Raw genomic sequence first — 144,179 nt, 5'->3', positions numbered from 1 at the left:
AGTGCAGATATAGGGGCATTGTGATTGAGGCTCTGGTGATTGAGGTGAAGCAGGTGCCTCCCCCAATTCTTCTACCAGCTCCTGGACCCCTCAGAGTTGAGCTCAGACTGGCCAATGGAATATGCCTCTCTAAGGGTTGTAATGAAGGCAAGTGGCACTATATTCAGTGATTGGTTTGTTGGATTAATAAATGGGCGAATTAATTAATCTTTCTTTTGAAACAGAGGAGGCAGCCTACGTCTCTTACTACACAGAGGCAGACTACCCAGTCACCAAGGTCCTCAGGGATCCCGTGTACGCTGAGGTTCGCATCCTGGAGAGGACAGATCCCAACATTGTGCTGACCCTGGGTCGATGCTGGGCCACCACAACCCCCGACCCTCTCAGTCTGCCCCAGTGGGACCTTATCATTTATGGGTAAATATCTGAATAAGTAGTAGTAAAGTAGAAGAAGAATAACTGTACGTCCAATTTATTTTATGCCATTTCTTGTAAAGATTAGGAAAATGTTCAGCAGCTCTAGGAGAACATCACTTCAAAAATACTGTACCTCTTTATTGTCAAAACCAACGCGTTTCATCTCATAGCCTTGATCAGGTTATTTGCCATTGCTGGTGTAAACGGCTAATTGAAAGTTGTAGCATGGCTGTAGCCCACCTCGACGCAGACAGAAAGACACTTGAATGACCATGACATTGTCTGTCTGTCTACTGTATGTCTCTCTCTCTCTGTGTGTCTGTCTCTCTTTGTCTTTCTTTCTTCGTTCGGATCTTTAGATGTCCCTACAAGGATGACCGTTATCTGACCATGCCCATCCCTGTGGAAGCCTCCTCTGGTCTGTCCTTCCCAACCCACTACAGGCGCTTCGTCCTCAAGATGTTCACCTTTGTAGATCCAACATCTATGTCCCCCCTGAGGGAGAGGGTATGACCATGGAAATACGTATATGTTTCATATTTATAGATATATTGTTCTATTTAACCTGTAGTCCTGACAGCCCGAATACAGCATATAAATGGCAGATTTGGTCACTGATAAGCGCCTTGGAACAGCAGTAACATGCTATACATTACATCAGAGCTTTACAGCGATGTATGGGATTCAACTGACAGACACTCTAAACGTGACCACCACACGCAGCAAGATGATGCCCCCATCCCTCCCGCTATTTGGGCTACTTTTGCACATTTTGTGTTGTTTATGTGGAGGGAATGCTGTAAATCAAAATGACTCGATGTGTTCTGAAAGATGAGACATTGAGGATTATAATAAATGGCGCTTTAATCCATAGGCAAAATTGCCATGGGGGACGGGGGGACATGAACAGGTTGATTTATCCCGCTCATTTTTATTTACATTTTGAGGGGTTTGGGGCCCCCTCGAGGTCGAGGCCCCCCCTCTCATCCTAATGGCAAAATGTGAAGAATACCATGAGATGAGCTGTAAAACAGCACATTTTTCTCTCTGCCCCATGGCAAAATAAGCTTTGAAATGATGTCCTCCTGACCCTGATTGAGATTTATAATGGACCGTTTTTGAATTGCGTAAACAACAAAGAGTAATTGTTTCATGGTGGGGATGCAGGGCTGTGTTCCAAACAGAACTACAAGTGTGCTTGCTTCAGTTCCTCAATGGCACAGCTTGGAGAGCAAAAAAAACTCCTAATAGTTAAAGGCGCTTTCCTTCATAAAAGTGCATTGAAATGACTTAGGAACTGTGCACACTTTGGAGAGGTGTGTGGCCCCTTGGAGACACCAGTTAGACCCCTCACTAAAATGCTTCACATTTCTTGGTCTTATGTTGCACGTACCCCAACTTTTCCTGGAAAATTCTTCTGTTATTGAATGTATACAGAGTATTTCCAGATTTCGTTATCAACAAATGCTGCGAAAAGTACAGTTAATGTAAAATGCACATACAATCAACAGTGTGATGTTTGGATTTAATCTTGTCTTGTGTCAGGTGAACTGTTGTGTCCTCACCTTTGTTGGATCATTTCCCCATAATCTTTAAAGTGATCCATTTCAATTGCTACCATGGTTATGCATATTCTTCTCATATTTCTTTGGCCAATTCCCACAAGTGTTGAGTGTTAATTCTGTGGGTATGACTGTGTTCTAATTCTGCTGAAGAAAATGGTTGGAACAACTCCATTGATGTTGTTGATTACCATGCTAACACTGTTTATTTAATGCATTCAAATAAATGCACGAAATAGAATAAGTAATTTATTCGTACATTATATTTTTCAGTAACGCTTTTTTCACTGTCCTATTACAATTGGTATTTGTGAAATTATTGCTACTTTCTGGTAATTACTCAAAATTATTTAACACAATTATTTTGGCTTGCTTCTTCGTCACAATTGGTACTTTCTAGTAGTACAGTTTGTATAAATATAAATATAAATATAAAACTATTATAAGTTATTCTTGGGTAATAATTATCTAACTAGATAAATAAGTATTACCTCCTTAAAAAAAACTTGTATGTAATGTTTCTTGCAGGTGTTCATCCATTGTAATACAGATGTGTGCCAGCCATACCAGGAAAACGGGTTCTGTGAACCAAGATGCTTCAGAAAGAGTGAGTTACTTTTCTCTGTTGGCTGCATTCCATTTTAGAAAATGGTTTCCTTCCCCTCTACCCTTCCTTACAGTTTAAGTCTCGTCCCTCTCTCTGCAACTGACCACATACAATTTCCTTTCCAGGGAGAGACATTGCAGATGCAGTTAAGAAGACCACCAGTAGCGAGTCTACTTTGGTTTCCAGCGGTGAAATCATCCTGACTCAAGCAAGCCCACCAACTAGAATATTGGTTGACTGAATTCCAGCACTATGCAGGAAATTGGCCAGCAGATAAATTGGTCCACTTTGGGGTTGGTTTAATGGAATTAAATTGTTCCCCAAAAGCCCATGATCAAATTGATATATGATAGCCTCTCCAAAAAAGTAGCTTTCTATGTTTTTCACAACATTAGCTATATATCTTGTTGTATGGAAGTCTATGCAATATAATGTTTGCAGGCTGATAAATGAATGTTGAGACATGTTGGAATGTTCACATCCTCAATGAAAATGACTGTCTCAAACAACAATGGAACATTCTATTGGGTGGATTTAATCTTAAGAAACATGGGTTTTGGTTAATTTTTGCCATCAGACCTAATGATTTACCTAGATTGACTCATCATTGAAACAACAATGTTAAAATTGGTCATACTGGGAAATAATACAAGTCCAAGAGATCCAAATCTGGTAGCATATTGGTTTATTTGCCACCTGTAATAGTATGTTGTATAGCAGTACTCAGCATGCTCAAATTAAAGGTGTGCAAGTTAACACAAAGACATACAGATGAAGGATCTTAATTTGAATACCTTGTTGTTGCAGGACATTTCCTGCACAGCAGTACATGCAAACTTGTAGTGTATTCAAGGTTTAAAAAGATTTGCCCTTACTGAAAATGTATCAACTCCTGCAAACATTTTCATTAATCATAATCCACACAATAATTCACATTTTCTGTTGCAGGATTATATTCATGCTGTGAAAAACTGGTCAAATTAAGATCCTATATCAGTAGGGAAACACAAATTATCTCTAAAAAGGAAGATTGGTGATTATAATCTATTCGATCCCTGATCATGAAAATTATGCTCTCTAACCTTACAAGTTATTTAATGAAATATGTTACCTAATCATTTCATAGCTATTAGTTAAGTGGTTGGTTGACAAATGTTATAGAAATTATGCAATTGGTTATTAGAAAAAAATCCAGCCTTTTAGCAATTGGACAATTGCTGATGCCCTCGACAACCCTCAGCAGCCACTAACCAATACATATTTTACATAAATTGTGTAACTAGACACCATCTATAAAGGCTGTGAAGTAGTGGTTTGTAGTGGTTTTAAGTGATTATATTGATATATGTTATATTGTTAAATATAAAATTGTTGTCTTGAATCCTGTCATATACACTGCATTCCAACATAACATTCTAACACAATGTTTCCCAACTCCTCGAGTACCCCCAACTTCACACATTATTGTTGTACTCACCTGATTCAACTCATTGAGGGCTTGATGATTAGTTGACAAGTTGAATCAGGTGTCCAGGGCAAAACATTTTACTGTTGGGGGTACTCGAGGATTGGAGTTGGGAAACACAGTGTAAAGCCGTGTTCACATTGTGTCACGCCCTGGCTCTGGGGACTCTTTTATGTTGAGCCAGGGTGTTAGTTTCTATGTTGTAGTTTTCTAGGTTTCTGTTCTAGATCGTTGTAGTTCTATGTTGGTCAGGGTGGTTCCCAATCAGAGGCAGCTGATTCTCGTTGTCTCTGATTGGGAACCATACTTAGGCAGCCTGTTGGCACTTTTGTATTGTGGGATCTTGTTCCGGAAGGTTTGTGTTCAACCCAGGACTTCACATATCGTTTATTGTTTTTGTTCGTGTGTGTACTAGAAATAAAGAATGTACGCATATCACGCTGCGCCTTGGTCAGTCACTTCTTATAACGATCGTGACAGAAGATCCCACCAAAGGAGGACCAAGCAGCGTGTCCAGGAACAGACAGCCTGGACTTGGGAGGAGATCCTGGACGGGAAGGGATCCTGGACTTGGGAAGAGATCCAGGCCGGAATGGATCGGCGTCCTTGGGAGGAGACTGTGGAGGCGCGCTACAGAGAGGAGCAGCGGCAACGCAGTGGGTACTGGCCGAGGAGGAAGCCCGAGAGACAGCCCCAATAACATTTTTTTGGGGGGGGCTAAAAGGGCAGGCTCCGTGTTATGCGGAGCCACGTACTGTGCCGCGAGTGTTCCGGCACAGTCCTGTACGTCCTGTGCTAGCACCACGCACGTGTCGTGCTAAGGTGGGCATGCAGCCAGGACGGAGTGTGCCGGCTCAACGCTCGTGGCCTCAACGCTCGTGGCCTCCAGTACCCCTCCTCGGTCCCGTATATCCTGCACCAGTGCCACGTGCTGTAGCGCCAGTACGAGTGCACAGCCCTGTACGTCCTGTGCTGATGCCTCACACATATTGTGTGGAAGTAGGCATTCAGCCAGGACGGGTTGTGTCAGCTCTCCGCTCCAGACCTCCAGTCCGCCTCCACAGTCCGGCCCGGCCCGTTCCGGCTCCCCGCACCAAGCCTATGGTGCGTGTTCCCAGTCCAGCCCGGCCCGTTCCGGCTCCCCGCACCAAGCCTATGGTGTGTGTTCCCAGTCCAGCCCGGCCCGTTCCGGCTCCCCGCACCAAGCCTATGGTGCGTGTTCCCAGTCCAGCCAGGCCCGTTCCTGCTCCCCGCACCAAGCCTGTGGTGCGCGTCGCCAGCCCGGTCCGGCCCGTTCCTGCTCCCCGCACCAAGCCTGTGATGCGCGTTGTCAGCCCGGTCCGGCCCGTTCCTGTCCCTCGCACCAAGCCTGTGGTGCGCGTCGCCAGCCCGGTCCGGCCTGTTCCTGCTCCCTCGCACCAAGCCTGTGGTGCGCGTCGCCAGCCCGGTCCGGCCTGTTCCTGCTCCCCGCACCAAGCCAGTGGTGCGCGTCGCCAGCCCGGTCCGGCCCGTTCCTGCTCCCCGCACCAAGCCAGTGGTGCGCGTCGCCAGCCTGGTCCGGCCCGTTCCCGCTCCCCGCACCAAGCCAGTGGTGCGCGTCGTCTGTCCGGCACGGTCCGTGCCTGTTCCACTTGCTCCACGCCGGAGCCAGAGCAATCCGCTCCACCGGTGTTCAGTCCAGCTCCGGCCAGCAGGGCCAGACCACGAGGGCGAGAGAGAGAGTGGTGGTCACGCCCGGAGCCGGATACTCCTCCGAGGCGGAATGCCCACCCGGCCCCTTCCCTGTTGGGTTTAGTTGGCGCGGTCGCAGTCCGCGCCTTTGGGGGGGGTACTGTCACGCCCTGGCTCTGGGGACTCTTTTATGTTGAGCCAGGGTGTTAGTTTCTATGTTGTAGTTTTCTATGTTTCTGTTCTAGATCGTTGTATTTCTATGTTGGCCAGGGTGGTTCCCAATCAGAGGCAGCTGATTCTCGTTGTCTCTGATTGGGAACCATACTTAGGCAGCCTGTTGGCACTTTTATATTGTGGGATCTTGTTCCGGAAGGTTTGTGTTCAACCCAGGACTTCACGTATCATTTTTGTTCGTGTGTGTACTAGAAATAAAGAATGTATGCATATCACGCTGCGCCTTGGTCAGTCACTTCTTATAACGATCGTGACACATTGGCAGTTTGAAGTGAGTCAAATCCAATTTATTTGCATATCCGATTTGAATCTGTTCTTTTTCCTGCAGTCTGAACAACAAAAAAAGCACATAGAATTGGATATTTCAAGCTACATTTCAAGTCGGATACAAATCTGATTACTGGCCATGTGGCTTGTGTCTGAACGGACAAATCTGCCCTCGAGATGTTTTGCCTGTTATTTGGCATATCTTGTTGCTTGCTAGCTACTCTGTTGACAGTTTGACAAGAACATGTGCTTGCTAATTGGCTTGTTAATCGTTTACAAACAAAATAGTCAGGTAAGTGAAACAAACTAGCTAGTTGACTGCCTTGTCTAGCCAAAAAGGGCTTGTTTTGAAAGTTGTATCATCTTCTCCTTTGAGGCTTTAAAAGTGTTCTTACACTATCTTTTTGAACATTCAAGGCAACTGGGAAACGTCCATGGCAGGCATTGTTGTCACCTTAGCTTGCTACATAACTTCTGAGTGATAGGAAGCACGGGCACCACCACCAATCAGCCTACACCACTGTGCACACACCCGTCATTACTATGACAACTAGCCATGTCAGCAAAGGACTGCTGTCTGAACACACACAAATCCGATTTGGTCACTTGTAACTTCCTGTTTGGACAGTCAGTATTCCAATACGGAATTGGAAAACAAAACTGATTTGAGCATTCAGGTCTGCAGTGTGAACAAGGCTTTTGAGTGTTATGTTGGAATGTAGTGTATATGACAGGATTCAAGACATATACTTTAACATTATAAACTAGGTGGTTCGAGCCCTGAATGCTGATTGGCTGAAAGCTGTGGTATATGAGACCATATACCATGGACACTCTTACTGACAGTTGTGGCTGCTTTGCGTGATGTATTGTTGTCTCTACCTTCTTGCCCTTTGTGCTGTTGTCTGTGCCCAATAATGTTTGTACGATGTTTTGTGCTGCTACCATGTTGAGCTGCTGCCATGTTGTGTTGCTACCATGTTGTTGTCATGTTGTGTTGCTACTATGCTGTGTGGTCGTGTGTTGCTGCCATGCTATGTTGTTGTCTTAGGTCTCTCTTTATGTAGTGTTGTGGTGTCTCTCTTGTCGTGATGTGTGTTTTGTCCTATATTTGTATTTTATTTTTAATCCCAGCCCCCGTCCCCGCAGGAGATCTTTTTGCCTTTTGGTAGGCCGTCATTGTAAATAAGAATTTTTTCTTAACTGACTTGCATAGTAAAAAATACGATTAAATATATACCACGGGTATGACAAAACATTTATTTTCAATGTTCTATTTACATTTGTAAACACTTTATAATAGCAATAAGGAACCTCTGGGGTTTGTGGTACATGGCCAATATACCACAGCTAAGGGCTGTATCCAGGCACTCCGCGTTGCACCGTGCTGAAGAACAGCCCTTGGTTGTGTTATCTGTATAACTATAATACATTTAACATTTCATTAGGCATATTCTACCTATTATTGAAAGAGTTGTGGAAATGTCAGACCAATCCAATTAAAACCAATGGAACTGTTTGGCGGCCATATTGGAAAATGTGTACCCTATGGTTAAATAGTTAGGCATCATTGTTTAGACTTTTTTCTAGCTTTATGTCAAGTTTGGTGCACTCATTATGAAGGCATTTTGCCAAAAGGGGTTACCTGTACCTCTTTGCTCACATTTCTTGATGTTAGCACAATTTATAAAATCATATTGCATATAATTTTCAATAATAGGCATCATTTAATGCTTCTAGAGCATGTTCTAATAATGTAATATATTTGAATCTGCTACAAAACTATTTTGGCATACTTTTAACACTATTCTGGTAATAGTTCGCTAAATACATATAACTAACATACTTTGGCCATCATTTTGGGCTGTCCCCATTGTAATACACATTTTAAGCAATTGTTTATTCAGTTATGGCCATGCAAAATCAATGCTGTTCCTCCCCATTGAAATTAATAGCGGCCATCTTGAATATAGGCTGCTGGCTGGGACTGATTATAGCAAAGATTAGCTATTATATTGACAAAATAGTCGGGTGACCGCTCTAACAATGGAAATGCATGTCCTCAGAGATGGAAGACAGACGGGAGGAGGCAAGTTCAGGTGGGACCATTCTAGCCAATGAGAGGGCAGATACGCATGTGATCAACAGGCACAACCCCTTTATAAAGTCGGTTTTTTTCACTGTTGCGGAAATGCCACGTGCGTCCACTTATACCAGTGTGTTCGTAACAATTAACCATTACGAAACTTCTATTAGATCAAATAAGCCTCACGTAGCAAATTAGCAATTACATTTTATGTTGACCAAATTCGACACTCTTTCATTGACTATACAACATTTCCTCACTTCGTGCCGTGGTCTTATTTTTGTGGACAGATTTTGGGCAGAGTAAACCATCTTGCTTCACCTCTTCCTCTCTGATTATAGACTAAATCTATTTTGACTCTATATCAACGTTTGCCAAACTCAGTCCTCGGGACCCCAAGGTTTGCACACAGTGGTGTAAAAAGTTCTCTTTTGTCATACTTGAGTAAAAGTAAAGATACCTTAATAGAAAATGACTCAAGTAAAAGTGAAAGTCACTCAGTAAAATACTACTTGAATAAAAGTCTAAAAGTATTTGGTTTTAAATATACTGTCCATTCTGGCTTAATATACCCCAAAATGCACACATGTATGACCTTTGACCCCCCCAAGGTGGGCCCATAGAAATGTCATTACCATTCCAATGTTTCATACCTAAATATCTGTTGTATTATGAAGTTATTAACATATAAAATTGCCTTAGTTTAAAGAGGCAATAACAATAACAAATCAAAATCCCCGCCCCTGTTTTGGTCAAAAGCTGAGGGATGTGGCTGGAGCAATGTAACCACTCTCAAATTCATAGACAGAGCAATGGATTCAATGACTGACCATCCATGATGCCAAAATAATAGTTTTAACCATGCTTTGAGGCTATATAGTGTTTGTTCACGTTTATTTGACAAAACATTGGAGTTAAACAAGCTTATATTTGGGGTTCTGATGGGGTACGACAGTTGAACTAAGTTAATTTGACATTTATCAATCCAAAACTGGATGTGGCAACTGCAGATTGCCCCTTTACGAAGATTGTTCCCTGATAATACATACCCTCAATCTTGTTGGCACAACTAACCGCATAGGGGTCATAACATATAATGCAGTGATAACCACATTTAGCTACCTCTGATACGTGGTTATCATTCCAAAATATAACCCACAGACATGGTGTCACGTATACTCCCTCTCCGGCGCTCGAGGTCGCCAGTCTGCTGATTATTACGCACACCTGTCACCATCGTTACGCGCACCTGCGCCTCATCATACCTCCTCTATTTCTGTCACTCCCTTTGGTTCCTTCCCCAGGCGTTAGTGTTTCATGTCTATACGCTAATCGTGTTTCTTGTTTTGTTCCATATTTTATTTACCATTAAATGCACTCCCAGTACTTGCTTCCCGACTCCCAGCGTACACGTTACAGAATAACGCCTCACCAAAGGGAAACATCAGGGAGTGTTTTTTTGTTAGTGTAGGTGATGTCGGGTCACGCTACCGGAGCAACCGGGGATGCCTCAGCTTGCTCGTCAGGCTTCCATGCCTCAGCCAGCTCGTCAGGTTTACAAGACCCGGTTGGCCCGTCAAGCGTCCGTTGCCGAGTCTACCGAGGATGCCTCAGCTAGCTCATCAGGCTCCCAAGCCTCAGCCGGCTCGTCAGGCTCCCAAGCCTCAGCCGGCTCGTCAGGCTCCCAAGCCTCAGCCGGCTCGTCAGGCGCCCATGCCTCAGCCGGCTCATCAGGCTCCCATGCCTCAGCCGGCTCGTCAGGCTCCCAAGCCTCAGCTGGCTCGTCAGGCTCCCATGCCTCAGCCGGCTCGTCAGGCTCCCATGCCTCAGCCCGCTCGTCAGGCTCCCATTACTCAGCCGGCTCGTCAGGCTCCCATGCCTCAGCTGGCTCGTCAGGCTCCCATGCCTCAGCCGGCTCGTCAGGCTCCCATGCCTCAGCCGGCTCGTCAGGCTCCCATGCCTCAGCCGGCTCGTCAGGCTCCCATTACTCAGCCGGCTCGTCAGGCTCCCATGCCTCAGCCGGCTCGTCAGGCTCCCATGCCTCAGCCGGCTCGTCAGGCTCCCATGCCTCAGCCGGCTCGTCAGGCTCCCATTACTCAGCCGGCTCGTCAGGCTCCCATGCCTCAGCCGGATCGTCAGGCTCCCATGCCTCAGCGGGCTCGTCAGGCTCCCATTACTCAGCCGGCTCGTCAGGCTCCCATGCCTCAGCCGGCTCGTCAGGCTCCCATGCCTCAGCCGGCTCGTCAGGCTGCCATGCCTCAGCCGGCTCGTCAGGCTCCCAAGCCTCAGCCGGCTCGTCAGGCTCCCATGCCTCAGCCGGCTCGTCAGGCTCCCATGCCTCAGCCCGCTCGTCAGGCTCCCATGCCTCAGCCCGCTCGTCAGGCTCCCATTACTCAGTCGGCTCGTCAGGCTCCCATGCCTCAGCCGGCTTGTCAGGCTCCCATGCCTCAGCCGGCTCGTCAGGCTCCCATGCCTCAGCCGGCTCGTCAGGCTCCCATGCCTCAGCCGGCTCGTCAGGCTCCCATTACTCAGCCGGCTCGTCAGGCTCCCATGCCTCAGCCGGATCGTCAGGCTCCCATGCCTCAGCCGGCTCGTCAGGCTCCCATTACTCAGCCGGCTCGTCAGGCTCCCATGCCTCAGCCGGCTCGTCAGGCTCCCATGCCTCAGCCGGCTCGTCAGGCTCCCATGCCTCAGCCGGCTCGTCAGGCTCCCATGCCTCAGCCGGCTCGTCAGGCTCCCATGCCTCAGCAGAAGCGACCGATCCCCGGGTTTCAGGAGAAGCGACTGTTCCGCCCCTGGTCCTCAGGACTGTCCCTCTGGTCGGCGGCTGGAGCCGCGCGTCAGGGAGGGGGTAATGTCACGTATACTCCCCCTCCGGCACTCGAGGTCGCCAGTCTGCTGATTATTACGCACACTTGTCACCATCGTTACGCGCACCTGCGCCTCATCAGACTCACCTGGACTCCATCACCTTCCTGATTACCTCCCCTATTTCTGTCACTCCCTTTGGTACCTTCCCCAGGCGTTAGTGACTCTGTGTTTGTGTTTCATGTCTATACGCTACTTGTGTTTCTTGTTTTATTTACCATTAAATGCACTCCCTGTACTTGCTTCCCGACTCCCAGCGTATACGTTACACATGGACCTTAATCAAAATCGTTATTAGACTTTACCACCCCAAAGTGGACAAATGTTAAATTCTGCCTGTGGCCCATGGACTATTGTCACTGTGGCGTTGTTGGTCGTCATAATGACTTCACAGTATGTTTTTTTTCAAAGCCTGACATTGTAGCCGTGATTTACTAGAGGAATAAATGTGTGTTAGTGTGATATTTTTCCATTCCAGTCATTACAGTGAGCCTTCCTCTACTGGTGTATAAGGGCGGCAGGTAGCTTAATGGGTAAGAGCATTGTGCTAACCGGAAGGTCGCTGGTTCTAATCCCCGAGCCGACTAGGTGAAAAATCTGTCGATGTGCCCTTAAACAAGGCACTTAACCCTAATTCCTCCTGTAAGTCGCTCTGGATAAGAGCGTCTGCTAAATGTATAATAAATAAAATAAATACTGGTGTGTCTGTGTGTCACCCATTATTGTGAAGCAAGATATACTGAAGATATTATTACAAAATAAAGTATAATACCCTGTTAAAACCATGTGTTACTACAGCTGTTGAGTTTATGTTTTGCATTGCATCAAACACTTTTCATGTGCAAACTTCAAAGAAACAACATGTCAATCATTTTAAGAATCACTGTTGGTTGAATTCTTTAAAGTACTGTCCACTTAGTTATTTTGAACACTAAGTGCATGGGAACTGAAGTACTTTGGGCCGGTTTAGCCAATGATAAACCTTGTTATGTTTTTGGGCCAATTGTGTAGACTCTGAGTTTGTGGTTGCAAGGAACTTTTTGGGTCACTTGGACTCGCCATTCTGCTTGAGCTGTGGGAAGAGAGAAGGACACTTGTTAAGCTTACTGAACATTTACATCTGTGAAGATATAAATTGTAATTAGCATAAATACTTGCTTAATCATACTTACCTTACTGTAACGATCCCGGCAGTCTGAGTCGGGTCCTGTCTGTGGACTAGTTTTTCTGCTCGGGATCTCCAGTTTCCCGAGGGTTCTGGAACGCTCCGGGGAGCTCTCTTGATTTCCGCACCTGCATCCCATCAGCAATCTGCACACCTGGTCCTGATCATCACCCTTCTTAGGCTCTGGCCTAACATCCATTCCCTGCCGGATCGTTAGCCATGAACAGTAGGTTTACCAGAGTATCAGTCAGAGCTTCTAGCGTTAGTTTTGTTGTTTTGCACCTTGTTGGTTTGTTGTTTACTTACCTCCGTTTTGTTCCATCTGCAGTCACTCGTCCGGAACCTTCATCCAACCTCTGCCTGGTGGTCGGCGGCTGCCGAGCCATGATTGGATCAACCACTGCACCCCCAACAACTAATCAACGCCGCCCGCTCTGTTCCCTGGATTATTCAGCATCACTCTTGAATTTGTAAATAAACACTCACCTTCGTTTCAACTTACCTTGTCCTGGTCTGCTTCTGGGTTCTGGCTTTGTAACTCGTGACACTTACTAGAAGATCTAGTTAAATATCTATCTATTGAACTTACCTGAATTTGCCTGCTGTGTGGATGATTAAGGCCATCGTCTCTTCAAGCGTTATCTTAGCTTCGTCAGATCAAGAGCCTTTTCCGAGATGGTCTGAGGACTTATTTCGTGACGCTGGACATCTCTTCTATTGCATGCAAGGCGTTTTACTGCATCATAATGTATTTTTGTAACCGCGTCCTTGCGTTTCACTCAATCCCGCGTGCGGGTATGTTGCATATGACAGCCGTTAACAGGATGTTCTTCTCAGTTGTAAAACGGTGTCAGGCGCTCAATATTTGGAATAAAATAATGAATAAGGTAACAATTCAAAGCTTATAATACCTGTAGTGGCTTCAAATAATGTCCCAACATTCTAATTAGCCACTTCCTTTCAGACATGTTTACTAAGACGGTTTCAATGCGTTTCCAAGAAAATGCTTGAGATACACATTTATTACTCAAAACATTTCCAGAGTAGTCACACAGTTCCATTTGATGATGAAAGGTAAAGTGTGGTATCTAAAAATATGATGCTAATTATGCTGTGAGACCAAGGAGTCCGCTTACACTGTACTTTGATTATAAAGCTTTATTTATATCACAAGATTTCAGCGTAAATTGACAGACATCTGCAGGCATCTGGAGAACAACGGACTCAAAATAGTAATTTTACATCCCTGTTAGTGAGCATTTCTCCTTTGCCAAGATAATCCATAGACCTCACAGGTGTGGCATATCAATAAACTGATTAATGGCTGTGATAGGAGAAAACTGAAGATGGATCAACAACATTGTAGTTACTCCACAATACTATTCTAAATGAAAGAGTGAAAATAAGAAAGCCTGTACAGAATAAAAATATTCCAAAACATGCATCCTGTTTGCAATAAGGCACTAAAGTAAAACTGCAGAAAATGTGGCAAAGAAATGTACTTAATGTCCTGAATACAAAACGTTATGTTTGGGGCAAATCCAACACATCACTTAGTACCACTCTTCATATTTTCAAGCATGGTTGTGGCTGCATCATGTTATGGGTATGCTTGTCATCGGCTATGGACTATAGAGTTTTTTAGGATAAAAAGAAAAGGAATAGAGCTAAGTACAGGCAAAGTCCTAGAGGAAAACCTGGCTCAGTATGCTTTCCAACAGACACTGGGAGACAAATTCACCTTTCAGCAGGACAATAACCTAAAACATAAGGCCAAATATGTGCTGGAGTTGCTTACCAAGACAACATTGCATGTTCCTGAGTGGCCTAGTTACAGTTTTGACTTAAATCGGCTTGGAAATCTATGGCAAGACTTAAAAATGGCTGTCTAGCAATGATCAACAACCAACTTGACAGAGTTTGAAGAATAAAAAAAAAAGATAATGAGCAAATATTGTACAATCCAGGAGTACAAAGCTCTTAGAGACTTATCAAGAAGGACTCACAGCTGTAATCACTGCCAAAGGTGATTCTAACATGTATTTACTCAGGGGTGTGAATACTTTTGTAAATGATTCTGTATGTAATTTTTGTACATAAGTATTCACACCCCTGAGTCAATACTTTGTAGAAGCACCTTTGGCAGCGATTACAGCTGTGAGTCTTTCTGAGTAAGTCTCTAAGTGCTTTCCACACCTGAATTGTGCAACATTTGCCCATTATTCTTTAAATAATTCTCAAGTTCTGTCAAATTGGTTGTTGATCGTTGCTAGACAGCCATTTTCAGGTCTTGCCAGAGATTTTCAAGTAGATTTAAGGCAAAACTGTAACTCGCCCACTCAGGAACATTCACTGTATTCTTGATAAGCAACTCCAGCGTAGATTTGGCCTTGTGTTTTAGGTTATTGTCCAGCTGAAAGGTGAATTGCTCTCCCAGTGTCGTGTGGAATGCAGACTGAACCAGGTTTTCATCTAGGATTTTGCTCCATTCCATTTCTTTTTTTATCCTGAAAAACTCCCCAGTCCTTAACAATTACAAGCATACCCATAACATGATGCAGCCTCCACTATGCTTGAAAATATGGAGATTGGTACTCAGTAATGTGATGTATTGGATTTGCCCCAAACATAACACTTTGTATTCAGGACAAAAAGTGAATTGCTTTGCCACATGTTTTGCAGTATTACTTTAGTGCCTTGTTGCTGTGGTGTCGAGAAAACGTTGCTAATTATGCTGTGAAAACAAGGAACAAGGAAATCATGCTTGCTTTTGTAGTGTTTAAACAGTTTATGACTTTGTTGATGGTTGCAAATGGTGTGTTAGAGGAAGTCTGTTGTGTGGAGTCATGGGATTGGTCGGTAGGAAAACACCCATATTATGTTACATAGGGCATAGGATATAAATACCACGGTTAAAACAAAGGAGGACAGAATAACATATTACAGATTGGGGTCCGGTTATTCTCCAGATATTCTGCAGATATCTGTAAATTGAAGCTGGAACCCTTTGATATAAATAAACCTTTATAATCAAAGTACAGCGTCAGCGGATTTCCTTGTTTTCACAGCATAATTAGCAACGTTTTCTTGACACCACAAAATGGCAACGAGGTATTTGGTCGTGTTGCGTCTTTTCTCAGCGTTCCATTCATGGGCGCCGAGCTGACTTTCGCTCCAGAGTCCGGCAGATAAGGGTGAGTTTTCTCACTACTTTGGGCACTGGTCAGTTCGTGTGTCTGTGTGTGTGCGTTGAATGAATGCACCGTTAAGAACTTGCGTGTGTGCTTTGCTGTTATTTGCTGTGGGATAGGAGTCCGTTCTAAATTTGTTTGCGTTGAAAGCAACGCAAAAAGGGGGGGAGTGTCTATAGGGATATTTTGCTTGAATAAAATTCAAGAAGAATAGAATGAAGGAATAAGGCCAAGGTAAATGTATACAAATTAGGCCATTGCGAATCTATGGAAGCCCTCTAAGGAGGCGATCATTAGGATGGGCCGGAAAATCCTAAAAGCACGTTAGGTGTATTTAGGTAAGTCCTAGGGGGCTTGAGGTTGTGGTATATATATTCGGTTGCAAGTTACCGCTCAACATATGGTTGACGAAGTATATGATTGATGTGACCGCTCATCGGATGTCCGCGGAACTCGTGGTAGCAGAAATTTAGGAACAATGGAATTATACGGTGCAATGTAGGTAGCATACTGCCTTAGGGGTCCATAGGAATGGGATAAGCCTCTTAAACTGTATGTATGTATGTATGTATGTATGTGTATGTGTGTAGAAGAAAGTAGGATTTGTGTTCAATGTTTGTGAGCTCTGTTAAAGTGTTACTGTTTGTCTATGGGGGGTAAAAGAGAGGAAGTACAGCGGGACTGTTTACTTTCTGTTGTCTAGCTGGGAGAGAGCTGGGAGAGAGCTCCCTCCACTCTGAAATCGCACTGGTGAATGTACTACGCATGCGTGTGATTTTATGACTTTAGAGTTACATAGCGCAAATGTGCCACTCCTCTGCCTGCACTGAGTTGCTGGGAGACGCATACTCAGAACAGACAGAGACAGAGGGGGAGATTTAGACACGAATAGAATGTTCTGTTTGTTAAATAGGCTGTTGCTTAACAATGAAACTATTTGTTGAGATCTATTGAATTGATAAATGAGAGAGATATGTTGACGGATTAAAAAAAATATATATATATATTAAATAAATAAATAAAATAAAATGTTATTGAGCTATTTATACTATTCTTGAGTTAAGTTGTTTGCCTATTTCTTAGAGCGAGTATGACTAGAGGAATATTGAATGGTTGAAATAACTCAGTGAGTGCATAAACTACTAAATTATTGTCAGTTTCTTTGTTCTTTTGTGATATGAGAGACGATAAGCAGGAGGAGACAGAGAGAGAGAGAGAAAGTGCTGACGAGTGCATCATGCGACAGAGTCTGCTGCAACGGATCAAGTCAAATCAAGGCTAGTACTGTTCTATTTACAAAACGTACCTTCCCATAGAGGATATTTTGGTTGCCTAGCATATTTGATGTTATGACAATTTGACAAAAACTTGGCAACAGACTGATCAATGGATGTAATTAAGAATTGCATTTTGGAGTTTTTGTGCATGAGTGGGTTTGATTAGAGTTGAGGGGGAAATCGAGCACTGACATTATTCTGTAAAATTAAGGTAATTGGGTGCTTATTAAGCAATGGGGGTTGTGAGTACTGTAGTGTTGCAGGATTAGAGGTCTTTATTTTTTGGATTGCTCTGAAGTTGACTACTTTCATTTACTTTCTTGATTGGATGTGGTAAGATTGCCACTAATCAATAATTTGGTAAAATAAAATAAAATGAATTTGGGGAAGAAAAAAAAAAGAGGGGAACTATAGGCTATATAGTCTAAAATAATGAAATAATTTACAATGAAGGAATATAAAAGAGTTGTTACAAGGGGGAAAATGACATAAAAACTATGAAAGTAATTACTCCTGTTGATGTAGTAGAAAATAGTAATCCTTTAGTTAATGGTATTGCAAGGTTATTTGGAAAAGGGAATAAACGTTGGCCTGACATTGAACAACCATAGCTAGTGGAAGGGATTTTTTTAACCCTGACGTCATCAACATGATGAAAGTGATTGAATAATAGAGAGAGGAAAAGCAGAAACGACCATAAAGATTAATCAAAACTCCAAAAGTAGGAAGAAAACGAGATGTCTGGAAACTAAGAGTGGAGTGAGGTTCAGGAAGATGGAACTTGAAGATGATGAAGATGATGATCAGAGTGATTGAGAGGAGATCATGGGTGGATATGACTCTGTGATCAGAAGGAAGTTGGCAAGAGAGGAAAGAAGAAGGATACTAGAGATTCGATCTCTGATGGAAGTTGAAGGAAGAAGAAATAGAAAGAGATATAGACTGATGTGTATTATGCCTGGATAAAGGGGAATAATTTAGAAGAGACAAAGAGAACTGGAAGAACAACTCAAGAAGCTGAAGATACAGAAGAGAAGAAAAAACTGCTGAGAAAAGGATCCCAAGAATTGGAGGAGAAAAAGTATACATTGAGGCCAAGGAAAGAGAGCACAAGTAAGAAGATGATGCCAGATGATATTCGAGGACAGAACCTAGAATATAAGCCTTTGAAGAATACCGATATGTCAACAACTAGAAAGAACAGGACCAAGAAACTCTCAGAAAACTTGATGAAATACAACTGGGGGGGGAATAAGAAGGAGAAGAAAAGCTTTGGTTATGAAGAATCAGTGTGCACCAAATCAACAATCACTGCCACAGCTTCAACTGAACAAGGTCAAATGCAATTGTACCAGCCACAACTAGTGGTACAAGTTGTTTCATATCCATAGATAGTTTCTGGACTGAAAGAATTGGGGAGGAAGAGGACGAGAAGGCTTAGGAAGAGGAGGAAGATTTAAGCCATACTTCCAGCAATCTTAAGAAGTGTGTTATGATTGTGGACAGGTTGGTGATTTTGCTGTGAGTGTAATGGGCCAGAAGGAAACACAAGAGAGAATTTCAGAGGAAGATACAGGAGCAAGTGAAGATCATCTGGAGGACAGGTGATCCCTTATAGGGGCAAGAAGCAAGGATTCTAGGGGTGCCTAGAAGATCCGAAAGGGGGGTGTCAGCTGGTAGCACCAGTTAGGGAAAAAATATCCAACAATTGAAGTGAAAATAAACAACGGACTATGGGAAGTGATGATGGATAGTGGAAAGGCTTTTATCTGTGTTCAGCCTGAAGAGGTTACACATCTCACTATGTCAAAATCAACTAATTAGGAGGGGGATTTGGAGGAGTGAAGATCAGCGATTTCTGAAAATGATGATTTTGGCTGAAGGACAAGGAGAGTCATAAACCGTACGGATGACACATGAATCTGTTTGAAGTGTGAAGATGGATTGAGAATCTATTAAAGAGGAGATGTTGCAAAAAGTTCAAGAATGTTTGTGATATCAAAGTAGTACTGATATTGGATTTGTGGAATCAGCCCAATTGAGGTGAAAGTTGAACTTCGAAGAGGAGGAAGACCTCCTTGGAAGAATCAGTATCCATTGAAAGATGAAGCAATCCAAGGGATTGAACCAGAAATTGAAGGACTTTCAAAAGCAGTTGTTTTGGAGACAATAGAAAAAAATCGTTAGAGTAGGAATCAATTGTTATTTGGGGAGAAACTATGAGGGGTGGATAGTAGCGCCTCTGGACCTATCAGGTCTGATGATTTAGGAAGCTAGGGGTTAGCTAATGTTGCAAGGGGGGAGATTAGGAGACAGATCATAAAGGAGTAGGGTTTTTGGGAACCATATTTGCTTGAAAAGATTGACTATTTCATAGGAAGGAGGACAATCTGTCTGAAAAGTGATGTTTACAGGGGGTGACTGTTATTCTTGGTTACATTCCTACACCAAGAGGGGAATAAGATGTCAAACTAGGCTAAAAGATGCTCAATCGTTTGCCAAGTTTTTGTGTAAAGAAGTCATAAGCAGGTGGGGACTTCCGATCAAATATCCTAAAATTAGATGGAAAGGAATTTGTGGATAAATCAGTGAAATGGTTTTTGAAAAATTAGGAGAAAATTCAGACTAAAAAGTTATGAAAACTAGGGTTGAAGGAACTCTAGGACAGTCAGCTAAGCTTCAATGTTAGTAGGAAGAGAGAGAGAACAGTGGTGAAGGGAAATTTAGAGTTCAGTGGGAAGATAGATATGGTAGGAGTTTAGATCTGTTAGGAGCAGATGCATTGAGAAAGTATGCGTTGTTGAATGATAAGAGAAGAGAGAAGATTGAGGGTGATTGTAGTCTCTATGTGTACAATTCCCAGCAGGGGGATCAAGGTGATTATGAATGTATTTTTTATAATCAACAGTTTGAAAGTGAGGGATGAGAGTTGGGACTGAGAGTTGATGTAGTGACACTAGTGGTGATAGATGGAAATACAAGTAAAGAGTTAAAAGCTTTAGAGAGAATGGATGAATCAACAACAATGACATCAACACTTCAGTCTATTACAACAACAGTGAGAAGCAATTCAACTTTTTCAACATTGACAGTTATTAAAGCTATAAATGTATCACATTTGATTACAAGGGAGCCAATTGCTCCAGCACCAATTTTAGAGGAAAAGACTGTCATTAGGGTTAGGATGGGTGGTACAGCTCATCTTCCTTGTAGATGTGAGAGAAGGAATGTGTAGTGGTGACGTTCCTCTCATGTGGAGAGATAATTATGGAGAAGAAGTGTTGTTATGAGGATAAGAAGTAGAAGCTGTTTCACCTAGTGAAAGGAAGTATATTTTGTAAAATGATATGAAGTGAAAGAGGGTTATGAGTGATTGCTAACTTATTTTGAGTAATGTTAGAGGGAGAATACTATCATGGAGGTGCAGGATGAGTTCTTTGATTTTGATGGAAGACAAGAAGATATATCTGATCAATACAGTTCGTTAGGGAAGAGAGAAACTAAATGGAAGGCATATGGATTTGATTCTTCTGTTTGCAAATTAAAGATGGATAGGCAGGTAGGAATCTTTGGTTCAAGGAGTTACCTCATTCTGTAAGATAAGTGAGGAATCTTGAGGGTAAATGTCTGTTGAGAATTTCAGCATAAGGAAAATGGGGTTGACTTTTAGAGAAAGGTAGCTAAACCTCTATCAAGTATGTGTCAATCTTATGCTTTATAATGGCTGTTGTATCAGCAACAATCTTTAAGAGATAAAATAATGTTGTTGTGGAAGCATTTGTTTAGGCTTAGGTTTAAGTGTTATTGGTTAAATTAATTAACCTATGTGAATTTGTTAGATAGGAAGGAAAATCAGTTAACAGCGCTTCATGAAGCATTGGAGGTGAAACCAGTGAGGGCTAAAAGCTGTTTTTGTTGAAATAAAACATATAATGGAAAGGGGATGTTTAGGGGAATATCAGATGGTGATGATTATATGAGGATTTGGGGTAAGCAGGAACATAAGGTTAGTAATGAGAAATATAATGTAACTTTTGATGTTTAATTTAGTAAGAAGAGAAGCTTTTGCATGGTAATGTGACTATTGGGGATTTTAGAAAAATCTGGGGTTTGTGGTGAGAGAATATATTCTTACCCTATGGATGGAAAGGATGTTGTTACATGTTGAAGTTGAAGCTTCCATATGAGGTTTTAAAAATAAAAGAGGGGAAGCAAGGGGAAAGAGATACATCTGATTCTGAAAGAGAGAAGTTTCATAGTCTGGGAAGCCTACCATTGGAGGATAAGTCTAGGAGAGAAGTGGGGATTTTTTCCATGGTATGGTGTAAAATTTGGGAAGATAACATAGATAATATTACCTATAATTTGAAGGGTTTTGCAAATGAAACGATAAGAGGGTTTAACCTTCTGTCAAGACTCAAAGGAGTATTGATAGATAGATATCAATTTTGTATTTTTCAAATGGGTTTAAATATTATGGTGATTTTAGTATGTTGTGATGAATCAAATGGGGGAAATGGTATGTGATTCATTTTATATATCGTTTTTATATTTTTAGTTGATATTGATGTTTTAATTTGAATGTGTTGTTTTGCAAAAGATACTGTTTGGTCTTTTCTTTTCTTCCAGAAGCATATGGGGGAATGTGTAGAGGGGATTCAAATACTCAAACATCGACAATATGAAGGGACAATATGAAGGGACAATATGAAGGGACTGGAGGAAGTGGAACAAAGAAGGTGTGGAAATGTTCAGATTCCATCATCGAAGATGCATTGGATGTCGATACTGCTGAGGAGATGAAGTGTAGTGGACTACATTCCAGTTTCTGCAATGATATATATACATACAGTGGGGAAAAAAAGTATTTAGTCAGCCACCAATTGTGCAAGTTCTCCCACTTAAAAAGATGAGAGAGGCCTGTAATTTTCATCATAGGTACACGTCAACTATGACAGACAAATTTAGGAAAAAAATTCCAGAAAATCACATTGTAGGATTTTTAATGAATTTATTTGCAAATTATGGTGGAAAATAAGTATTTGGTCACCTACAAACAAGCAAGATTTCTGGCTCTCACAGACCTGTAACTTCTTCTTTAAGAGGCTCCTCTGTCCTCCACTCGTTACCTGTATTAATGGCACCTGTTTGAACTTGTTATCAGTATAAAAGACACCTGTCCACAACCTCAAACAGTCACACTCCAAACTCCACTATGGCCAAGACCAAAGAGCTGTCAAAGGACACCAGAAACAAAATTGTAGACCTGCACCAGGCTGGGAAGACTGAATCTGCAATAGGTAAGCAGCTTGGTTTGAAGAAATCAACTGTGGGAGCAATTATTAGGAAATGGAAGACATACAAGACCACTGATAATCTCCCTCGATCTGGGGCTCCACGCAAGATCTCACCCCGTAGGGTCAAAATGATCCCAAGAACGGTGAGCAAAAATCCCAGAACCACACGGGGGGACCTAGTGAATGACCTGCAGAGAGCTGGGACCAAAGTAACAAAGCCTACCATCAGTAACACACTACGCTGCCAGGGACTCAAATCCTGCAGTGCCAGACGTGTCCCCCTGCTTAAGCCAGTACATGTCCAGGCCCGTCTGAAGTTTGCTAGAGTGCATTTGGATGATCCAGAAGAGGATTGGGAGAATGTCATATGGTCAGATGAAACCAAAATATAACTTTTTGGTAAAAACTCAACTCGTCGTGTTTGGAGGACAAAGAATGCTGAGTTGCATCAAAAGAACACCATACCTACTGTGAAGCATGGGGGTGGAAACATCATGCTTTGTGGCTGTTTTTCTGCAAAGGGACCAGGACGACTGATCCGTGTAAAGGAAAGAATGAATGGGGCCATGTATCATGAGATTTTGAGTGAAAACCTCCTTCCATCAGCAAGGGCATTGAAGATGAAACGTGGCTGGGTCTTTCAGCATGACAATGATCCCAAACACACCACCCGGGCAACGAAGGAGTGGCTTCGTAAGAAGCATTTCAAGGTCCTGGAGTGGCCTAGCCAGTCTCCAGATCTCAACCCCCATAGAAAATCTTTGGAGGGGAGTTGAAAGTCTGTGTTGCCCAGCGAAAGCCCCAAAACATCACTGCTCTAGAGGAGATCTGCATGGAGGAATGGGCCAAAATACCAGCAACAGTGTGTGAAAACCTTGTGAAGACTTACAGAAAACGTTTGACCTGTGTCATTGCCAACAAAGGGTATATAACAAAGTATTGAGAAACGTTTGTTATTGACCAAATACTTATTTTCCACCATAATTTGCAAATAAATTCATTAAAAATCCTACAATGTGATTTTCTGGATTTTATTTTCTCATTTTGTCTGTCATAGTTGACGTGTACCTATGATGAAAATTACAGGCCTCTCTCATCTTTTTAAGTGGGAGAACTTGCACAATTGGTGGCTGACTAAATACTTTTTTTCCCCACTGTATTTGCATGTGTAATACATAATTTGTGTCATATTCTTTCTGTATTAATTTTTGTAGAATGATATTTGCTGTTATTGGGTACATGTGGGGATCTCAGATGTTTTTGTTGATTTCGTGGAAGCTTAGGGATATTGGGTCTAGGCAGGGATAGAGAGAATCCACAGGAGTATCCGATGGGTTGACCAGCCTGAATGTGGACATTTTTGATTGTATTTTGTTTGCTGAGGCTTTCATGTGTATTTAATTGCATCATAGTTTAAAATGCATTGATAAAGATGTATGAATTGATCTGGAGTACTTAAGTGGTTGCCTGGGGCAGAGGGGCCGTGAGAGAATTTTACTGTCTTGATTGATGGATGGATATTTGGAAAGAAAGCTGCCAGACAGGTTTTTCGCTCTCACACTCCATAGAGATTTGTTCATATTTCATAGAAATGTATTCACACTCCATAGAGATTTGTTCGTATTTCATAGAAATTTATATACACTCCATAGAAAAATTTGTTTTTGGTTTATTGTTAAAAGATACTCAATAAGAGAAAATGTTTTATTTGTCATAAACCTATTCTTTTTGTTTTCGAGACTTAATTTGTCTCGAAGGGGGGAATATGTGGTATCTGAGGAATTTATGACTTTGCTAATGGTTTCAAATGGTTTTAGAGGATGTTGACTCAGCTTAAAGGGAGCATCTGGGGAGTAGTCTTATAGGGGCACCCCATAAAACAGAGGAAGTCTGTTGTGTGGAGTCATGGGATTGGTCGGTAGGAAAACACCCATATTATGTTACATAGGGCATAGGATATAAATACCACGGTTAAAACAAAGGAGGACAGAATAACATATTACAGATTGGGGTCCAGTTATTCTCCAGATATTCTGCAGATATCTGTAAATTGAAGCTGGAACCCTTTGATATAAATAAACCTTTATAATCAAAGTACAGCGTCAGCGGATTTTTTAAAAGAATAATGGGCAAATGTTGCACAATTCAGGTGTGGAAAGCACTTAGAGACTTACCCAGAAAGACTCACAGCTGTAATCGCTGCCAAAGGTGCTTCTACAAAGTATTGACTCAGGGGTGTGAATACTTATGTACAGAAATTACATACAGAATCATTTACAAAAGTATTCACACCCCTGAGTAAATACATGTTAGAATCACCTTTGGCAGTGATTACAGCTGTGAGTCCTTCTTGATAAGTCTCTAAGAGCTTTGTACACCTGGATTGTACAATATTTGCTCATTATCTTTTTTTTTTATTCTTCAAACTCTGTCAAGTTGGTTGTTGATCATTGCTAGACAGCCATTTTTAAGTCTTGCCATAGATTTCCAAGCCGATTTAAGTCAAAACTGTAACTAGGCCACTCAGGAACATGCAATGTTGTCTTGGTAAGCAACTCCAGCATATATTTGGCCTTATGTTTTAGGTTATTGTCCTGCTGAAAGGTGAATTTGTCTCCCAGTGTCTGTTGGAAAGCATACTGAGCCAGGTTTTCCTCTAGGACTTTGCCTGTACTTAGCTCTATTCCTTTTCTTTTTATCCTAAAAAACTCTATAGTCCATAGCCGATGACAAGCATACCCATAACATGATGCAGCCACAACCATGCTTGAAAATATGAAGAGTGGTACTAAGTGATGTGTTGGATTTGCCCCAAACATAACCTTTTGTATTCAGGACATTAAGTACATTTCTTTGCCACATTTTCTGCAGTTTTACTTTAGTGCCTTATTGCAAACAGGATGCATGTTTTGGAATATTTTTATTCTGTACAGGCTTTCTTCTTTTCACTCTTTCATTTAGAATAGTATTGTGGAGTAACTACAATGTTGTTGATCCATCTTCAGTTTTCTCCTATCACAGCCATTAATCAGCTTATTGATATGCCACACCTGTGAGGTCTATGGATTATCTTGGCAAAGGAGAAATGCTCACTAACAGGGATGTAAAAAAAATTGTGAACAAAATTTGAGAGAAATAAGCTTTTTGTGCATATGGTCAATTTCTGTGATCTTTTATTTCAGTTCATGAAACATGGGACCAAATCTTTACATGTTGTGTTTATTTTTTTGTTCAGTATAGCTTCTACAGATTGTAAATTAAAGATACATATTTTTGCTAAGAGTATTATTATTTTATTGATCTATTGACTATGACTTTTCAAATAACCCAGCAGGGCTATTTGCAGAGTTAGCTCCAGGTAAATGTTGGGATTCTTCAGCCATACCTGAACCTGCTATCAAAAACAAGCTACATATGGGCAGGACGAATCTATTGATTCTGTCTCTTCGCATAAAAATCTGCAGTGCTGGGATGGTTGTAGCCCCCATATATATAACATTCTATTGGTTGCAAGAATTTTGTATAATTTAAATTGAAAAACACAAAGTCTTGAATCCGGTGTTGTTTTGGGTATCAGTTATTAAACTACAGTGCCTTGCAAAAGTATTCACCCCCCTTGGTGTTTTTGCTATTTTGTTGCATTACAATCTGTAATTTAAATGGATTTGTATTTGTATTTCATGTAATGGACATACACAAAATAGTCCAAATTGGTAAAGTGAAATGGAAAAAATAACTTGTTTCAAAAATTTCTAAAAAATAAATAACGTAAAAGTGGTGCGTGCATATGTATTCACCCCCTTTGCTATGAAGCCCCTAAATAAGATCTGGTGCAACCAATTACATTCAGAAGTCACATAATTAGTTAAATAAAGTCCACTTGTGTGCAATCTAATTGTCACATGATCTGTCACATGATCTCAGTATATACAGTGGGGAGAACAAGTATTTGATACACTGCCGATTTTGCAGGTTTTCCTACTTACAAAGCATGTAGCGGTCTGGAATTTTGGCTGTGTGTTTCGGGTCGTTGTCATGCTGGAAGACCCAGCCACGACCCATCTTCAATGCTCTTACTGAGGGAAGGAGGTTGTTGGCCAAGATCTTGCGATACATGGCCCCATCCATCCTCCCCTCAATACGGTGCAGTCGTCCTGTCCCCTTTGCAGAAAAGCATCCCCAAAGAATGATGTTTCCACCTCCATGCTTCACGGTTGGGATGGTGTTCTTGGGGTTGTACTCATCCTTCTTCTTCCTCCAAACACGGCGAGTGGAGTTTAGACCAAAAAGCTATATTTTTGTCTCATCAGACCACATTACCTTCTCCCATCCATACACTTCAACTGTGAGAGACGGAATCTAAACTCTTTGGAGGGAGCTGAAAGTCCGTATTGCCCAGCGACAGCCCCGAAACCTGAAGGATCTGGAGAAGGTCTGTATGGAGTAGTGGGCCAAAATCCCTGCTGCAGTGTGTGCAAACCTGGTCAAGACGTACAGGAAACGTATGATCTCTGTAATTGCAAACAAAGGTTTCTGTACCAAATATTAAGTTCTGCTTTTCTGATGTATCAAATACTTATGTCATGCAATAAAATGCAAATTAATTACTTAAAAATCATACAATGTGATTTTCTGGATTTTTGTTTTAGATTCCGTCTCTCACAGTTGAAGTGTACCTATGATAAAAATTACAGACCTCTACATGCTTTGTAAGTAGGAGAACCTGCAAAATCGGCAGTGTATCAAATACTTGTTCTCCCCACTGTATATACACCTGTTCTGAAAGGCCCCAGAGTCTGCAACACCACTAAGCAAGGGGAACCGCCAAGCAAGCGGCACCATGAAGACCAAAGAGCTCTCCAAATAGGTCAGGGAAAAGTTGTGGAGAAGTACAGATCAGGGTTGGGTTATAAAAAATCCAAAACTTTGAACATCCCACGAAGCACCATTAAATCCATTATAAAAAAATTGAAAGAATATGGCACCACAACAAACCTGCCAAGAGAGGGCCGCCCACCAAAACTCACGGACCAGGCAAGGAGGGCATTAATCAGAGAGGCAATAAAGAAACCATAGATAACCCTGAAGGAGCTGCAAAGCTCCACAGCGGAGATTGGAGTATCTGTCCATAGGACCACTTTAAGCCGTACACTCCACAGAGCTGGGCTTTACGGAAGAGTGTCGAGAAAAATACATTGCTTAAAGAAAAAAATATGCAAACATATTTGGTGTTCGCCAAAAGGCATGTGGGAGACTCCCCAAACATATGGAAGAAGGTACTCTGATCAGATGAGACTAAAATTGAGCTTCTTTGCCATCAAGGAAAACGCTATGTCTGGCGCAAACCCAACACCTCTCATCACCCCGAGAACACCATCCCCACAGTGAAGCATGGTGGTGGCAGCATCATGCTGTGGGGATGTTTTTCATCAGCAGGGACTGGGAAACTGGTCAGAATTGAAGGAATGATGGATGGCGCTAAATACAGGGAAATTCTTGAGGGAAACCTGTTTCAGTCTTCCAGAGATTTGAGACTGGGATGGAGGTTCACCTTCCAGCAGGACAATGACCCTAAGCATACTGCTAAAGCAACACTCGAGTGGTTTAAGGGGAAACATTTAAATATATTGGAATGGCCTAGTCAAATCCCAGTTCTCAATCCAATTGAGAATCTGTGGTATGACTTAAATATTGCTGTACACCAGCGGAACCCATCCAACTTGAAGGAGCTGGAGCAGTTTTGCCTTGAAGAATGGGCAAAAATCCCAGTGGCTAGATGTGCCAAGCTTATAGACCCCCCAAAAAATCAATTTTAATTCCAGGTTGTAAGGCAACAAAATAGGAAAAATGCCATGGGGGGTGAATACTTTCGCAAGCCACTGTATGTGCCATGGAATCAGTACATCGAAAATATCTTCCCAACTATTTTGTAACCTGTATGGGGTAGCTGTAAATCTTTTGGTACTTAAATGAAACTGGTATACCTTTTTATTTATCACAATTTTCTTTAACCAATTTTGGTCTTTAATGAAGGGCCGACAGACAAGTTCCTTACCTTCTTCCCCTTCTACACGCCTCCTCCATTTTTGCAGTAACGCAGCAATCACTTCGTTGTCATTTTGGATAGAGTAGACATTTCCATATATTTTTGTTAACTGCATGTGTGACATAACTCCACCAGTCCTATTTATGATATCATTTACAAAGATTATACCTTTTTAAAAAATTTGTTAGAAAGATTATGTTTTTTTTATTTTTTATAAATTAGTATATTTGAGTTTAACCACAATATTTGTTGTATTATTTGTTCTGTCTATTCTGGTGGATTAGACTCAAATTGCAACCAACTTTCTATGGCTTGTTTTAAAAATAGCGATATTTTGGAGGTGATTTCACTTTCAAATAACCAAAAGTGAGATGTTGTAATCTGAATAAAGGGGAAAATTCCATTCTTTAAAGTACTTTGCTTCAAACTATCGTTTGGTGAATCATGGATGACTTCGACATTTGTAACAAGTTTGTGTAAATTATTTTTGTTAGCATTTCTATGTTGAAGATTACAAATAATTTGATGCATTTTTTCCCTGTGTTCCATTCAGTTCACTTTACTTTTATAATATATTACACTTGATCTTTCTTGAATAAGTTCCTCCATTTCTTTTAGTTTTTACTCTAACTTATTCTGTGCCTCTATGTTAGTTTTTTATTGCTACCTATCTGTGCTGTTAGTTCCTCTATTTCCTTTGTTAATATGTATTATTTTGAGTACATTGTTTTTGTTTAAAAGATGAGTATTGATTTCCATGTGCTCTAAAGGCACTTTTAAAATTGTCCCATACAATAAGGTGATCTGCTGTTCCTATGTTATGTAGGAAAAAGTCAGTTATAAATTCTTCTGTCTTGGTTAAAAACAAGTTTTTTTTTTTTTTTTTTGTCATTTAGCAGACGCTCTTATCCAGAGCGACTTACAGTTAGTGCATACATAATTTTTTATAACCCCCGTGGGAATCGAACCCACAACCCTGGCGTTGCAAACGCCATGCTCTACCAACTGAGCTACATCCCTGCCGGCCATTCCCTCCCCTACCCTGGACAACGCTGGGCCAATTGTGCGCCACCCCATGGGTCTCCCGGTCGCGGCCGGCTACGACAGAGCCTGGATTCGAACCAGGATCTCTAGTGACACAGCTAGCACTGCGATGCAGTGCCTTAGACCACTGCGCCACTCGGGAGACAGTAGGCTTTGTTGTCATCCAGTAGGCTTTGATTATATTTCAATGTAATGTGTATACCAATTATTTATAGTGCCAAAAATAAGGGGTTAAATACATGTAAAAAACAACAACAAATGTTTCCTGATCTTTCGTATATCTCTCGGATATAGGACAGACACTTCAGAACAAACTTTATTTTGATTTTGTGGGTGGGACTATCTGTTGTTCCAGGTAGTGAATATGTTATTCAATGCGATTGTATGGGCTAATAGCAGTATGTCCAAATACATTTTTATTCAAGCAGTCTTCAAATAAAAAATGTAATAGAAAAATGATCCTTCCTAATACTGAGTTGCACCCCCCTTTGCCCTCAGAACAGCTTCAATTCGTCGGGGGCATGGACTCTACAAGGTGTCAAAAGCATTCTAAATGGATGCTGGCCCATGTTGACTCCAATGCTTCCCATGGTTGTTTTAAGTTGGCTGATAGTGGATCTCTACTCCGAATAGATCGTTCAATTTCATCCCACAGACGCTCAATTGGATTGAGATCTGGTGACTGGGCAGGCCACTGCAGTAAGCTGAATGCACTGTCATGTTCGTGGAATCATTCCTGGACAATCATAGCCTTGTGGCGTGGGTCATTATCCTGCTGAAAATAATCAATTCGCAGATGGATACACCACTGCCATGAAGGGATGCACCTGATTGGCAATGATGTCAGATATGCTGAAGCATTCAAACGTTGCTCCACTTTTATCAAGTGGCCCAATGTGTGCCATGAAAACACACCATCCCACCACCAGCCTGCAATGTTAACATGTGGCATGATGGATACCCTAGTCCTCCCATCAGAGTGAAACAGCAGGAACCGGGATTCATTAGACCAGGCAATGTTTTTCCAATTGTCCAGTGTTTTCATTCCTTAGCCCACTGCAACCACAGTTTCTTGCTGAATGAAGTGGAACTCTGTAAGGTCGTCAGCTGCCAAACCATACTCGTGTCAAGGTACGACATTTTAGTCATTTAGCAGACACTCTTATCCAGAGCGACTTACAGTCAGTGAGTGCATACATCTTTTTTTTTCATACTGGCCCCCCGTGGGAATCGAACCCACAACCCTGGCATTGCAAATGCCATTCTCTACCAACTGAGCTACACAAGTTGTGCATTCTTTTAAGGGGACAAATGTTGTACTGGACTGTCAGTTGACTAATTGTAGCCCTCTGTTGCTCTGCACAATTCGTGTCAGCCTCCTCTGTCCTCTTTCATCAATTACCCATTTTCAACCACTGGCCTTCCGTTGGCTGGATGTCTTTTGGGTGGTGGACCATTTTTGATACACACGGAAACTGTTGAGCATGAAAAACCCATCAGCGTTGCAATTCTTGACACACTCAATCTAGTGCGCCTGGCAGCTACTACAATACCCCGTTCAAAGGCACTTAAATATTTTGTCTTGCCCATTCACACTCTGAATGGCACACATAAACAATCCATGTCTCAATTGTCTCAAGGTTTAGTAATCCTTCTTTAACCTGTCTTCTCCCCTTCATCTAAACAGTTTGAAGTGAATTTAACAGGTGACATCAATAAGGGATCATAGCTTTCACCTGGATTCACCTGGTCAGTCTACGTATGTCAAGGAAAGAGCAGAAAGAGGGGTAGAAAGTGCCCCATGAAATAACACCATATATAGATTCTACAGACCCTAGTGAATAATCCCAACTCCATTTTTACTTCGGCACCTAAAAAAGTTTTCTCTCTAAGCCAATATGTAATTTATAGGCCTATAGTGTATTGCATTGGGGGCCATGGAGTTGGTGAAGTAGAAAGTGTTGCTGGGCATATAAACCTCAGTCCCCCATGAAATAACACCATATATAGATTCTACAGACCCTAGTGAATACTCCCAACCCCACTTTTACTTCGGCATCTAGAATAATTTTCTCTCTATAAGGCAAAAAAATAAAGGGAACACTTAAACAACACAATGTAACTCCAAGTCAATCACACTTCTGTGAAATCAAACTGTCCACTTAGGAAGCAACACTGATTGACAATAAATTTCACATGCTGTTGTGCAAATGGAATAGACAACAGGTGGAAATTATAGGCAATTAGCAAGACACCCCCAATAAAGGACTGGTTTTGCAGCTGGTGACCACAGACCACTTCTCAGTTCCTATGCTTCCTGGCTGATGTTTTGGTCACTTTTGAATGCTGGCGGTGCTTTCACTCTAGTGGTAGCATGAGACGGAGTCTACAACCCACACAAGTGGCTCAGGTAGTGTAGCACATCCAGGATGGCACATCAATGCGAGCTGTGGCAAGAAGGTTTGCTGTGTTTGTCAGCGTAGTGTCCAGAGCATGGAGGCGCTACCAGGAGACAGGCCAGTACATCAGGAGACGTGGAGGAGGCCGTAGGAGGGCAACAACCCAGCAGCAGGACTGCTACCTCCGCCTTTGTGCAAGGAGGAGCAGGAGGAGCACTGCCAGAGCCCTGCAAAATGACCACCAGCAGGCCACGAATGTGCATGTGTCTGCTCAAATGGTCAGAAACAGACTCCATGAGGGTGGTATGAGGGCCCGACGTCCACAGGTGGGGGTTGTGCTTACAGCCCAACACCGTGCAGGACGTTTGGCATTTGCCAGAGAACACCAAGATTGGCAAATTCGCCACTGGCGCCCTGTGCTCTTCACAGATGAAAGCAGGTTCACACTGAGCACGTGACAGACGTGACAGAGTCTGGAGACGCCGTGGAGAACATTCTGCTGCCTGCAACATCCTCCAGCATGACCGGTTTGGCGGTAGGTCAGTCATGGTGTGGGGTGGCATTTCTTTGGGGGGCCGCACAGCCCTCCATGTGCTCGCCAGAGGTAGCCTGACTGCCATTAGGTACCGAGATGAGATCCTCAGACCCCTTGTGAGACCATATGCTGGTGCGGTTGGCCCTGGGTTCCTCCTAATGCAAGACAATGCTAGACCTCATGTGGCTGGAGTGTGTCAGCAGTTCCTGCAAGAGGAAGGCATTGATGCTATGGACTGGCCCGCCCGTTCCCCAGACCTGAATCCAATTGAGAACATCTGGGACATCATGTCTCGCTCCATGCACCAACGCCACGTTGCACCACAGACTGTCCAGGAGTTGGTGGATGCTTTAGTCCAGGTCTGGGAAGAGATCCCTCAGGAGACCATCCGCCACCTCATCAGGAGCATGCCCAGGCGTTGTAGGGAGGTCATACAGGCATGTGGAGGCCACACACACTACTGAGCCTCATTTTGACTTGTTTTAAGGACATTACATCAAAGTTGGATCAGCCTGTAGTGTGGTTTTCCACTTTAATTTTGAGGGTGACTCCAAATCCAGACCTCCATGGGTTGATAAATTTGATTTCCATTGATCATTTTTGTGTGATTTTGTTGTCAGCACATTCAACTATGTAAAGAAAAAAGTATTTAATAAGATTATTTCATTCATTCAGATCTAGGATGTGTTATTTTAGTGTTCCCTTTATTTTTTTGAGCAGTGTATATATAATTGTATATACAGTGTATTGCATTGGGGGCATTTATTTTACCTTGGAACATGTTTTAAACCCCAAATGTAATGGAAATATCACTTAAATATTAACAAATATTAATTATTGATAATATTTAGATTTATTTTAATTTATCATGAATAAATACAGGTTAATAATGACACTCCTACTATTACGTGGGGGACTTTTATTGTGAACGTTTCCGAAATTCCGTGACCCGGAAGTACTGCTTTAGTGTTGCTGATGAGACGCTGACGCTGGTCAAATCCAGGAGGAAGCAGAGATATAAAGTACTGTATCTCTGGAGGAAGTATTTGACGGGTGCATGAATTAATCTACCGAGGCGAAATTACCACAGATAGAAGAAGGAGCTAGCTACTAACACGGTTAGTTATAAATATCTTTGCCATTACTCTCCAGCCTTCAAGGTGGACGTCTCACCAGTGGTACAGTACCCTTTCATCCCCGTTTTATTTATGTTAGATAGCTGGCTAGCTAGCTACTGTAACGTACGTTAGTTCGTTTTGGTTGAAGTTTGAAAACTAACTAACGATAGCTAACTGTTACTGCATAATTTACACACTATCAGTTTTTACTAACTAGCTAGCTATGTCTGATCATTGAAGTTAATTTAGCTAGCTAACTGAATCTGACAGCGAGTTGGGACTGAATTTATTCTGAACTACAACCAGACAAGTTAAACTGCGATGCAGTCGGGCCAAAATGTGATGGAGTGTCACAGCGAAGGGGCGCTTGGCAAATCTGACAAGACGGCGACTTTGAGATACATTCCCACTCTGAAGACGGAGGACACTGGTCCAACCGTGGATAATAAAAAGGTTGGGGACACCGTGGTCATCAATGAGAGCAACCTCGCGGCGCCGAGTCCCCGTGGAGCAAATGGTGATGACGACTCAGAAGCGGAGTCGTACCGGGATGGGCGGACAGAGGAGGTGGACAGGGATACGAAAGGCAGAGCGTTCGCCTGGTGCCGAGACTTCCTCTCCGGGTCATGGAAAAGCATTCCCGAGGCAGATTTTCAGATCAGCATTGTCAGGTAATCTGTGATGCGGACTGAAAGATCAGGGTCTTTTTCTCACACAGGCAAATAATAATCTCTCCCTTTCTGTCTGTCTCTCTGAAACACACACTAAAAATAACGCCACACTCTCTGACATAACTTTATGAATATCCTGTATGATATTGTACTATGCTCCACTCTGTCCACGTTAGCACATATGAAAGTGACAGTCCAATGTCCAACTTCTCTCTCTCGCTCTCTCTGTTTGTCTGCAGTGGTGGACTCAGCAACCTGCTGTTCATGTGCAGTCTGCCAGACCATGCCCACACTATTGGAGATGAACCTCGCAGGGTCCTGTTGCGAGTGTATGGGGCCATCCTACAGGTCAGCCACCTTAAGTCGATAATTGTTCCAGATGGCTAATGTAGTTTGTCAAGCTATAGCCTAGATTTCGTTTGCCTGTGCCTGTTCACATTGAAATGACTGGGAACTTATAATCACATAAATAAATCAGACTGATACTAGCTTTCTGGAACACAGTCTGAATTAAAGCATTGCAAAAACTTGCCTAGTTTCCTTACAAGCCAGAATGTTGAATACAATTACAGTTGAACTTAATCTACCAGTTGTCTGTGCGTTTGGTCGTTGTTTGGGTTGACGTTTGAGAAAAAAATATCCACCGGAAAGTATTATTAAACCGACTTTTCAAAACGCTGGTACTGCCGTCAAGATTTCTATCACCTGGCACATGCGCAAAACCATGTAAACACCTGCAAAACTTGGTTAGTATGCATGCATCGCGTGCATCTACTTCCATCTCACTGTGCCTTAGGTGATGAGCAAACAAATTGTGATTGCTAGGGGTGTGCCGATCTCATCATATTCGTAATCATATCTGTTCTGTTTTATCACACTTGATATTCGTAATTGGATTGACTCTTAATCGGAAAACCCGGAAGTGCGCTTTAAATGCCGGTAAAGCCTATACTTCAAGGGCACATTACTGCGCTATCACTCAGAGCGCATCTCAAAGCACATTGTTAAAAGCTAAGAAATGATACTGACAGCTGAAAATGCACATGATTTACTTCCTTAGTCCTATTCAATTATCAACGAAATAGGCTAATAAATGGCTGGCTGCTGCTGCCTGCATTTATTCCAGACAGATTTAAGTAATTCGCTTGCCCCATATATTGTTCCACTTTCGAGAGGAGCAAACTTTTCTTTCCTGAGGGGGGAGAGGGAGCAGCGGAGAGGCTGCCTCTCCAAAAAGGGGACACTGTCTTCCAGCTGATGGCGTGAACTCGAGTCGCACTTTATGTAATAATTCTGACTCATGAACCAATTCATGTTGTTACTAGGGCTGCTGCAGTGACTGTATTACTGCCACACCAGCAGTCATGAGTCATGACCACAGTAAAATTCCACTTGACTGTTGAGTCATGGTATCTCCTCTTATGCACTCTAGACATGTGTTGGTAGTACCCAACTCGCGGATGAATGGCATGACAATGGCCCTCAGGATATTGTCACGGTATCTCTGTGCAGCATATGCCTGCCCATACCATAGCCCAACTGCCATGGGGCACTCTGTTCATAACACAAACAGTGCGCCCACATGACGCCATACACGTGGTCTGCGGTTGTGAGGTCGGTTGGACTTACTGCAAAATTCTATAAAACAGCTTTGGAGGTGGCTTATGGTAGAGAAATGAACATTAAATTCTCTGGCAACAGCTCTGGTGCACATTCCTGCAGTCAGAATGCCAATTGCATGCTCCCTTAAAACTTGAGACATCTGTGGCATTGTGTTGTGTGACAAAACTGCACATTTTAGAGGGGCCTTTTATTGTCCCCAGCACAAGGTGTACCTGTGTAATGATCATGTTGTTTAATCAGCCTCTTAATATGCCACACCTGTCAGGTGGATGAATTGTGTTGGCAATTGAGAAATGCTCACTAACACGGATGTAAATAAATTTGTGCACAAAATTTAAGAGAAATAAGCATTTTTTTCAGCTCATGAAACATGGGACCAACTATTTACATGTTGCGTTTATATTTTTGTTATACATGCATACATACACTGAGTGTACAAAACATTAGGGACACCTGCGCTTTCACGACATAGACTGAACATGTGAAAGCTATGATCCCTTATTGATGTCTCCTGTTAAATCCACTTCAATCAGTGTAAATGAAGGGGAGGAGACGGGTTAAAGAAGGATCTTTAAGCCTTGAGACAGATTGTGTATGTCTGCCATTCAGAGGATGAATGGGCAAGACAAAATATTTAAGTGCCTTTGAACAGGGTATGGTAGTAGGTAAATAAGAATAGAATACGTTTCTAAATTAGTTTGGATGCTACCATGATTACGGCTAATCCTGAATTAATCGTGAGTAATGATGAATGAGAACGTTAGAGGCATAAATATCATACCCCCCCAAAAAATACTTACCTCCCCTGTTATTGTCATGGTGAGCGGTTAGCATGTCCTGGGAATATTATATTTGTGCGTCTAACTTTACCACTCATCATTATTCATGATCAATTCTTAATTACAATAAAAATGACTCCAAAATGACACAATACATTATTTACCATTAATTTCTATTGGGCACAAAATAATCTGAAACCAAAACAAACAGCAAACCCAACAAATTTGTAGCGTCACAAGCTTGATGTAGTCATTGTGTGCTATGACTATGGGACCAAATACTTACAGTGGGGAAAAAAATTATTTAGTCAGCCACCAATTGTGCAAGTTCTCCCACTTAAAAAGATGAGAGAGGCCTGTAATTTTCATCATAGGTACACGTCAACTATGACAGACAAATTGAGAATTTTTTCCAGAAAATCACATTGTAGGATTTTTTATGAATTTATTTGCAAATTATGGTGGAAAATAAGTATTTGGTCACCTACAAACAAGCAAGATTTCTGGCTCTCACAGACCTGTAACTTCTTCTTTAAGAGGCTCCTCTGTCCTCCACCCGTTAGCTGTATTAATGGCACCTGTTTGAACTTGTTATCAGTATAAAAGACACCTGTCCACAACCTCAAACAGTCACACTCCAAACTCGACTATGGCCAAGACCAAAAGAGCTGTCAAAGGACACCAGAAACAAAATTGTAGACCTGCACCAGGCTGGGAAGACTGAATCTGCAATAGGTAAGCAGCTTGGTTTGAAGAAATCAACTGTGGGAGCAATTATTAGGAAATGGAAGACATACAAGACCACTGATAATCTCCCCCCGATCTGGGGCTCCACGCAAGATCTCACCCCGTGGGGTCAAAATGATCACAAGAACGGTGAGCAAAAATCCCAGAACCACACGGGGGACCTAGTGAATGACCTGCAGAGAGCTGGGACCAAAGTAACAAAGCCTACCATCAGTAACACACTACGCCGCCAGGGACTCAAGTCCTGCAGTGCCAGACGTGTCCCCCTGCTTAAGCCAGTACATGTCCAGGCCCGTCTGAAGTTTGCTAGAGTGCATTTGGATGATCCAGAAGAGGATTGGGAGAATGTCTAATGGTCAGATGAAACCAAAATATAACTTTTTGGTAAAAACTCATCTCGTCGTGTTTGGAGGACAAAGAATGCTGAGTTGCATCCAAAGAACACCATACCTACTGTGAAGCATGGGGGTGGAAACATCATGCTTTGGGGCTGTTTTTCTGCAAAGGGACCAGGACGACTGATCCGTGTAAAGGAAAGAATGAATGGGGCCATGTATCGTGAGATTTTGAGTGAAAACCTCCTTCCATCAGCAAGGGCATTGAAGATGAAACGTGGCTGGGTCTTTCAGCATGACAATGATCCCAAACACACCGCCCGGGCAACGAAGGATTGGCTTCGTAAGAAGCATTTCAAGGTCCTGGAGTGGCCTAGCCAGTCTCCAGATCTCAACCCCATAGAAAATCTTTGGAGGGAGTTGAAAGTCTGTGTTGCCCAGCGACAGCCCCAAAACATCACTGCTCTAGAGGAGATCTGCATGGAGGAATGGGCCAAAATACCAGCAACAGTGTGTGAAAACCTTGTGAAGACTTACAGAAAACGTTTGACCTGTGTCATTGCCAACAAAGGGTATATAACAAAGTATTGAGAAACTTTTGTTATTGACCAAATACTTATTTTCCACCATAATTTGCAAATAAATCCATAAAAAATCCTACAATGTGATTTTCTGGATTTTTTTTCTCATTTTGTCTGTCATAGTTGACGTGTACCTATGATGAAAATTACAGGCCTCTCTCATCTTTTTAAGTGGGAGAACTTGCACAATTGGTGGCTGACTAAATACTTTTTTTCCCCACTGTAACTTTGTACTACTTTAATACACATATAAGTGAATTTGTGCGAATACTTTTGGTCCCCTAAAATGGGGGGACTATGTACAGAAAGTGCTGCAATTTCTAAATGATTCACCCGATATGGATGGAAATACCCTTGAATCAAAGCTGACAGTCTGCACTTACAGAGCCAAAACAAAAAGTGTCACTGTCCCAATACTTTTGGAGCTCACTGTATTGGAACATCGAATCGCAATAAAATCACAGTATTGAATCGCAATACATATAGAATCGTGATATGTATAGAATCGCAATACATATAGAATCGTGATATGTATAGAATCGTGATATGTATAGAATCGCAATACATATAGAATCGTGATATGTATAGAATCGCAATACATATTGTATCGACACCTAAGAATCGTGATAATATCGTGAGGTCCCTGGCAATTCCCAGCCCTAGAATATTTAGACGAAGAATAGACAATGTGCAAGTGACGTCATACTTCTGGGGTCATGTCCCGGCTCTTTTGAATGTGCTTCAAGATTATATAATCAAATTCATGAAAACGTGGTCATTTAAGATACAGTACCAGTCAAAAGTTTGGACACTTTATTTTTACTATTTTCTACATTGTAGAATAATAGTGAAGACATCAAAACTATGAAATAACACATATGGAATCATGTAGTAACCAAAAAACTGTTAAACAAATCAAAATATATTTTATATTTGAGATTCTTCAAATAGCCACCCTTTGCTTTGACAGCTTTGCACACTCTTGGCATTCTCTCAACCAGCTTCACCTGGAATGCTTTTCCAACAGTCTTGAAGGAGTTCCCACATAAGCTGAGCACTTGTTGGCTGCTTTTCCTTCACTCTGCGGTCCGACTCATCCCAAACTATCTTAATTGAGTTAAGATTGGGGGATTGTGGAGGCCAGGTCATCTGATGCAGCACTCCATCACTCTCTTTCTTGGTAAAATAGCACTTACACAGCCTGGAGGTGTGTTGGGTCATTGTCCTGTTGAAAAACAAATTATAGTCCCACTAAGCCCAAACCAGATGGGATTGCGTATCACTGCAGAATGCTGTGGTAGCCATGCTAGTTAAGTGTGCCTTGAATTTTAATTAAATCAAAGACAGTGTCACCAGCAAAGCACCCCTCACCATAGCACCACCTCCTACATGCTTTACTGTGGGAACTACACATACGTAGATCATCCGTTCACCAACACCGCGTCTCACAAAGACACAGCGGTTGGAACCAAAAATCTCACATTTTGACTCCAGACCAAAGGACACATTTCCACCGGTTTAATGTCCATTGCTCATGTTTCTTGGCCCAAGCAGGTCTCTTCTTCTTATTGGTGTCCTTTAGTAGTGGTTTCTTTGCAGCAATTCGACCATGGCCTGATTCACACAGTCCCCTCTAAACAGTTGCTGTTGAGATGTCTGTGACTTGAGCTCTGTGAAGCATTTATTTGGGCTGCAATTTCTGAGGCTGGTAACTCTGTAACTCTAATGAACTTATCCTCTGCAACAGAGGTAACTCTGGGTTTTCCATTCCTGTGGCGGTCCTCATGAGAGCCAGTTTTATCATAGAGCTTGATGGTTTTTGCGACTGCACTTGAAGAAACTTTCAAAGTTCTTAAAATGTTCCGTATTGACTGACCTTCATGTCTTAAAGTAATGATGGACTGTCATTTCTCTTTGCTTATTTGAGCTGTTCTTGCCATAATATGGACTTAGTCTTTTACCAAATAGGGCTATCTTCTGTATACCCCCCCCTCCCTACCTTGTCACAACAACTGATTGGCTCAAACGCATTAAGAAGGAAATAAATTCCACAAATTAACTTTTAAGAAGGCATACCTGTTAATTGAAATGCATTAAAATCAAATCAAATGTTATTTACCACATGCACCAAATACAACAGGGGTAGACCTTACAGTTAAATGCTTACTTACAAGCCCTTAACCAACAATGCAGTTTATAAGAAAAGAAGAAAACACATAAAAAAATTATAAATCATTAAAGAGCAGCAGTAAAATAAAATAACAGTAGGGAGGCTATATACAGGGGGTACCGGTACAGAGTCGGTGTGCGGGGGCACCGGTTATGAGGTGATTACCTCATGAAGCTGGTTGAAAGAATGCTAAGAGTGTGCAAAGCTGTCATCAAGGCAAAGGGTGACTATTTGAAGAATATCAAATATAAAATATATTTTGATTTGTTTAACACTTCTTTGGTTACTACATGATTCCATATGTGTTATTTCATAGTTTTGATGTCTTCACTATTATTCTACAATGTAAAAATAAAGAAAAACCCTTGAATGAGTAGGTGTGTCCAAACTTTTTAATTTTTCACGGCAATGTATATACACTACCTGTATTTGCCCCTTTTCAGATTTTTGCATATTTTTGATACTGAATGTTATCATATCTTCAACCAAAACCTAATATTAGATCAAGGGGACCTGAGTTTTAAATAAAATACAAATATATACTTATTTTATTTAATTTACAAAGTTATGCAACACCCAATTCCCCTGTGTGATAAAGTAATTGCCCCCTTACACGCATTACTGGTTGTGCCACCTTTATCTAGCTGCAATGACTGCAACCAAATGCTTCCTGTAGTTGTTGATCAGTCTCACATCGCTGTGGAGGAATTTTGGCCCACTCCTGCGTGCAGAACTGCTTTAACTCAGTGACATTTGCAGATTTTCAAGCATGAGCTGATCGTTTCAAGTGCTGCCACAATTTCTCAATTGGGATTAGGTCTGGACTTTGACTAGGCCATTCCAAAACTTAAAATGTGTTGCTTTTTAACCACTTGATTGTGTGTTTTGGATCATTGTCTTGCTGCATGACCCAGCTGCGCTTCAGCTTCAGCTCACAGACGGATGGCCTGACATTCTCATGTAGAATTCTCTGATACAGAGCAGAATTCATTGTTCCTTCTATTAAGGCAGGTCGTCCAGGTCCTGAGGCAACAAAGCATCCCCAAACCATCACACTACAACTACCATGCTTGACCATTGGTAGAGGTTCTTACTGTGGAATGCAGTGTTTGGTTTTCGCCACACATAATGGGACCTATCTCGTCCAAAAGGTTGAATGAAGTTTGCCAAGAAGCACCTGGATGATCATCAAGACTCTTGGAAGAATGTTCTATGGACAAATGAGTCAAAAGTATAACTTTTCTTGCATTTGGTTGGAGTCATTGCAGCTAAAGGTGGCACAACCAGTTATTAAGTGTAAGGGGGCAATTACTTTTTCACACGGGGGCATTGGGTGTTGCATAACTTTGTTTTATGAAATAAGTATGTAATTGTTGTTTTATTTGTTCACTCAGGTTCCCTTTATCTAAAATTAGGTTTTGGTTGAAGAGCTGATAACGTTCACTTTCAAAAATATGCAAAAGTAGAGAATTTGAAAGGGGGCAAAAACTTTTTCACAGTACTGCCTTGTGAAAGTACAGTGCCTTCTGAAAGTATTCAAACCCTTTACTTTTTCCATATTTTGTTAAGTTACAGCCTTATTCTAAAATGGATTAAATGAATAAAAAATCTTCAGCAATCTACACACTACCCCATATTGACAAAGCTTTTTAGAAATGTTAGGAAATTTAGTAAAAATTTAAAACAGAAATACCTTATTTATATAAGTATTCAGACCCTTTGCTATGAGACTCGAAATTGAGCTCAGGTGCATCTTGTTTCCATTGATCATCCTTGAGATGTTTCTACAACTTGATTGGAGTCCATCTGTGGTAAATTCAATTGATTGGACATGATTTGGAAAGGCACACAACTGTCTATAAGGTCCCACAGTTGACCATGCATGTCAGAGCAAAAACCAAGCCATGAAGTCGAAGGAATTGTCTGTAGAGCTCCGAGACAGGATTGTGTCGAGGCACAGATCAGGGGAAGGGTACCAAAAAATGCCTGCAGCATTGAAGGTCCGTAAGTGGCATCCATCATTCTTAAGTGGAAGTTTGGAACCACCAAGACTCTTCCTAGAGCTGGTAGCCCGGCCAAACTAAGCAATCGGGGGAGAAGGGCCCTGATCAGGGAGGTGACCAAGAACCTGATGGTCACTCTGACAGCGCTCTAGAGTTCCTCTCTGGAGATGGGAGAACCTTCCAGAAGGACAACCATCTCTGCAGCACTCCACCAATCAGGCCTTCATGGTAGAGTCACCAGACGGAAGCCACTCCTCAGTAAAAGGCACATGACCGCATGCTGGGCGTTTAGCAAAGGGCACCTAAAAACTCAGACCATGAGAAACAAGATTCTCTGGTCTGATGAAACCAAGATTGAACTCTTTGGCCTGAATGCCAAGCGTCACGTCTGGAAGGAAACCTGGCACCATCCTTACGGTGAAGAATGGTGGTGGCAGCATCATGCTGTGGGGATGTTTTTCAGCTGCAGGGACTGGGAGACTAGTCAGGATCGAGGCAAAGATGAACGGAGCAAAGTACAGAGAGATCCTTGATGAAAACCTGCTCCAGAGCGCTCAGGACCTCAGTCTGGGGCAAAGGTTCACCTTCCAACAGGACAACGATCCTAAGCGCACAGCCAAGATAACGCAGGAGTGGCTTCGGATCAAGTCTCTGAATGCCTTGAGTGGCCCAACCAGAGCCCGGACTTGAACCCGATCGAACATCTCTGGAGAAACCTGAAAATAGCTCTGCAGCAACGCTCCGCATCCAACCTGACAGAGCTTGAGAGGATCTGCAGAGAAGAATGGGAGAAACTCCCCAAATACAGGTGTGCCAAGCGTGTAGCGTCATACCCAAGAAGACTTTGATGCTGTAATCGCTGCCAAAGGTGCTTCAACAAAGTACTGAGTAAAGGGTCTGAATACTTATGTAAATGTAATATTTCTGTTTTTTATTTTTAATACATTTGCAAAAATGTCAACCTGTTTTTGCTTTGTCATTATGGGGTATTGTGTGTAGATTGATGAGGGGGGAAATAATTGTATTTTTGAATAAGGCTGTAACGTAACAAAATATGAACGTCAAGGGGTCTGAATACTTTCCGAAGGCACTGTATAAAATTATATTCTTATTATTTATGTATTGATTTAGCCAGACCTGATGCCTTTTATCAAAATATTTGACGCTCATTAAGTAAGACAAGTTGCCGAAAGTTAGAAAAGTCTAATTTGGACTACATCTCCTGCTGCTTTGATAGCATGCCAGAGCGTGCCTGCTCAGGACTTGGTAAGAACCCATTCGTTACAGGCCATTTGTGTTTTATATTGGAATACGCAGTTTTTTTTTTACAGAACGTTGGCAGCCAATACTTTAAAAAAATGTTTGATTGTGGACCGGCGAGCTGTCAAAAGATTTGTAGTTCATGCCTGTAGATCTAATGAAACAGATTAAACTTTTCGACTTCGTACTACTTCTTGGCCGTCAAATATGGCAAATGTTAAGTTAATTCACTTGAAAACACGTTTAAACAATTTAATATATACAGTGGGGAGAACAAGTAATAATAATAATAATATGCCATTTAGCAGACGCTTTTATCCAAAGCGACTTACAGTCATATTTGATACACTGCCGATTTTGCAGGTTTTCCTACTTACAAAGCATGTAGAGGTCTGTAATTTTTATCATAGGTACACTTCAATCACATTGTATGATTTTTAAGTAATTAATTTGCATTTTATTGTATGACATAAGTATTTGATCACCTACCAACCAGTAAGAATTCCGGCTCTCACAGACCTGTTAGTTTTTCTTTAAGAAGCCCTCCTGTTCTCCACTCATTACCTGTATTAACTGCACCTGTTTGAACTCGTTACCTGTATAACAGACACCTGTCCACACACTCAATCAAACAGACTCCAACCTCTCCACAATGGCCAATACCATAGAGCTGTGTAAGGACTTCAGGGATAAAATTGTAGACCTGCACAAGGCTGGGATGGGCTACAGGACAATAGGCAAGCAGCTTGGTGAGAAGGCAACAACTGTTGGCGCAATTATTAGAAAATGGAAGAAGTTCAAGATGACGGTCAATCACCCTCGGTCTGGGACTCCATGCAAGATCTCACCTCGTGGGGCATCAATGATCATGAGGAAGGTGAGGGATCAGCCCAGAACTACACGGCAGGACCTGGTCAATGACCTGAAGAGAGCTGGGACCACAGTCTCAAAGAAAACCATTAGAAACACACTACGCCGTCATGGATTAAAATCCTGCAGCGCCACGCAAGGTCCCCCCTGCTCAAGCCAGCGCATGTCCAGGCCCGTCTGAAGTTTGCCAATGACCATCTGGATGATCCAGAGGAGGAATGGGAGAAGGGCATGTGGTCTGATGAGACAAAAATAGAGCTTTTTGGCCTAAACTCCACTCGCCGTGTTTGGAGGAAGAAGAAGGATGAGTACAACCCCAAGAACACCATCCCAACCGTGAAGCATGGAGGTGGAAACAATTCTTTGGGGATGCTTTTCTGCAAAGGGGACAGGACGACTGCACCGTATTGAGGGGAGGATGGATAGGGCCATGTATCGCGAGATCTTGGCCAACAACCTCCTTCCCTCAGTAAGTGCATTGAAGATGGGTCGTGGCTGGGTCTTCCAGCATGACAACGACCCGAAACACACAGCCAGGGCAACTAAGGAGTGGCTCCATAAGGAGCATCTCAAGGTCCTGGAGTGGCCTAGCCGGTCTCCAGACCTGAACCCAATAGAAAATCTTTGGAGGGAGCTGAAAGTCCGTATTGCCCAGCGACAGCCCCAAAACCTGAATGATCTGGAGAAGGTCTGTATGGAGGAGTGGGCCAAAATCCCTGCTGCAGTGTGTGCAAACCTGGTCAAGACCTACAGGAAACGTATGATCTCTGTAATTGCAAACAAAGGTTTCTGTACCAAATATTAAGTTCTGCTTTTCTGAAATACTTATGTCATGCAATAAAATGCAAATTAATTACTTAAAAATCATACAATGTGATTTTCTGGATTTTTGTTTTAGATTCCGTCTCTCACAGTTGAAGTGTACCTATGATAAAAATTACAGACCTCTACATGCTTTGTAAGTAGGAAAACCTGCAAAATCGGCAGTGTATCAAATACTTGTTCTCCCCACTGTATCTTAAATGGTCGCATTTTCATGACTTTGATGATGCAAATTTGAGGCTCATTCTTAGCCTACAAAACAAGGAATACAGAAATAAAGTTGACGTGTCACTTGCACATCGTATTATAATAAAATAATGCCATTGCGTTTATTCAAAGCAACTTAGTCATGATGTGTGCATACATTTTACATATGAGTAATCCCGGGAATCGAACCCACTATCCTGGTGTTGCAAGTGCCATGCTCCACCAACTGAGCTACAGAGGACCACATAATCATGTGGTCACATGAGCTAAGAATTAACACATTCCACATACAATATGTACATTGTAGATCTACACAAGATGAGAAGTCCTGTGTTGAGATCAGTCATGTAGAGCTGACAGATGGATAGATATTGTCTGTTTTTCTCATATTTGCTTTATGTACAAAAAAATGCGATAGGAAAGGATTCATTACAGAAAGAGACATGGCATAGGCTAGACCTAACATCAAACAGATGAATGTTATGTACTCAATATTACACAGTCCCTGAACAGAACATCATCAGTCCTCATCAGCAGCCCATGAAATGGTCTCTGACTCATCTCTTCTGTGTGTGTGTGTGTGTGTGTGTGTGTGTGTGTGTGTGTGTGTGTGTGTGTGTGTGTGTGTGTGTGTGTGTGTGTGTGTGTGTGTGTGTGTGTGTGTGTGTGTGTGTGTGTGTGTGTGTGAGAGAACAGGGAGTGGATTCTCTGGTCCTGGAGAGTGTGATGTTTGCCATCCTGGCGGAGAGAGCACTGGGGCCACGGCTCTATGGAATCTTCCCTGAGGGACGCCTGGAACAGTACCTGCCGGTACGCGCACACACAAGAATAATAAAACCAAGAGAAAATATTATAATAGCCAGACATTGCAACTTTTGTTGTGTGCTACGTAGTCACACGTTCATAACTGGTATTCATAGCTGACTTTGAAAAGTATTTTAATAAAGTACGACTGGAATTTATATATAAATGCCTGGAATATTTCAATTTTGGAGAATCTATTATACAATGGGTTGAAGTTATGTATAGTAACCCAAGGTGTAAAATATTAAATAATGGCTACTGTCAGAGTAAAACAAGGTTGTCCACTATCGGCATATCTATTTATTATGGCCATCGAAATGTTAGTTATTAAAATCAGATCCAACAATATTAAGGGGCTAAAATTCCAGGGCTTAAAAACAAAGGTGTCATGGTACGCTGATGATTCATGTTTTCTTTTAAATCCACAATCTGGATCCCTCCACAGCCTCATAGAGGATGTAGATACTTTTTCTAACCTCTCTGGATTACAACCAAATGTTGTTAAGTGTACTATATTACGTATTAGATCACTAGAAAATACAACTTTGACATTACTGTGTAGTTTACCAATAACATGGTCTGACGGTGATGTGGACATATTCGGTATTCCTATCCCGAAAGAAATGATCTCACTACAATACATTTTAATAGAAAGTTAGCAAAAATAGATAAGATCTTGCTACAGTGGAAAGGAAAATGCCTGTCTATTTGTGGAAAAATCACTCTGATTTAACTCTTTAGTCATATCCCAGTTTACCTATTTCCTTATGGCCTTGCCTACACCTAGCGACTCGTGTTTTTTAAATATATGAGCAAAAAATATTCAATATTATTTGGAACGGCAAGCCAGACAAAATTAAACTAGCCTATATATATACAGTCATGGCCAAAATTGTTGGCACCCCTGAAATTTTTCCAGAAAATGAAGTATTTCTCACAGAAAAGTATTGAAATTACACATGTTTTGCTATGCACATGTTTATTTCCTTTGTGTGTATTGGAATAACACAAAAAAAACAGGAAAAAAGCCAATTTGACATAATTTCACACAAAACTCAAAAAATGGGCCGGACAAAATGATTGGCACCCTTAACTTAATATTTAGTTGCACACCCTTTGGAAAAAATAACTGAAATCAGTCGCTTCCTATAACCATCAATAAGCTTCTTACACCTCTCACCTGGAATTTTGGACCACTCTTCTTTTGCAAACTGCTCCAGGTCTCTCATATTGGATGGGTGCCTTTTCCCAACAGCAATTTTAAGATCTCTCCACAGGTGTTCAATGGGATTAAGATCTGGACTCATTGCTGGCCACTTCAGAACTCTCCAGCGCTTTGTTGCCATCCATTTCTGGGTGCTTTTTGAAGTATGTTTGGGGTCATTGTCCTGCTGGAAGACCCATGATCTCGGACGCAAACCCAGCTTTCTGACACTGGGCCCCTACATTGCGACCCAAAATCCTTTGGTAATCCTCAGATTTCATGATGCCTTGCACACAGTCAAGGCACCCAGTGCCAGAGGCAGCAAAACAACCCCAAAACATCTTTGAACCTCCACCATATTTGACTGTAGGTACTGTGTTCTTTTCTTTGAAGGCTTCATTACATTTTCGGTAAACAGTAGAACGATGTGCTTTACCAAAAAGCTCTATCTTGGTCTCATCTGTCCATAAGACGTTCTCCCAGAAGGAATTTGGCTTACTCATGTACATTTTGGCAAACTGTAGTCTTGCTTTTTTATGTCTCTGTGTCAGCAGTGGGGTCCTCCTGGGTCTCCTGCCATAGCGTTTCATTTCATTCAAATTTCGACGTATAGTTCGCGCTGACACTGATGCACCCTGAGCCTGCAGGACAGCTTGAATTTCTTTGGAACTTGTTTGGGGCTGCTTATCCACCATCCGGACTATCCTGCGTTGCAACCTTTCATCAATTTTTCTCTTCCGTCCACGTCCAGGGAGATTAGCTACAGTGCCATGGGTTGCAAACTTCTTGATCATGTTGCGCACTGTGGACAAAGGAACATCTAGATCTCTGGAGATGGACTTGTAACCTTGAGATTGTTGATATTTTTCCACAATTTTGGTTCTCAAGTCCTCAGACAGTTCTCTTTTCCTCTTTCTGTTCTCCATGCTTAGTGTGGCACACACAGAAACACAATGCAAAGACTGAGTCAACTTCTCTCCTTTTTATCTGCTTTCAGGTGTGATTTTTAGATTGCCCACACCTGTTACTTGCCCCAGGTGAGTTTAAAGGAGCATCACATGCTTGGAACAAACTTATTTATCCACAATTTTGAAAGGGTGCCAATAACTTTGTCCGGCCCATTTTTTTAGTTTTGTGTGAAATTATGTCAAATTTGCTTTTTTCCTGTTTTTTTTTGTGTTATTCCAATACACACAAAGGAAATAAACATGTGCATAGCAAAACATGTGTAATTTCAATACTTTTCTGTGAGAAATACTTCATTTTCTGGAAAAATTTCAGGGGTGCCAACAATTTTGGCCATGACTGTATATATATATATATATATATATATATATATATATATATATATATATATATATATATATAATAAATAAATATAAATTTCGGAGGGCAGAAATTGTTAAATATTAAAGCAATAGACCTCTCACTAAAGATTTCAGTCATACAAAAGTTATACTTAAATCCAAACTGGTTCTCTAGTAGATTAGTAAGAATGTCTCACCCCTTGTTCAAGAATGGCCTTTGTCCCTTTATTCAGATTACAACCTCTCACTTTCGGTTATTTGAAAGTAAAATAATCTAAAAAATATTGCTATTCTTAAAACAAGCCATATAAAATTGCTTGCAATTTCAGTTTAATCCACCAGGAAAAATGTAAGAAATGTATGATCTTTGTAAATGATATCATAAATAGAACTGGTGGAGTTATGTCACACATACAGCTAACAAAAATCTATGGAAATGTCTGCTCTACCCAAAATTACAACCAACTAATTGCAACATTACCGCAAAAATGGAAGAGGCAATTGGAAGGTGGAAAAAGTATGGAGCTTGTCTGTCGGCCCTGCATTAAAGAAAATGCTTACAGAAAGTTGTGATAAATAAAAAAGAATAGCAGTTTCATTTAAGGACCAAAAAATTGACACCTGTGCCATATAGATTGCAAAACAGTTGGGAAGACATTTTCGATGTACCGATTCCATGGCACATGGTTTATGAGCTGAAGCACAAAACGACGCCAGATTATTATACAAAGTTCTTGCAAACAATACAATGTTATATAAATGGGGGATACAACCATCCCAGCGCTGCAGATTTTGCTGTGAAAAGACAGAATCACCAGATAATTTGCTTTGGTACTGTCCATATGTAGCTTGTTCTTGGTCACAGGTTCAGGAAGTGAGCTAACTCTGCAAATGGCACTGCTGGGTGATTTGAAAAGTCATAGTCAATCGATCAATAGTATAATACTTTTAGCAACAAATTTTTATTTTATGTACAATCTGTAGAAACTATGGGAATACAAAGGTTCAGAACTTTTGTCAAACATCATAGCACAGTTTTTAAAAAGTATGGCAAATAGAAATCAAAACTGGATGGTGTTTCGGAAAGTATTCAGACCCCTTGACTTTTTCCACATTTTGTTACGGTACAGCCTTATTCTAAAATTGATTAAAATAATTTATTTCCTCATCAATCTACACACAATACCCCATAATGCCAAAGCGAAAACAGGTTTTTAGATTTTTTTGCAAATGTATTTAATATAAAAAACAGATACCTTATTTAAATAAGTATTCAGACCCTTTGCTATGAGACTTGAAATTGAGCTCAGGTGCATCCTGTTTCCATTGATCATCCTTGAGATGTTTCTACAACTTGATTGGAGTCCACCTGTGGTAAATCCAATTGATTGGACATGATTTGGAAAGGCACACACCTGTTTTATATAAGGTACCACAGTTGACAGTGCATGTCAGAGCAAAGACCAAGCCATGAGGTCGAAGGAATTGTCCATAGAGCTCCGAGACAGGATTGTGTCGAAGCACAGATCTGGGGAATGGTACCAAAACATTGATGCAGCATTGAAGGTTCCCAAGAACACAGTGGCTGCCATCATTCTTAAATGGAAGATGTTTGGAACCACCCAAGACTCTTCCTAGAGCTGGCCGCCTGGTCAAACTGAGCTCCAGATTTCCTCTTTGGAGATGGGAGAACCTTCCAGAAGGACAACCATCTCTGCAGCACTCCACCAATCAGGCCTTTATGGTAGTGGCCAGACGGAAGCCACTCCTCAGTAAAAGGCACACGACAGGCCGCTGGAGTTTGCCAAAAGGCACCTAAAGACTCTCAGACCATGAGAAACAAGATTCTCTGGTCTGATGAATCCATTAGGGGAACATAAAAAAGGAAAATATATACAGTACCAGTCAAACGTTTGGACACACCTAGTCATTCAAGGGTGCAAAGCTGTCATCAAGGCAAAGGGTGGCTATTTGAAGAAACTCAAATATAAAATGTAACACTTTTTTCGTTACTACATTATTTCATAGTTTTGATGTCTTCACTATTATTATATATAAAGAAAAACCCTTGAATGAGTAGGTGTGTCCAAACTTTGGACTGGTAGTGTATATACACCAATAATACAACTTATGAATGCGTCATGAGTTTAGTTCAACTGTAGTACCCTATCAGAACCCCAAATAAAATATTTCTTTACACCATTGTTTATAAACAATGTAATTGTAAACAAACACTGTATACCCTCGAAACATGGTTAAAACTATAATCTCATGAATGGTCAGTCCTTGCATCTGTACCTCTGTCTATGAATTTAAGGGTGGTTACATTTCTCCAGCCCCATCCCTTAGCTGTTTACCAAATTTGTGGTGGGAATACCCCTTTGTTATTGTTTGCACTGCAGAGTGCCCCTTTAAAAACAGTAGCTGTTAGTTTAACAATGTACAATATTAGTTACCACCTGAGCATCGCTATATTGATCAATCAGTTTGAAATGGAATCCATTCGCGAGTGCTTCCAGAATGCATGATGTTGACAGGTCTTCTCTCTCTGACCATCATGTTACATGTCCTTTCTACTTTCTGGCAAAGCCCCAAATAGCTTTGACATTTGCAAACTGTCCGTTTCAATCGTGTTTGAAAGTATCTCTCTGCATATGTGTTTTTCACTAGTCACTGTGAGCTAAATAGACACATACTGTATACAGACTCACTTTCACATTCCATGTTTAGAGAGAAATGTCTGCATATCCAATTTTGTCTTATGGATATTTTACCGCGCACACACAGACATACGCACTTGTCATACACTACCGTTCAAAAGTTTGGGGTCACTTAGAAATTTCCTTGTTTTCGATAGAAAAGCAATTTTTCTCTGACACTGCCCAATGTTTTGCGGGTACTATTTAATTAAGCTGCCAGTTGAGGACCTGTGAGGCGTCTGTTTCTCAAACTAGACACTCTAATGTATTTGTCCTCTTGCTCAGTTGTGCACCGGGGCCTCCCACTCCTCTTTCTATTCTGGTTAGAGGCAGTTTTCGCTGTTCTGTGAAGGGAGTAGTACACAGCGTTGTATGAGATCTTCATTTTCTTGGCAATTTCTGGCATGGAATAGCCTTCATTTCTCAGAACAAGAATAGACTGACGAGTTTCAGAAGAAAGTTATTTGTTTCTGGCCATTTTGATCCTGTAATCGAACCCACAATTGCTGATGCTCCAGATACTCAACTAGTCTCAAGAAGGCCAGTTTTATTGCTTCTTTAATCAGCACAACAGTTTTCAGCTGTGCTAACATAATTGCAAAAGGGTTTTCTAATGATCAATTAGCCTTTTAAAATTATAAACTTGGAATAGCAAACACAACGTGCCATTGGAACACAGGACTGATGGTTGCTGATAATGGGCCTCTGTACGCCTATGTAGATATTCCATAAAAAATCAGCCGTTTCCAGCTACATTTTACATTTTGGTCATTTAGCAGACGCTCTTATCCAGAGCGACTTACAGTTAGTGAGTGCATACAATTTTCATACTGGCCCCCCATGGGAATCGAACCCACAACCCTGTCGTTGCAAGCGCCATGCTTTACCAACTGAGCTACAGGAGGGCCATTTACAACATTAACAATGTCTACATTGTATTTCTGATCAATTTGATGTTATTTTAATGGACAAAAAAATTGCTTTTCTTTCGAAAACAAGGACATTTCTAAGTGACCCCAAACTTTTGAACGGTAGTGTAGGTATGCATTAAAATGTATGCAAACTCAAATATCGAACACAACGTACAGGTTGACAATAACAGACATATCACAATTTACAGTTTCAAGTTAGCATCTTTGTACTGATTGAGGGGGGACAACCGGAGCTGGGATTTACGACTGGCGAGTGCACCTTTTCCATAAAGGTCCAGACCTTTGGGCAGATGTATCAGAAAAGTCCCATACATTTTAACAGTGACTGTGAGTGTAAAGTCCTGTGTCTTTGTCCTAATCTCCCAGAGCAACCGTTTGCGTACAGAGCAGCTCTTTGTTCCGGAACTGTCTGCTGAGATAGCCTCAAAGATGGCCCGCTTCCACAGGATGGACATGCCCTTTAACAAGGAACCCAAGTGGCTGTTCGGGACCATAGGCAGGTAAGGTAGGATAGGACTGCTCTCTCTAAGTCAAAGCCTACACCAAGTATTGACTGAGGAGTACTGTAAAAATTTGAATTTGATGTAACCGTTTGCAAGTAGTACTTTTCATCAGCTTTTCATAATGCTCTGTCTGGTGTTGTCTCAGGTACATGGATCAGGTGATGAACTTGAAGTTTGCCCGCGAGGCTCACGTCAAGAAATACAACAAGCTGATTAAGTACGACCTCCCGGCAGAGCTGGAGAGTCTCCGGTGAGTTAGGAGATGCTGGGGAAGGGCATGGCTGGAATGGACAATGATCTGGCAGGGGAGATGTCTGGGAATGGCAAGGCAATGGGAGGAGAGGAGGTGGAAATGGCTGGGGACAATAATGCTATGGCAGGGGAGCTAAAGGAAAAAAACAGGAATGTTTAGGGAAGGCAGGAGCGTTGGGACATCCACGTCACAATAGACCTCTCTCTTTCTCTCCACCACACACACATAAAGACACACACACATCATACACAACATGAACTATCTCTTTCACATCCACAAACATGTTACTCTCTCTAATAAATATGTAGTGTTCTCTCTGCAGCCTGTTAGAAAGTTGACCTCTCCCCCAGTGCCTTTCTCTGACACTGCCCAATCAGGAGACTGTAGCTTCCTGTGACCCTACACACACACACACACACACACACACACACAGACCAGCAGTGTGTGTGCCCCATAGAGATAGTTAGAGAAGGAAGCAACTTTGTATCTGGCTTATTATGCGTCTGTCAGAGCATGGGCAGCGCCATGGAGGCCATCTCCATTTTGAAGTAGTCCATTTTCTTCTACTACTTCTATGAGTTGGTAAACCAACTGAAAGGGTGCATACTGCCACCTGAGGGGTATACTATGTACCAGGTTTGAGGAGTTAGTGAGGTAACATTGGTCAACTCTGAGTTCAACTCAAGATAACCGGTCATACGAAATGGCTCACCTTTTAGCCAGGTACATTTCAACATTTATCCTGAATGAAGTGTCTGAGCCATGAGTTGAGGACTAATGAAATCAGATACCTTCCCCTCTGGCAAAGATTGCATCATCATCCCCTTCATTTGAGGAAGACGACTGATCAAATATTTTATTAATAAAATAAAAAATCACATTACACATTTAGTAATAACCATTTGCTTTCCAAACTGTACATTTTTTGCACGATTGTACTTAGACATTAGCAAAAGGCAAACTGACAGCCACAACCAACCATAGACATATAATTATAGATGGCAGTTTCCATTCAACTCAAGACTGGCAGCCTTTGCTAGTGTACCCATGAGTTTAACAGTCAAATGAAGGTTCCAAAACCCTTCTATGGATTATATGTCTATGACCACAACACAATAAGATGTTCCAAAGATAGAAGAAGGAGCAATAGGAGTGGGAAAAAGGTGCTCATTGTTTGATAAGCACACCAAAGACGGCATTAACAATAAATAAGGACGGCACATAAAAGCCTATTTTACACCATAGCCTGCTGAATTAGCAAAATAACTTTTCTTTAATTTTGATATCTGCACAAATGAAAATGTGGCACTGACTCGCCCATGGATTGACGTTTCAGCATTGTCTCAATGAAGAGTTTGGCGTTTGACTAGCCATGTGCGACATGCACGTGCAGTTACAAGCCTGATAGAGTTAGCGGCAGCCGGAAAAGCAATATCCACCGTCGTAGTACAGATGAAGCCTGACCTGGAATGTGAAGCTAACTGAAGCTGGCTAGCTTTATAAAAGCCTGAGTAGATCTAGCTTGCTTTGTAGTACACCACTCTGGAGTGTGTTGTTTGAACAGGTATAAAGCAAAGGTTGGAAATGTACTGCCGTTATGGAATGTTCGTTCACAAGTATAATGAATTGGCTGATCCTTCCTAATGACCTGGATGGAATTATTTGATCCTTCCGTAACCCATAGGAAGTCGAGTAAAATACTTCAAAATGTTGAAAGTCTTCAATGGCTCTGCCCATGCTCAAACGTGCTTTTGGGCACTAGAGATGTCTATCTAAGTCTATGGTGTGCCCTTACTGTCTGGCAGCCAGTCCCCTACACACCTCAAGGTCGCCTGATCTAATAATAATGATAGATCACATTCATATAGTTTTCTACTACGTCAAGGTGCTTTCAGTCAACCAGTCACATTTTATCACATGCTTAACAGCAACCTGGACCAATATTATACACATCTGTACAGCTTTGTTATATCATTAGTGACTCATGGTGTATCTACATGTCAATGTAGTAGCTACTAATTGCTTTGTAATAGTTTAGTTGTAGAGTTACTGTAAGTGTTACCACATACAGTGCCCGCCGTAATTATTGGGACAGTGACCATTTTTTGTTGTTGTTTTGGCTCTGTACTCCAGCACTTTGGATTGTAAATTATACATTATTAAAAAATATCATACCCCCCAAAAAATGCTAACCTCCCCTGTTATTGTAATGGTGAGAGGTTAACATGTCTTGAGGGTATGATATTTGTGCGTCTAACATTCTCACTCATCATTCATTCAGGACTATCTGTAATCATGGTAGCATCCACATTAATGTAGAAGTGTTTAGAAACATATTCTATTCTTATTTACAATAAAAGTGACTCCAACATGACACAATACATTATTTACCATTCATTTCTATTGGGTACAAAATAATGTCAAACGCAACCAAAACAAACAGCAAATGCATCCAACAAGTTTGTAGAGTCATAAGCTTGATGTAGTCATTGCGTGCTAGGAATATGGGACTAAATACTAAACTTTTGCCTACTTGAATACTACACACACAAGTGAATTTGTCCCAATACTTTTAGTCTCCTAAAATTGGGGACTATGTACAAAAAGTGCTGTAATATCTAAACGGATAAAAAATACCCCAAAATGAAAGCTGAGAGTGCACTTTAACCTCATAGTCATTGTATCATTTCAAATCCAAAGTGCTGGAGTACAGAGCCAAAACAACAAAAAATATGTTACTGTCCCAATACTTACGGAGGGGACTGTATCTACACCTACAGCCACAGCCACGGTTGCCTAATGTTAGTGTGGTTGAGACTATCTTCTGTATATCTACCTGTGATTATATCAGGAGCATAGATCAACATATCTTACAGGACCTGCATTCTGAACATGGCTGCTCAATCACAAATATCACAATCACGTATTTCTCTCCCTGTCAGGGATTTGCTCAGTTACAACCTTCATTTCCTATTGAGCTACCCTTGGAGAGTCAGAGAGAGGCATGCAGGACATGCCATTATTGCACAATCCCACTAAATAGTTACTACCCTGCTATGCCATGGTGTCCAGTACTCACTGCTTCCCCGTAACTACTCTACCATCATGATCATGTGCTTGAAATAGTGAAGGGAGTAATCGGGTCTTCCATATAGTAAAGGGAATGTGTGTTATGTAATTCCGTAGTCTCTTTGTCTCCAATAAAACATATATTTTTAAATATTGTACAGGGTGATAACATAAATAATGAGCTGTTGAAATGTACCATAACCTCTGCCCCTTAAAGTTCACTGAAAGTTGAAGTGTGTACATAATATATTAATGTCATGTTCTCATGAGATAAAACAGTTCTCTCTCTCTGACAGCGTGTTGTTGGCAGCGACCCCATCTCCAGTGGTGTTCTGTCATAATGATGTGCAAGAAGGTAAAGGTCTATCTTTGTGCTCTCTTCCCTTCACTCTCTCTACCCATCTCTCTCTCTCTCTCTCCCCTCATTGTCTTTCTCTCTCCCCTCTAACCATATTAACTTTAAACCTCCCACCTCTAATTTGGGCTGCTTGACCCTCCCCCTGACTCAACAGTGGATGTCCGTCACTTCCTGCAAGGACAGGATATTACATAAGTTCGAGAAAGAAGGGGTGGAGGGTATCTATTTTTAGAGACTGATCACATTCGTATGCAACATACCCTCAGGCAAGTCAACCAATAGAGTAGATGGTAGAGGTGGTGGCCGTAGATTGCCTATGTATACTTACAGTTGACTCCTGAAGTGCACATCAGGACACACTCTGAATGTACAGTGCTATTGAACTCTCGAGGGGGAAGTGGGAGTGTTGTAACCTCCTGTCTCTCGTCCTCAGGTAACATTTTGATGCTGGAGGACAGAGACCGCACCTCCTCTGGGAAACTCATGCTCATAGACTTTGAGTACAGCAGCTACAACTACAGGTAAAGGCCTTTGTATACATAAACACTCAATTAAAACTACAGGTAAAAGGGTTATAACCACACACACTCAGCTACAACTACACAGGAATGCTTATAGCCCCATATACTGTACATCAATTACATTTACAGTTTAGTCATTTAGCAGACGCGCTTATCCAATGCAACTTACAGGAGCAATTAGGGTTAAGTGCCTTGCTCAAGGACACATCAACACATTTTTCACCTAGTCGGCTCCAAGATTCGAACCAGCGACCTTTCGGTTACTGACCCAATGCTATTAACCACTAGGCTACCTGCCGCCAATCAAAGGCACAAACAGCTTGGTGGTAACAGCATTGATTAAAGTATGTCTCTACAAGTAAAAGGGACAGGTCTAAGTACTATGCTATCCATATGTAGCGGCGATTGTCTCAATTTCTTTATGATTGTCATCTTAGATTGTGCTGCAATGTGTTTGTTGTTTGTTTAGGGGTTTTGACTTTGGGAACCACTTCTGTGAGTGGTGCTATGACTACACATACAACCAGTGGCCCTTCTACAAGTGTACACCTGACAACTACCCCAGCAGAGAACAACAGGTGACTACAACCTCTACCACACCTATTGTATATCAAAATACCCTCCAACATCATGCAAACACAGTGGCCGAGTGCGAATACCCATGCTAGTGTACTACATACTTAAACTGCATACTATGTACTCATTCTCGCATACTATTTAACAGGTACCGTTTAGTAAAAAGTATGCAGTATGCCACGGCCGTAACGCAGTAGTGGCTCCTGACTGTTTGAGTAGGTGGGATAGGGCAGAGTGCTGGTGGACTTTTCCAAATTCGATAGACATGCATCGCATTAACCAGTCTGATAATAGCTCATTTCCAATTCGATACATTTCTGTAAACTCTGAATAGAATAGGAAGAGTTATATGCCTACTCAGGCTGGTTATAGGCATCACATTCAACCTATACCATAGCCCATCTATCCTATTTAAAAAGAACTGAAGACTGAAACAGATAATTTGGTTCCATTTCAACATGATTTATTAGTGAAACCAAAGTGCTGTAACATATATAAATTAAATCAAATAGCCTAGTACACACACCAAAACTTTTTAAATGTTCAAATCAAAAGGCTATTGCACAGAACAATGTGAACAGTCAGGTGAATCGCTAATTCAGAACCGCTGGACAGCAACATAATACACTAAAGCACTGATTATTGGGATCAGAATGACTGGTAAGGCATGATCCATAAATTAAATAATTAAATGGGTAGCCTAGCCTACAAAACTATAACAATCCATATGTTCAAATCAAAACGCCTGATTACCATGACATCAATAACGCAGCCAAATCCTGAGTCCCCGGTGCCGACACATTCAGAAATCAAAAGATGGTTTTGCATTTAGTTTAAAAGCTCTGACGAAGGCCAAGAGAACAAGAAACACTTTTCAAAGCCAAAATGAGTATGACATCCGGGCATTTAAAGTGTGGCATTTCTAAATGTGGCATACTATTAAACTTTCTATTTTCGCATACTCAAACGGCCTACTATTTAGGACGCAAGTATGGGTATTTGGACACAGCCACTTTCTCTCATGCATACTTCTTCTCCCCATTATCACACTCTCCCTTTTCTCCCTATGAACTATCAGTATGACATTTCTCTCTTGACTTTTCTTCTGGTAGGAGTGTGATGCAAAGGTTAGCATCCATACAAAGGAATGCAGTTAAGGTGAATTTTAGGTAAAGTGATAATTTCTAGATCAATGGGCGCGTTCGAGCAGATCCATTTTGTCTAGTTGGTTACCATCGTTAGTCACCGCCTTTTAAAAGTGTGTTGTATTATGGGGATAAAAATTGTCTGACTTGTACCTACATGTCAACTGCACATGTTTTTTGTAAATGTTTTTGATGAAGTCGCCTTCAAGTTGCTGCAGTTGCTTCTCACCAACTGCACCGTACAGCCATCGCCTGGCTAGTGAGAGGCACTATTTGTCAATCAATAATTAGATTGTGGTTGACCCATGCAAACATTACCTGACTGAAACAGGAACCAACTTTGCCGTTATTCTAAAGGTACAGGGGATACAAATTAGTGTGATATTTGAGATCTCTCTCTAACCAATTAATTGTACACTTAAGTTTTCAGTTTGTGAGTGTGTGATATAGGGATATAAAAACTTTTATTACGACATTAATAAAGAAAAACCTTTAAACAATAGCAGCTATGTTAACACTGCCATGTTGATATGAGCCTTGCAATTGGAAAACCACTACAGTGTCCGACTTTCAGCTGTCGCAGATGCACCTGCCCCGACTTCACTCGTCAACTGTCTACAGTCGGCTTCGTTAGCCTACTCAAACATACCCATTGTCTGTCATCAGTCACTATGACATGTTCATGATTCCACCACAGAAATCCTTACGATGAGCACAACATGTCACGTTCACTGTTGGTATCCCAATCTTACAGCATTATTCAAATAAACACACTGTAGCTAGTGTAACTTTTTTAACCAACCACACTACCAGTAGCCTCAGTGTATATCTATTTTTCCTCAGTGTGTGACGTACTGTATGTCTGTCCAGTCTTTTTCTGACCACATCTAGTGGAAACAAAACTATGCATGCACATTTCCAGAACTCATGAAGTCAGCTGGTCTAATACAATGACACAATTGCAAATGCATTATTTTCAAGTTATTGATACAAGCCAGGGAACTTCATTTATAGATTAAGTCTATGTGGCGTCCCTCTTCTCTGAGCGAGTGTGTTTATCTCTGCAGCTGCATTTCATCCGTAACTACCTGGTGGAGACGGGAGGCTATTCAGAGAGCACCATGCACGAGGACCAAGCTCGAATAGAGCAGCAGATGCTGGTCGAAGCCAATCGGTAGGACACAGACTTCTACCACAGATTAATCCAAAATGGACAGTTCACTCATAAATCAAAGATTGATTTTCTAACCTTAAAAGTAGTCTACAATATGTGCTCTGTTTTGTAATAATAATCATAATTGATTGGATTTATATATCGCTTTTCCACCTAGGTGTTCAAAGTGCTTTACATAATAAGAGGGAAAACTCACCTTTACCACCACCAAGGTGGTGCTTGCTTTTGAAAATGTCTAACCAGCATTGATTTTGGTATGAAATGTTCACTGCTACTGTATCCACATGTACAGTAAGTAGCCAGTCCGTTGGCAGTTAATTTAGGGTTGAGTGATTTTTCCACAGGTTTGCCCTGGCATCTCACTTCCTCTGGGGCCTGTGGTCTATCATTCAAGCCACGATATCCAAGATCGAGTTTGGATACATGGTAAGTACATTAGTAGACTTTACTTCACATGGTGAGATAGACTTCACCTCACTAGAATGAAACAATACAATAGAGCTTCAGCATACTGGAACATCGATTAATGTCATCCGCATGACATTGTAGGTGTTTTATGGTCACTCCCCCTGTCTCTCTGTTTATTTGCGGAGTGAGTTGTTCTATGACCTGGATAAACAGTGCTTCCAAAACACATGATCCGTCTCAAAGTTTACACCTGTTCATTTGACTTCTGTCGTTTCAGGACTATGCCCAGTCTCGATTTGATGCCTACTTCAAGCAGAAAAAGCTATTTTCCTAAATCGTTAAAAGAACAGATTGACTTCAATGGAATGTACTGTCATTTTTATTATTCTTCCTGTACTCAACTGTCCTGATGGTAACATAGCAGAAACATAATTAGCTAGGCAGATTTGTTAAGTGTTGAAACCAAACCAAATAAGGGGTAAAAACGCCCACTGAAGAGTCTTAGGTGGCTTTTTACAAAATGATCCATTGTTTGAACTTGATATTTATAATATACCACGACCCTGTCCATCTAGTAGCATCCAATACGTTGCTCTGCCTGAGACAATTAACAGTGAAGCAGGGACTTCGCTGCAATCCAACAAAATGCACTTATCCACCCCTACTATGAAATGTGAAATTCTGTGAAAATGCACAGCAAAAAAGCATGTTTACATTAGTTACCATCTACTGGTTCCATACATTTATGTTTCAAAACCTGTAGTCAGATTCTTCTGTAGTCATGTGCTTTCTTTTACAGTCATTCAACTCGGCTTCTTTTTTTACCCCACATCGTAATTTAATTGATTGTTGTACTTCAATACACCCTTGACAATAGGGTCGAAATATGCTCATTTTGTGCCGTCTGTTCTCTTTCCTTGACTTGTTTGTTAAATGTCTGTTCTGTGCATGGACACAATGCAGCATGGCAGAGAATCAAGCTGCATATCAGAACTCTGATCATACTGTAGTTCTGTTGCTTTGTAGTACAGTAGGGAACACAGACTGATGGCCCTATTCATAAAAATATTAACCCTGTGGAAAAAAGCACATGCTCCATTGCATAGTAAGTGAAATATGTTCTTAAACAGGATGTTGTTTTTTACCTTTCTCTATAACGGGTTCTGATTGAATTGGGCTTAAACTCCATGTATGACCTGTCTGTTTTAGCATTCTCTCTATTCAAACTATATATAGAGGGGTTGCAGTTGTCAGAAATCACCTAGCAACCACACCAGGCGCCATGTTGGAAGACCAGTCACTGTGGTGGAAGAATGGCGCAGCCTGCTGGCGGTTTGTGAACATGTACACTGCATTGCACAGCAAATTGTTTCTTAGCAAGGCAATTTGTTTTCTCAGCTACAGTTTGTTGTGTCTTGGCTGCCAAATACAGCACAGAAATTGACCATGGTGATGAACCAAGTAGTTTTAGGCACTTTTATCATGCAGCTTGGGGTTGCCACTCAGCTGTTGTCAGAATAATTGATGCGGTGGTCTTCCAACATGGCTGGCAGGAGGCGTCGTATGTTTTAAGTCTCTAGTGTCATTCTACCTCTTCACAACAATGGGGGTCATTTTACACATTTTATGTTTGTATGACAAACAAGCAAATGTAGGCATGAAACTAAATGATTAAAAAAGGAACATGTTTTGATTATAGACAATGAAAGCTTATTGCACTACACTTCTCAGAGGAGAGCAGCTCATGAAAATAATCATCTCTGTTTATATATAGCTTTTGTCTGGCTTTTATGATGTCATTGCATTCTGACTAGGTTTACCTTTCATTCTAAAGCTGTTCCATTACTAGTAAACTGGTATAGAACTGTCTGTCACGGTTTGACTATGCCCAAGGTTTGGATGTTTGTTCTTTTCCATTTCAGACCAAGAACCACAATGGTTAAAGAAAGCTGTCCATAACTTTGAACAACAGATTTTGTATCTGATGTAAATGTGCATTTGGCTCCTGTGTGTGTCTGCCTAACATATTATTAAAACCAAATGTAATATCTGCATGCTTTTGGTATTCAGATCCAAAGATTATGAAAATGGGATCATGTTGAAAGAAATGTATTTTTTTCCTTGGAATGGCAATCATTTGAACACGTGAAAATGTTTTTTAGTATAATTTGTTATAATTTATTTAGTATATTTGTTTGCGGAGTGAAGTGCTCTTTTGTTTTGATGTGAGTTATAATAAAGTATGACCTGTTACTTTACCTTTGGTATAATATCAGAATTAGAATGTATGCTGTGGATGTAGGCCAATGTTCGATTTGCTAGCATATGAAACTGCCTAGTTTAGAAGCCAGTGCCTCATCAACTAGCTAAATTAAGTAACTTTCTTTCATTACACCTCAATCCTGTCCAAAAGCTGATGTGTAAGTATTATAACTGAACTGCTAATAAATATGCTGATTGAATATGTCTTCATTTATTGATGATTAGAAATTCAATAGAATGGTATGGCAACAGTTATTTATATCTTATATCTATACTGTAGAATAGCAATACATTTTCAGGAACCGGAGCTCCCCCTAATGGTACAATTCATAACAGATTTAGGGAAGTCCTATTTCTGACTTGCAGACTTGTCCATTTCAAATTGATCCCTGGCTTCAAGGCACTTCATGCCAGTCTGCAAGGATTGGAGAGATATTCAATATGTCAATAGCTGCACCTCTTAACTAGGTGGTAGTTTCACTATATCACTTACATCTATTCCTTACTTTCAGTGCAAAGAAGGTAGGGGATATGGGGAGTACCATAATTGTTCAAATGTATTACATAATTCTTCAAAGAATTATGCAGATTTATTTTGACTAGTCCCAACACTGTTTTGAGAGAGAAAGTTCTGTACAAGATAGATTCATGAGATGGATGAAGTAACTCCCTTTTAATATTAGGATGTGTTTGTAAATTCACTCTGGCTAGCTAGTCCGATTTCAGAGCACTCTCGTCGGAGTGTGCCAGAGCGCAGAATAACTGATGAATTTACGAACGTTCAACACCCGTTGAATATGACTGGTGTCAGTAAAAATCTAATTAAATTGTTCCCAACAGCACAGTTACAGTCACTAACAATCTAGATAACATGAAAATAGCCTAACCAGCTCTGCTAGGGCGAATAAAATGGTCAGAATGAGGTGTTCTCTCATTTGTGTCTGGAAGTAGCTAGCAAGCTAGCCAACTTTAGCCAGTTAGCTTGGGTGCTTGACTGCCGTTGTAAGGTCAATGCTCGGATCAACCCTACTCCTCGGCCAGAGCATCCAGTTGGCGCTATGAAAGCTCAGAAAGCAAAATGCTCTGAATTTACGAACAGGCAATCTGACAACCCTCTGAATTTACCAATGACACTGAGCGCACTCTGACACATTGTAGGCAACTTACGAACGCACCCTTAGTAAATAATCTTGTCTCCTCAGTATGATGAGTCTTCTCAGACAGTATGTGACAGTTGTGCTGCTGTGGATCAGCAGGTGGTTGAAGTATGCTTTAGAGAGGGTGTGGCGAACGCCCTTCTCTGTGCCACACACCTGGCTGACATCACCAGGCGACTCAGGTGAAGGACTGTATGACAGGGTGTCAGAGGAGTGGCAGACCAATGAGGCATATCATACCTATCACCATGGAGATGGAAGCTAGTCATGGTTACAGTCCAGACCAGCACATATGCCTTCTACGGAGGTTAACAGCTACTGTATGTCATCACATCATCCCTGCATTGCCTTCAGAAATGATACACCTCACTTCTCCATTATGTAGTGTCCCATCAGACATTTTGCAGCATTTTTCCATAGTTTGGCATAATGACAAAGCTAACCTTCCATCTGTGTTTTTTTGTTCTTCCATCTGTGTGTATAAGGTAAACCTGGGTCGTCTGTCGGACTGTAACGAGTACTTCAAAGCCCTGTCCCAGTCCAGTATGAGAGAGATCTCAGAGAGACTGATTCTCCTGGACCACATTCCCTTCTCAGTCTTCCACTCCCTCCTAGAATTCTGCTTCTGGAATGACTTCAGCGTTCCCCAGGAGGAGCTGGGAGAACACCTCCTCTCTAACCTGGTGGTCCCTGCACGCACCACACACCTGGAGTTCCAGGTCTCAGGCAGCCTCTGGAACTGCCGTTCTGCTGCCAACAAGGCTGACTTCATCCCAGCCTATGCTACCCTCCAGTCCCTCGACTTCCTGGCGCTGACGGAAACATGGATTACCACTGAAAACACTGCTACTCCTACTGCTCTCTCCTCGTCTGACCATGTGTTCTCGCATACCCCGAGAGCATCTGGTCAGAGGGGTGGTGGCACAGGAATCCTCATCTCTCCCAAGTGGTCATTCTCAATTTTTCCCCTAACCCATCTGTCTATCTCCTCATTTGAATTCCACGCTGTCACAGTCACTAGCCCATTTAAGCTTAATATCCTTGTCATCTATCGCCCTCCAGGTTCCCTTGGAGAGTTCATCAATGAGCTTGACGCCTTGATAAGTTCCTTTCCTGAGGATGGCTCACCCTTCACAGTTTTGGGGGATTTCAACCTCCCTACGTCTACATTTGACTCATTTCTCTCTGCCTCCTTCTTTCCACTCCTCTCCTCTTTTGACCTCACCCTCTCACTGTCCCCCCCTACTCACAAGGCAGGCAATACGCTTGACTTCATCTTTACTAGATGTTGCTCTTCTACTAATCTCACTGCAACTCCCCTCCATGTCTCCGACCACTACTTTGTATCCTTTTCTCTCTCGCTCTCCTCCAACACTACTCACTCTGCCCCTACACAGATGGTAACAGCGCCGCCGCAACCTTCGCTCTCTCTCTCCCACTACTCTCTCCTCTTCCATCCTATCATCTCTTCCCTCTGCTCAATCCTTCTCCCTCCAATCTCCTGATTCTGCCTCCTCAACCCTCCTCTCCTCCCCTTTCTGCATCCTTTGACTCCCTGTGTCCCCTATCCTCCCGGCCGGCTCGGTCCTCCCCTCCAGCTCCGTGGCTTGATGACTCATTGCGAGCTCACAGAACAGAGCTCCGGGCAGCTGAGCGGAAATGGAAGAAAACTAAACTCCCTGCCGACCTGGCATCTTTTCACTCCCTCCTCTCTACATTTTCTTCATCTGTTTCTGCTGCTAAGGCCACTTTATACCACTCTAAATTCCAAGCATCTGCCTCTAACCCTAGGGAAGCTCTTTGCCACATTCTCCTCACTGCTGAATCCTCCCCCCCACCCCCCCTCCTCCCTCTCTGTGGATGACTTCGTCAACCACTTTGAAAAGAAGGTTGACGACATCCGATCCTCGTTTGTTAAGTCTAATGACACTGCTGGTCCTGCTCAAACTGCCCTACCCTATGCTTTGACTTCTTTCTCCCCTCTCTCTCCAGATAAAATCTTGCGACTAGTGACTGCAGGCCGCCCAACAACCTTCCCGCTTGACCCCATCCCCTCCTCTCTTCTCCAGACCATCTCCGGTGACCTTCTCCCCTACCTCACCTCGCTGATCAACTCATCCTTGACCGCTGGCTATGTCCCTTCCGTCTTCAAGAGAGCGAGAGTTGCACCCCTTCTCAAAAAACCAACACTCGATCCCACTGATGTCAACAACTACAGACCAGTATCCCTTCTTTCTTTTCTTTCCAAAACTATTGAGCGTGCCGTCTTTAGCCAACTCTCTTGCTATCTCTCTCAGAATGACCTTCTTGATCCAAACCAGTCAGGTTTCAGGACTGGTCATTCAACTGAGACTGCTCTTCTCTGTGTCACGGAGGCTCTCTGCACTGCTAAAGCTAACTCTCTCTCCTCTGCTCTTGTCCTTCTAGACCTGTCTGCTGCCTTTGATACTGTGAACCATCAGATCCTCCTCTCCACCCTCTCCGAGCTGGGCATCTCCGGCGCGGCTCACTCCTGGATTGCGTCCTACCTGACCGGTCGCTCCTACCAAGTGGCGTGGCGTGAAGCTGTCTCCGCACCACGTGCTCTCACCACTGGTGTCCCCCAGGACTCAGTTCTAGGCCCTCTCCTTTTCTCCCTATACACCAAGTCACTTGGCTCTGTCATATCCTCACATGGCCTCTCCTATCATTGCTACGCTGACGATACACAACTAATCTTCTCCTTTCCCCCTTCTGATAACCAGGTGGCGAATCGCATCTCTGCATGTCTGGCAGACATATCAGTATGGATGACGGATCACCACCTCAAGCTGAACCCTGGCAAGACGGAGCTGCTCTTCCTCCCGGGGAAGGACTGCCCGTTCCATGATCTCGCCATCACGGTTGACAACTCCGTTGTGTCCTCCTCCCAGAGTGCGAAGAGCCTTGGCGTGACCCTGGACAACACCCTGTCGTTCTCCGCTAACATCAAGGCGGTGACCCGATCCTGCAGGTTCATGCTCTACAACATTCGGAGAGTACGACCCTGCCTTACACAGGAAGCGGCACAGGTCCTAATCCAGGCACTTGTCATCTCCCGTCTGGATTACTGCAACTCGCTGTTGGCTGGGCTCCCTGCCTGTGCCATTAAACCCCTACAACTCATCCAGAATGCCGCAGCCCGTCTGGTGTTCAACCTTCCCAAGTTCTCTCACGTCACCCCCCTCCTCCGCACACTCCACTGGCTTCCAGTTGAAGCTCGCATCCGTTACAAGACCATGGTGCTTGCCTATGGAGCAGTGAGGGGAACGGCACCTCCGTACCTTCAGGCTCTGATCAGTCCCTACACCCAAACGAGGGCATTACGTTCATCCACCTCTGGCCTGCTGGCTCCCCTTCCTCTGCGGAAGCATAGTTCCCGCTCAGCCCAGTCAAAACTGTTCGCTGCTCTGGCACCCCAATGGTGGAACAAGCTCCCTCACGACGCCAGGACAGCGGAATCACTCACCACCTTCCGGAGACATTTGAAACCCAACCTCTTTAAGGAATACCTGGGATAGGATAAAGTAATCCTTCTACCCCCCAAAAAAAAAAAAATATATATATATAAAAAAAATTGTAAAGTGGTTATCCCACTGGCTATAGGGTGAATGCACCAATTTGTAAGTCGCTCTGGATAAGAGCGTCTGCTAAATGACGTAAATGTGCCCTTGAGCAAGGCACTTAACCCTAATTGCTCCTGTAAGTCGCTCTGGATAAGAGCGTCTGCTAAATGACTAAAATGTAAAATGTAACACATCCAAGTGGGTCTTATTCCTCATATATCATACCTTATTTTCCACTCATGGAAATTCATCTGGCCCAGGCTGGCAGATCACACATAGCACCAGCAATTTATTGTTTGTAATGTTGTAATGTTTATAATGTTGCAATGCTCTCTCTCTGTGTCTGGCTCTGGAGATGGGCAGCTACCTGCAGGCTTGTCGAAAGTAACAGTAAGCAAAATCAGGTAAATTGATAAAGCACACTTTCTTTAACCTCAATGTCAGCTTGTTTGGACATCACATTGTGGTTTCTAGCTGTATAGATTCTGTATTTTGGATGTTTTCAGTGTATTTTGAACACTTTCAGACAATGCGATTAATCACAATAACAAAAAAATTTGTGTACTAAAATTACAAAAAGTGAACTTGAGTTAACTGACTCTGTCCAACCATAGGTGTGTGTGTGTGTGTGCTCTGCTGCAGGTTTGTTGTCTCCTTTCTGCCTCTGACTGACTTTCAGTTAACCATGTTCCTGTCCCATGACCTGCCTCTGGCCACCAGCCTGGGCCCCTGTCTCTATGTCCTGAGGAACATCCAGAGGACTGGAGAAAAGCTGCTTCTACAGTATGACCCCAGGCGAGGTAAAACAGTCTTGTCTCAATCCAGGTAGTGAGTGGAGTTGTTCCTTTCAACCTTACATGTTGGTCAATTGCAGGCTGCAGTCTAATGAATAACAGCCTTGGACCCCCTAACATACAGACACACACATGCACACACGTTCGTACGTGCACACATACTCCTGTTTTCTCTCTCTTTCCCAGACTTGTGGTCTGAGCTGCTCCCTACCCAAACCAAAGCCACTGTTGACCTTCCCAGCCTCTACTTCCTTGGCACCACCGACCGGCTGTTTGTGATTGGAGGAAATAACTCTGAGAATGTGGTGGCATCAGTCTGGGCAGTGGGGGCAGGTGAGACCACCACCTGAGTGTTCTCTTGAATGATATGAAGTTGCGTTTAATGCCATAGGCCTATCTAATCCTCCCGTATCTGGTCCTAGGTGGAAGGGGCTGAGAAGGTGGCGTTAGCTGGACAGGGGACAGTGCTGGGTGACCAGGTGTACATGCCAGGTATAGAACACAACGCTGCTGTAACGCTGGATCTTCACTCCCTCTCTCTCACTGTCCTCCCTCCTCTACCCATCTGCACCCGCTATGAAGCCCTACTTCACCTCTCCTTCTGACACAAACTTTCATCAATCAATCTGATTTGCCTTGGCTTGCTCTGTTTGGGGTTCAGGCCCAGATTTTAGTTGAGCGCATCTGGAAAAACGCAGACTCATCGTCAAGGTGGATCTTTGCTACATGAGGACAGTACCATTCTGTGTCAGCAACAATAAGCCTTGCCATGCTTTCGCTCTGCCTTTAATGACAACTTGAACTAAAGTACTCTGAAGGAGAAAACTCACCAGACGATTGTCGGTACAGTAGGAAGTCATTTGTTTGCCATTCGTTCGCTTGCTGACGGTGCGTTGTGTAATATCATATATATAAAAATAATTTTATCCCGTTTCTACATTGGTTCTACATCGGTTTGTACTCGATTTGCAATTTACGTCCGGCACTCTGTTCAGAGGTGCTACGTACTCTCGGCCGGCAGACACTCGACAATACTACCGATCTGTCTGTGCCTTAAATCTCTACCCAGAGGAGGATGGGCTCCCAACCTCTTTTTTTTCCTTTTAAAGAATTCCTATGGAGTTTGTCTTTCCAACCTTTGCCTTTGTTTACTCTTTTGGGGGGTTTACTTACTAATAAGCAATTTGTGACAAATGTATTTGTGAAATAGGTTAATAGGTTAAAGAAGAATAAAACGTATTTGAAACATAAAGCCATTGATCTTAACTAATCCCAGGACACTTGGTTGACTGACTAAAGCTTAAAGCCTGTCAGACCATGAGAAAAACAGGGAGTGAGGTGTCCACAGGTGTAGTGACACAAAAACGGAACATGGTGGGTTATTACATAACACAGCCACCATAGACACACTGTTTACAGAGAGAGAGAGAGAGAGAGAGAGAGAGAGAGAGAGAGAGAGAGAGAGAGAGAGAGAGAGAGAGAGAGAGAGAGAGAGAGAGAGAGAGAGAGAGAGAGAGAGAGAGAGAGAGAGAGAGAGAGAGAGAGAGAGAGAGAGAGAGAGAGAGAGAGAGAGAGAGAGAGAGAGAGAGAGAGATTAAACTTGCCTCAAAACATACCTTATAACTATGAATGATTAATTAACCATTTGTCACTGGTTGCCATGACTGAAAGTGAATATATACGTAAATAGATTGATGAATAAACATCAAGTATTTATAGGTGTACTCTGTAGGGGTTTGAACGCTATGTAGTCAGCAGCCACGTGAGGTTACAGTCTAGCTCTAGATGGTGTCCAGTTACAGATAGAAAAGTCTGGAAGGGGGGGGGGGGGGGGGGGGGGGGGCATAGGGGACGTACGGAGAGAGAGAAAGAGAGAGAGGGAGGAAGGGAGAAAGCATAGGGGATAGCATTGCTCTCAGTACCTGAGGAAAGACACTTCAAGGGCATAGGAGTCACTCACAGAACACAGAGAGAGGTTCAGCCCTGGTCCAGAGGAATTCCACTGAGAGAAACCACAGTCACTGCCTTCTTCTGTTTCACTTCAGCAAGCTTGAATTGAATCCATTTGCAAAAAGGTATGGAATTACTGAATGTTTGGTTTTTAGATTGCTATAATGTATAATTTCTTAGGCTACTGTAGCTGTCCATGACTCTGAGACACTAAAGTATGTAATACTGTAGCCTAGTATAGTTAGGTACCATATGGATTTGTTGCTGGTGCTGGGTATAGTGCTCTCACTGTCCATGCACCTGATAGCTATGGAAACCATTTCTGATGTTTGACAAACAAAAGCAAGCCAAAAGTGAGTTATTCTGTAGGCCCCTTTGTGCCACACAATATTTGTGTGTAATAGGCTAGACAAATGTTTATCATAGGAAATCTGCATCATCACAATTCATTTGCTAAAGTAAATGTTAGCTGAAGGGAATGAATCGTGTCATTCTTCAGTGTTTATATTGTTAAAAACTAAATTTGCCTAAATCTAAACTTTTAGGTGACCGGACACATAATATAAAGCTATACTGGAGAAATATCAATTTGGCACTGATGGCACTGTATTGTGTATTATGCCACTGATCTAGCCTATTTATTATAATATTTTGAATGAATTCACCTTGTAAAATGTTTCATTATGTGGTCTGTGGTGTAGTAGACCTCACATGCTCTTCCTAGTCTGCAGTGTTTATATTTTTAAACCAGTCCTACGTCTGAGAGCATGCCAGTAGCCTAGACTATAATTGGTGTTTCAACTTTGCTCCACTTGGCTGCTGGCCCGTCATATGACATGGAAAAAGAAATTCAAGCAAACTTTTCAGTCAACCGGGCCACAACATAAACAGACTTATGACCTCCACATACAGTTTGAAAATATTTAACAAATCCCTAAAATTACAAGAGGCCTGCCTGGGGCAATTTATTTGTCATTGTTTACATGAGCCTATGAAAATAAAAATTCTCTCCAGGGCCGGATTACCGAATGGGCACGCAGGGCATGTGTCGCGGGGCCCCTGAGATGGCATATGAACACCTCATAAGCAATGGCAAAATATGTAAAATTCCATGAAATTAGCTTTCAAACTGAAGGAAAATATATATATATACAGTTGAAGTCGGAAGTTTACATACACTTAGGTTGGAGTCATTTAAACTCGTTTTTCAAACACTCCACAAATGTCTTGTTAACAAACTATAGTTTTGGCAAGTCGGTTAGGACATCTACTTTGTGCATGACACAAGTCATTTTTCCAACAATTGTTTACAGACAGATTATTTCACTTATAATTCACTGTATCACAATTCCAGTGGGTCAGAAGTTTACATACACTAAGTTGACTGTGCCTTTAAACAGCTTGGAAAATTCCAGAAAATGATGTCATGGCTTTAGAAGCTTCTGACATCATTTGAGTCAATTGGAGGTGTACCTGTGGATGTGTTTCAAGGCCTACCTTCAAACTCAGTACGTCTTTGCTTGACATCATGGGAAAATCAAAAGAAATCAGCCAAGACCTCAGAAAAAAAGTTGTAGACTTCCACAAGTCTGGTTCATCCTTGGGAGCAATTTCCAAATGCCTGAAGGTACCACGTTCATCTGTATAAACAATAGTACGCAAGTATAAACACCATGGGACCACGCAGCCGTCATACCGCTCAGGAAGGAGACGTGTTCTGTCTCCTAGAGATGAACGTACTTTGGTGCGGAAAGTGCAAATCAATCCCAGAACAACAGCAAAGGACCTTGTGAAGATGCTGGAGGAAACATGTACAAAACTATTTATATCTACAGTAAAACGAGTCCTATATCGACATAACCTGAAAGGCCGCTCAGCAAGTAAGAAGCCACTGCTCCAAAACCACCATAGAAAAGCCAGACTACGGTTTGCAACTGCACATGGAGACAAAGATCATACTTTTTGGAGAAATGTCCTCTGGTCTGATGAAACAAAAATATAACTGTTTGGCCATAATGACCATCGTTATGTTTGGAGGAAAAAGGGGATACCTTGCAAGCCGAAGAACACCATCCCAACCGTGAAGCACGGGGGTGGCAGCATCATGCTGTGGGGGTGCTTTGCTGCAGGAGGGACTGGTGCACTTCACAAAATAGATGGCATCATGAGGAAGGAAAATTATGTGGATATATTGAAGTTGTGGCAAAATGACTTAAGGACAACAAAGTCAAGGTATTGAAGTGGCCATCACAAAGCCCTGACCTCAATCCTATAGCAAATCTGTGGGCAGAACTGAAAAAGCGTGTGCGAGCAAGGAGGCCTACAATCCTGACTCAGTTACACCAGCTCTGTCAGGAGGAATGGGCCAAAATTCACCCAAATTATTGTGGGACGCTTGTGGAAGGCTACCCGAAACGTTTGACCCAAGTTAAACAATGTAAAGGCAATGCTACCAAATACTAATTGTGTGTATGTAAACTTCTGACCCACTGGGAATGTGATGAAATAAATAAAAGCTTAAAGAAATCATTGTCTTTACTATTATTCTTAAAATAAAGTGGTGATCCTAACTGACCTAAGACAGGGAATTTTTACTAGGATTAAATGTCAGGAATTGTGAAAAACTGAGTTTAAATGTATTTGGCTAAGGTTTATGTAAACTTCCGACCTCAACTGTATATACAAATTGGTGGTGGGGGGTCCCAAGGAGGCAGTGCAGCCCAGTTTCTCTCAGCTGAAATTGATTAAGGGTTGACTTCATTCCCACCTAAAGTTGGTTTGGTTTGATAATTGCGCAATAGCAAACATTTTAAAATACCTTCACGTGTGTAAACAGTTGAAGTTCAATGCCTCTGTCTATCTCTCTCTCTTAACAGAGTCTTCAACGTCACCGGGATGGCGGAGGCACATCAGGCGGTTGGCTTCCAGTTCACCGTCACCCCAGACGGCATCGACCTCCACCTGAGCCGTGAGGTACTCAAACACATCTACCTGTCGGGAGTGACGTCATGGAGAAAGCGTGCCATAAGATTTAAGGTTTGTTTTCCAACGATTAAGTAGCCCTACGGTCATTACCAAACCTGGACCTGATAGCTTGTTTGGTTTTTGTTGCAGTCCAGCACTAAAACAACTGATTGAAGCTATTATTGTTACCTTGATTAAATCAGGTGTGTGAAGCCTAGTGCTTGGCTGGGATAAATGCTTGCACATCCAGGAATAGCCTTGTTGGTCTGTTTGTAGTCTAACTATCTAAATGAACATTGAATTATATTATTTTATTTCAGAATGGGATATTGACAGGGGTCTACCCTGCCAGTCCATCCAGTTGGCTGATCGCGGTGATAGCCATCATGAGCACCATGTATGCCAGGATAGACCCATCACTGGGAATGATAGACACCATCAAGAGGACCCTGCCTGTCAGGTCAGTGAGCAAATAACACAATGATGAACAGGCTTTGGGGAAGAGCGATGCATATTTTTTCTGATAAAGTATGTAACTGTGGTTATCTGTTGAAATAATTTTCTTTTGAAGGACAATAAACATTTAGATTGTTTGATGTTCTCTCCTCTCTCCAGTGGCTACATGACAGTGCAGACCCAGACAGTGCTGAGTGCCATCCTGTTTGCCACGGGGCTGTGGCTCTCCCTCATCCTCATGCTGAGGTACATTCTCAAGGCCCTTCTCTCCTACCACACCTGGATCTTTGAGTCCCACGGCAAAATGAGCTTCTGCACCAAACTCTGGCTGGTAAGTCTGTCAAATGTCTCTATTTCAAAATAAACATGACCAAAAGAGCAGCTCACTCATAGCTCAGAATCAAGACAATATATTTTCTGAGCTCTTACTCTCATCCATGAGTATTTGATTATTCTGACAATTAACCCAGTCATTGTGTTGTTTGTCCTCAGAGTCTGGTGAAGATGTTCTCTGGGCGCAGACCTCTCCTCTACAGCTTCCAGGCCTCCCTACCCAGACTACCTGTGCCTAGCGTGGACGACACCATAACCAGGGTGAGAAAGGTGGTTATGTGTCTCATATGCTTGGATGAAATACAATATGAAACTGATCACATTTGTTTAGGAGAGTGATAGACCAGGACCAGTGTAGAACCATGTATGTACAGTTGAAGTTTACATACACCTTAGCCAAATACATTTAAACTCAGTTTTTCAAAATTCCTGACATTTAGGTCAGTTAGGATCACCACTTTATTTTAAGAATGTGAAATGTCAGAATAATAGTAGAGAGAATTATTTATTTCAGCTTTTATTTCTTTCATCACATTCCCAGTGGGTCAGAAGTTTACAAAATGTCCTTAAGCCATTTTGCCACAACTTTGGAAGTATGCTTGGGGTCACTGTCCATTTGGAAGACCATTTGCGACCAAGCTTTAACTTCCTGACTGATGTCTTGAGATGTTGCTTCAATATATCCACATAATTTCCCTTCCTCATGATGCCATCTATTTTGTGAAGTGCACCAGTCCCTCCTGCAGCAAAGCACCCCCACAGCATGATGCTGCCACCCCCGTGCTTCACGGTTGGGAGGGTGGTCTTCGGCTTGCAAGCAACCCCCTTTTTCCTCCAAACATAACGATGCTCATTATGGCCAAGCAGTTCTATTTCTGTTTCATCAGACCAGAGGACATTTCTCCAAAAAGTACGATCTTTGTCCCCATGTGCAGTTGCAAACCGTAGTCTGGCTTTTTATGGTGGTTTTGGAGCAGTGGCTTCTTCCTTGCTGAGCGGCCTTTCAGGTTATGTCGATATAGGACTCGTTTTACTGTGGATATAGATACTTTTGTACCTGTTTCCTCCAGCATCTTCACAAGGTCCTTTGCTGTTGTTCTGGGATTGATTTGCACTTTTTGCACCAAACTACATTCATCTCTAGGATACAGAGCGCGTCTCCTTCCTGAGCGGTATGACGGCTGCGTGGTCCCATGGTGTTTATACTTGCGTACTATTGTTTGTACAGATGAACGTGGTACCTTCAGGCGTTTGGAAATTGCTCCCAACGATGAACCAGACTTGTGGAGGTCTACAATTTTTTTTCTGAGGTCTTGGCTGATTTCTTTTGATTTTCCCATGATGTCAAGCAAAGAGGCACTGCGTTTACAAAATACATCCACAGGTAGACCTCCAATTGACTCAAATTATGTCAATTAGCCTATCAGAAGCTTCTAAAGCCATGACATCATTTTCTGGAATTTTCCAAGCTGTTTAAAGGCACAGTTAACTTAGTGTATGTAAACGGCTGACCCACTGGAATTGTGATACAGTAAATTATAAGTGAAATAATCTGTCTGTAAACAATTGTTGGAAAAATGACTTGTGTCATGCACAAAGTAGATGTCCTAACCGACTTGCCAAAACTATAGTTTGTTAACAAGAAATTTGTGGAGTGGTTGAAAAACGAGTTTTAATGACTCCAACCTAAGTGTATGTAAACTTCCGACATCAACTGTACACTACATATCAGTATTATATCATATAATCTCTGTGACCTTGCAGTACCTGGAATCAGTGCGCCCCCTGCTAGATGATGAGCAGTACAACCAGATGGAGGTGGTGGCCAATGACTTCAAGAAGGACCAGGCACCCAAACTCCAGAAATACCTCATTCTCAAATCCTGGTGGGCTACTAACTACGTACGTATTCCGAAGTGTGATGTCAGGTTACATGAAATGATAATGTCGTAACTTTATTTATTAAGCTGTTTTGGTGAGTGCTCAAAGTGCTCTTTAAAACAAAGTAATAGTAGTTGAACAAATGATTGTAATAGATTATGTTTTACAGGTGAGTGATTGGTGGGAGGAGTACATCTACCTGAGAGGCAGGAGTCCCATCATGGTCAACAGTAACTTCTACACCATGGTAAGACATGTCTATATGTGTACTCATACAGGTTAACATGGCATTGCTTGAGATGTATCCAGTAACCTTTACCTAATGATGTATTTGATGATCTGCTTTAGGATCTGCTGTACGTGATTCCCACACACAGACAGGCAGCTCGAGCAGGGAATGTGGTTCACGCGATGCTGCAGTACCGACGCAAACTAGAGAGAGGAGAACATGCACCGGTAACGAGTACCCCTCTCTCTGTCTCTCTCACCCCCCTTCTCTCCCTCTCTGTACCCCTGAGAGTATTGAGGTCCCTCCCCCATTTCCCCTTTGACCCTCGGCCCTCTCTCTACCCCCTAAATAGCCCAGGTCATCTCCCTCTGTTCACCTAAATCATCATCCCACTGCCTTCGACTTGTTTATACTCTAGGGCATTTCCATGTAAAAAGCCCCATGAACACTAACATTTGAAGATCATAGGAGCACATCAAATTTGGTGTCAAATGAAAGCTAACAGTATACATTTTTTAAAAATGAAGGCACATATACATTTTCTAACTATTTTCCCTCCTGAAAATTAGGAATAAGCAAATGCTTAGATTTTTGGTCAAACAGATGGAAAAGAGGTCCTAGAAAACTTCTAGCAGAAAAATTATTACGGTATTAGAAATACATAATAACACAATAACTAATATCAACATTATATTTAGTTTTGCAGAAATTATTTGCCTTCTGTAAGTTTAATAGATATTGTATTTCTGTGACCAAAAACCCACATATCTTTGAGATAAAAAAAATTAAATAAAACTCCCTTATGAGGAGGGAGGATAATGAACGTTCACAGAAGTAAAAAGTAAAGGTAGACCTACCAATTAGTTATAGTGTTTTTACTGATAACAATTTGGTTGATGATTTATTAAGTGATTAAAACGTGTCGTGAAATGGACCCATTATTTTATCTTACCATCATTCTGTTACTGGCTGTTATTCCACTCCACTTACTGGAGTTCAAGGGGTCATATCATAGCTGACACCCCATTCTTTCTGCAAAGATCTTTTAATCTTAACTCGGAGTAGATATTTAAGAGTTTTTGGAAAACATGGTCACCTAATAAACTGAGGAAGATTTCACAGTCATTCTGTTACCAAACTTCACATCTGTACTGTTCTTCGCGTAAATGTGTTTTTGTAAAATCTTCTGTGGAAATTGTTAAAGGCCCAGTGTAGTCAAAAACTAGATTTCCCAGTGTTTGATATATATATTTCCACACTGTATGGTTGGAATAATACTGTGAAATTGTGAAAATTATGATAATGCCCTTTTAGTGTAAGAGCTGTTTGAAAATACCACCTAAAAGTTCAGCCTGTTTTGGTGGGATGCCATTAACACCTAGTTTTTAGTTTTCCCCTCCCCACTCAGACCACTCCCAGACAGTCCTAGCGAAATTCTTGCTTGAGAAATTGCTCTTTGCTAAGAAGCCATTTTTGTTAATTTTTGACCATTTTAATTAAAAACAATCACAGTAAGGTTCTTAATTGTTACCCAGAAATGATTTGATATTGAGATAAAAATGGCTGCATTGAACTTTTAAATGTAGTCCTTGTGCATAGATTTGTATGGTTTGTTTATCTTTGCAGTCAATGGTTTTTGTTTGGCATACTTTTAAAGGGTCTCACCATTATTCTGTTGCCGTGGAGTTGCCCTCTACTAAAGTAACCCCTCTCTCTTTTCTCTCCTCTCACTCTCTCTCTCTAGTTGAGGGCTCTGGGGGTGGTGCCCATGTGTTCCTATCAGATGGAGAGGATGTTCAACACCACACGTATCCCTGGCATAGAGACAGGTGCGTACACTGCTGCCTTCTGGGGGCATAACACTATCAGACTATCGCTGGGTAGTTGCATGAATCAATATGAACATGAGTTTGTGTCAGACGCATCTTCCAACCATCTTAGACAAAAGCTATCATTCAAGAGGAGTGTCATGTGCATCCCCCCACCCCCTTATAATTTTCTATGTCCTCTCCCCCTCTCCTACTCCTTGGTCCAGACTTTGTTCAGCACCTGAGTGACCGGAAGCACCTGGTGGTGTACCATAAGGGGCGCTTCTTTAAGGTGTGGCTGTACTACGGGGGACGTCACCTCTGGCCATCGGAGCTGGAGACTCAGTTCCAGAGGATCCTCAACGACACCACAGAGCCACAGCCTGGGGAACTCAAACTGGCTGCCCTCACAGCCGGCAACAGGTATTCACACATATAGACATGAAAGCGCAACCTCCCCCCTTCCTCACACACACATCAGAAATAAAAAGGCCACCTCTTATCTTCTCCCAGAGTTCCTTGGGCGCGGGCTCGTCTGAAGTACTTCAGCCAGGGTGTTAACAAAGCCTCTCTGGAGGCCATCGAGACATCAGCCTTCTTCCTCACCCTTGACGACGAGGCGCACGGTTACGACCCTGACAAGCTGAGATCATTGGACCTGTACGCCAAGTCCCTGCTGCACGGGAAGTGCTATGACAGGTGAGACAAACGGGAAGTGCTATGACAGGTGAGACAAACGGGAAGTGCTATGACAGGTGAGACAAACGGGAAGTGCTATGACAGGTGAGACAAACGGGAAGTGCTATGACAGGTGAGACAAACGGGAAGTGCTATGACAGGTGAGACAAACGGGAAGTGCTATGACAGGTGAGACAAACGGGAAGTGCTATTATTTTATTTTATTTTATTTTATTTTTTTAGTCATTTAGCAGACGCTCTTATCCAAAGCGACTTACAGTTAGTGAGTGCATACATTTTTTATTTTCTTTCATACTGACAGGTGAGACAAACGGAAAGTGCTATGACAGGTGAAACAAACGGGAAGTGCTATGACAGGTGAGACAGGACAGGAAAGAAGGAAGAAAATATGTGTTGTAAAGTAGGCCTATTTCAGTGAGGATAGTTTAGTGCTATATTGCTGTTCTGTGCACTGCCTTTATGATGAGTGTGTTTCAGTGTTTAACCTGATATGCCTTCTCTCTCTCAGGTGGTTTGACAAATCCTTCACCCTGATCGCTTATAAGAACGGTAAACTGGGGGTCAATGCAGAACACGCGTGGGCAGACGCTCCCATTGTAGGACACATGTGGGAGGTAACAATATTATTGATGGTCAGGGCCGGCTCTAGCCTTTTGGGGGCCCTAAGGCGATTTGGTTGGGGGGCCCCCACCTCGTGGCAAAAAATGTTGTGGCCCCCCTATTGACGGCGAAGAGAAAAATTTACGATGTATACCTAATTTCCTGCAATTCGACCATTTTCCATGTGGTGTAGAGATATTTTTGAAATTTTAAAGCTAATTTCCAAAAATTCTACACATTTTGCCATGACTATGTCATATTAATATGATATCTGAGTGAGAATGACTAAAAAATCTATGTGGGCCCCCTGGAGGTCAGGGCCCCTGGGCACGTGCCCTGCGTCGTGCCCGGTCGGTATTCGGCCATGATTACTACAAGCTGGCTAGACTAACTACCAATCAAAAAATGTACATGGCTAATTGTCAGCTAATTGCACCTGGTGTATTCTACTATTCTTACTCTCAACAGTAAGTTGAGACCCTGACTGAGTTTTTGGGGTCGGGGGCCCTCTAGTGGCCGGTGGCTCTAAGCGGCCACTTATGTCTGGAGCCGGCCCTATTGATGGTGTATTAATGATGTATTACAAATATTGTTCTTCTAAAACACAATATATGACATGGTGTGATTCATTGGGATGTGTGTTGTGTGAATCTAATGGTTGCTGTGCTCTCTGTGTAGTACGTCCTAGCAACGGACTGCTTCCATCTGGGCTACACAGAGGAGGGGCACTGCAAAGGAGACATCAGCAAGGGCCTGCCTCCCCCCGCCAAACTACAATGGGACATTCCATTGGAGGTATGGCTTCTAATGTGTTAGGGATAAGAAGTTGTAGCTTTAGTAAAGAGTAAAAGCTAGTTTAGTGTTGTGTTCAGTAGACCAGTCAGTAGTTTCTACAGGCTGTCCTGTGTCTTGTCTGACCCTTTCTGGTCTCTCCTCCTCCCTCAGTGCCAGGAGGTCATCGAGGATTCCTACATGGTTGCAAAGGAGATAGCTGATGATGTGGACTTCCATTGCTGTCTGTTTGATGAGTTTGGGAAAGGCCTGATCAAGAACAGTAGGACCAGTCCTGATGCCTTCATACAGCTAGCACTGCAGCTGGCTCAATTCAGGGTGTGTGTGTGTGTGTGTGTGTGTGTGTGTGTGTGTGTGTGTGTGTGTGTGTGTGTGTGTGTGTGTGTGTGTGTGTGTGTGTGTCATGAATAGACAACAGATGAACAATATCATATCTCTAGCAATGAAACTGAATGTATTTGTTGTCTATGTGTTGTAGGATAAGGGGGAGTTCTGTCTGACGTATGAGGCCTCGATGACCCGGATGTTCCGTGAGGGTAGGACAGAGACGGTTCGCTCCTGCACCATAGAATCCACAGCTTTCGTCAGAGCCATGGAGGACAAGAACACTAAGGTGAGGACACACACCTTAAACACACACCTCTCTTACTGTGTGCCTTTGTTAATAATTTCAGAGGCAATATAGAATGCACTAATGACAGCCCAAGAGCAGTAACAGTCACCTTCCACATACATGTTATACATGCTAGATCTAGACCAGACGTTTACATTTTAGTCATTTAGCAGACGCTCTTATCCAGAGCGACTTACAGTTAAGTGAGTGCATACATTTTCATGTCTCCCGAGTGGCGCAGTGGTCTAAGGCTGTGCCACTAGAGATCCTGGTTCGAATCCAGGCTCTGTTGTAGCCGGCCGCGACCGGGAGACCCATGGGGCGGCGCACAATTGGCCCAGCGTCGTCCGGGGTAGGGGAGGGAATGGCCGGCAGGTTTGTGGGTTCGATTCCCACAGGGGGCCAGTATAAAAAATATATATATATATAATGTATGCACTCACTAACTGTAAGTCGCTCTGGATAAGAGCGTCTGCTAAATGACTAAAATGTAAATGTAATACTGGCACCCCGTGGGAAACGAACCCACAAACCTGGCGTTGCAAACGCCATGCTCTACCAACTGAGCTACATCCCTGCCGGCCATTCCCTCCCCTACCCTGGACGACGCTCTACCAACTGAGCTACAGGGGACTCAACAGATACGTTTGACTGTATCTGATGTTAAACACAGTAGGTCAGTAGCCTTGTCCATGGGAGTTACTGATAGAGAGTGACATGATGTAACTCTGCCAGTGAGGCTCAGGTCATTCTGACTCTGAGAAATAGGTGACCAGGACCCAAATGTCTGTTTCTGGACTCTGAACTTGTACCTGGCTAGCCAGAGGAGGGTGGCCTGGAGAGCTACTGGCTATGCACTTTTTGCTTTTGTTCCAGCCCTGCACTAACATACCTTATTCAGCTATTCAAGGTGCTGATGAACAGTTGATTAGTACAATCATGTGTGTCTGAGTAGGGCTGGAGCAAAACCCTGCACACCCAGTAGCTCTCCAGGTGGAGGTTGGCCACCACTGCACTATCTGTTGTGTTTTTTAGCTGGATCTAGGTTTTGATTGAATATCCTCTGTTGTTGTCTCTGTGAGCAGAGTGCCCAGAGGTTGGACCTCTTCCGGAAGGCTGCAGACAAACACCAGAACATGTATCGTCTGGCCATGACAGGCTCTGGCATCGACAGACACCTCTTCTGTCTCTACATCATGTCCAAGTACCTCAGCATCGACTCACCATTCCTCAAACAGGTCAGCTCGCTTCTCTGAGTGTGTGTGTAGTCAACGCCATTATATGTGTTAAATTATACTTTGGAGGCCAAGTGACATGATATCAGAGATTTATGCTTACTCATCTCCTCAAGTGACCCCATCCCTCTCTCTCCTCCCCTTCTCTCGCTCCCCCTCTGTGTAGGTGTTGTCAGAGCCCTGGAGGTTGTCCACTAGTCAGACTCCTCAACAGCAGCTCAACATGGTCGACATCAACAAGTTCCCCAGATACGTGGGGGCAGGAGGGGGGTTTGGCCCTGTGAGTCTACTGCACGCACACAAACACACACACAAAGAAATTAGCTGGGACCAGATTTTCAAGTCCTACTGCCATTGTGTCCTTCTCTGTTACTTCGTCTATGTCTGCTTCTTACTTCTATGAAGTAGTCAGAGTTAGGGGTGAGTGGTACTGATGTCTCTCCTGCGCCCCCAGGTGGCTGATGACGGCTATGGCGTCTCTTACATCATTGTAGGAGAGAACCTCATCACATTCCACATCTCCAGCAAGTTCTCCAGCCCTGAGACAGTGAGACCATTGTGTAACACTACACAAACCTAATGAACCATAGAGTATATAGCACTCACATACTAACTTAATGGCAATCTAGCTGGATCTGTATCAGGTCAAACAACTGTCTGTCTCTTTCTCTGTAGGACTCGTACCGCTTTGGACAGAACATTCGACAGGCCATGCTGGACATTCGTGCGCTATTCGACCAAAAAGACAAGAAAGAGATGTGATAAGTAGACAGACTGGAAGGTCTTTATAGACTTCCTACCACATTTTCATGCTCTGTGACTTTACATTATTTCCCAAACGGCGGGTCACGACTAGTCTCTTCTGGGTAACGGCTTTAGACTGGGTCAAGTTATAGATCTTTTGGATATTTACTCAGATAGCAGGAGGGAATTGTTTTGCAGAAATACATATTTAATAAAGCATTTTGACTTTATTTCGCACTATCTCTTCTATAAAATGGCAGTGAATTTCTAACATAGTATTGAACCGATTCTGGCAAGAGCAATGAAGCACAAAATGCCTTGGTGGCCTTAAAGAACATTGAGTCATATGATTTAGATTGTATTAAAATGATATAGTGATGTAGCTTTTTAAGGATAGGCAGCGCATCTGTTTAGTTCAGAGGCAGCTGTATTTGCTTCTGATTGTAATATGTGTATATGTGTACACCTGTAAATACCACTGTTTTGAGTATTTAAGTGTTGTAATATATAAGGTAGTATATCTGAATCTGTTATATCTGAATCATATTTATGTGTTTAGAGTATATTATAATAAAGGATATGTTGATTGTTTGTTTTACCTCTTCTTTGGACTTGAGGACACAGATAAAAATGAATACTCTCATACCTGAGCTGTGTGGCCAACTACACCACATACATTTCCAGTTGCCATGTATAGCAAAGGAATTACATTCTGGTGTACAAATTGGTTAGTTACTACATGGCATAATGACAACTTAATGTTGCTGTGTGTAGATGGCTACTTCCTACTTTAAGAAACAATAGGAGAGAACAAACGCAGTCCTTCAGTGTAAGAGAAGATCCAGTTTTATTTCAGTTTGAAAGCAGAGTGCCATACAACCCTTTATGGTACCAGACATTAGAGAAGGCCTTATATCAGATGACTGTAGAGTACTAAGGGCTAGATTCAATCAGATTGACATCTGCATAGCGGTTGTTTTGGCGGTGTCGGAGGTGGAACTGCATAGAGCTGTCAAATCCAGAAGCGTCTTGTGTTACCTTATTGCGGACACTGCCATCGGATACACTGAAACCACACCGACTATAATGCAACACGCCATGTAAGAAGTTCAAACACTCAAATCAGACTGATAGTATATAAATCCCCCATCCAAATGAACATGAAAACATGCATTAGCCTAACATCAACGGTTTGACATTTGAGTCATTATTTCGAACATCGATAGAGCCTACACTTTCTAGCGCCGTTTTGAACTTCTAACGTGGTAGGGATTAGGGAGTGGTTTGTGACACACAGAAGCAGCCGCTCACCGATATGTTAGGCCATACCGCAGTTACAACCAAAACATCTGCTATGCGGATGTCGGCCAATTCTGGTTAATGCTCGATCTGATTTGAATCTAAGCCTAAGACTACACTCATCCCAAACAGGATGATTAGACGCAGATTGTACATTTATTGGGATAGTGTGGAATACTACAGTGTTGGCAAATCTGAGAAAAGTACACTACCGGTATACAAATTGTATGGAACCTCTAGGTACTGGAAGAGTATACAGAGAATCAGCTGGTGTAAGCTCTGCTACAGATGGATGCACTGGTACTATTTTCATGGAGCACAGTGTCAACCAAGACTTGAACACTTGCCATTTCATCTGCCTCTTATGATACCTGCTTCATTAAAAAGGTAGGTGTGTGCAATGCAACAGAGTTGAGACATCCTACTCAGTGTGATCACATCTCCATAGGCGAGTATACCAAACTATACCAGGACGTTCTGTTCATTGCCTGTAAGATGACAGAATGGATTTAATGTCCTTGTTATGACTGATTCTATCACTGATTTGAAGTTCAAGGCAGCAATTTGAACAGAGGGAGTCCAATTTGATCATGCATTCCTTTAGATTCCATCAATTTGTTAGTGCTCTTGTAAAACAACTGGCAAGAAAATAAAAATCTATTTGATTTATTTGTTTTTTGGGGGGGGATACAAAAAGTGAAAGTAAAAAAGCACACTTTTCTCCTCTTGAAAGTAGATTTTCAATCTTTCCAGGCATCGGTTACAGCTTTAAACTAGAACTAGGTTTTTAAACTGTACACAAAGTGAACGGACAAACAAAAACACTATATCACTACCCATCGCTTAAAAAAAAAAATCTCTTACACATGCTTGTCGAGAGCGAGCACCCTTTAAAAAGAGCCCAAGAGGCAATGGACACCCAGAGTCTCCTAAAGATTCTAAATGAATCAACAGAATCGGATAATCATAATCTATTCTTAAACCCAGAAGCTGCCTGCCTCTTCAGTCAAACATAACAGATTACAACAGACAAAAGGCAAATGGATTTTTACTTTTTAGAGATGTTTTCTTTTTTAGTTGATAGTGCGTCCATTGTGTGATGACCTGCCCCTAAGGCTTCTGTCGGTCTGAGGCAGGTGTACATACACCGCAACCCAGTTAATTGTGTGTGTGTGTGTGTGTGTATATATATAATATATATATATATATATATACACACATATACACACACAACCGTTCAAAAGTTTGGGGTCACTTAGAAATGTCCTTGTTTTCGAAAGAAAATCAATTCTTTGTGCATTAAAATATCAAATTGATCAGAAATTCAGTGTAGACATTGTTAATGTTGTAAATGGCTATTGTAGCTGGAAACGGCTGATTTTTAATGGAATATCTACATAGGCATACAGAGGCCCATTATCAGCAAACACCAGCCCTGTGTTCCAATGGCACGTTGTGTTTGCTAATCCAAGTTGATCATTTTAAAAGGCTAATTGATCATTAGAAAACCCCTTTGCAATTATGTTAGCACAGCTGAAAACTGTTGTGCCAATTAAAGAAGCAATAAAACTGGCCTTCTTGAGACTAGTTGAGTATCTGGAGCATCAGCAATTGTGGGTTCGATTACAGGATCAAAATGGCCAGAAACAAATAACTTTCTTCTGAAACTCATCAGTCTATTCTTGTTCTGAGAAATGGCTATTCCATGTGAGAAATTGCCAAGAAACTGAAGATCTCGTACGAAGCTGTGAACTACTCCATTCACAGAACAGCGCAAACTGGCTCTAACCAGAATAGAAAGAGGAGTGGGAGGCCCCGGTGCACAACTGAGCAAGAGGACAAATACATTAGTGTCTAGTTTGAGAAACAGACGCCTCACAGGTCCTCAACTGGCAGCTTCATTAAATAGTACCCGCAAAACACCAGTCTCAACGTCAACAGTGAAGAGGCGACTCCGGGATGCTGACCTTCTAGGCAGAGTTGCAAAGAAAAAGCCATATCTCAGACTGCCCATCTTATTCTTTTCTTTTCATTGGCCAGTCTGAGATCTGGCTTTTTCTTTGCAACTGAATGAGTTTCAGAAGAAAGTTATTTGTTTCTGGCCATTTTGAGCCTGTAATCGAACCCACAATTGCTGATGCTCCAGATACTCAACTAGTCTCAAGAAGGCCAGTTTTATTGCTTCATTAAATCAGCACAACAGTTTTCAGCTGTGCTAACATAATTGCAAAAGGGTTTTCTAATGATCAATTAGCCTTTTAAAATTAGCAAACACAACGTGCCATTGGAACACAGGACTGATGGTTGCTGATAATGGGCCTCTGTACGCCTATGTAGATATAACATTAAAATCAGCAGTTTCCAGCTACAATAGTCATTTACAACATTAACAATGTCTACACTGTATTTCTGATCAATTTTATGTTATTTTAATAGACAAAATAATAATAATATGCCATTTAGCAGACGCTTTTATCCAAAGCGACTTACAGTCATGTTTGCATACATTTTTACGTATGGGTGGTCCCGGGGATCGAACCCACTACCCTGGCGTTACAAGCGCCATGCTCTACCAATGCTCTACCAATTGAGCTTTTCTTTAGAAAACAAGGACATTTCTAAGTGACCCCAAACTTTTGAACGGTAGTGTACGTGTATACATTTGACACACTCTAGGATGGTTTTCTAGAATGAGTCAAAAAAAAACTCGGCCGAGCTCTGTGGTTCCGGTCTGCATTGCAGGGGGGAGGTATTATGAGGTTGCGCCGGGTGTGGGGTTGACATTCTGTGTGGAGAGCTGAGGAGCGACCTCGATGATTCGTGGTTTGTCGATGATGCGGGCGGTGCGGTTGCCCTTCTCCACAATGCCGATGATCCAAGCCTGGTGGCCTTCGCCGTATTTAGGAGATTTGATCTCAGCACAGAAACGAGCTGCCTGCTCCCTGGGAAGACAGATCAACAGACCCCCTATAGATAGAGACAGAGGTGGCTGATGAGTATGTGTGTGAAAGAGAGGTGAGAGAACTTAGACAACAGACCGACAAAAACACATGCACGGCCAGAGACACACAAACATACACGCACCTGATGTCTCGGGGCAGGTGCCGTGCATGAGTCCGAACATGTTCCCGCAGGCCTTGGACACAGCGGCCATCTTGGCGAGCACAGGGAGGTTGTGAATGACGAACGAGACCTCGCTACGCTGTTGCCGTGCCAATGTCTGGGCGTGGCCCAGAATCCCGAAGCCAGTGATGTCAGTGGCGGCGTGAGCGTTGAAGGTGTGCATCAGACCCGCCGCTGGAGAGAGAAAAACAAAAACGACATCAATATTCACATTACATTGGTCCAAACAATGGTAGAAGTTAGACAGGAGAGAAGGAAAAGAGAGAAGGGGGAGAACAACTTGAGGACAGGCACTTGTTCTGTTGAGTCAGGCTGTGTGTGTACCTGTCCTGTTGAGCCGGGCCATGTTCATCATAGCTTCCTGATAAGCTAGCTCTACATCCTCTTGAGTCACCACCAGCTTGATCTTATTCCACTTGTCAGGCTGAGGGACAGACACATATACACATGACTTTAGACCACTTTTGAGGCACGGCAACGACTGATAAAGCTTTGATTGGGTCCAACTGTCCTGTACAGGTTGATATTTTTTGACGGATACAGATGCCTTGTTCATTACATTGACATTTTAGTGTTTAAGTTACAATACAGTAAATCAAAGGAGAGGTTAGTGTGTTGAGACTTACAATGTCCAGCCACTGGTGTACTGCCACAGCCACCTGAGTCCCCAGAGGTTTGGTGAGAATCAACACATCTCCTGGCACTGCGTTGTCTGGCCTGGAAGACATCACATCATCACCATAGCTATCATTACTATCACAACACAGAACATGGCTCACATGATCAAAGCAATTAGAGTTTAGAGGCTCAGAGAGAGAGCGAGAGAGAGATCTGAATAACAGTGAAATCCCCAAAAGAGTGAAAGACAGGAGGGTAGCTGTCTGTGAGTAGAGGGTTCTTACATGATAAACTCGTTGGGTTGACAGACGGTGGTGGCCACCCCCCCCAGGACCACCCAGGGGTTAAGAACAGTCTGTCCCCCCGTCACAGATGTGCCTGCTTCCTCCGATGCATCTTTGAACCCCTGGATGATTAGAGGCATCACCTTGTCCCGCTCCTGACAGGGACACAGAGACAGGGGAGGGACTATTTAGTGGCTGGGTGCTACACATTGGTGTGTGTGTGTGTGTGTATCGCCATGCACCTTTTCTGACAGTTTGTTACTGATCCCCAGTAGCATCAACATGTTGTCACATTCCGTCACTCCCATGGCGTACAGGTCACTTAGAACATTGGCACACGCAATTCGCCCCTATAGACACAGACAGGTATAAAGAAGGCATTATTGACATGATTTACTGTAGATATGAATGAAGATAACATGTACTCTGCTCAAGGTGAAAGAAACGACTCCAGTCCAAAGCTCTCAGTAACTACTCAATCTATACGATACTCATAGGACCTAAAGCATGTGAGGTATACCTGAAAACATTAACACAAAGAGGGGTACAGAATGAGAACCCACCATCATATAGGGGTCGTCCACTATTGGGTAGATGTAGTCTGTCGTCTGGACTAGAGAAAGGCCCCCATGTCTGAGGGGGATGACACAGGTGTCCATACCAATGCCTGCAAAGAACAGAGTTATTATTAAACTGTAAAAGTTATCTGAAGAATGGATGTGAATAAAGTGTGTGTGTGTGTGTGTGTGTTCATACCAAGTCTGGGCATGACGGCCCCAAGGAACTGTTCATCCTCTTGATAGTGGTTCTCCTGCAGGGCTTCTAGAAGCTTCTGTAGCACATCTTGGGGCACCTATTGAATAACAAGCAGATTACCTTAGAACTACAAGTCAAGCATAATCATCATCCTAATGTGTTGCATTTGTAGTGCTTTTCTCAAACTCACCACACTTTACATTGTATAGTTTAAAAAATAAAGTAAATGTCTATTCATTGCTCCCAAACATGATTTAAGGTTGAAGCTAGAGACACAGCAAGGAAACATTCGGAAGCAGCAAAGACTAAGTGGACAATAACATTCTATTCACTGCCATTATACCAGTAGCCAGTCTTTGATGTACCCTAATAACGCTCTGTTCACAACACCAGGGGTGTAGAAAAACCCACCTTGCAGCCCGTTCCTTTGAGCTCAGTGAAGCGTGTGAGTCTGAAGCTCTTGTCTAGCTCGTAGCTCTCTGGGTTAAATGACTCTCTGACAGACATGGCTGGAGACACTTTGGGACCTCAGTCAATAACCTGAGGACAGAAGATAGGGAGAAGGGGAGAGAGGGATGAGAAACATGGCTGGAGTCGCCACTGACTACACCTCTTCTCTGTTCAAACAATTAGCATCCAGGATCAGGATACAGTGAATAAGGAGAGAACGACCGAGGGATGAGTAAAGGAGAGAGGGTTTGAAACATGAAATATTCAGTTGTGGTGTCACTACTACTAAACTGAAAAGGTAAAGGCATAGTGGATGCTTATGCAGACATTTGATTTGAACAATTTACCCTCTGGTATCAATAGTGTTGAAGAATGATTTAGTACCTCAAAGTGCTATTACTGGAGATTAGGTTATAACTAAAAAATGTCCAAAGTGAGTTAACTTGCAAAAACCTAATCTAACTAAAAATGACTGCATTTATGTATCTTTAAGGCTGAATCAGTTGATCAATGGCTTGAATTTGTTGCAAAATCCTATCTAGAATAAAGCATAAATGAATCGCTCGATAAAAGGGAAAAGTTAACTTCTTAGATCAAATCAAATTGTATTTGTCAAATGCACCAAATACAACAGCTGTAGACCTTACAGTGAAATGCTTACTTACAAGCTCTTTCCCAACGATGCAGAGTTAAATAAGACAAATGAAAAAAGCACAAGAAATAAAACAAGAATAAAGCCATATACAAGGATTACCAACACCATATCAATGTGCAGGGATACATGGTAATTAAGGTAGATATGTACATGTAGACATGGGTAAAGTGAATAGGCATCGGATAGAGTGAAAGTATTCCTCTTTAAGGAATACCTGGAATAGTATAAAGTCATCCTTCTACCCCCCCCCCCCCCCCCCCCTATAAAAAAAAAAAGTGGTTGTCCCACTGGCTATCATAAGTTGATTGCACCAATTTGTAAGTCGCTCTGGATAAGAGCGTCTGCTAAATGATGTAAATGTAAAAATGTAAAGTAGCAGCAGCTTATACATGTACATGTGTGATAATGTGTGTGCGTGTTCGATTTTATATGTAGCATAAATCCATCCACACAGATTGTTCCATGGATTTTGTCTAAGAAAGGAGAGCTAGTATTTGATTGTTCTTGTGAGCTAGTGAGCACAGGTGTGGTTTTCTGAGATAATTAAGCAATTAACATCCCATCATGCTTAGGGTCATGTGTAAAAATTCCCAGTTGGCCATTATTTTGGCTACCACGGCTAGAAGAGGTCTCAGTGACTTTGAAAGAGGGGTCTCAAAATAGCATAGGGGGTTTAAAGGGTGTGTGTGTGTCTCAGTCACCAGATCTCAATCCAATTGAACACTTATGGGAGATTCTAGAGCGGCACCTGAGACAGCGTTTTACACCACCATCAACAACACCAAATTATGGTATTTCTTGTGGAAGAACGGTGTCGCATCCCTCCAATAGAGTTCCAGACACTTGTAGAATCTATGCCAAGGCGCATTGAAGCTGTTCTAGCGGCTCGTGGTGGCCCAACACCCTATTAAGACACTATGTTGGTGTTTCCTTTATTTTGGCAGTTACCTGTCGTTTTGGCCAAATTCACAATTATTCCATTGATACTCTTTAACATAAACACCTGTTTAAAGTGACAAGTACAGCCGAGAAAACACATAGCCCAAACGTGGTTTTACATTGAGCTATGTTTTCCTCTAAATCATCAGAGTATAAAAACTGTGCTTTTGTTGACCACTCACTGACATAGCAACCAGAGACCAGTTTCCATTTATTTATCCACATGTCTGTTTCACTTTGCAGTGACAGATTAATAGCAATGATGTATATATAAACCTTGAATTGCTGATGCTATGTATTGGCCAATAAGTGGCTTTGAGCCACCGGTTAGCCATATTGGCACTACCCAGAAGAAGCTGTCCTCCATAGGAATTAATGTAATTCTACAGTAATTCAATTAAATGTTTCAAGGACAAAATTACATGTATTTAAGAATTTTGTTGTTGTAGTGGGGACAGTAACATTAAAACGAAATGTTTCTATATATATATATATATGTTTGTTTCATGTTTAGCTTACATTAAAGTGTCTAATAGAACAAACGTGGCATAACAAATGTAGACATGAATAAATGCATTTCTACAGCTTCCAAAATATTTCCCATACGTAAAAATGTATGCACGCATGACTGTAAGTCGCTTTGGATAAAAGCGTCTGCTAAATGGAATATTATTATTATATATTATTTGTTTAACGTTAGGGGAGTAGTGCCAAGATGGAGGCGGGGTGGCTTCAAAACAGCACCTCCAGTCAGTCTATATATAAATCAATGATGAGACGCGTGGACGTTGGACATAGAATCAGACCTAACTAGTCGATCTGGTCATGTAATTTGATGGCTAAATAAAAACAAAAATAGAATACATTAAATATTATATTATCCCAGCTGCAGGCTAACTTGCGTCACTGTGTGATCCTGTATTTTATCATGGCTCCGGCTAAATTGTTGCGCTTGGGGTCCTAGTTAGACTTTGAGAGGGGCGTTTTTGACGCTCCTGAAACAGTGCGAGGAGGATGTGAAGTTGAGCTAGTGTGCGCCAGCTCAAATTAAATCATGCACCAGACATTTTCAGCCAACTCAATTTCGGCAGTCATAAGTGACCAATATTAATCAATTAACTATCTACAGACAATAAAACAATCTGTTATCAATAATTGTGAGCTTTTCCTGTCATGCAGCTGCATGATTGTAGCGTGCCAGAGAGCTAACGTTAGCTAAGTAATAGCCTGTTTGCTAATCAATGAATTTAGCTAGCTGATGTGCTAACTATTAATCAAGTGGGACATCGTTTGTGTGACTAAACGGGCTTCATACAATAGTTAAAAAGCGGATAAAAACAATACTGTATTCTTAATAATTTAAATAATCGAAACCAGAACGAAAAATAGCATTTTATGTTTCGAAGTAACCGGGAAAGCAGTGCATAAAAATGTCGGCGGTGGAAAAAATTAACCCCTTCCTGTACAGCGCCATGCGAGACGTGCTACAACAGACTTTGTAACAATAAAATAGCGAAATACATGCAATTGGCACACAGTTTGTAATCATATGCTGCATTAAATATATTTCAAATACCCCCCCTTTGCATTTATTGGGCTGAACCAGAGTTATATTCGTATAACATTTCCCCTTTAATTGCTCTCACCAGTTTATCCTTACCGGTTTTGCTTTAGCGGCGGGTCTCCCGAAACAAGAGAAGGGACAGTACCAGAATGCATTTGGAGTAAATCGGGTGACCTTGAAGATAGCCTGACGAAAAATCTATTCACTTTTATTTTTTGTTTTACAACAGAATATATTTCATTTTATCGGCGTTGGGAAATGCATAAAATAAATAGATGTACATGCGTCAGATAATATCACAAGGTGAGGACAGTCATCACAACGGGGGGGGAAATCTTGAGGTAAAGCACGAGATCACAAAGGGTCCTTCGCAAGGATAATGGCGCCTTTACCTCCCCTTTAAAGAACCGCAGAGTCTGGCAATAAAAAGTCAACAATGGATTGTACCTTTAATTTAGTCTTCCCTCCAATATGATAGAGATCAGTATGCAATCACAGATGTTCTAATCAAGTTTATAGAGTTCACAATAGAAACAGTGCATGCGTAATGTTATATGATTGTACATTCATTGTGAAATTAACTCAGAATTCCAGGTTATATGCACAGTATCTGTTTTTATCAAATGTGTAGTGTGTGGTTTTAACCATGTGGAAAGAGACTGATTTGTAAGTCGCTCTGGATAAGAGCTTCTACTAAATGACTTAAATGTAAATGTAAATGATCATTTTCCTTTTAAAATAATGCCTGAATGAAAGGTTTGCATTAGCCGACTTGCTAAATGTAATTTTAATCAGCTCATACAATTATACACCTTATATGTCAGGACTAAGGCACTGATAAGATGAGGGGGTACCATAGCATTGATGCATCTGATAATTACTGGATAGATCTGATATGACAGACTGGTCTCATAGACTAGACGTAACATAGTAAACGTAAATCTGAGACATTCCAATTAGTATGATATGTTACATTTGGTATGGTTACATAAGAAAGAAGGTTACTTAAGGTACATTTTTTAACATTTTGGTCATTTAGCAGAGCGACTTACAGTAGTGAGTTCATACATTTTCATACTTTTTTCGTACTGGTCCCCCGTGGGAATCAAACCCACAACCCCTGGCGTTGCAAGTGCCATGCTCTACCAACTGAGCTACAAGATAAAAACAAAAAGAGGGTGGTTGGCCGGGTTGGATGGGTAGGCATATAACGTGAACGTATAGCAAACCCAAAGGTTGTGTTCGAATCACATCACAGAAAACTTTAGCATTTGAGCTAATTATCAACTTTGCAACTACTTAGCCTGTTAGCTAACCCTTTAAGTTAACTCCTAACCCTAACCCCTAGCCTAGATAGTGTTAGCTACCTAGCCACCTCTAGCTAACGTTAACCACAATAAATTGGAATTCGTTACATATCATACGTTTAGCATATTCACAACATATTGTACATTTAGTAAATTCAGAACATATCGTACGAATTGCAAATTCGTAACATATCATACAAATTGCAATTCATAACATATCGTATGATTTGCATTCGTAACATATCATACGAAATGGATGATGGACATCCACAAATTAATACACACCATACGAAATGTAACATATATTGAAGCGAATTTGGGGGGGGTATCTCCAACCGGAACTTGAACCTGGGTCCAGTGACTGTCAAGCTAATGCTTTATCTGTTATCCCAAGAGGCCCAAACCTCTTGATGAAGTCGCTAGGTGTTGTGTTAAGATCACTACATAACCCCTTCCTTTGGGAGAGCATGTCCCCACACTTCTCTATACCAAGTCCCTCACGTGGACACACCTCTCCAATGGCCCCACAGCCACCATCCCACTTCTGACACCAATGTAGCAAATTTGGGGGGTAGCTCCAACTGGGATTCGAACCCAGGTCCAGCAACTGTCAAGCCAACGCCTTAACCGTTACGCCAAGAGTGTTGTGTTAAGGTCGCTACAATATTATACTAAAAGCAGTGTCGCGGATTTACGTACAGAATGATATGAAATGCTCTGAGTCCATGTTGGATATGAGGGTTGAGCCATGGGAACATAAACCATAATTTACAGTAGACAATTCCTAATGTCAAGATGTTTTCCCCAGTGTTTAGTAAAGGGGAGAAGGCTTTTGAAATGTTCCAACAGTACCAAAAAGGTGTTGGGCCCCTAGCAAACACTAGAGGAAGATATGAGCTCACATCCCAGCTGAAAAGTTACAGTAACCTAGGCCATCACCACTCCTCCTCACTCACAGGCCATGCTACACAGGACATAAGGCACCTTTCTTTTTATCACAAAAGTTATTTGAACCTTAACTCTAACCCTAATCTCTCCCCAACACTGTGTGTACTTGCTCGTCATCACTTCTGACAATATCACTTGATCTTCATATTCTAGCACAATTCTGACCAGCGGCGTAGGCAGAAATTGCTGTGTGGCTGGGCATAATTAAAAGTGGCTAGGCCATCATTTTCCAGCAAAAATACATATTTAAGTGAAAATTAGTGAAATCATTTTTTTTGCCATGGGGCAGAGAGAAAAATGTGCAGTTTTATAGCTCAGGGATTCTTGAAAGATGGAACAATTTCAATTTTATTTCCACAAATAATTGTCTAAATATTTACAACATTTTAAATCTATATTTTGATATACCAAAGTATCAGCTACTGTATCACACTATGTAAAGGAACAACCTCCTAAATGTGGGGTGGGGGGGGGGGAAAGGAAATAAGGAAGAAATTGGAGCATATTATGAATAAACAGGGAGTGGGGGATTACAGAGGCCTTCTGAAAGTTCTGGTGAAGGAGAACATGATGGACAAGAAAAAAAGGAGAGATATGGAATATGTTTTGAATTAATATGGAATGGAGGATCGCACAGAACTTTTGGAAGAGCTTGAGGAGGAAATGGAACATGACGAGTGAGAATGTGGTAGCAGGTGCAGTGATGACTGCTGAGAAGAAGTTGAGTGTAGAGGGAAGTAGTGATGTGAGGAAGGTGGGTGTCAAGTGTAAAAACAGCAATACTTTCTCCAGTAGTTCAGAGATGGAACTTTTTGAGGGTGAGGGTGAAGTACCTGCGGCGAGGACCGCCAAATTCGGGCCTCATCCCAAGGATGATAAGGATGATTTTGGCCCAGTGGGAGTGAGATTTGTAGAGTGAATGGATCTTTGCTTTTGTGGTGTCAGTTTGGGTGGAGGAGAGGTTGGGGACTGTTGAGTTGGTGAAGGTAACTCAGAGTGGACTCGTGATTATTTGAAAGAGGAGTGGGAGGCCCCGGTGCACAACTGAGCAAGAGGACAAATACATTAGAGTGTCTAGTTTGAGAAACAGGTGCCTCACAGGTCCTCAACTGGCAGCTTCATTAAATAGTACCTGCAAAACACCTTTCTCAACGTCAACAGTGAAGAGGCGACTCTGGGATGCTGACCTTCTAGGCAGAGTTGCAAAGAAAAAGCCATATCTCAGACTGCCCATCTTAATCTTTTATTGGCCAGTCTGAGATATGGCTTTTTCTTTGCAACTCTGCCTAGAAGTTGTGCACCGGGGCCTCCCACTCCTCTTTCTATTCTGGTTAGAGCCAGTTTGCGCTGTTCTGTGAAGGGAGTAGTACACAGCGTTGTACGAGATCTTCGGTTTCTTGGCAATTTCTCGCATGGAACATCCTTCATTTCTCAGAACAAGAATAGACTGAGGAGTTTCAGAATAAAGTTATTTGTTTCTGGCCATTTTGAGCCTGTAATCGAACCCACAATTGCTGATGCTACAGATACTCAACTAGTCTCAAGAAGGTCAATTTATTGCTTCTTTAATCTGCACAACAGTTTTCAGCTGTGCTAACATAATTGCAAAAGGGTTTTCTAATGATCAATTAGCCTTTTAAAATGATCAACTTGGATTAGCAAACACAACGTGCCATTGGAACACAGGACTGATGGTTGCTGATAATGGGCCTCTGTATGCCTATGTAGATATTCCATAAAAAATCAGTTGTTTCCAGCTACAATAGCCATTTACAGCATTAACAATGGCTACACTCTATTTCTGATCAATTTGATGTTATTTTAATGGACAAAAAAAATGCTTTTCTTTCAAAAACAAGGACATTTCTAAGTGATCCCAAACTTTTAAATGGTAGTGTATATGTAACAAAACACCTGTAAAAAAACAAAACTGTGAAAACAAAGTCACTTTTGTCCTCCAAAAGTACTCTGAACAAAAATATAACACAACATGTAAAGTGTTGGTCATGTTTCATGAGCTGAAATAAAAGATCCCTTGAAATATTTCATATGCACAGAAAGCTTATTCCTCTCAAATGTTGTGCACAAATTTGTTTACATCCCTGTTAGTGAGCATTTCTCCTTTGCCAAGATAATCCATCCACCTGATAGGTGTGGCATATCAAGAAGCTGATTAAACAGCATGATCATTACACAGGTGCGCCTTGTACTGGGGACAATAAAAGGCCACTCTAAAATGTGCAGTTTTGTCACACAACACAATGCCACAGATCTCTCAAGTTTTGAGAGAGTGTGCAATTGGCATGATGACTGCAGGAATGTCCACCAGAGCTGTTGCCAGATAATTTAATGTTCATTTCTCTACCACATGGTTTTAGAGAATTTGGCAGTACGTCGAACCGGCCTCACAACTGCAGACCACATGTGTGGCATTGTGTGGGCGAGCGGTTTGCTGTTGTCAACGTTGTGAAGAGAGTGCCCCATGGTGGCGGTGGGGTTATGGTATGGGCAGGCAGGCATAAGCTACGAACAACGAACACAATTGCATTTTATCGATGGCAATTTTAATGAACAGAAATACCGTGACGAGATCCTGAGGCCCATTGTGAGGCCCATTTATTTTAAGGTATCTGTTACCAACAGATGTATATCTGTCTTCCCAGTCATGTGAAATCCATAGATTAGGGCCTAATGAATTTATTTCAATTGACTGATTTCCTCAGATGAACGTTAACTCAGTAAAATCTTTGAAATTGTTGCATGTTGCGTTTATATTTTTGTTCAGTATAACTTGGATGGGCTAATATTATTTTTTGTTTTTAATTCTGTCAGACACCATAATAGGCATTTCATTTTTACAATTATTGTCCAACAAGTGCTTAAAGGTCTTGATTGTTTAATTATAATATTACATTCTTCAAATATGTAATACAAATCTCCACATTTATTTTTGTTTTGTTTTATAGCACTATTGCTCCAGGGCTAATTTCTTTAGCATTTTGGCATGTTTTTCTAGATTTAGAACATAAAACATTTATAAAGCAAACATTATCCCTTAGTTCTAGTACAGCAAATACTTCAAATCTTTAAGCATATGATGCAGAACAGTGATTTTTTTTGGTGCTGCTGTGCTGTTTGTTGCTACTTGGATACCTGCCAAACTTTTTGTTTTTTACCTTTAATAACAGTTGAATCTAAACTCTGCATTTAACACATTTACCAACTTCTTCGTTTTTTCCTCACTCTACTTTTTTCCTTCACCCCGGACTCTTTATCTGGACTCCACCAGCAGAAATGCTAAGTAGTAACATTAACGCTATGCCATCTAATTGCAGTCGCTGTACTCATAATATGCAGGAGAACTATCGCCTTATGGTGAGGATAGCGAAGTTGCAAGCCCAGCTTCAGATGCAATCTTTAGGCAAGGGCAATTTAAGTGTAGGATGAAACAGCGTCTGTGCCACAAGTAAGTACAGAGAGTAATATAAATCCCCCCGCCCTAGTCATTAGCAACCCCATTACCAGCAATATTAGACTTAAAAATAATCATCCAGCGATCATACGCTGTTTACCAGGGGGCAGGGCTACCGACGTATAGGCTAATCTGAAGAGGGTGCTGGCTAAGGCTGAAACTGGCGAGTGTAGAGAGTATAGGGATATTGTTATCCACGTCGACACCAACGCTGTTAGGATGAAACAGTCAGAGGTCACCAAGCGCAACATAGCTTCAGCGTGTAAATTAGCTAGAAAGATGTGTCGGCATCGAGTAATTGTCTCTGGCCCCCTCCCAGTTAGGGGGAGTGATGAGCTCTACAGCAGAGTATCACAACTCAATCGCTGGTTGAAAACGGTTTTCTGCCCCTCCCAAAAGATAGAATTTGTAGATAATTGACCCTCTTTCTGGGACTCACCCACAAACAAGACCAATACTGGCCTGCTGAGGAGTGACGAACTCCATCCGAGCTGGAGGGGTGCTCTCATCTTATCTATCAACATAGACAGGGCTCTAACTCCTCTAGCTCCTCAATGAGATAGGGTGCAGGCCAGGCAGCAGGCTGTTAGCCAGCCTGCCAGCTTAGTGGAGTCTGCCACTAGCACAGTCAGTGTTGTCAGCTCAGCTATCCCCATTGATACCGTTTCTGTTCCTCGATCTAGGTTGGGAAAAACTAAACATGGCGGTGTTCGCCTTAGCAATCTCACTGGAATAAAGACCTCCTCCATTCCTGTCATTATTGAAAGAGATTGTGATATCTCACATCTCAAAATAGGGCAACATAATGTTAGATCCCTCACTTCCAAGTCAGTCATTGTAAATGAACTAATCACTGATCATAACCTTGATGTGATTGGCCTGACTGAAACATGGCTCAAGCCTGATGAATTTACTGTGTTAAATGAGGCCTCTCCTCCTGGTTACACTAGTGACCATATCCCCTGCACATCCCGCAAAGGTGGAGGTGTTGCTAACATTTACGACAGCAAATTTCAATTTACACAAAAAAAGACTGCGTTTTCGTCTTTTGAACTTCTAGCCATGAAATCTATGCAGCCTACTCAATCACCTTTTATAGCTACTGTTTATAGGCCTCCTGAGCCGTATATAGCGTTCCTCACTGAGTTCCCTGAATTCCTATCGGGCCTTGTAGTCATGGCAGATAATATTCTAACTTTTGGTGACTTCAATAATCACATGGAAAAATCCACAGACCCACTCCAAAAGGCTTTCGGAGCCATCATCGACTCAGTGGGTTTTGTCCAACATGTCTCTGGACCTACGCATTGCCACAGTCATACTCTGGATCTAGTTTTGTCCCGTGGAATAAATATTGTGGCTCTAAATGTTTTTCCTCATAATCCTGGACTATCGGACCACCATCGTATTAAGTTTGCAATCGCAACAATAATCTGCTCAGAACCCAACCAAGGATTTTCAAAAGCCGCGCTATCAATTCTCGAACAACCCAAAGATTCCTAGATGCCCTTCCAGACTCCCTCCACCTACCCAAGGACATTGGAGTACAAAAATCGGTTAACCACCTAACTGAGGATCTAAATGTAACCTTGCGTAAGACCCTAGATGCAGTTGCACCCCTAAAAACTAAAAACATTTGTCACAAAAAATTTGCTCCCTGGTATACAGAAAAGTACCCGAGCCCTGAAGCAAGCTTTCATAAAATTGGAACAGAAATGGCGCGCCACCAAACTGGAAGTCTTCCGACTAGCTTGGAAAGACAGTACCTTGCAATATCGAAAAGCCCTCACAGCTGCTCAATCAGCCTATTTTTCCATCCTAATTGAGGAGAATAAAAACAATTCTAAATTAATTTTTGATACTGTCGCGAAGCTATCTAAAAAACAGCATTCCCCAGAGGATGGCTTTCACTTCAGCAGCGATTAATAATTGAACTTCTTTGACGGACTACTCTTTGAATCTGCGTATTTCTCCAAAGCTCAGTTGTCCTGAGTCTGCACAGAACTACCAGGACCTAGGATCAATGGAGACACTCACGTTTTTTAATCCTGTATCTCTTGACACATTCACGAAAATAATCATGGCCTCTAAACCTTCCATACTGGACCCTATTCCAACTAAACTACTGAAAGAGCTACATTTTTGAAAAAGCTGTTCCACAGCAACTCACTGCCTTCCTGAAGACAAATAATGTATACGAAACGCTTCAGCTTTTAACGGTACCAGAGCAAGGCTCTGTATCTGTCCTCGTGCTCCTAGACCTTAGTGCCGCTTTTGACACCATCGATCACCACATTCTTTTGGAGAGATTGGAAACCCTAATTGGTCTACACAGACAAGTTCTATCTTGGTTTAGATCCTATATGTCGGAAAGATATCAGTTCGTCTCTGTGGATGGTTTGTACTCTGACAAATAAATTGTACGTTTCGGTGTTCCTCAAGGTTCCGTTTTAGGACCATTATTGTTTTCACAATATATTCTACCTCTTGGTGATGTCATTCGGAATCACAATGTCAACTTTCACTGCTATGGTGAACATGGTGAAGCCCCAAAATTGCCTACCCTGGAAGCCTGTTTTTCAGACATAAGGAAGTGGATGGCGGGAAATGTTTCACTTTTAAAATCGGACAAAACAGAGATGCTAGTTCTAGGTCCCAAGAAACAAAGAGATCTGCTGTTGGATCTGACAATTAATCTTGATGGTTGTACAGTCATCTCAAATAAAATTGTGAAGGACCTCGTGTTACTCTGGACTCTGATCTCTCTTTTGACAAACATATCAAGAATATTTGAAGGGCAGCTTTTTTCCATCTTTGTAACATTGCATAAATCTGAAACCTTTTGTCCAAAAATGATGCAGAAAAGCTATTTCAAGCTAGATTACAATATTGAAATGCTCTACTCTCAGTTAGTGCTAAACACAGCTGCTAGAATGTTGACTAGAACCAAAAAGTTTTATCATATTACTCCAGTGCTAGCCTCTGGTTTGCTGTTAAGGCTAGGGCTGATTTCAATTTTTTGATAATCTCTACGATTTGGTCCTGCTGTACATACATACACATACGCTACGGTCACAAGACGTAGGCCTCCTTATTGTCCCTAGAATTTCTAAGCAAACAGCTGGAGGCAGGGCTTTCTCAGGGGTTGGGTTAAATGCGGAAGACACATTTCAGTTGAATGCATTCAGTTGTACAACTGACTAGATATCCCCCTTTCCCTTTTCCTTTCCTATTCACCTTATTTTCAACGGAAATATGGGCGGGGTCTGTTTAGGTTTTTTTGTGGGGGACTTCCGGTTAAGCACTTCCGGGCCAATAGTTCACAGCTAGCTAGCTAGCCAACAGACTCAGTATCGCTTCTCACAACTTCCCAAACATGGATTCACACAAAACTGGTATTTTAATGTTCGGTAAGGGGATGCCTCAATAACTGGAAGAAACAGAAGCTGTTCATGGAGCAGGAGTGTTTGACCACCAAACTTTTTTGAGGAGCGAGTGCAGTTGTGAGGTGCCTTTTGATTTGCACCCACCTCCTAAGGACGAGGCGTCTCTTCAGCTTTGTCTCAAAGCATTGAACTTGAAGAAACCACCAAACTGACCCCATGTGTGTTCCTATCACTTCGTGGACAAAAGGCTGACTGAAGAACATCCTTTACCTGAGAAGTGGCTGGGATATGATGCTCCAGTACAGACCAGAAGGTGACATCGCATTAGGACATCAACACATACAGGTAGCTGTTAGCTAGCTGCTACTCGCTAGCTATCGTCACAGATGGGTGTCCTGAATCAGGCAGAAGTTAGCTAGCTTAGCTAATTATGTTACTAGTTGGTAGCCACTCTGAAGTCCTACCATACTGTAGCTAGCTAACTGTTGGCTAGCTTACTCACTTAGCTGGCTAGCTTGAGGGCAGCCCATCTGATACAGTGTTGCTAGCTAACTAGCCTAACTAGTTAGTCCCTACAATGTTAGCTATCCAACAACTTCTGTCTGACAATGTCTCCCCTATGCCATGATTATCCCCATTATTGCTGGCATGTCACTGGAGATGCTCATGAAATGCTAACTAGCTAAATTATTAAACGATCAAGTGTTTTTGTTTTTTTTCCTAACCATGACCAGTAGGCTGTCTGTGTATTTTATTGCGTTAAACTTGTGGTCTCTCTTATGGGGGAAAATATCAAGGACAATGTTTCTGTGAAGATAGGAATGTGATTTTAGCTTTCTAACAAAATCATAGTGATAATAATACTTTTGCCTCGTAACTAGCCACGCTCGAGGGAGCTCAGAGAGCGTGTCAGTATGACGGAAACGCACCTCTTTACCAGAGTGCATAAAAGACTGAGATAAGAATGATCAGATCAGACTAGACGGAACTCAAGCTGCAGATGTTATCCATATTGGTCCCGACCCTGAAAATCAAGACGAGGTGAAGACGACAAAGTTGCCTCCACTAACAATCAATGTTACGGCTGAGTAGCTGTTCTAAGTATTGTATCTAAGGAGGTGAATTTAAGTGGGACCATCCTGTTACTCTCTTCAAACCCCACAGGGGATCATCGACGCGGCTGATTAGCCGTCCTCAGAAGACCACTTCCAGAACAAATGAAAGTAAACAGACGGCTAAGAAGAAGGACATTGTGACCTCTTGTGGACAATCTGAGCCTTACATCAGAGCCTTACATCTAAAAGAGAAGGCCCAATCGACCCTTCCCACGAAGGCCTGGGTCCAACAGAGACGACGAAGACAAACACGTAAATACATGCATTACTTCTTACCAAACGGGCGGCAGTTCTGGCAAAGTATTAGGATTACTACGAGCTTAGGTCCATGTGTATCGTAGAGATAACTAACACAAGTGGTTTTTTTCCCTCTCTCTCTTTAACTCGCCATCTTTTGTAATAAGTGTCATATTGTGTTAGTCCACTAGGGACCCGTTTCCATTGTATGAAGTTTATAATCCCTACCCATTTTTTATTTTTCCTTTATTTAACTAGGCAAGTCAGTTAAGAACAAATTCTTACTTACAATGACGGCCTACACTGGCCAAACCCGGACGACACTGGGCCAATTGTGCACCGCCCTACGGGACTCCCAATCACGGCCAGTTGTGATACAGCTTGGAATCGAACCAGGGGGTCTGTAGTGACGCCTCAAGCACTAAGATGCAGTGCCTTAGACCGCTGCGCCACTCGGGAGCCAGTGTATGTGTTTGTATCTTGTGTAAATAAATAATTGAATCAATTTGTGTGGTACGGAATGATCAGTAAGACCCGGGTTCATCCAGACTTAAAGAGCCTACAACTTTCAGAAAGAGACTGATATGGGCTCCCGAGTGGCGCAGCGGTCTAAGGCACTGCATCTCAGTGCTTGAGGCATCACTACAAACCCCCTGGTTCGATTCCAGGCTGTATCACAACCGGACGTGATTGGGAGTCCCATAGGGCTGCACACAATTGGCCCAGCGTCGTCCGGGTGTAGCCTGCCATTGATTAATTTAATCTAGTAACAATTAAACATAGTAGGTAATTATTTGATAAATAATAGTCATCACAATAATAAAGGCATGACATATTGGAGCCCCAGTGCGAGGAGTCTAAGATAGAACTAGGTCTTACTGTTGAATTCAGTCTATAGGAATTGTGTAGCAAGCGCATGTTGAGAGTGGTTCCTTTTCATCCAGATACTAGTAAGGAGATATTGACTCTGGTGTTGTATATCTGATGAAAAGTAATTGTGTAGGGGATTACTGAATACTACGAGCGGCCGGCCATATGGGCCGGCCGATTTAGCTATTCTGAGGAATGTACTCGTTGCCCATAACGTGTTACTATTTCTGTCTCTCGCGTTTCAGAAGCGCATAGACTCGGTCAGTATTCATTTCTTGAACTAGGACATATGGGCCGGTCAATTCAAGAATTTGAGAAGATATAGTTGTTGGCCGAAGCAAAGTATTATCTCTCTGTCTAACGCACTTCAGTAGCGTGAGTAAGACCAACGGCAAAAACATTTATTTTATGTTTCCATGTGTTCCAGTAAAACATTGCTAGCAAAAGAATTGCCGAAAGGGTTAACATGAGACGTCAGTTATAAACCCCTTCCCTTGTTAAAGGGGACCCTGTGTGTGCGTGGAAATTAGATTCCCTGTACAAGTAGGGTAGCTTTGCACTAGATGCTAAGCTAACGAAGGGAGAGCAGCCATTTTTGTTTATCCCTTGGTTCCAACGGAAGTTCCGCCCCTCGGGACTCCCGTTTGATTTCAGCTCTCTGCAATCAGTGACCACTGGTGTTGAAGATTCGCCAGTAATTATTTTTGAAACAATTAATGTGAGGGCACACTCTTAACCCACTGTTACAACGGGTTACACTGTATGATATCAATCCAATCTCAACTGGTTGGATATCATTGTCTCATTCGATTTAACCGGGAAGGTGAATCGCCAAACAAACCTTTTTCAGGGTTGGTCATTTGGATAAGGTCAACATTTATTTGTTCAAACCAATGCGACATTTTAAACTTTCTCCACATTAACCTAGATACAGCAACGCTTTTCAGGTTAATTAAAGTTTAATTTCCAGATAGCCTATACAGGTATGATTGATCATTATCATTGTTTAATCCATTCAATTTGCTTTTGCAAAGCTCATTGGGCCAACTCCAACGGTACTGGTCCAGTATTGACGGAAGTCCCGCCTTCACGGGAATCGCCAAACAAACCTTTTTCAGGGTTGGTCATTTTCATCCAGATTGATTTGGTTGAACAAAGGAGACAATTTAAACTTTTCCATATTAACCTAGATACAACAATGCTATCAGGTTAATTAAAGATAATTCCCAGATGGCCTATACAGGTATGATTAATCAATTAAAATGGCTTTTGCAAGTTCGTTAAAAGCCAACTCCAACATTACTGATCCAGTATTGGTGATTCAAACCGAATAAAATCGTTTTTGCAGCTTCCAACGACTCAAAACCCAAAATTGTACATAAATTTAAACAACTAATAATCATAAAAATGAGCAAGCTATCAGAGGGGGTGCCATCCATTCCCCCGCTAATAAGTGAACCCTCACCCACAGAAAGACTGATCGCTGACCTCAGCAGCGATGCAAATCAAAACTATGCCGAAGGGTTGAGAATGTTAGCTCACAATGCCACACGCGAAAAAACTGTAGAAACGCGACAGACGCTCTCCAAAATAGGCCGGCAGGCACAGGCCTTGTAAAGGTTCTCTCCAGTTTAGCCCTGAACTATGCCCACCAGCAGAGATGGGCATTGGTCCAATACCGCTGTGCTCAGCAGAAGCACGAGCAAGAAACAATTGAGATGAAGGGACAGGTGGAGAGAACCAGGAAGCTAATGACAAAAGCTGACAAAGACAAGATGCTGCTTGCCGAGGAGCTGCATTTGAGAATGGATCAATTAAAAGATCTGGCAAACACTTATGACGAAGAACGAGCACAAACTCTCGAATAAATCCATTTTCTACAAGAACAACTCGATTTAGCCGACAGTAAATACGATGAAGTCCATGCAAAACTAGATGAATCTGACGAGCTAGCTAAAAACAAGGGCGACCAACTTGATGCCCTGCAAGCAGTTTTAAATGACACCACTCAAAGCAATAATGTTCTATTCCAAAAGCTGCAGACCAAAGAAGATCAGTTAATGAACACCTTGACCAAGTTGGATCACAAAACAGCGGAACTCATTGAAGTCGCTGACAGAATGAACGATGAGAGAACCCAGGTGAGGAAGTTGGAAAACTTGACCTCTAAGCAAGCGGAGGACATCTCATCACTGAATATCTCACTCCACACTCGAGACCTCTCCCTGCAAACCATGACAGATAAGTATGAGGCCAAACGGAGAAACTGCGACACTCACGCATCTAAAATAAATACCCTCAGCTCCCAAGTGGACTCTGCGATGCAGTAGAACACCACACTTAGGTACCATCTGGAGGAACTCCAGAACAGCCACGCGCTACCGTGTGACTACCCAACCGAGCAACCAAGCTCGCAACCGGAGCCTGGGGAATGAAGGAGTGTAGACGACAGGAGGTTTCAGACTTCACCTCTCTTAGGGGTCCCTCAGTCTTTTCATCTTGGTCGTTTGGCCCAGAGTAACATAGCGCCTCTTCGCCAACAAAATTTCTATTTGGCTCTTCCTCTTGGCCCTTCGGTCAAAAATTCCCCACGGGAGGAAGCAGACGCTCCCTGCGCACTTGGCGCGGAACGCCTTGAAAAAATCGTCAAAAACTTCCGCATTTTTGACCCCCTTCCAGGTAAGCCAAACGACATTGAGACGTTCTTAGCAGACATAGACGACGCCTTGGATGGCTACCCGAACGCTACGAATACTGACAGGTTTTACCAGTTGAAGTGAACGTCCAACAGACACGTGACAAGGTTCATCCGTCTACAACAGCAACACGTGCAAAACGACTACGAGGATTAACACCCAACAGTAAGTTAGACTAAATATTAGCACTTCATATATTTGAGGGTAATAACATTCCATCTGGATAATAACACAAATCAAATTATAAGGCTAGAGAAATGTATAGACAAATATTACAACAACACGCAACACCCAAACATGACGGAAGATAAACGAGGCAAATCAATCTCCAAGAGAAAACGCGACTCCTCGACTGATACAGATGATTTATGCTTTTCACCACTGGGACTGGTAAGTGTGGAAAGCGACCTATGGAAGTCGATAAATGACAAACTGGGCATACTAGAGTTGGTCAGTAATGATGTAAAAGAGTTGAAGGCGAGTCTTGAAATGAGTGACGGAAAAGCTGCGATAATAGAGAGCGATACCAAAAAACTAAAAGGGACATTCACTAGGATGGAAACGGGCATTAAGGGACTTAAAAGGGAGAACAACTTTCTGAGAGAAGCCTTACTAGACATACAAACTAGATCGATGAGAGAAAATCTAGTACTTACGGGTATCCGGGAAAAAGAAGGAGAAGTTACAGATTTTTTTTGAAGGACTTCTTTCTTACAGCACTTCAAATTCCACTCGAGGCTGTCGACAAAATCCAACTCGAACGTGTACACCATTTCGGACAAAGAGGACAGAGATATGAGCGTCCAATCGTTGCCAAATGTGCTTTTTTAAAGATTAAAGTAATGGTTAAAAGTCTAGGTAAAAGACTTGCTGGCACGAAAATAGGCATGAATGATCAGTTCCCGAGGGAGATTGCAGAACAGCGCCAAGTTCTGTACCCAATCTTCAAGGAAAATAGATTAAAAGGGAAGCGTGTTGCTCTCATTGTCGATAAACTGTATATTGTATATACCTCTCCCATGGGCAAAGAAACTCTAAAGGGGTGATGATATTAATAAACAGTAATTTCGATCCGAATGTGCAAATTGTCCAAAAAGATACGCAAGGTAGATGGATTATTTTAAATATGTTATTAGACCATAAACAGATATGGCTCATTAACCTTTATGGACCAAATAATGATGATCCACACTTCTTTGACAATATATATAATAAATTATCAACCCTGCAAGCAATTCAAGACAATATTATTATTGTGGGGGATTATAATACTGTTTTAAATAGCTCAATGGACCGTAAAGGAAATCACATTACAAACAATCAACCTCATGCTCTTAAGGAAATCGTGAATGTCATGGATACATTAGAACTAGTAGATATATGGAGGCTTAAATATCCTGATCTAGTGAGATATACATGGCAGAGACTCAATCAAGCTAGTCGTCTTGACTTATTTCTTATGTCATTCTCGTTGGCACCAAAAGTTTAAAAAGTGTTGATAGGGGACAGAATGCAGTCGGACCATCATATAATTGGCGTATACGTTAATCTTACTGAATTTCCACGTGGGCGAGGATATTGGAAATTTAATCAAAGCCTATTGGATGATAACTTGTTTTTAACTAGGACAGAGGAATTTATTTTTACATTTTAGTCATTTAGCAGACGCTCTTATCCAGAGCTACTTACAGTTAGTGAGTGCATACATTTTCATACTGGCCATTTATGGGAAACGAACCCACAACCCTGGCGTTGCAAGCGCCATGCTCTACCAACTGAGCTACAGGGGACTGACTTTTTCCGACATAACATAGGTACAGCAAATCCCCTTATTGTATGGGACACCTTTAAATGTGCCTTTAGAGGCCATACAATTCAGTACTCATCTCGAAAACAAAAGCAATTTCGGTCAAAGGAGTCCATACTAACAAAGGAAATAGAAGGCCTAACAGAACAGTTAGATAGCAATAAAAACTGTAACATACAGGCTCAGAATAAATTAGAGGAAAAACAAAAAGAAATGGAGAAACTTATTCAAGAAAGATCAAGTGTAATAAATTATAAATATAAAGCAAACTGGATGGAATATGGGGAAAAAAGCACCAAATTATTTTCTAATCTTCAACATAGGAATGCTACCAAAAAGAATTAACTGAAACTGGTTACAAATGACGGAGTCACCCATTACTCTAATTGTAGAGATTTTTTTCTATTGATAATGTAAAATTAACAGCCACACAGAAAGACTCATGTGAAGGTGAAATTACAGAGGAGGAACTTCTGGATGCAATTAAAGACATTAAGTCCAGGAAAACTCCAGGGTTGGATGGCATACCAGTCGAGGTATACCAAACCTTTTTTGATATACTCAGAGGACCGTTATTAGCATGTTTTACCACTCCTATGTAAATGGTAGATTATCAGACACTCAAGAAGAAGGTCTGATTTCATTATTACTGAAACAGGATACAAGTGGTAAATATAAAGATCCAGTCCATTAACAAAATTGGAGGCCCCTTACACTTCAGTGCTGTGATGCAAAAATTCTAGCAAAATGTATAGCGCATAGAATTAAAAAGGTATTGCCGGACATTATTCATTCAAATCAGACAGGTTTTTTACATGGACGATACATTGGAGATAATATAAGGCAAGTACTGGAAACAATAGAACACTATGAAAAATCTGGGAAACCAGGCCTGCTATTCATAGCAGACTTCGAAAAGGCATTTGATAAAGTAGGACTGGGGTTTATATATAAATGCCTGGAGCATTTCAATTTTGGAGAATCTCTTATGAATTGGGTTAAAATCATGTATAGTAACCCTAGGTGTAAAATAGTAAATAATGGCTATTTCTTAGAAAGTTTTAAACTGTCAAGAGGAGTGAAACAAGGTTGTCCACTATCAGCATATCTATTTATTATGGCCATCGAGATGTTAGCTATTAAAATTAGATCCAACAATAATATCAAGGGATTAGAAAAATCCAGGGATTCAAAAACAAAGGTGTCCTTGTACGCTGATGATTCATGTTTTCTCTTAAATCCACAACTTTAATTCCTCCACAGCCTCATAGAGGATCTAGATACATTTTCTAACCCCTCTGGATTACAACCAAATTATGATAAATGTACAGTCGTGGTCAAAAGTTTTGAGAATGACACAAATACTAATTTTCACAAAGTCTGCTGCCTCAGTTTTGATGATGGCAATTTGCATATACTCCAGAAGGTCATGAAGAGTGATCAGATGAATTGCAATGAATTGCATAGTCCCTCTTTGCCATGAAAATGAACTTAATCCCAAAAAACATTTCCACTGCATTTCAGCCCTGCCACAAAAGGACCAGCTGCCATCATGTCAGTGATTCTCTTGTTAACACAGGTGAGAGTGTTGACGAGGACAAGGCTGGAGATCACTCTGTCATGCTGATTGAGTTAGAATAACAGACTGGAAGCTTTAAAAGGAGGGTGGCGCTTGAAATCATTGTTCTTCCTCTGTTAACCATGGTTACCTGCAAGGAAACACGTGCAGTCATAATTGCTTTGCACAAAAAGGGCTTCACAGGCAAGGATATTGCTGCTAGTAAGATTGCACCTAAATCAACCATTTATCGGATCATCAAGAACTTCAAGGAGAGAGGTTCAATTGTTGTGAAGAAGGCGTCAGGGCACCCAAGAAAGTCCAGCAAGCGCCAGGACCGTCTCCTAAAGTTGATTCAGCTGCGGGATTGGGGCACCACCAGTGCAGAGCTTGCTCAGGAATGGCAGCAGGCAGGTGTGAGTGCATCTGCACACACAGTGAGGCAAATACTTTTGGAGGATGGCCTGGTGTCAAGAAGGGCAGCAAACAAGCCACTTCTCTCCAGGAAAAACATCAGGGACAGACTGATATTCTGCAAAAGGTACATGGATTGGACTGCTGACGACTGGGGTAAAGTCATTTTCTCTGTTGAATCCCCTTTCCGATTGTTTGGGGCATCCGGAAAACACAGTGAGCGCTACCATCAGTCCTGTGTCATGCCAACAGTAAAGCATCCTGAGACCCTTCATGTGTGGGGTTGCTTCTCAGCCAAGGGAGTGGGCTCACTCACATTTTTGCCTAAGAACACAGCCATGAATAAAGAATGGTACCAACACATCCTCCGAGAGGAAATTCTCCCAATCATCCAAGAACAGTTTGGTGATGACCAATTCCTTTTCCAGCATGATGGAGCATCTTGCCATAAGGCAAAAGTGATAACTAAGTGGCTCGGGGAACAAAACATCAAAATTTTGGGTCCATGGCCAGGAAACTCCCCAGACCTTAATCCCATTTTGAACTTGTGGTCGATCCTCAAGAGGCGGGTGGACAAACAAAAACCCACAAATTCAGACAAACTCCAAGCATTGATTATGCAAGAATGGACTGCCTTCAGTCAGGATGTGGCCCAGAAGTTAATTGACAGCATGCCAGGGCGGATTGCAGAGGTCTTGAAAAAGAAGGGTCAACACTGCAAATATTGACTCTTCGCATAAACTTAATGTAATTGTCAATAAAAGCCTTTGACACTTATGGAATGCTTGTAATTATACTTCAGTATACCATAGTAACATCTGACAAAAATATCTCATAATACTGAAGCAGCGGACTTTGTGAAGACCAATACTTGTGTCACTTTCAAAACTTTTGACCATGACTGTACTATATTACGTATTGGATCATTAAAAAATATTCCATTTTATTTTGAACGGCATGCCAGACAAAATTAAACGGGCCTATTTATATAATGAATGTGAATTCAGAGGACAGAAATTATTAAATATTAAAGCATTAGACCTCTCACTAAAAGCCTCAAAAGTTATACTTAAATCCGAACTGGTTCTCTAGCAAATTAGTAAGATTGTTTCACCCAATGTTCAAGAATGGCCTTTTTCCCTTTATTCAAATTACAACCTCTCACTTTCAGTTATTTGAAAAGGAAATCATCTCCCAAATATCACTATTTCTAAAACAAGCCATAGAAAGTTGGTTGCAATTTCAATTTAATCCTCTAGAAACGACACAACAAATAATGCAACAAATATTGTGGTTAAAATCAAATATACTAAATGATAAAAAAAACATTTTTTTTACAAAATGTTTAAAAAAGGTATAATCTTCGTAAATTATATAATCGGTAGGACTGGTGGAGTTATGTCGCACATGCAGCTAACAAAAACATATGGAAAGGTCTGCTCTAACCAAAATTACAACCAAATAATTGCAGCAAAAATGGAAGAGGAAAGTGGAAGGGGGAAGAAGTAAGGAACTTGTCTGTCGGCCTTGCATTAAAGAACATAATTGGTTAAACAAAACTGTGATAAATAAAAACGTATACCAGTTTCATTTAAGGACCAAAGGATTGACAGCCGTCCCATATAGATTGCAAAATAGTTGGGAAGAGATTTTTTACGTACCGATTCCATGGCATAGTGTTTATGAACTGATACGTAAAACGACGCCGGATTCAAAACTTCAAATTTTTTTGGAGCAGTGGCTTCTTCCTTGCTGAGCGGTCTTTCAGGTTATGTCGATACATTTTACTGTGGATATAGATACTTTTGTACCTGTTTCCTCCAGCATCTTCACAAGGTCCTTTGCTGTTGTTCTGGGATTGATTTGCACTTTTTGCACCAAACTACATTCATCTCTAGGATACAGAGCGCGTCTCCTTCCTGAGCGGTATGACGGCTGCGTGGTCCCATGGTGTTTATACTTGCGTACTATTGTTTGTACAGATGAACGTGGTACCTTCAGGCGTTTGGAAATTGCTCCCAATGATGAACCAGACTTGTGGAGGTCTACAATTTTTTTTCTGAGGTCTTGGCTGTTTTCTTTTGATTTTCCCATAATGTCAAGCAAAGAGGCACTGAGTTTGAACGTAGGCCTTGAAATACATCCACAGGTAGACCTTCAATTGACTCAAATGATTTCAATTAGCCTATCAGAAGCTTCTAAAGCCATGACATCATTTTCTATAATTTCCAAGCTGTTTAAAGGCACAGTCAACTTAGTGTATGTAAACGTCTGACCCACTGGAATTGTGATACAGTGAATTATAAGTGAAATAATCTTTCTGTATACAATTGTTGGAAAGATTCCTTGTGTCAGGCACAAAGTAGATGTCCTAACCGACTTGCCAAAACTATAGTTTGTTAACAAGAAATGTGTGGAGTGGTTGAAAAACAAGTTTTAATGTCTCCAACCTAAGTGTATGTAAACTTCCAACTTCAACTGTATTTGCGAGAGAGAAAAAACATATGGGGGATTGAAAGTGATGCAGACAATTACATTGATGGAAGTTACAATCATTCTGCAGTATTAAAGCTGATCTATCCCCCCCACCAAAAAAAAAAAAAACACACCAAAAAAACACTATGCTAAACTTGCCACTGCTTTGAAAATAGAATTCAGTGGTTCTGCGACTCACAAACACGACAGCTCGCTGGCTAACACTGTCAAAAAAGCTCGGAATGAACACCCACAAGCCTACTATCATAGGCTTTGTTCAGCTCACTTTGGCATGCTCACTGAAACAGGAATGGAAGAGCTATTACCATTCAAACAAATGTTTCTGTCAAACATGTATCCCAACTTCATTAACTACTTGGGCCCTACTGCCCATGTTGGTTTGCCAATTTAGGCACTCCGAGAGCTTGCGAGCACAGCTTTTGATGCATCCAAAGCGGGCCTGGCTAAGAGCCCGGACACCTCCGTTTTCAAGATTGGGGGGCGGCATCAAGGACAGGAGCGGAAAAAGATGACGCACCAGGTGGGCGGCTACCACATACATACCACACCGAAGTCCACCGCAGTAACGATAGCTACAAAGAACGTCCCCAACCAAACAGGCCCCGCAGAGGTCGATCTGGCCGCTACGTTCCTGCATCTAACCCTCACAAATGGTCAGGGAACAAGGGTAACAAGCGTAACAAGAGTAACAAAGGGTTCAATGATGACCAAAACGTAACCCAAAGATCTCTAGAAGCTCTGATAAGAGATGTACTTCAGTGAAAACATTTTGAGAAAGAGGGAACCGATAAGTCACCATGACTAGGCGTGAAATTGCCGGAGAATGGGTCCCCCGAAATTAACACCATTTGCCAGGTCGGAAACGTTCACCTTAACCCCGCCCTCACTCAAATCCCAGTCCAGGGCCCGCTCGATCTAGACACAAGCCCATCATGGGCTTTGTCTAGAGACCATGATATAGATGTTGCGATGCACAAGATAAGCAGCGTTGCAACAGCTGATTCCTCTCCCATTCCGATAGAGGACTGCAATCTCCACTTAGCTGTCTTAGAGGACTGTTTGACATGTGATGCACTGATAGATTCGGGTTAGACTATTTCCCTCATATCTCAGACTTTGCTGGATGAACTCAAAAGGGCAGTGGACCCAGCGAAACGTTGGTTAAAAACAGAATTATGCGACACTAAACTTTGAGGTTTCACTCAGGCTACCTCGCCTCTTACCAAGCGTATCCTACTAAAACTGAACTTCGAAAACGTGTCACTTGTCCACCCTGTGTATGTCACTAGCATTGACACTGAGCAGATGCTGATTGGGATGGATTTAATAGACCGTTTGGTACCACTGATGGATTGGAAATCCAACCAAATCTGGTCACAAATCACAATAACTCCGCTGACACCACCGCCTTCATCGAAGGCTACATGCAATACGTTATGCGACGATGACGGTTCCGCGTCATCAACTGACATACCCCCAGTGAACTTGGTAATGAGTCCGCAATTTGTGGCAGATGACAGGGTGACTAGTTCAACTCGGAAACTAACCGAACATGAGGTTTTCTTATGTAGCTTGGGTTAATCACCAGCCGATACATACCGCCCTCCACTGATATGCGGTGTGTGCCTAAACGGCACAATGGTTGAGGATGCCATACTGGCAACCTGGTCCGAAAAATCTGCAATCAGTTTGGAAATGTTCAACAACATTTCAAAAGCGGCTAACTGCCACCCCTTGGTTCCGAAAACGTTCAGATTCCCACTGGGAACGACACTCACCGCTTTAGGGGTATGTGCGCTATTGGTGCGCATTGGAAACAAGGAAGTATTTCACTACTTACTCGTTGTCGCGAACCTCCCGCATACAGTCTATGTGGGAGCGGACATTTTGGTGAGATTGGGTGTTAAACTCGACACCATACACCAAGTACTTTGGTCTTTGGCGCAGCCAGCTCAACATGCTTTGTCTTTCGACCTTGTGCGAATGGCATCCGGGCAGACTATTCCTGAAGCTTGCAACGTGATAACTGAGTCCGCCGTGGTGATACCGGCAAGAACCACAGAGGTTTCTATAAGACTGAACCTGGCGCCCGGCTACCGGATGGAAGGCACCACTGCATTCTTCCAACCCTCGCCGCAATTATTCAAATTGGGGCTAACTATCAATGGTAACCCGCTGTTGGAGCTAAAGGCCAGATCCACTTACCTCTTGGTGCAGAATCTGACTCAAGCGGATATCTCCATTCCTTGGCACACTCAGCTAGGAACATTGAATGATTACTCATTCCATGATTTTGAACTTGTTGTTCCCGTGATTGGGTATCTTCCTTCCTCCCTAGACCTATGTGGTGAGGAAGGGATGCTTTTTACTTGTCCGTCAAAGGCAATTGTAATAACTCCCGTATTGCCACTGGACGACACATCATCTTTCAGGCTGGATGTCGATTCTGACAACGACCTGTTGATATACTCCATCGTCACGGAGGATGATACCGCATCTTCTTCTGCACATGAAGTACACACTTACGACGTAACAGCCAATGATTCCCCCACCATTGACAAGCCGTCACCACCTGATGAAGACCTGTACAATGCTGCTGAACCATATCCGGGTTTCCATGCTCAGGTACTACAGCTACTGACGGAGGCAGACACACTTGTCAATGACACTGAAAGACATCAGTTGCGGGACTTATTTAACAAACACAGAGAGATCTGGTCGACAGACTCGCTGGATTGCGGGGTTACGGGTATTCATGTGGTGCGTATTCCTACTCCACCCGGAGCAGCTCCTATGTTTGTGAGACAATTCAAAATTCTGCTTGCAACGTACTCGGCGGTACAAGAGATTATCAACACCCTATTAGCTAAACAGGGGATGTAACAGTACGTACAGCACTCCTGTGTGGCCTGTTTTGAAACCAACGGGTAAATGGCGTCTTATCATTGACTATAGACAACTCAACAAGCTGGTTCCGTTGTCTCGTTGGCCTATGACACAGCTTGACCAAGAGTTGCCAAAGGTGACAAACGCAAAATACTTCTCCACTGTCGACTTGGCGAATGGTTTCTGGACCATGACAGTTGACCCTCGCGACCAACACAAGTTGGCTTTCTCTTTCTCGAACAAGCTCTTCATGTTCAATCGTTGCCCGGGTTGGAAGAACTCCCCCGCAGAGTTCAACATCTTCCTGTACAAGGCAATGTCAGATGCAGCCACCAGGGAAACGATAATCTATGTGGACGATGTTCTCATGAGGAGCGAGACTTGGTCACATGACCTCAACGAGATGGACCACGTTCTTAACCAACTAGGAACGGCAAGGGCTAAGCAGGCTATCATGAAAGGACAATGGTGCAGAACCAAGGTCAACTATGTTGGACTTCTGGTGAGTGCTGAGGGCATCCTGCCACAATCTAGCAGAATCCAAGCAGTCCGCAACATCAAAACGCCTGCAAACCTTCATGAGGTACACAGCTTCTTGGGAGTATGTAATTACTCCCGTCAATTCATCAAAAATTATGCAGACTTGTCAAAACCTTTGACCCTTCTTCTTCAGAAAGACACCCTGTTCGTTTGGGATGCCACTCACGACGAAGCTGTGACTTCCTTGAAAGATCTGCTTTGTGCGGCACCCTGCCTGGTCTACCCCAACAAAGACAAGACGTTATTTTTGGAAGTAGGTTTCTCAGAGCACTGCCTTAGTGCTGGGTTGTACCAAAAATACGACCGAGACATACTTGCTTATGCGAGCAAAACACTCAACCATGCTGAACACAAGTACTCAGACTGCGAAAAAGCACTGCTGTCAACAGTCTGGGCGGTCAAGCACTTCACCTCTTATGTCGGCGGACAAAAGGTGATCATAGAAACATGTCACCAGCCGGTGACTTGTCTGAAAAGCCAAAGAATCCGTGAGAGGGCTGTACACAAAAGCAGGATAGCGGCTTGGCTCATGACGCTGCAAAGCCATGATGTGGTTGTCAACTACGCAAAAGCGAAAAACCTGCCTTTGGGTGGAGCTTTGGCGGTATGTCAATGCTGTGGTGAAGATGAAACCGACTTTGCACCAGCCCCATGTGACGTAGCTCCGCCGTTGCCATCGAACCATCACTACTTCGAAGACAACGTGTGTCTTGGCATGCCGATGGCATTTGTAGATGGCTGTTCTTACCGTCAGCTAGACCACATGCTAGCTGGCGTGGGATTGGTATGGCACAACGACATTCCGTGCAAACCACTTCAATTTCAGCTAGGCAACAAGACCAGCCAGTTCGCAGAAGTAGCTGGTGTACTTATCACACTGCAAACTGTGGTAAAACACAACTTGTCAGAACTGGCAATCTGCACCGACTCAAACTATGCCAGACTCTCCTTCTTATGCCACTTGCCGTTTTGGAAACAAAAGCATGACTACTTCAAGTGGCAAAGAAGTGAAAAACAAAGAGCTCATTCTAGCTTGCGATGACCTCATAACCAAACACGACATACAGGTGTATTGGAAAAAAGTCAAGGGACACTCCAAATCACCTGGTCATGACAAACTTGGCAATGACCATGCTGACAGCATGGCGAAATCTGGTGCAATTCACGGCACCCCTTGGGTGTTCGATGCTCGAGACACAAAGATCACTGAGGCACCCATGGTATCTGCAGTAACGCATAGCCATGTAGCACCGCAGGAATCATCTTCGCACGAACATAATGTGTTGCTAACTCATTAATTCTTGAATGGTGACCTGGTAGCAATGCAACACCAAGATGAGTCCCTCGCCACTTTCATTGCTTTCTTGTCTGATCCTATCAATCACCCAGTGTCCAATATGGGGAGTAGGGGGGTCAAGGCTACATGTGAAACATTGCGACAGGTGGCCCACTGGCCTCACATGGAACAAGATGTGGCAAAATATGTGAGGGGGTGTCTAGTTTGCTGCCAGTTTCAACCCTCCAAGCCACTATACAGAGCACCCTTGCAGCGCAAGGGTGTGTCTTACCCTTGGAGCTCGATCCAGATCGACTGGGTCGGCCCAGTTGCCAGGTCAGCAAGAGGCAACAAGTATCTCCTCACAGTGACTTGCGCATTCACAAAGTGGATGGAGTGCCTGCCCGCACCCAATGACACAGCGGAAACCACAGCCGTTCTTTTGCTCAACCACGTTTCCAGTCGTTTCGGCCTACCAGGAGAAACCATGGACAGTGGCAGAGGAACCCATTTTTCAGCTGCTGTAATGACCGAACTGTGGCGGCTCCTGGGAGTCAAAGCTAAACTCCACATTGTGTACCACCCTAGGAGCTCCGGCAGGGTAGAAAGGAGCAACCAAACAATCGTCACAATCTTGAGGAAATATGTGGCAGCCAACCACAAAGATTGGGACCTCAAACTCCCACTGGTATTAATGTGTACTCTAACCAAAGATGTCCACTACTTGTGTCCTAGGAAACCCTTCGTCAGGGATAACACTGAGCGCCTTTGTGGCCTTAAGCCTATCACCAGCGAAGAACGCTGTAGAGCTGTTATGTGAATTATTTAACAAAATATTTCAGTGTTTCTGTGCGTCTCCCAAAATCAAGAAACGGACAGAGTCCCCGGTCTGCATAGTCAGAGATGTTTATTCATTGAGAATTCTGCCATAACAATTTCAGAGTCCATCTTTTATACTCACACGTCATACAAAAATCCCTCCCCTGTAGTTTTCCACTTTAAAACTGCTCTCCTGACCATCAGTTCACACACACACATACACACACACACACATATACATACACACACACACACACATGCATACACACACATACATACACACACACACATGCATACCTTAGTTATCGCCGTCCTCACAATATCCTGCACCATATTTCATCCTCCTTAAAAAGCCTAACAGTTTCTCTCCTCCCTAAATTGGGAGGCCTCTTTATCTTGGTTTCTCAGTTGTCTGTAGACAGTTCTCCTTGTCCTTTGTTGTCTGGTGTAACTCTTACTCACATTGCTAAATAGTAGCTCAATGTCATAGTCTTTCCTGATCCTACACTCACACATTCTAACACATTTCACACAGTTTCAGGGTGTAATAATTAGTCATTAATAATTATTCTATCAATCCACCCTTTGACTAAATATTACACACATACTCACAAAATATATGTTGTTATAGAAATGAATCACACACATTGAAGCATATAAGTTCATTTGCATATAAAAACATAAAAAATGGTCTCATTCAATACAGGTTAATCAGGGTTACCCCATGATTAAAAGCGTAACGTTACTCTTTAGCAATGGTACCTAACCTGTTTACCCACTATCTGGAAACAACAGTCTAAGCCTATAGTGAAGAACATTTGCTTCATCACATCCTGCAACATCGGTTAACTAGTAAATCATACTTAAAACAAGACTTTAATACACAAAAGATCATTACAATAACTTTTAAACTAGAGATTTATAGTTCTAGGAAAACATCCAGTCTCAAACTATCTGAATCGTCGTCGTCCTCCACCAAGCCTGGTGGGTCATATTCTTCATTCGGTGGTCGGAGTCCGGGATTGGGCCGTATCTCACATCTGCTGTGATACTGCATGCTCCAACGCCTTGCTCACCAACCCTCGGACACAGGGAATAAGACAACACCCACAAAGAACCCATACCCATAGAAGCTATAGCTGCACCCAGAATAGTTACAACAATAGAATTCAATTTACCAAACATGTTATCAAACCAACCAGTCATTGATGTATTCACCCCCCAGTTCTCAGCCCATTATTTACTTAATGCAGTGAGACCTGCCAGTGCTCTAGTTACTGTACCATCTGGGGCTGTATTGTTGGGGATAAACATACAACAATGACCTCCCACCATCTTGCAAATCCGCCCTTCTCTGCTAAAAGCATTTCGAGAACCAAACTATTCTGCAGGTCATGAGTGAGGTGGTGGATAGTTGGCCTGAGATTCTCTTCACTGCATCCCTTGTCTAATTAACGAACCTTTGTAGATTTAATTAATCCAGTCAACATTTTTATCAATTGTAACCCACCAGAGAAACATTGTTGTAAACCCTTCTCCAATTTGATCTGTGATTCGCATTACTTTGGTGTCTATAACATTGATAATCTCCGGGGTTCATGGTGAATTGGGGTGCCTCAGTATCATCCTTTTTAAGAGTGGTTATTTTAATATCAGAACAATTAGGTGAGGTTTGGTTTGATCCCAAATCTATCACACAAGAGAACATGGTCTGAGGCATAGGTGCAGTTAGAAGGGTTGGCCTACCTGTTGAACAGGCATAACAATTAGTTTAACCCCAACACCCTAGCTGTGTAGTTCATCCACCTTACCCAGAAGTTCTCATTTGAAATTCCTTCTACTTCTCCTTGGTTCATTTCCTGCAAGAGGAAATATTCTACCCTTGGTGGTTTAGTGCTATTTAGGATTCCTTCTGAGGGCCTTCCAATGGGTATTAGACTATTTGTTGATACCTCTGGTGATAACATTGGATCTACCTGCTGATCTGTCTCGGAGGTGGAAGATTCATTTCTCTCCTGAAAAATGAACCTCAAACATATATCTGCCCCGAAATCATCAACACAGGCCCAATAGTTCCTTACTATGTCATCTTGCATAATTGACTTTACCGTTATCACCAGTTCTGTTTTACATTTATCATGGGTTTGTTTAATTCCCCATCGGTGTACTGCGTCCATTCCATTCTCATAGTATGTTCCCCAGGTATGTTTAAACACCCCTTGCCCAAGGACATGAGTGTTCCCCAGTGCAAATGTATTTACCATACCTTCTAGGACCTAACTTTTTTGTACACGCCCCCTTCTTACCAAAGTCCCCAAAACCTCCTATCTCTTCATGGGAGAAGTCGAATGGTATCTTGAATCCCCCATCTTGTCCTAAACTGACTTTAACTATTAAAATAATCATTCCCCCAATAGTCTTTCTTGGTTTCAGTATTTCTACGAGATCGAATCAGTGCATCATTTCCCTATTTAGGTTGACCTGGATTAATCAATAATATGGTTAACATGATGATGCAGCTCAGAGTCCCCCAAAATCCCAAAAACCGCCATCCCAATCCTGTCCCTGACCCACCTGCCTGGTACTTCCCCATACCCAAACCTCTATAAACACCCCACAGTGATGAAAGGTCGGGGTAGGGTTTCTTCGTTAACAGAGTTTACCCCCGAACCCTAGTGGGTCAGTTCTTCTCTTTAAGTCTGTGTGTGTTCAACGGTGTTGGTATGTGGGCCTACCTTTTTGCAGTGGGTAACGTGGACCCAAGTGGCTCTCTCAGCTATTCTAATAGCGAAGGCAGTTACCAATAGGACTTGGTATGGTTCCTCCCAGCGTGACTGCTTTCAATCCTTTTTCCTCAACGATTGGATCCACACCCAGTCTCCAGGTTATATACTATGAATCACCTTCTCCTTTAATTCTCCTGTAGGACACAAATTCTTAGACATACGGTTAACGAACAATTTTCTCATGTGTTCTGCTAGTGTATTCTCTAGTTCTATGTCTGCCTGTTCTGGTCCTGCCAACTGTGGCATTCTGTAAGGTCTTCCAAACACTTTCTCAAAGGGGGATAACCCATCTTTATCTGGGGTTACTCTAAATTTCTTCCCTTCAATCCGTGATAACTCTATAAAATCCATTTCCAATTGCTGGAAGGGGTACTTAGCCGGAGGATACTCACCCTGAGGTGCCCTTTGTCTGCCCTGGTGATTATTTTGAGCACAAATAACACATCTTGAACAAAAGTTTTTTATTTATTTTTATAATTAGTAATCCCATATGCAACAAAGTGTTGTCTAATCTGCTCTACCATCCATCCCTCCCGTTGACACATGGCTCTGCCCGTGTGTCAATATTGCAGCATATCTAAACAGTAAATTCTGGAGATTTTTGACCCATATTCCTTCCTTATTTACTGCGCCTTGCTTCACCCATCTGTGAACTTCCTTAATTGGGGCCCTACTGTAGCTCTCTATAAGTAGATCTCTATCTATCGAAACTTCCTCTTTTGACAGCTGACTGGGACCAGATAAGTGTTTTAACCCTGCTGACAACATTTGATAATACCTCAACTTACTTCTATCCTGTAAAAGTAATCCAAGATTAGTACAATTTACTAGCAACAGTTATCCCTCATTCAGGGAAAGCTCTCTCTCTTCTGTTATTTTATGGTTTGAATCATATATATTATTACCAAATTATAAAGTTCTTCACACTTTTCACAGTACTATAAATTACCCTCAACTTGGTAAAATAAACTATCTTAAAGTCCTCCTCTCATGCCTTTAGAATGACCAGTGTGGATGATTAATTAACACCAGAAAGTCAAAACAGAGTTTAGAGGCCATTGAAATCATTCAACGAACTGTTCCATCCCATAGTATACTAAACATTACCATCATCCTAAATATTTCATAAATGTTACTTATCCCAAGTGTTCATTAAGTCCTCATGACATTTATTCTCATAAGAAATCATATACAGTGAGGAAAAAAAGTATTTGATCCCCTGCTGATTTTGTACGTTTGCGCACTGACAAAGACATGATCAGTCTATAATTTAAATGGTAGGTTTATTTGAACAGTGAGAGACAGAATAACAACAAAACAATCCAGAAAAACGTATGTCAAAAATGTTATAAATTAATTTGCATTTTAATGAGGGAAATAAGTATTTGACCCCTCTGCAAAACATGACTTAGTATTTGGTGGCAAAACCCTTGTTGGCAATCACAGAGGTCAGACGTTTCTTGTAGTTGGCCACCAGGTTTGCACACATCTCAGGAGGGATTTTGTCCCACTCCTCTTTGCAGATCTTCTCCAAGTCATTAAGGTTTCGAGGCTGACGTTTGGCAACTCGAACCTTCAGCTCCCTCCACAGATTTTCTATGGCATTAAGGTCTGGAGACTGGCTAGGTCACTCCAGGACCTTAATGTGCCTCTTCTTGAGCCACTACTTTGTTGCCTTGGCCATGTGTTTTGGGTAATTGTCATACTGGAATACCCATCCACGACCCATTTTCAATGCCCTGGCTGAGGGAAGGAGGTTCTCACCCAAGATTTGATGGTACATGGCCCCGTCCATCGTCCCTTTGATGCGGTGAAGTTGTCCTGTCCCCTTAGCAGAAAAACACCCCCAAAGCATAATGTTTCCACCTCCATGTTTAACGGTGGGGATGGTGTTCTTGGGGTCATAGGCAGCATTCCTCCTCCTCCAAACACGGCGAGTTGAGTTGATGCCAAAGAGCTCGATTTTGGTCTCATCTGACCACAACACTTTCACCCTGTTCTCTTCTGAATCATTCAGATGTTCATTGGCAAACTTCAGATGGGCTGTATATGTGCTTTCTTGAGCAGGGGGACCTTGCGGGCGCTGCAGGATTTCAGTCCTTCACAGCGTAGTGTGTTACCAATTGTTTTCTTGGTGACTATGGTCCCAGCTGCCTTGAGATCATTGACAAGATCCTCCCGTGTAGTTCTGGGCTGATTCCTCACCGTTCTCATGATCATTGCAACTCCACGAGGTGAGATCTTGCATGGAGCCCCAGGCCGAGGGAGATTGACATCCTTTTGTGTTTCTTCCATTTGCAAATAATTGCACCAACTGTTGTCAACTTCTCACCAAGCTGCTTGCCGATGGTCTTGTAGCCCATTCCAGCCTTGTGTAGGTCTACAATCTTGTCCCTGACATCCTTGGAGAGCTCTTTGGTCTTGGCCATGGTGGAGAGTTTGGAATCTGATTGATTGATTGCTTCTGTGGACAGGTGTCTTTTATACAGGTAACAAGCTGAGATTAGGAGCACTCCCTTTAAGAGTGTGCTCCTAATCTCAGCTCATTACCTGTATAAAATACACCTGGGAGCCAGAAATCTTTCTGATTGAGAGGGGGTCAAATACTTATTTCCCTCATTAAAATGCAAATCAATTTATAACCTTTTTTAAATGCGTTTTTCTGGATTTTTTTGTTGTTATTCTGTCTCTCACTGTTCAAATAAACCTACCATTAAAATTATAGACTGATCATTTCTTTGTCAGTGGGCAAACGTACAAAATCAGCAGGGGATCAAATACTTTTTTCCCTCACTGTATACCCAAAACTCAGTCAAAACCGAAAAACTCCATAAAATTCACTGTGTATGCTCCTTTAAGACTTATCACCTTTGACCTGTTGAAAACCCCCTAAAATCAAAATAACAACCCTTTATAAATATCATACTAGGTGTGTTGTTTTTTATTTGAAAAACCCAATTGAAAAACAACAACCAAAAATAGCCAGGCCCCACTTAATTTGGTAGCTCCCTTTTAAGACCTAAATACTGCCTAACTCCACTAAACTGCTCCCCTTAGCCCTGGGCAACATTCCAATGAGATAAGCGAATCTCTTTCTCCTGGAAGAGAAATTAAACATTTTATTAACCTTCAATTACCATCAGTAATCTAAAGATGGTAAGTACACACAAAACATGATACAGATATCCCCAGTCCTAACTCATCAATAATCGTTTGTATCAATCTAATTCCTCATAACTAATCCACAAAACCACTCAAAATTCCTCGAGTATACAATGATTATGTTTAATTGATTACCCTTCAGATCATATCCTCTTTAAATCTCACAATGATTATTGAACCCCTAAATCTGCTCCATGTGATCTCATATCAAATGATCCATTATCAATTATTTGATCAACACCATAGGAAAATCTATCTCCCCTTCTATTGTTCCTGTCGCCCCTGTAAATGTCATATTTCACTCATTTGTCAATATAATCCCTTACATCATATAAGTAAGCAGTGATATTTTATTCCAGGTATCTATTTTTTAAAGTGTTTGATACGTTGTCTCCTACTGTCCCTTAACATATACTGTAGGGGATTTCCCTCAATCCTGGGAAAAAACAAAAACAAAAAACTCCCCCCTCAGAACACATCGGATAACTCCACGTTTCATTAAATTCACTAAACATATAAATAACAAACCCATAACAACCTTCCGGTAATCTACTGATTTAAACCTGTTGCATTAATTTATTAAAATATAAACCTATTGTTTAATAAATCCACTGTTTGCATTGAACACATCTCTCAGTCTCTCTAGGTATTGACTAATAGTCTCACTGTCTCCTTGCTTACACTCGTGGACTTTGGAGAAGTCGGCATGTCTGTGATAATATTCTCTCAGATTATCACAGAGTTGTGCCAATTTATCTCCATAAGCCCCTCCTGCTGCCCACTCTAGAACCAGCGCATTCCCATCTCCGGGAACCCAGTTTCCTCTCACTGCCGCCCAGTCCTTTAACACTATCTGTCTGACTGCCCTCTCTAGTTCCCCTGTATTCAGCTTAAAGCTGGCGGTCAGCCCTTCCATATCTCTTCTGAACTGGTGTACCCCCGTTTTAGGGTGGGGTATCCCTTCCACTGCTCTCACTGCATCTCTCTGCTTCGTTTACTAAATCCTGGCATTAGTAAATTCTATCCACACACCACCAAAAACGAATAACATATTTGCATACACATAACTAGAAAGCATGAATTTAATGCCATTCTTGCTTAAACAATGCAATTCAACATTTCTCATCACCCAATTTCTATTACTTTTTTCACACAGGAAACCCTGTACAATCTGGCCCTTCATTGGACACTGTGTTAACAAACCTCCAAACGAGCTTCAATGCCATACAACAATCCTTCAGTAGCCTTCAACTGCTCTTAAACACTAGTAAAACTAAATGCATGCTTTTCAATCGAACGCTGCTAGCACCCGCCCACCCGACTAGAATCACCACTCTCGACGGGTCTGACCTAGAGTATGTGGACAACTACAAATATCTAGGTGTCTGGTTAGACTGTAAACTCAACTTCCAGACTCACATAAAGAATCTCCAATCCAAAGTTAAATCTAGAATCGGCTTCCTATTTCGCAACAAAGCCTCCTTCACTCATGCTGCCAAACATGCCCTCATAAAACTGACTATCCTACCGATCCTTGACTTCGGCGATGTCATTTACAAAATAGCCTCCAACACTCTACTCAGCAAATTGGATGTAGTCTATCACAGTGCCATCCGTTTTGTCTCCAAAGCCCCATACACGACCCACCACTGTGACCTGTACGCTCTTGTTGGCTGGTCCTCACTACATGTTCGTCGTCAAACCCACTGGCTCCAGGCCATCTATAAATCACTGCTAGGCAAATCCCCGCCCTATCTTAGCTCATTGGTCACCATAGCAGCACCCACCCGTAGTCTGCGCTCCAGCAGGTATATCTCACTGGTCATTCCCAAAGCCAACACCTCCTTTGGCCGCCATTCCTTCCAGTTCTCTGCTGCCAATGACTGGAACGAATTGCAAAAATCTCTGAAGCTGGAGACTCTTATCTCCCCCAATAACTTTAAGCATCAGTTGTCAGAGCACCTTACCGATCACTGCACCTGTACACAGCCCATCTGAAATTAGCCCACCCAACTACCTCATCCCTATATTGTTATTTAATTTGCTCTTTTGCACCCCAGTATCTCTATTTGCACATAATCTCTTGCACATCTAGCATTCCAGTGTTAATACTATTGTAATTATTCTGCACTATAGCCCATTTATTGCCTTACCTCCATAACTTGCTACATTTGCACACACTGTATATATATTTTCTGTTGTATTTTCTGACTTTATGTTTTTTTTCTTTACCCCATATGTAACTCTGTGTTGTTTTTATTGCACTACTTTGCTTTATCTTGGCCAGGTCGCAGTTGTAAATGAGAACCTGTTCTCAACTGGCTTACCTGGTTAAATAAAGGTGAAATAAAAAAAAAAAAAAAAAAAATCTCTATCCTCTATTGCTGACTTTCCATCTAACTTTACTTTTCAACATTTCTCAAATCTAATTACCTCTGTTATCAACTAAAATTATAGCCATCTCTTATGAAACCCCCAATCTGTCATTGTCACGCCCTGATTTATGGGACTCTAGTATGTTGAGTCAGGGTGTGGAGTTCTATGTTGTTATTTCTATGTTTGCATTCTATGTTGTGTGTTTCTATGTTTGGCCAGGTGTGATTCCCAATCAGAGGCAGCTGTCGCTCGTTGTCTCTGATTGGGGATCATACTTAAGTAGCCTGTTGGCACTCATTAGTTGTGGGATCTTGTTCCGTGTAGAGGCTTGTATTGTGTTTAGCCTGAGGACTTCACGTTACGTTGTTTTGTTGATCGTTTAAATAAACATGTATGCATTTCACGCTGCGCCTTGGTCTGACCCATCCTTCAACGTACGTGACAGAAGATCCCACCAAACACGGACCAAGCAGCGTGCCCAGGAGGAACAAACACCCTGGACACAGGTGGGGAAGATGTGGTCCAGCATATCCTGCGCCGGTTCTACGTACTGTATCGCCAGTGCGCGTGCACAGCCCAGTGCGTCCTGTGCTAACGCCACACACATACTGTGCGGAAGTGGGCATCCAGCCAGGACGGGTTGTGCCAGCTCTCCGCTCCAGACCTCCAGTCCGCCTCCACAGTCCAGTACGCCCCGTACCTGCTCCTCGCACCAGACCAGTGGTGCGTGTTCCCAGTCCGCTACGGCCCGTGCCTGCTCCCCGCACCAAGCCAGTGGTGCGTGTCGCCAGCCCGATACGCCCCGTACCCGCTCCCCGCACCAAGCCAGTGGTGTGTGTCCCCAGTCCGGCCCGGCCCGTTCCTGTTCCTTGCAGCAGGCCAGTGGTGCGTGTCGCCAGTCCGGCCCGGCCCGTTCCTGCTCCTCGCACCAGACCAGTGGTGCGTGTTCCCAGTCCGGTCCGGCCCGTTCCTGTTCCTCGCACCAGACCAGTGGTGCGTGTTCCCAGTCTGGTACGGCCCGTGCCTGCTCCCTGCCAGTGGTGCGTGTCGCCAGTCCGGCCCGGCCCGTTCCTGTTCCTCGCACCAAGCCAGTGGTGCGTGTTCCTAGTCCGGTCCGGCCCGTGCCTGCTCCTCGCACCAGACCAGTGGTGCGTGTGTCCAGTCCGGCACGGCCCGTGCCCGTTCCACCTGTGCCTGATCCGGCATCGGTCAGCTGCTCCACTCCGGAGCCAGAGCAGTCCGCTCCACCAGTGCCTGATCCAGCTCCGGTCAGCTGCTCCACTCCGGAGCCAGAGCAGTCCGCCCCACCGGGGTCAAGTCCAGCTCCGGTCAGCAGCTCCACTCCGGAGCCAGAACAGTCTGCTCCACCGTTGCACAGTCCAGCTCCGGTCAGCAGCTCCACCCTGGAGCCAGAGCAGTCTGCTCCACCGGTGCCCAGTCCAGCTCCGGTCAGCGGCCCTAGTCCGGAGCCAGAGCAGTCCGCTCCACCGGTGCCCAGTCCAGCTCCGGTCAGCGGCTCCAGTCCAGACCCAGACGTCAGCCCCTCTCCAGGTTCGGGGTCTCCCACACCAGGGTCCAGACAGGGATTGGTACATCGTGGGAGGAAGAAGAGGGGAAGCAGCGCGCCGAGGTCCAGACCAGACCAGGGGCGCAACGGGGAGGCTGAGAGAATGTGGTCGTCACGCCCGGAGCCAGATCCGCCTCCGAGGCGGAATGCCCACCCAGAACCTACCCTGTTATGTCAGGTTTGTGCGGTCGGAGTCTGCACCTTTTGCGGGGGGTACTGTCACGCCCTGACTTATGGGACTCTAGTATGTTGAGTCAGGGTGTGGAGTTCTGTGTTGTTATTTCTATGTTTGCATTCTATGTTGTGTGGTTCTATGTTTGGCCGGGTGTGATTCCCAATCAGAGGCAGCTTTCGCTCGTTGTCTCTGATTGGGGATCATACTTAAGTAGCCTGTTGGCACTTATTAGTTGTGGGATCTTGTTCCGTGTAGAGGCTTGTATTGTTTTTAGCCTGAGGACTTCACGTTACGTTGTTTTGTTGTTTTGTTTGTGTGTTTATCGTTTAAATAAACATGTATGCATTTCACGCTGCGCCTTTGTCTGACCCGTCCTTCAACGGCCGTGACAGTCATTGTTTAGAATACAGCAGATATAGGTAACTGTCCTTTCTAAGTAGGCTACAAATAACACCAAACACATGCCGCAGTTGACCAGCATATATTGAATTTATCTCCATAGTATTAATATCCAATGTAGTGATTGACGTTCCTTAATGGAAACCCTAAATTGGCTTTGTACAATATTATATTAATTATGTCTCACCCATGACATATGTCTACGTTTGGGTGAGCAAGTTAATATATAATTATTATTCCAATTATTATTTTATGAATTCTCTAGCCTCTCATTCAACACAAATCCCCATCATCAAATATACTCCCAGCAGAACTGAAAAAAACAAAACAGACTGATTTCCAGGACACTGCCCCTTTGTTTCTGGCCTCACTATCTCCCCGAGAGTTGGCACTCCCTTAAGGTCTCTCTTACTCTTCTTTTTCTTTCCTTATCTGCTCTTGGTAAACTGCATACTTTTTTAACCTCAATCAGTGTTGCTGTGCCGTTCTCCACCCTATCAAAGTATTTTTAATGGTCCTGCTTATCTCTGGTCTCATTCCACTGAGGAACGCTATATTTTTAATTGCTGATGGTAGGGTGTACACATCTTTAACCCTCTCTGAGTACTGGCTGACAGTCTCACTATCCTCTTGTTTACACTCATGTACTTTAGAGAAGTCTGCATGACGATGGTAATGTTCTCTGAGGCTATTACACAATTCAGTTATTTTCCCAACATACTCTCCGTGATCGGCCCATGGCAAAAGTGCCCTCTGGGCATTCCCTGAAACCCACTGCCCTCTAATGGCAGCCCAAACCTTACTATTCCTGTAATGGGGTACGTCATTCCTTCTACCGCTCTGGCCACGTCCTCTGTGTTCATGGCCTGTCTTCTAAATGGCATATTATTATTATTATTATTACTGTATACATATAAGGTTGCTGGGGCCCCTTCATTCCCTGCCAATAGATTAGGTAAGGCTATCAGTGGGTACTGGCCCCCTCCTACTCTCTCATATCCTGACTCATACTGACTCCCTCCTGAGCTTAGCTCTGAATCCACCTGTTCCTCTCTTTTCTGTTTCTTTAGATCATTACCACAATTTACATGCATTTGTTTAATCATGGACTCTAGTTTAATTACTCTCTTTTCTGTTTAATTTAGATCAGTACCACAATTTACATGCATTTGTTTAATCATGGATTCCAGTTTAATTACATCAATTCGCCCAGTAAAGCCATTTTTTCCCCAATTAGGTCCATAATGCACATTTCGTTTGTCTCTAATTTCCATGTATTTCTCGTCCCCAGTAAATTCTGGGACCTCTTGTGAGGATTTGCCTCCCATGGTTGGTACTGTTAAAAATCCCTTAGCCACCTCTTCTATATAACAAGTTATTCAAAACAGTTTCACACAACAATTGGAATCACCCCTTCCTGTATAGGTAGTCTTGACTAGTCCCCCAGAATTATCTCATACCGTTACGGAGGAATTTATCCCCTCAAATGTAATGTTGACAATTCCGTCAGTCTCATACAACAGAAATGGGTTCACCCTCTCCTAGTGATCTTAACCGTCCAAATTTACTCAATTATATTAACCCTCTCTTCACTTTACACCCCTCCCTGTATTTCTTTATCCCGGATTATTTGTTGAACATTACTGTTCTATAATCTACTACAGGTTCTCTGAATGCAGGGTAGTTTCTTTTGGTAATGGCCTATTACCGTGAATCGTTACGGACCCACCCTGAGCATTCCCAGACTGCCCCAATTAATGAATAAAGACTACTGACCTTATCCTTGCAGCCGAGATTCAATGTAGGTTTGGATTCCGTCACCGTCTCTGTCATTAATCAGGTGTCCTCTGGTCTGTCTTAACCCTTAATGTCAAAGGGCAGGACTTTTTATTTACGAATGTATTATTCGCCCGTCGACGGTTTTCAGAGTTACCTGGAATGACAGAGGCAGGTATTGGATTCCGGCTCAGAAGGACCAAGCTGTTATGTGAATGATTTAACAAACTATTTCAGTGTCTCTGTGCATCTCCCAAAATCAAGAAACGGACAGAGTCCCGGTCTGCATAGTCAGAGATGTTTATTCATTGAGAATTCTGCCATCACAATTTCAGAGTCCATCTTTTATACTCACACGTCATACAAAAATCCCTCCCCTCTTTAGGCGGGCTGTAGTTTTCCACTTTAAAACTGCTCTCCTGACCATCAGTTCACACACACACACATACACACACACACACACATACATACATACACACACATGCATACACACACACATACATACACACACACACATGCATACCTTAGTTATCGCCGTCCTCACAATATCCTGCACCATATTTCATACTCCTTAAAAAGCCTAACAGTTTCTCTCCTCCCTAAATTGGGAGGCCTCTTTATCTTGGTTTCTCAGTTGTCTGTAGACAGTTATCCTTGTCCTTTGTTGTCTGGTCTAACTCTTACTCACATTGCTAAATAGTAGCTCGATGTCATAGTCTTTACTGGTCCTACACTCACACATTCTAACACATTTCACACAGTTTCAGGGTGTAATAATTAGTCATTAATAATTATTCTATCAAGAGCCAAACTTACAGCAAGAAGTGGAAGTGGTCGGGAATCAATGGCTGATTAGCACCCCATTCACATCCGCCACTATGACTTACGAACGCCATGACTCAACCACCCAACTGAACCTCCCCAATCAGACAATATTTGTTAAGTTACCAGAGGGGGCGATTATCCACATAGATGACCTAGCCCTATACCAACTTCCTGACAACAGGATAGACACAGATATTGAAATGCCATATGCTTTTGCTAAACGTTCCCTTGAGTTACCACCAGCTATTCAAAACCAAATTCAGTACGAGGGACCGATGACTGTTGATCTTAGTGTACTGAATGAGGCACTTTTAGTTGACCCGATTGACTATTAGCCAAAAGATTGGTCTGTCACCCGCTCTTGGACGGTGCCGGACAGTATCCTGACTGTTACCATGATCCTTGTGTCACGCCCTGACATAGAGTTCGCTAGTTGGTTTGGTCAGGGTGTGAATATCTATGTAATGTGAACATCTATGTTGGCCGGGTGTGGTTCCCAATCAGAGGCAGCTGTCGATCGTTGTCTCTGATTAGGGATCATACTTAGGCAGCCATGTTGCCTACCTATGTTGTGGGATCTTGTTTCTATGTATTTGGCTTGTCTGATGTTTAGCCTTTAGAACTTCACGTTACGTTGCTTTTGTTGTTTTGTTGGTGTTTATAAAATAAACGAACATGTACGCATACCACGCTGCACCTTGGTGCAATCCTGTATTCAACGAATGTGACAGAAGATCCCACCACCAACGGACCAAGCAGCGTGCCCAGGAGGAGCAAACATCCTGGACACAGGTGGGGAAGATGTGGTCTTGGGAGGATATATTTGCTGGTAAAGGACCCTGGGCGAAGGTAAAAGCCCAGGTAGGAGAGGATCAACGGCGACGCCAACGGTGCCGACCGCTAAGGAAGCCTGAGAGGCAACCCCAATATTTTTTTTTGGGGGGGGGGGCTCACGGGGTGGTTGGCTAAGCAGCAGGAGGCTCGGAGAGACCTGCAGATTAGCACTCTAACAGAAGAGACAACCACCTTACGGGGGCTGATCGCGAAAATAGAGCAGGAGAGCTCCCTTCAAAAGGAGGCGCTGCAGGAGGTCCTTAGGGAGAAGGAGTCAATGGTTGCACGGAGAGAGGAGCTGGCCAGGCAACAAGAGAAGCTGAGAGAGGAATTAACCCTCCAGCAGCAGAGAGCTCAGTCTTTAGAGCAGAGGTTAGCAGAACCAACTCCCCGCACTCACTTTGAGGAGCGTGTGACCGTGCAGGCACCAGGCTATGCGCCGGCTTTACGCACTGTGCCGTCAGTGCGCCTTCATAGACTGATAAAGCCCATGCCTGCTCCTCGCACCAAACCCGTGGTGCGTGTCTCCAGTCCAGTACGGCCCATACCTGCTCCTCGCACCAAACCAGGGGTGCGTGTATCCAGTCCAGTACGGCCCGTACCTGCTCCCCGCACCAAACCAGTGGTGTGTGTCGCCAACCCGGTATGCCCCGTACCTGTTCCCCGCACCAAACCAGTGGTGCGTGTCGCCAGGCCGGTACGCCCCGTACCTGCTCCCCGCACCAAACCAGTGGTGCGTGTATCCAGTCCAGTACGGCCCGTACCTGCTCCTCGCACCAAAGCAGTGGTGCGTGTATCCAGTCCAGTACGGCCCGTACCTGCTCCCCGCACCAAACCAGTGGTGCATGCATCCAGTCCTGTACGGCCCGTACCTGCTCCTCGCACCAAACCAATGGTGCGTGTCGCCAGCCCTGTACGCCCCGTACCTGCTCCCCTCACCAAACCAGTGGTGCGTGTATCCAGTCCTGTACGGCCCGTACCTGCTCCTCGCACCATACCAGTGGTGCGTGTCGCCAGCCTGGTGCGCCCCGTACCTGCTCCTCGCACCAGACCAGTGGTGCGTGTTCCCAGCCCGGTGAGGCCCGTGCCTGTACCTCGCACCAGACCAGTGGTGCGTGTCCCCAGCCCGGTATGGCTGGCGCCAGAGCAGTCCGCTCCACCGGTGCCTAGTCTAGCTCCGGTCAGCTGCTCCACTCCAGTGCCAGAGCAGTCCGCTCCACCAGTGCCTAGTCCAGCTCCGGTCAGCTGCTCCACTCCAGTGCCAGAGCAGTCCGCTCCACCGGTGCTAGTCCAGCTCCGGTCAGCTGCTCCAGTCCAGAGCCAGAGCAGTCCGATCCACCGGGGTCCAGTTCAGCTCCGGTCAGCGGCTCCACTCCAGTGCCAGAGCAGTCCGCTCTACCGGTGCCTAGTCTTATGCTAGGAAACAATCCCGATTTTTCGGAAAACTGGCAATAGATTCCGAAACCCCATCAGGTGACCCATCCACAGCATCCCCAGCTTCTTCCCCAGAGTTCGCTAGGTCAGCCCTGTAGTGCCACCAATGGAAGCTTTGTCATTCAGGGCGTCATTTTAGAGAGTGCGTTAACTACCACCTTCAAGTAGGATCGCCCTAGATATGACATTAGACAAATGTCATGATAGAGTAATTTAGCCAAGACCATGGACGTACATAGAATAGAGTCCAAGTAGATGATTACGGTGGGGGAACTATATTGTGTATATCTTTTGTTGTGTTTTTATTCTTTACATTTGTATTTCCTTTGACACTAAGGAAGTGATATTGCCACAATCAAGTTCACCAATCGACCACCAGTTAGTGCCACAGTGCCACCCCTTTAGGGAGGAAATGTAATGATGTATTGCCTAAGTGTTGTGCGTTGTTAACGTCTGTGTAAGTTACTGCCTAGATCTACCAGCCTGGACAACCGGACGACTGGCCCGCAATGATGATCCACAACCAGGACATCCCGTGGTCATTTTTTTAAATGGTGGGTTGCAAACTTGCAGAATCCTTCCAAGGTTGAACCACCAGAGGGGGACAGTCATGACTGTCCCTGGGTGAGGATCAAAGGCCTCATATCAGTCAAGACAATGGACGACAACAACCAGACTCTCTTACCCACAGGGGTAATACTGCCATAAATTAGTAGTATGGTAAAAGGAATGTCCTTTGTTTCAGAGACTTTTGCCGCCCAAAAACTTCAACATCCAACAATGAACATAGGGACAATATATTTCAACATCCAATTGATGAGAAATGGAATATGGAAAATGAATGTATATTTTGTGATGTCATTAAAAATGGTATAAAGGCGTTATAAGGAAAACATTGTGACTTGAAGAGCTTTTACACTGTGTATATCAGGGTTACATCCTTTACCTTGTGTAGAAATATCAAGGACAATGTTTCTGTGAAGATAGGAATGTGATTTTATCTTTCTAACAAAATCATAGTGATAATAATACTTTTGCCTCGTAACTAGCCACGCCCGAGGGAGCTCAGAGAGTGTGTCAGTATGACGGAAACGCACCTCTTTACCAGAGTGCATAAAAGACTGAGATAAGAATGATCAGATAAGACTAGACGGACCTCAAGCTGCAAATGTTATCCATATTGGTCCCGATCCTGAAAATCAACACGAGGTGAAGACGACAAAGTTGCCTCCACTAACAATCAATGTTACGGCTGAGTAGCTGTTCGAAGTACTGTATCTAAGAAAGTGAATTTAAGTGGCGGCAGATGCAGTGACAAGTTCATCTTCCAAAACTCTGGCTTCCTGGAATACCTTAGGCCTGGCGATGAAGTTATGGCAGACAGGGGCTTCACCATCTGAGATCTGCTGTATGAGAGGAAGGTAAAACTTGCCATACCAGCCTTCACTCAGAAAGGAGACCAGCTGTCTGACGAGAATGTCACAAGGACAAGAAGGATAGCTAATGTACATATACATGTTGAGAGAGTTATGAGACGACTCAAAGTGTGCAAAATCCTCTCCCAGACTGTTCCCATCAACCTGACGCACAAAATGGACAAAGTCCTTAGAATCTGTGCAGCACTTGTTAACATGCAGGGTGAGATCATCCATGAGGATACCGAGAGAGCAGTGAGAATGTTCATACATATGAAATGTAACTTTATACACTATAATTTCATCCACATGAGATACTGTGTGTATATATAGTTTCCCATTTAATCAGAATCATTTTAATGTTCCTACATTATAAATGTACTGTAACTTTGCCTGTTCCTGATAATTACAGGCATCCAATAGGTGCTGTTATCATGCCTTCTTCAATCTATTTATGAAGTGCCACATTGTTTTCTTAATTTGTGCCCTTGAAAACCAAACCTGAATCAAACTGAAAGCACATTTTAAACCCTTAGACATGCCTCCTCATCCTTCATTTCAAAATGTTAAGTATCAAAGAAAATGTCAACAAAGTTGAATTTCAGAGTGTTTTTATTAACACCATAATTTGCCAAGTGCAAGATGAATTACGGTAAGCATATATAAGTTCATGAAGTGCCATATGAAAAGAAAGCTATACAAGGTACAATAAAAATATTCATAAATCATAAGGAGTTATCAGTAGGCATTAGATAAACATTTATGAAGAGAGCTGTACAAAGCAAGATATAAAAAAACACCAAGAATTATGCAAATATAATCAGGTAAATGTGCATATGAAGAGAACTGTGCAAGACAAAAAAAAAAACCAAGAGTTATGCTTAGATAATAAGGTAGAGCTGACAGAGAGCTTTACAAGGCACAAAATATAGGAACTATTTAAAAACACAGAAGTATTAGAACCCTAGATAGCACATAGATTAACATATTTGGAGCACAGAGTTAGTCTGCCTGACTGGAACTCATCTACTATCCTTGGCAGCATATACAGTGGGGAGAACAAGTATTTGATACACTGCCGATTTTGCAGGTTTTCCTACTTACAAAGCATGTAGAGGTCTGTCATTTTTATCATAGGTACACTTCAACTGTGAGAGACGGAATCTAAAACAAAAATCCAGAAAATCACATTGTATGATTTTTAAGTAATTAATTTGCATTTTATTGATGACATAAGTATTTGATCACCTACCAACCAGTAAGAATTCCGGCTCTCACAGACCTGTTAGTTTTTCTTTAAGAAGCCCTCCTGTTCTCCACTCATTACCTGTATTAACTGCACCTGTTTGAACTCGTTACCTGTATAAAAGACACCTGTCCACACACTCAATCAAACAGACTCCAACCTCTCCACAATGGCCAAGACCAGAGAGCTGTGTAAGGACATAAGGGATACAATTGTAGACCTGCACAAGGCTGGGATGGGCTCCAGGACAATAGGCAAGCAGCTTGGTGAGAAGGCAACAACTGTTGGCGCAATTATTAGAAAATGGAAGAAGTTCAAGATGACGTCAATCACCCTCGGTCTGGGGCTCCATGGAAGATCTCACCTCGTGGGGCATCAATGATCATGAGGAAGGTGAGGGATCAGCCTAGAACTACACGGCAGGACCTGGTCAATGACCTGAAGAGAGCTGGGACCACAGTCTCAAAGAAAACCATTAGTAACACACTACGCCGTCATGGATTAAAATCCTGCAGCGCACGCAAGGTCCCCCTGCTCAAGCCAGCGCATGTCCAGGCCCGTCTGAAGTTTGCCAATGACCATCTGGATGATCCAGAGGAGGAATGGGAGAAGGTCATGTGGTCTGATGAGACAAAAATATAGCTTTTTGGTCATATATAGGTCATATATAGGTAACCTGGTCAAGACCTACAGGAAACATATGATCTCTGTAATTGCAAACAAAGGTTTCTGTACCAAATATTAAGTTCTGCTTTTCTGATGTATCAAATACTTATGTCATGCAATAAAATGCAAATTAATTACTTAAAAATCATACAATGTGATTTTCTGGCTTGAGCAGGGGGACCTTGCGTGCGCTGCAGGATTTGAATCCATGACGGCGTAGTGTGTTACTAATGGTTTTCTTTGAGACTGTGGTCCCAGCTCTCTTCAGGTCATTGACCAGGTCCTGCCGTGTAGTTCTGGGCTGATCCCTCACCTTCCTCATGATCATTGATGCCCCACGAGGTGAGATCTTGCATGGAGCCCCAGACCGAGGGTGATTGACCGTCATCTTGAACTTCTTCCATTTTATAATAATTGTGCCAACAGTTGTTGCCTTCTCACCAAGCTGCTTGCCTATTGTCCTGTAGCCCATCCCAGCCTTGTGCAGGTCTACAATTTTATCCCTGATGTCCTTAAACAGCTCTCTGGTCTTGGCCATTGTGGAGAGGTTGGAGTCTGTTTGATTGAGTGTGTGGACAGGTGTCTTTTATACAGGTAACGAGTTCAAACAGGTGCAGTTAATACAGGTAATGAGTGGAGAACAGGAGGGCTTCTTAAAGAAAAACGAACAGGTCTGTGAGAGCCGGAATTCTTACTGGTTGGTAGGTGATCAAATACTTATGTCATGCAATAAAATGCAAATTAATTACTTAAAAATCATACAATGTGATTTTCTGGATTTTATTTTAGATTCCGTCTCTCACAGTTGAAGTGTACCTATGATAAAAATTACAGACCTCTACATGCTTTGTAAGTAGGAAAACCTTCAAAATCGGCAGTGTATCAAATACTTGTTCTCCCTACTGTATATGAAATAGAATGCCTTCAGTTTAGGGATAACATCAGCACAAAACTTCACATCAAAAGGCACATCAATAACAACCTGCTCGGATGGAGCCCAGACAAGCAGTTTGCATCTCTCCAGTCCTGTGCAGAACATGCCGATTTGCACCTGCATGTAGTACACACGGGCTCCATTAGGTTGCAGCTGAGGAACCCCATCCACCAGCTTCACATCGGTGAGTTTACCAGACATTTGAAACAGATCTCACTCATCCTTTTTGGAGCTAAATTCCCTCTGCGTCCCCGAGTTCCACTGGCATTGCTCATCTGTACAGGACACCCCTGTCAATCCTCCATACACAGCATTCTGCACCTTCAGCAAAACACTACTGTTAGAATAGTCAATTACAGTACAGAACACTAGTTTACATGGTGTTCACAGCTGACTAGTTTACACAGTTTCCTTTTAACCAGTAGGTTTAGGTTATGTTGGTAATTTCCTATTTGATTGTAAAACTCACCTTGATAAGGTTATTGCCATTTGAGATTAGACTGATATACTTACACAATGAGCCATTGAAACCAAAAACCATGTGTGCATGTTGTAATTGTTATCAGTTCTGGTTAGTGATATGGTATGTGATGTCACGAGAGGCTACACAGCTTTCAGCGGGATTGCTCAAGTAGTGCAAGGAGACCAGGTTCAACCAAAACAAGGATTTTATTAAAGGTCTTGGGAAACTAACGAAAGTATAACACAATTCTGTTCTCTGGTGGCTCTTTAAGGGTTAACAGTTCAGGGATGTCTCTTCCACATCCAAAATCATAACTCTCCCTCGCTCAAATAACTTTTCCCCAGTCTTACTGTATTCCACGTTGCAGCTAGTGGCCAACCCAGCAAAACGTCCTTCCAAATGTCCCACACGTATTTCCACAGGTGCATATATCCAAAGGTGAGTCTTTCCCAAAGGTAAGTATCTCCAAATCCTTATATTCCTCATGGAAGTGGACGTGCAGCACTCTTGTCCTCCAGAGAGCCCAGCTTGGAGACCGTGTCTCTTCCCTTCAACAAACCTTCAGCTCATCAGCTCCTGATTGGTTTCAGCTGCGTGGGAAGATTGGCCATAGAGGGTTGGAGTTCCCGACCATACCAGCAGATGGAGCCATAGCTGTCTGGGTTTGCAGCCATCTCAGGGGGATGTAACGTCCCTCCAGGACACAGCCTCTCGTGACATCACACATCCCCCTCCTCGGGACCGACGTCCTCGTCGGGGTAAAGGCAGCGAAGAAGGCATCACGCCGGGAGAGGGCGTCCGCATTGCCGTGGTGCTTGCCAGCCCTGTGGACAACAGAAAAGTTAAACGGTTGCAAGCTCAAAAACCATCTGGTTACTCTACTGTTTGATTCCTTGTTCTTGGCCATCCACTGCAGAGGGGCGTGATCAGATACCACCATGAAACGTCGGCCCAGGAGATAGAACCGAAGGGACTCCAGGGCCCAGACTACAGCCAGACATTCTTTCTCCACCGTTGAATAGTTCTTCTCTCTTGGAAGTAACTTTCTGCTTAGGTAGAGAATGGGATGTTCTTCACCGTCATGTGCCTGGGTGAGGACAGCACCCAGACCCACCTCCGAAGCATCCGCTTGGACAATGAATTCCTTCTTGAAGTCTGGTGCCACCAGGATCGGACTGGAGCAGAGTGCTCGCTTCAGGTTGAGGAAAGCCGCCTCCGCCGCAGGGTTCCACTTCACCATTCGTGAGTGGCGTTTGGTCGTCAGCTCCGTCCAACGGTGCAGCTATGGTAGCAAAATCTGCAATAAAGCGTCTATAGTAGCCAGCGAGGCCCAAAAATGACCTTACTTGCTTCTTGTTGATGGGCTGCGGCCAGTCCTGTATGGCCCGCAGTTTGGCTTCCTGTGGTTTGACCAACCCCCGCCCAATGGTGTACCCCAGGTAGTTTGTCTCACTGAAGGCCACCTTGCACTTCTTCGGGTTTGCCGTGAGCCCTGCTTCCCTGAGCGAATCCAGCACCGCTTGTACCCGGGGTAGGTGGCTGGCCCAATCCTGACTTTGTATAACAACATCATCCAAATAAGCCGCTGCGTGCACCTCTTGTGGGGCGCAAGGACTCGATCCATCAGGCGTTGGAACGTGGCAGGTGCCCCGTGGAGACCAAACGGAAGTCGGGTATACTGGTAGAGCCCCTCCGGGGTGGCAAAGGCTGTCTTCTCCTTAGACGCCGGGGTCAAGGGCACCTGCCAGTAGCCTTTTGTGAGATCAAGAGTGGTTAGGAAACGAGCATGCCCCAAGGAGTCTATTAAATCATCGACACGAGGCATTGGGTATGCATCAAATTCAGACACTTCATTCAACTTTCGATAGTCATTACAAAATCGTACTGAACCGTCTGGCTTGGGAACTAGTACGATGGGACTTGCCCAGGCACTGTGGGACTCTTCGATTACTCCCAACTCCCGCATCTTCCTTACCTCCTTCTGTATAACCACTTTACGAGCCTCTGGCACGCGGTACGGGCGCTGGTTTACCGTTCGGCCAGGCATGGTGCGGATCTCATGTTGGACCACCTCTGTGTGACCGGGAAGGGAGGAGAAGACATCCTGGTTCTGCTCCACGAGTTCCAGGGCCATCTGTCGTTGATGTGGGGACAGATTTGGACCCAGCTGAACCTCTTCTCGCGCCGGTTCCTTGGTCTCTGTGGGGGTAGACAGCTGAACAGCGCCTCTCTGGCGTGCCACTTCTTTAAAAGGTTAACATGATAAATCTGCTCAGTTTTCCTTTTATCTGGTTGCCTCACCTTGTAGTTTACTTCTCCCATGCGTTCAATGACCTCATATGGTCCTTGCCAGGTTGCCAGGAATTTGCACTCAACGGTTGGCACCAGGACCAGCACTCTGTCCCCCGGCTTAAACTCCCTGGGTTGAGCAGATCTGTTGTAGGAGGCTTGCTGTTGCCGCTGACTGGCCTCCAGGTGTTCCCGCATCATGGGATAGATGGCCTTCATTCTCTCCCTCATAGCCCCTACATGGTCGATCAGTGTCCGCTGTTGGCATGGCTGCTCCTCCCAGGCCTCCTTGGCGATGTCGAGCAGTCCTCTGGGTCTGTAGGAAAGCAAGAGCTCAAAGGGTGAAAAACCAGTAGAAGACTGAGGTACCTCTCTCACCGCAAATAATATGTATGGTAACAGCTGATCCCAGTTGCGCCCATCTTCCCCTACCGCTTTCCGCAGCATGGATTTTAGTGTTTTGTTAAAACGTTCGACTAGGCCATCTGTCTGGGGTGGTAGACCGAGGTTCTCAGCTGTTTGATTTTCAGTAAAGCACAGAGTTCTTTCATCACCCTGGACATGAATGGAGTCCCTTGGTCCGTCAATATCTCTTTTGGGATTCCCAGACTAGTTGAGAGACGGAACAGCTCCTTGGCGATTTGTCTGGATGTAGCCTTCCTCAGCGGAATGGCCTCCGGGTACCGGGACGCATAGTCCAGAATGACCAGAATGTATTGATGTCCCCTGGCACTTTTCGGTAAGGGCCCGACTATGTCTAATCCAATCCTCTCAAAAGGAGTTTCGATAATGGGCAAGGGAATGAGCGGGTTTCTATATGTGGGCTTTGGCGCAACCTGCTGACACTCAGGGCAACTACGGCAGTAGTTCTCTATCTCTTTGTGTACTCCTGGCCAAAAGAAACGTTGCATGATTCTTTCCTTAGTCTTCTCTACCCCCAAGTGGGCCCCTAGCGGGTGTGTGTGGGCTAGGTTGAGTACTGTGGCCCGATAGGGCTGTGGCACGAGGAGCTGTTCATGCACTTCCTCATTTTTCTTGACTATCTGATATACTAACCCCCGGTTTACTGCGGAATGGGGGTAAGTAGGGGTTGTCTTATCACCTAACACTACACCTTCTAATACCTGCACATTTCTTAAGGCATTTGCAAGAGTAGGATCTTGTAATTGAGCCGTACCATACTGGCCTGTGAGAGGGGGAAGCTCTTGGGTGCCTGGGACGTCTTCTTCACTGGAGAACGGAGCACTTTCCTGGGCTGCGTTCTCTTCTCCCGTATCCGGACCAGTCTCGGTGTCGGTCTGGGCACCTGCCATCCCTATCAGAGCCCGGGCGGGAGTGAGTAACTCGGAGGATTGCACCGGAGCCTTCCCAGGATGAGTCTTGCCTCTCCGTTTCCGAGGTACTCGGGTTATCCTCTCCCTAGACTCTCTCCAGAGTGGGTAAAAGGCTGGGCAGTCTCGTCCAATTAGGACAGGGACGGGGAGGGAATCAACCACCCCCGCCGTCGTGTGTATGGTTCCCCGTGTGCTGGTCATTGTAAGTTCAGTAGTGGGGTATTCTCTGGTGTCCCCATGGACACAGGAAACTGGGAGGACTTTCCCCGGGGTCAGACACGTTGGGCCCACCAAATCCTTACGCACCAGGGTGGCCCGGCTACCAGAATCCAGTAAGGCCTCCACATCATGGTGATTCACAGTTACCGGGCAGGTGGGGGTCGATCTGGGCCGCCATCTACGACTCCCAAGAGCGAGGCAAAACGATGTGTGGGTGCTGAGCTGGAGGACTCCGCAGTGGGCATAGGTTCATCGGCTGGTTTCCCACACTGCCAGGAGATATGTCCCATCTCCCCACACCGGTAACACTGTCGAGGTTCCCCATCCTGGTGTACTCTTCTTGGACCCGCCTGGTTTCTGGCTCCCCCTGGAGCCGGGATAAGTCCTGACGCGGCGGGGTTCGAGACCTTGGGGTCCTTTGGACGGGTTCTTCCCATTTGTGGTGGGGCCGCACTCCTGGGGTCTTTTCGGGAAGCATTCAGCATCTCCGCTGTGGCCTGGTACTTTTCCACAGCTTCCACGGTCAGATCAGCCGTGGTCAAGGCCTGTTGACTGATGAACCGTTTTGCCTCATAAGGCAGGGCGCGTAGGTAACGATCCACCACAACGGCCTCCACCACCGCCGCTGCTGTATTCCTCTGCGGTTCCAGCCATTTCCTTGCGATTCGGACAAGTTCATGCATCTGCGCCCGAGGAGGTTGGTCTGGTTGGAAGGTCCAGCTGTGAAAGCGCTGGGCCATACCAAACTTTGTGAGTCCATATCTGCTGAGGATCTCAGACTTCAGGGCATCATAGTCAGTAACCTGGTCAGGGCCCAGGTCCCGGACAGCATTCAGCGATTCCCCGGTTAGAAAGGGGGCTAACAGACCAACCCACTGTTGCTTGGGCCAGGCTTCCCTAGTGGCCGTGGCCTCAAATGCATGCAGGTATGCCTCAATGTCATCGGTAGCTCCCATCTTAGATATAAAGTCACTTGCCTTTATTGGGCGGGTATTTTGGACCACCCTCTGTCTCTGCAACTGCAATTCCTCTGCCTTCAGAAGGTTGGCTTTCTTTTGCTCCTCCAAGAGAGCCACGTTTGCTTGCATCTGGGCTTGCTGGCCAGCAACAAGGGCTTTCAATATGTCCTCCATTTCAGTCGGCGGGGAGCCTACGGCCAGCTTGGAAAACTGGGTGATCAAACCTTCGGTATCCTCCTCTGACATGCACTATTAACGCTTGAGCGTGCCTGTATTCTCCACCATCTGTGATGTCACGAGAGGCTACACAGCTTTCAGCGGGATTGCTCAAGTAGTGCAAGGAGACCAGGTTCAACCAAAACAAGGATTTTATTAAAGGTCTTGGGAAACTAACGAATGTATAACACAATTCTGTTCTCTGGTGGCTCTTTAAGGGTTAACAGTTCAGGGATGTCTCTTCCACATCCAAAATCATAACTCTCCCTCGCTCAAATAACTTTTCCCCAGTCTTACTGTATTCCACGTTGCAGCTAGTGGCCAACCCAGCAAAACGTCCTTCCAAATGTCCCACACGTATTTCCACAGGTGCATATATCCAAAGGTGAGTCTTTCCCAAAGGTAAGTATCTCCAAATCCTTATATTCCTCATGGAAGTGGACGTGCAGCACTCTTGTCCTCCAGAGAGCCCAGCTTGGAGACCGTGTCTCTTCCCTTCAACAAACCTTCAGCTCATCAGCTCCTGATTGGTTTCAGCTGCGTGGGAAGATTGGCCATAGAGGGTTGGAGTTCCCGACCATACCAGCAGATGGAGCCATAGCTGTCTGGGTTTGCAGCCATCTCAGGGGGATGTAACGTCCCTCCAGGACACAGCCTCTCGTGACATCACAGGTATCATCACAATTAGCTAGCTGGCTAAGTAACTAGCTAACATCAAACATATCATAAAAAGGGTTATGATAAACAAAAAGCCAGCTACCTTCCATAGTATTTCAGCTGCATGACTGCAAGACTTCCACTGCCCTGCAACACAAGAACGCCCTGCAGTCTCCACAATGCCGACAGATGATACAAGAATCCAGGCAGAATGATGGTGTGTTTTGCTCTGTCTGGGGTGGACATCTGCTTTGAGGAACAACAGGTTGTCATCCTCAAGATAGTGTATAAGCACCCGCCAAACTTTGCCGCTGTGGAGGTATTGATATGCCTCTGTACTTTTGTAGCTCCTCATCTCTGACCCATCCACACTGAGAGATAAGACAAAATAATTGAAGATGTCTTCGTAGGTGATTTGTGGCCATTTTTTCATATCGTCCTCCCACTCTTGAATAATCTGCGGATGTGGCACAGACTTGCCATTCGACTTTTAAAGGTTTTTCTTGGTATGATCCCACAACATTTTGAGCTAGCTAGCTAACGTTCCCAAAACGGCAAGAA

The 144,179-nt window shown here is 42.9% G+C and overlaps 3 protein-coding genes across 4 annotated transcripts; 2 read left to right on the top strand and 1 right to left on the bottom strand.

The window, feature by feature from the left end:
- Positions 1-33,110: 33,110 nt before the first annotated feature.
- On the top strand, positions 33,111-62,732 carry LOC121531979 (choline/ethanolamine kinase). The gene is made up of 12 exons (XM_041837603.2): positions 33,111-33,309; positions 33,556-33,920; positions 34,160-34,268; positions 46,014-46,127; positions 52,630-52,763; positions 52,912-53,016; positions 56,385-56,443; positions 56,880-56,967; positions 57,437-57,545; positions 59,756-59,862; positions 60,207-60,288; positions 60,548-62,732. Exons 2-12 carry the CDS (start codon positions 33,571-33,573, stop codon positions 60,602-60,604), a joined length of 1,314 nt encoding a protein of 437 aa, XP_041693537.2. The 5' UTR covers positions 33,111-33,309; positions 33,556-33,570; the 3' UTR covers positions 60,605-62,732.
- Positions 62,733-69,937: 7,205 nt separating this feature from the next.
- Positions 69,938-82,962, top strand: cpt1b (carnitine palmitoyltransferase 1B (muscle)). The gene is made up of 19 exons (XM_041837601.2): positions 69,938-70,142; positions 72,894-73,053; positions 73,302-73,441; positions 73,597-73,768; positions 73,930-74,031; positions 75,535-75,672; positions 75,821-75,898; positions 76,000-76,107; positions 77,625-77,709; positions 77,916-78,111; positions 78,202-78,387; positions 78,896-79,001; positions 79,666-79,782; positions 79,933-80,097; positions 80,258-80,392; positions 81,478-81,630; positions 81,794-81,907; positions 82,082-82,174; positions 82,303-82,962. Exons 2-19 carry the CDS (start codon positions 72,913-72,915, stop codon positions 82,387-82,389), a joined length of 2,316 nt encoding a protein of 771 aa, XP_041693535.1. The 5' UTR covers positions 69,938-70,142; positions 72,894-72,912; the 3' UTR covers positions 82,390-82,962.
- A 3,286-nt stretch (positions 82,963-86,248) lies between these two features.
- LOC121531363 (selenide, water dikinase 1) lies at positions 86,249-92,228 on the bottom strand. Of its 2 annotated transcripts, none has more exons than XM_041836603.1 (10): positions 92,156-92,228; positions 88,863-88,991; positions 88,452-88,548; positions 88,259-88,362; positions 87,938-88,045; positions 87,696-87,850; positions 87,420-87,510; positions 87,118-87,217; positions 86,755-86,967; positions 86,249-86,637 (listed from the first exon to the last, which is right to left on the bottom strand). In XM_041836603.1, exons 2-10 carry the CDS (start codon positions 88,956-88,958, stop codon positions 86,423-86,425), a joined length of 1,179 nt encoding a protein of 392 aa, XP_041692537.1. In that variant the 5' UTR covers positions 88,959-88,991; positions 92,156-92,228; the 3' UTR covers positions 86,249-86,422. The 2 variants fall into 2 exon arrangements, with proteins under 2 accessions (XP_041692537.1, XP_041692538.1); XM_041836604.1 differs by having other exon boundaries at positions 92,142-92,190.
- Between the last annotated feature and the right edge of the window lie 51,951 nt (positions 92,229-144,179).

The sequence above is a fragment of the Coregonus clupeaformis genome, chromosome 19 (genome assembly GCF_020615455.1).
Source record: "Coregonus clupeaformis isolate EN_2021a chromosome 19, ASM2061545v1, whole genome shotgun sequence".
In the NCBI taxonomy this organism is placed as follows: Eukaryota; Metazoa; Chordata; class Actinopteri; order Salmoniformes; family Salmonidae; genus Coregonus; species Coregonus clupeaformis.
Note: the sequence above shows the minus strand (reverse complement) of the source record. Positions and strands in the feature narration are given on the sequence as shown.

Excerpts from the sequence above, each read along its gene's own strand:
- LOC121531979 (XM_041837603.2), top strand. The coding sequence starts at position 33,571 with ATGCAGTCGGGCCAAAATGTGATGGAGTGTCACAGCGAAGGGGCGCTT. Across the intron at positions 56,968-57,436 it reads TACAGCAGCTACAACTACAG|GGGTTTTGACTTTGGGAACC; the intron begins GTAAAGGCCTTT and ends TTGTTTGTTTAG. Across the intron at positions 59,863-60,206 it reads ATGCTGGTCGAAGCCAATCG|GTTTGCCCTGGCATCTCACT; the intron begins GTAGGACACAGA and ends ATTTTTCCACAG.
- cpt1b (XM_041837601.2), top strand. The coding sequence starts at position 72,913 with ATGGCGGAGGCACATCAGGCGGTTGGCTTCCAGTTCACCGTCACCCCA. Across the intron at positions 73,769-73,929 it reads TCTGCACCAAACTCTGGCTG|AGTCTGGTGAAGATGTTCTC; the intron begins GTAAGTCTGTCA and ends GTTTGTCCTCAG. Across the intron at positions 74,032-75,534 it reads TGGACGACACCATAACCAGG|TACCTGGAATCAGTGCGCCC; the intron begins GTGAGAAAGGTG and ends GTGACCTTGCAG.
- LOC121531363 (XM_041836603.1), bottom strand. The coding sequence starts at position 88,958 with ATGTCTGTCAGAGAGTCATTTAACCCAGAGAGCTACGAGCTAGACAAG. Across the intron at positions 87,511-87,695 it reads CAACCCAACGAGTTTATCAT|GCCAGACAACGCAGTGCCAG; the intron begins GTAAGAACCCTC and ends GATGTCTTCCAG. Across the intron at positions 87,218-87,419 it reads TACACCAGTGGCTGGACATT|CCTGACAAGTGGAATAAGAT; the intron begins GTAAGTCTCAAC and ends TCTGTCCCTCAG.